At 38.5% G+C, this 144,179-nt stretch overlaps 1 protein-coding gene, 1 non-coding gene and 2 pseudogenes across 2 annotated transcripts; 2 read left to right on the top strand and 2 right to left on the bottom strand.

Moving 5' to 3' along the window:
* Window positions 1-8,189: 8,189 nt before the first annotated feature.
* LOC143385719 (phospholipid-transporting ATPase FetA-like) lies at window positions 8,190-81,715 on the bottom strand. Its single transcript, XM_076841284.1, has 27 exons — window positions 81,683-81,715; window positions 81,155-81,214; window positions 71,871-71,984; window positions 70,976-71,074; window positions 69,333-69,394; window positions 64,666-64,738; window positions 64,232-64,302; window positions 61,404-61,486; window positions 60,417-60,575; window positions 50,674-50,762; window positions 39,885-40,081; window positions 37,214-37,422; window positions 34,441-34,484; window positions 31,299-31,455; window positions 28,516-28,704; window positions 26,978-27,093; window positions 23,055-23,219; window positions 19,894-20,005; window positions 15,776-15,881; window positions 15,276-15,423; window positions 14,573-14,756; window positions 12,962-13,185; window positions 11,600-11,683; window positions 9,716-9,961; window positions 9,400-9,538; window positions 8,468-8,598; window positions 8,190-8,372 (listed from the first exon to the last, which is right to left on the bottom strand). The coding sequence occupies exons 1-27, from the start codon at window positions 81,713-81,715 to the stop codon at window positions 8,190-8,192; spliced, it is 3,477 nt and encodes a 1,158-aa protein (XP_076697399.1).
* Window positions 16,643-16,748, top strand: LOC143393152 (U6 spliceosomal RNA). The gene has a single exon (XR_013090473.1). It is a non-coding gene; the product is annotated as a U6 spliceosomal RNA (small nuclear RNA).
* On the bottom strand, window positions 46,241-47,541 carry LOC143390858 (mortality factor 4-like protein 1; annotated as a pseudogene).
* Window positions 81,716-124,950: 43,235 nt separating the features above from the next.
* LOC143390859 (ferritin light chain-like) lies at window positions 124,951-125,623 on the top strand (annotated as a pseudogene).
* The last annotated feature ends 18,556 nt before the right edge of the window (window positions 125,624-144,179 follow it).

The raw sequence follows: 144,179 nt of genomic DNA on the forward strand, positions 1-144,179 counted from the left end.
AGCTTGCACAGATGCCAGAGTGGGTGATCTTGATAAAATGTGGTCAGTCCATCATTATCTCAAGATTCTTCAGGGAGGGCCTTGACTCTAGTAAGAAAGTTGCTCTTGTGTAGTGGGCATACACTTGTAATCCCAGTGATTCAGGAGGTTGAGGCTGGAGGATCACAAGTTCAAGGCCAGCCTCAGCAATTTAGCAAGGCTCTAAGCAACTTAGTGAGACCTTGTATCAAAATGAAAAATAAAAAGGGCTTAGAATAGGGCAGTGGTAAAGCTTCCCTGGTTTCGATCCCTAATACCAACAGGGAAAAAAACGTTGCTGTTGCCTGGGGTCTTGAACTTATCACAAGATGTTTTTTGGATCAGACCTTATTGTGAAATTCAAGGTGACTCAGAACAGAGAAGATGGACACAAGCTGGAGGTGGGGATGCTAAGTCTTTAATTCTGCTTTTAGCTACCCATCAAACATTTGCAGGCCAAAGGGCAAAAGTGAAGAGTCTAAGTCCTTACAAGGACATATTATTCTTCCATCCATCCAGATAGTCTCATTTTTTTTTTTTTTTTTTTTTTTTGGCTGTAGCTAGTATGGGTTAGGTCTTGTTATTTGTGTTAAAGGATAATTTTCAAAAAGATAAAATCACAAATTTTACACAAATATAAAATGAACACATTTCAAAGACATTTTAAACTCACTAATTAATGAGGGAACCAGTAAGATATTAAAACCAGTTCAAACAAGGACTTGATTTTTAGAAATGTCTGTTTGCTACTGGACAAAATCCATTTGCATCACCCAAAATAGGAATCATTTTTATTGTTATGGATGGGAAACATTTTGCATTATCATCAATATTATAAGTTATCTACTATTTCTAAAGAGTTAGAAAATGAGGCCAGGCACCATAGCACATATCTATAATCCCAGCTACTCAGGAGGCTGAGGCAGGAGGATGGTAAATTCAAGGTCAATCTTGGGCAATTTAGTGAGACCCTGTCTCTAAAGGACTGGAATTGTAGCTCCATGGTAAAGCACCTCTGGGTTCAATCTCCAGTACTGAGGGGAAAAAAAAGAAAGGAAGGAACAAGTGTGAAGGCAGCCTATGTAAATTGGGGCTATCCTTGTTTTAACTATTAGCAGCATGTAAAAACACCCTTATTTTGAGAACCAAACTTGAAAAAGTGCTCATGAGGCTTTTTACCAGGATGGAACAGTGTCTTGTCTTTCTCTTTGGATATCTGCTTTATTCTTCTTTGTATAGAAGACTAGATAGATACCTTGGATGACTTGTCTTCTTACTTATAGCGAATCATTGCCATTTTAAAATGGAGGCCCCTCTTCCTGAAACTACTTGAACTTTCGGCTCCTTTCCTCAACACTGACTTAGTTTCTAAGAGTTCTAATTCTGATTCCCAGAGAGAGAAATTATAATGGGTTACATATCTTCTCTTGGCTAGGGGTAGTAGAGTCAACTGGTACACATAAGGCCATCTAGACCCACCACTTCATCAGGACATGTGTCAGAAGAGTCAGTGATCAATGGATTTGATATCCTGATTATCAGAGAGGAAACCATTGAGTGAGTCAACGGGATTATTTAATAAACTAGTACCTACATTTTCCATAGTCAATCTACAAGTCCTCAGGTTCTCTTTGTATCTTATTCATCCATTTATTTTTGCCCTGCTATCATTCTATTCCAAGCCACCACCATGCCTAAAACCTTGCAATTGCCTCCTAGTTTCCCTGATGTCACTTTTGTACCCCTGTTCTCCATTAGAGTAGCCTGAGCAATTAAATGGTCTTAAAAACTCTTCATTGTTCCCGTGATGTCTAACCACCCTATCCTTCACTCACTGCATTTCATTTACATTGGGCTTCTTTCTTTTTTATATACACAAAGCTTACTTCTAAATGAAGGACTTTAACTATATATTCTGGATTGCCTTTTCATCAATTATTTGTCGGGGGGGGGCATGGTGATTGAACCCAGAAGTCCTTAATTACTCTGCCATATGCCTAGCCCTTTTTTATTTTTTATTTTGAGCCTCACTAAATTGCTGAGGCTGGTCTTGAATTTGCATTCCTCCTGCTTCAGCCTTCCAATTACTGGTGTCCATCACTGCACCCAGCTTCTTCAGACTTTTGTAGTCATTTAGGTCTCATTTTATATGTCATTTTTCTCAGAACAATCTTCTCTGACTACTAAATATAAAGTAGTTACCCTTCTCCCACATAGTTTATCACTGTTAAGAGTAGCTATTGTGGGCTGGGGCTGGGGCTCAGTGGTAGTGTGCCCGCCTAGCACATGCGAGGCCCTGGGTTCGATCCTCAGCACCACGTAAAAATAAATAAAGGTATTGTATCCAACTACAACTAAAAAATAAATATTTAAAAGAATAGCTATTGTGTTTATCTTCAGAGCACTTACTATCTGCTAAGGTTGAATATGGTTTGTCCCCTCCAGAATTTATGTTGAAATTTAAAGCCCCTTATGAGATATTAAGACTTGAGACCTTCCCCATGGCTTGGAAGGCTGAGGTAGGAAAATAGCAAGTTCAAAGCCAGCATCAGCATCTTAGTGAGGCTCTAGGTAACTTAGTGAGATCCTGTCTCAAAATATTTTTAAAAAGGCTGGAGATGTGGCTCAGTGGTAAAGCGCCCTTTGGTTCAATACCCAGTACTAAAAATAAATAAATAAAAAGTTGGGACCTTTAAGATTAGAGCTCTGCATCCATGAATGGATCAAGCCATTCATATGATTAATGGGTTAATGGGTTATCCCAAGAATGGATCTTCTATAAAAGCTGGTTTGACTAGGTTACTCCAGTATTCCCTGTTCATATCAACATAATGCCTTGTGCTGCCTCTGGACTCTGCCAGTGAGAAGGCCATCATGGGATGTGGCCCCTTGACTTTGGACCAGAATGGTGAGCTAAAATAAACCTAAAAAAAAAAAAAAAAACAGCTTACCAGTCTGGTATTATGTTATCAGCAACAGAAAATGAACTAGGACATTAGCTGGATGATCATGTTTACTTGGTTATTGTCTCTCCTACTAGAATGTGAGCTCCATGGTAATAGAAACTCTTTTTTTTTTTAAAAAAAAAAATCCTTCACTGTATCTACAGCTCCTAGAACAATGTCTAAATGATGACAGATGCCAGTAACTACTTGTTGTATGTAAGACTGAACGGAATGAAAGAACCTGGAAAGTTCTATACCCAAATTGTGCTTTGAACATAGGGGCCTGAGACAGTAACTCAAATGGTGCTAATATCTATATGTAATTAGCAAATTGTAAATCTGTGTGTGTGTAAGGAGAACCTTTATATATTGTGAGGTGAGGGATAACTATAAAATCACTTATATTCTGTTATTGAACCCACTTCATGAGACTGTACTTCATGAATTTTCTAGTCATTTTTAGGAGGCAACAAGTACTTGTCCCTTTAAGTTTTATTTTAGTAATTAAAATGATTTAATTAAATTATTTTTGAAACTTCAAACTTCATAATTAATGCTTTTACTTATCCCTCATCTTAGCTATATTGCAGTTGTCCATATTCAGTAGGAAAACAGGGCAGAAGCTTATCAGATGTCTATGTTTTTCCCCTTACCTCTCTTCCCTTGCCCAGCTTGCTGTTAACCCTTGTTTCTTGCTGGGCAAGAGTAAGAAGAGATGAATGAAGTTCTTCCTTAACTAATACTATTACAAATTAATTTTAGTGCTTGTAGGTTCTTTAGAGATCCCCTCCCTATTGGTGGTGATATTTTTCTATTTTTAGTTACTTTAATGTGGGTAAATTTAGCTTCTCTAGTTGCTATAACTCCTTTAAAAATCTGGGGCATTAAAAACTCAAATTTATTGAGGTATAGTTTACATAAAATAAAATATACAGATTGATCAGTTTTGACAAATGTATACACATATAACAACCTCCAAAATCAAGATGAAGAAAATTTACCTCATATCTCTTCCTTCTAATTCCAAATTCCTAGGCATTGGCAGCATATCCCCTGCTTCCTTCTGCTGAGGTCTCTTCAAACTTTCAGTGATCTCGCACTAAGATTAAGAAACTCAACCAATTCTCCCTCTGATATGGCCTGTATCTAGTCTGTGAGAAGCATCCATGCATCCCTTACCCAGAAAAACTATGGGAGCACAGGTCGTCTCACCGCTGTTACTTCATCTTGCTGTGCCATAGAGCACATAGTTAATTGTTCTCACTCTTTAGATTTTAGATTTTCTGGGGATGAGTGAGGTAGTAGTATTCTGTGTCCTCTAAACATGTTAATCACATTAATCTTCCAAGTTATTTCCTTGAAGGCTTTTCATCTTGAACTGAACTGGAGGTGGGACTTAAAGCACACTAATAATTCCTTCCAAAGAACCAGGTGTGATGGTGCATACCTGTAATCCCAGCAACTCTGGAGGCTGAGGCAGGAGGATTTCTATTTCAAAGCCAGCTTCAGCAAAAGCAAGGCCCTAAGCAACTCAGTGAGACTATGTCTCTAATAAAATTCAAAATAGTTCTAGGGATGTGGTTCAGTGGTCGAGTACCCCTGAGTTCAATCCCTGGTATCGCACGCCCCCCCCCCCCCCAAAAAAAAAATTCTCTCCAAAGTTTCCTCTCCATTAGCAGATTTTCTGGACCTTTACTCAAGGTGGATGGGGCAACTGACAATTGCAAGCTCATTTTCTTTTTCTTTTTATAGTTGTAGATGAACAGAATGCCTTTATTTTATTTTTATGTGGTGCTAAGGATTGAACCTGTGCCTCACATGTGCTAAGCAAGCACTCTACCATTGCAGCCCAAACTTGGTTTTCATAATCCGCTTTTTACAAGCCTTGAGTGGTCATCTCACACCTCACTTTGGAATGTGGCATTTACTGTCTTAGCTCCTTAGTAAAGACACAAATCTCCTAGTATGCACATAAACCTACCAGAAGTGGGTGGTGATTATTCAGGAGCTTTGGGGGATATTACTGGTTCAAACTGTATTTCTACAGATGCCTTAGTTGGAAGACTATTAATAATTATGTATCATAAAAAGAGGCCCCTAAAGTATAACTTCAAACTAGATACAGAAGGATGAGCTTCATTTTGAAATGAAAGGATAAGAAGCAAGTTTAAGAAAAATAAAAGGTAGTAGATATCATTCACTGAAAAACATAAAAATCTAAGTGCTAGCATTTCTGCTTGGAGAGAGAGAGAGAATGAATGAGAATATTATTGCCCTAAAAAATATGATCATTCAAAATGGTCTAGCAGAGAAGGCAGAGAAGTAAGCCATAATTAAAAGGGGCCTAAGAATGATCAAATATTCAAACTTTGGAAAATGGAAAGAAAGGAAAGGTGCAAGGTACTCTCGCACAAGAAAGAGGCAGTTAACTCAGAATATGAGATTGTGTTATTTTCCTGGAAGAAGTGACCCAATCTGAGTTAAGAGCAGATGAAGGAATGAAAGTATGGAGAGAGAACAGAAAGAGCCAAGCCATAGATGCTTCTGAAGATGATGGAACCTTTAGTTCTGAAATGATGTGGTATGGCAAGAATGAGATTATATGCCAGATGTGATAGCATTCTCTTATTATACCAGTGACTTGGGAGGCTGAGGCAGGAGGATCACAAGTTCCAGGTCAGCCTCAGCAACTTGGTGAGATCCTGTCTAAAACAGAACAACAACAACAAAAAGACCTGGGAATGTAGCTCAGTGATAAAGTGTCCCTGGGTTCAATCCTCAGTGTCCCACACCTACCCACTCATACCATAGCAGATGTTGCTATAGTGAGAGCAGCAGGATTAAGAATAAGAAAGGGAAAAATTGTCTATAGCCACACCACACTGAATGTACCCAATCTTGGAAACTAAGCGGGGTTGGGCCTAATTAGTTCTTGGATAGGAGAAAGGGAAAAAAATGAAGACGTTTCTGATTCAGAATCTGGAACTTACTGAGTAGATTTGGGTTAGAGGAACAGTGGAGAAGAGTCCAGCACAACTTCCAAGTTTCTGGTTTGAATTCTTGGGTAGTGTTGCTATTTATGAAAATAAGACATACAGGTAGAGAAGCAGAAGACTTCAATATTCTTTCATTCATTCAACAGACATTTATTAAAGATTTAGTGTATGCTGGGTCTAGAAAGAAAATCAATGATTACAATGCCTTCTAACAAGTATGTCTGATAGAGGTATGTATAGAGAAGTAATTGAGTACATAGGGCAGGCATATAAACCACATTAAAGAATTAGGAAAACTTCCTGAAAGAGATATGCCTAATCTGAGCTTTTTGTTTTTAAAATTGAGGTGAGCAATGCATAAAATTAACCATTTAAAAGTATACAATTCAGTGGTGCTTAATATATTGAGTGGCATCAAACCATCATCTTTCTCTTAATTCCAAATAACCTGAATTTGAAGGATGACTAAAAATTCACTAGATAAAGAAAGGAGTGGGGGAAAGCATTTTAGAATATGAGAACAGTATATTTTATGACATGAAGACCAGAAATTCATGACTAGTCATGGAAGACAGGGCTAGACCTCTCTAAATAATAAATAATATATTAAAATAATAAAGTGTCCACACTTTAACTTGATCTAGAAAGCTTGGGGAGTCCTCAAAGGATGGTAAACTGGCGCTTGACATGACACAATTTTCCTTTTAGAAAGATTACTCTGGAAATAGTATTATTGATGCTGTTGAAGGGAAAGAATCAGATAAATTAAGTTGGAGATATTATGCCAGAATTCAAGTTAAGAGGTGATGAAAGTCTGAGCAAAGGCAATGATAGCAATAGTGGAAGGGAAGAGAAAACAAGAAATAAGGATAGAGAATTTACATGACTTGATTACTGACTGGACATCAATCTAGAGGAAGAAGTAAAGGATGATTCCCATCTTTCTACTTTGGATCACTAGAATGATGGTGGTGGCATCCTTTTAAAATCTGGGGGAAAATGAAAAATCTCAGAGTTGGTTTAATATATGGATCTATACCTCCCCAGAGAGATGAGGGCTACCATCTTTCTGTTGGTAAATGAAGTCAAGAGTTTGGACAAAGTCACTAAGAAAAGGGGTACAGGGAAAAATGAGCAGAGAACCTATGATCGAGCTTTAGGAACCAATATTTAAGGAATGCAAAGAGGAAAACACTATAGAGATAAAAGGTGTGGTCACCTGAAGCAAAGATAGAGTTCAGCAAGACAGGGCAGAAAAGTGGAACTGAAAAAAAGGGGAGACAGCCAAGAGGGAATATGTTGGTCTAATTTGAAGGGGGAAAAAGGTGAGGGGGTCTGTGGGAAAATGATATTGCTCAGACTATATTATTATCACTTGGACTCCAATAAGCTACACAAATCTCTTCACTCAAAAATATGCAATTTATTTTACCACAAACTTCTTAGAAACAATATTCCAAATATATACAATTTCTTCTCAAAATAATTTTATGGAATGAAGACAGACGCTCACCAATTATGGTTATATCCCCCTAAGACATGAGTTCTAAAAAAATCCTCTCCATTTTTCCCATCCTGGTTCTGAGGTCTGATCATGCATCAGTTCTTGGGTCAAAGGGGTCAAAAGAGAGGGGAAGAAAGCAAAATCTTGAGCAACTTATCCCAGCAAGAACCACATCCTTTTTTTGGGGGTCCAGAAACTCTCCTTTGGCTTCTCAAGACCAACTCTCCAAAGCTGCCTCCCACTTTTGCTACCAGGGCCAGCAAAATACTCACTCTAAATCTCCCAAATAAACCTAAGAAGAGTGCTAATGGAAATATGTTCCTATGGGCCCCTGGGAAGGTTATGCTCTGGGTATGGGAGATAGGGTCCAAAGTAAGATTCTTAGGTCCTATCTTCTTTTTCTCCTGCCCTGCACTGTCCATCCACCACCTCTACTTCCACATTTGCTTTTCTGGATTAAAACTTGAGAGGGATGGTGGAAGGGAAGCCTGAGATTGATTTTTTCTTGAAATGCTATAACTCTGGCAGATATCTGAGGACTCTTTCCTTACCTCTTGCCTTACCTGGGCACAGCCTTTCTGGGGAATGAAGAGGCTGAGTCCCAGTCCTGAGAGTGGAGGAGCAGGTTTATGCTGTTCCCAGGGACTCTAATCCCTCCTTTCTAAATTGCATGTATACAAGGGAGGAAGAACAATAACTGACTGTCTTGGGTTTCCCTAAGGGCCTCTACTTTTTAAGAGGAAAGCTGTTTTTCTTGGCCTTTGTTGTCTTTCCAGAAGTGATGAGGGCCCCAAAGCCCTGTTTGTGGGAGAATGCATAGGCAGATCGTCGCAGGCCTGGGTGTTTCACTTTGGTCCGAACTTGAACTTGTGGTGGCCGTATCTTGCCATAATGAATTGTGTCCAAAACCTGTATCCAGAGCATGGGGGACAGGGTTTTATTCACAAAGGCAAAGGGGAAAAGGATTTTAAATCATATCTGGGTAGGCTCCCTGTTCTACTTACCTTGTCCACACTGAGAGGCCAAATTAGTGGTTGGAGAAACTGATACCCAAATGCAGGAATTATACAGAGGATCACACTGAGGATAAGGCCCAGCCACAATTGTGACTGGTTCATAGTGTTCCTAGCCACACCTGTACACAATGAGCAAGGAGGGGTAAGGCAAACAGTCTGGAGAAAGGGGAGAGGTTAGGAGTGGGCAGTATTAGCCAGAACTTAGATACCTCTCTAGTCCAAAGAAGGATATTATTGATTTGGAGACAGTCTGGTCTCCTGAGGAATGATATAAATGCAAAATAATTGCAGTTGGGTCCTTTGTGCAGCCAGTCACTATGAATTTACATACTTTTGTCTCCCTCTACAGGCTGGGCAGGCAGGAGAGTGGGGGTAGGTAATGGAGAATCCTAGTACATTGGCTTGTATACAAAAATGGGACAGAAAACTTTAGAGGAGAAAAGTGAGTTAGTGGCCTGACAAGAGATAGAAGCCAAGGACATCTATATGGCTAATCTTTCTGTATTTTATCCTCATGAAGTGGACTTGAGACAGAGAGAAATGAATACAGGAGACGATAAGGCAGTAATACTACAGTATAAAGGATGTTGACTGGAATCAGGAGACCTACATTGAGTCATTTAATTGAAAAAAACCTCCAGTCTCCAAAATGGTGCTAATAATTCTTGCCTTGCCTACATCATAGTATTCCCGTGAAGATCAAACTAGATATTTGAAAAAAAAAAATCATGGAAACTCTAAGGTAAAATATTTTTGAATCCTATCTAGGTAGTCCTACCTAGATTTTGAGTCCCTTTAGGTTAGAGATCATTTCTTATCTCTTTATCCACAGAGCTTAGCACATAGTAATAGCCTCTCAGTAAACATTTATTTAATAAATATACTTGGTACCCCCCCTCACCTACTGGCCAGGGTCTTACCTAGGAATTGAAAGGTGGTGGGGAACATTAGACACAAGCCATCACTGTACAGGAAGAATAAGATGCAAAAGTAGAAACCCAGGCTACCCCAGATGAAGAAGTGGCTTATCATCGTCCAGTAGGTTGTCTGCAGGGCAATCTGAAAAGCACTAGGTTATGTGCAATACCCTATAACCTGCGATCTCTATTAGCCACCTCCCTTCTCCAATTCTGTGATGGAGGATGCTCCTTTCTGTCTCCCCACCCCTCCTTACCTCCCTGTCTTTCTAGACAGCTCCCCATCCAATCCCCTCATTCCCACTGCTACTGGCCACACCTGCACTGTGACCACCCAGATCAAGGAGGTTTGTACTAGCAGGCAAAAGGTCTGGATGTCGGAGATGTCCTTTCCATCACTGCGTGCTGAGTTGTAAATTGTTCCCATGGGAACAAAGAACAGCACAAAGGAACTGTAGATCCCGTGTAATAAACACTTCACAAATTCCTTCTTGTTGAAATAGAGGTTGTGCTGGCCTGGGATATACAGCTCTGGGAAATGTAGGCTCCATGTTTCATTCACATCCTGGAAATACCAGAGGGAAGGAGGAAGGCTCAGAGTCTCTCCATAGAAGGTCCCATCTCCATCAGAGTAGAGGTGTCTCCCCTCATTGTGTCTGCTGCCAGGCTGCCTAGGAGCTTCCTCATGGAGTACTTGAGAAGTGGAACCAGAGAACAGGGCAGCGACCACAGACCCTTCCTGAAGTCCTCCTCTCTAGGCAAGGATCAAGGTAGTAGAAGGAAGCTAGGAGAAGGTCAGGATGGTGAGAAGCACTTGGAGGCATTCAGGATTAGAGAATTGTGAAAGGGAGTTTGGTTTGGGGGTAGCTGGAAGGGAGGACTGGAGCTTGGAATGGAATGGGGGTGGCATTAAACATGGGTCCCCAAGTGTAAGTGTTCCTTTAGTTTTTTTTTTGTTGTTGTTTGTTTGTTTGTTTGTTTTTGTGTGTGTTAAAAGCTAATGGGTAAAGAACAGGAAGCCAATGGGGGACTAGTTAGTCCTTCGGAAACATCCGTGTTCATGATGTTCTTCCTATTCCCTCCCATAGCTACTGATGAACTCAAGGTGGGAGAATTCTCTGTATGAATGATGCTGGCTTGTCTTCATCTTCCAAATATGAAACTTGAAATTCAAAACTTGGGGCATGGCTTCAGTGGTAGATGACTGGAACTAGATCATCAAAGCAGGATAGTACTACTGAGTAACACAATCTATCCCTCTTGTCTTTCTGAGGTTTGGCAACTACTTCATGTAGAATTTCTTTCAGCACTACTACCCTGATGGAGATTGGGAACCATGATTCCATGATGTCCTATTTCAGTTGCTTTACAACTCTTTGGATGCTTCTTGTCTACTATGGTGCTCAGGAGTTGAGACAGGCATAGAAGAGGAGGGGGAAGGGGTACTAGGACCCTCAACATGCAGAAAATTTCTGAGAGGGACAAAGGGTATATCCTGGTCTAGCTCCTTGTGACGCATGGAATACACATGCTCCCTGCTTGTTCCTTAGGACTCCCCACCTAGTCTTTCCTGCTTGGCTTAGCTCATCCTCATCCTCTCGAAATGGTAATCATCTTTGTTTTTTTGTTTTTGTTTTTGGTATGAGGGATTGAACCCAGAGGCCCTCAACCACTGAGTCACATCCCTAGTCCTTTCCTTAATTTTTATTTTGAGATGGTCTCATTAAGTTGCTTAGGGCCTCACTAAGTTGATGAGGCTGGCTTTGAACTTGAGATCCTCCTGTTTCAGCCTACAAGCTGCTGGGATTACCGGCATGTACCACAACACCCTGCTAGGGAATCCCCTTTCTTGAAGCCCCTTGCTTTACCCAGTCCTGATCCAATAGCTCTCTTTCATTTTACTACTTTTGGATACACTCAATGTACTATACAGCATAATTTCCATGTTTCTCTCTCTAAAGATAAAGTTGAGAGATGAAAACCTGACTTTTAAAAACTGGTGATTATTTTCAGTGCAGGAGGATTTTTTCTTTTTCTCATGATACCTATTCTAGGCAATAAGCTCCTTTACTTGCTCTAGAAATTATTTTCTTTACAGTTAATTTTGTTGAGTTCAGTTCTTGCTCTTTTCCCCACTCTTGGGAATATTCCTCAAAGGATCAGGGGCTTCAACCCTGATTGAGAGGCTTGCTGCTGGTCTTACCTGATCAAATAGACTCAAGCCCAGGACAGGGAGGGAGGTGTAAATCAAATTGTAGCAGGTGATAAACCATGTATCATAGACTGCCTAGAAGAATACCAAGGAGATTTTTAAATTCTCCTCTCTCCTCCAAAGTCCCACCTCCACCTCCCAGGCCCAAGATAGCCCTCCCCTGGCTGCCTTAGTCACCACCATACTAACCCAGAGTTAGTATGGATTTCAGAATTTGACTGAGAGCTCCAATTTTTTATTTGATCCTACTGAATGTAGAACCCTCTGTCCAAGGCTGGTGCCAGGCCACATCAAGCTTTCAATGCTGATCTGCCCCATAACCTGCTCTGCTCCTTCCTGCAGAGAAAGGACTCAAGAGTGGAGCCACACTACCAGGCAAGTAAACCTTTAGGCTGTTTTCTTTTTCTGCCTTATATGGCTTCAGTGGCTTCTGTAGCACTGGACATCTAACACTGGCAAAGGGAATAGACTCATTGAACCTTCTACAGCTGGGTGTTCCATTCTGGGAACTAGAAAGGAACTCTTTCCTTACTATCCACAAGAGGTCAGCAGCAACACATGTAGCACACACAACACACACCTCCCACAAACCAGACTGGCTTGGCTAGGCCCTGAGGGTATACAGTCTCCCACAGTCCATAGTCTGCTGACTGGACATTTCTGAGGTGGTTTCTTTTGGTAATCTTGACAGACTCCTGAAAAACTTATAGGAAGGGGACTGCTCTTAAAACATCAAAATTCAGGTGTCACTTTTCCCCAGAATGGTTGTGAAATGAGGAATTAATTCACCCAAGCAGCAACTCTGTGTGTGTGTGTGTGTGTGTGTGTGTGTGTGTGTGTGTGTGTTTAGGACAGGGGTTCAGGCAGTCAGGGTAGAGAAGGAGAAGTAAAGGGAAGCTGTAGTGAATGTCAGAATAGCTTGTCTGGCAGGACCCAGAGGCCTTAGCCTATTCCATAAGGATATTTTGGATGCTAAGAAAAATTCTAGGTCCATCAATATTTCCCATCACATGTATTTGGAAATTCTAATGCCAATGTTAAAGAAAAAGTGAAACTAACTTATTAGGAAGATTTCTGAAGGTAGGTATTAAGAACAGAGCTAGGCCAGAATCTTTATGGTTTGGAAATCTACAATTAGTGCAGGGTTGGGAGATGGGATCAATATGGGGTGAAAAGCTTTATGGGTTGGCATAAAGCTATGGATGGATGGCAGTGTGTCATACATTGGTCTCTAGAGGTAGAAAAAGGTCTGAGCTTGTTAAAGTGTGAGTGACTAGAGAAGACCAAGATGATTAGGGTCACATGCCTTTGATCATGCTGACATCATTGGCCCCATCCCCAATGAACTCCTACCTGTGCAGAGAATCCGTTGAAAAAAGCATACCAGAAGTGCACCAAGGTGAAGACAAAATTCTTATAAAAGAAGAAGCTGAGAAATTTGCACATGCGATTATAAGACCAGCGGCCATGTACCAACAGCAGACGTTGAAGGTAGCGGAACTGGGAGAAGGCAAAGTCACTGTTGAGCATGGCCTGCATCCCCTCCTGGCCGCTGATACCGACCCCAATGTGGGCAGCTGCAGTGAAAGCCCAGAAGATTCTAAGCCACAGAGCTTATTTGTTAGACTCCCACCCTGAGAAATGTAAAGGAAATGCTGGATAATGTTGCATAAACCCCTTGTTTTACATTTGGAAAATACTCAGGCTCAATTCAAAATGGCAGTTCCTTAAGTAGAGTCCTTCCCCCTTAATGGAGTGCCCCTCCCCCACAACCTTGAAAACAGTCTCTTTCTGTACTGTTTTTGAATGCTGCCACTCAAGAATGCCTGGTATGGCCAGTAATAACTCAAAAGTTGTCCCAGATATTCTTTGCTTCTACTCTGTCCCTTTAGATTCTTTCCCACATCTAGATGTAAAGGTTTAAATATCTTATTATCTATGGAAGTCACTTAAATCAATTAAGGATGCAAAATGGATGCCAATCTAATATAATATTTAATTATTTAAGTTTACCTAAGGGACTGAAACCTGAACTATTGGGAGCAATAGTTTTTCAGTGAGAGATAAACTCTTCAGTAGGTCTCAGGAGAATTTTTCTGGATAAAGCAAAGATTGTACTTGATGGAATATAAGATTGAAGTTCCTAAAAGTTTTAATCAGTCTGTGGTAATTCACTATTCTTCTGGTCAAATTCACTGATCTGGTATATACCTCCTACTGCATTGCTTAATCTCAGGCTCTAAAGACCAGAGTGATTCTAGAAACTGGTTAAGACAGCAAGAACACTTGATAGTATTGAAATTGAGGCTGGAATATCTGCTAGTGTTTCCTGTGTGGGTAAAGAGATGAGACTAAAGGACCTCTATATTTTGTCTGTATCTCCCTGATCAACAAACTGCTGGAGGCTAATAATATTCATCTGAAATTAAAACAAGTAAATTTCAGCCATTTGCTTTTATTGGTCCAAAGTGATCACTAAATCTATTCTCTCCCGGCCAGGGGAGCCAGGGCAAGTTCTTGGGAACACAGCGTTGGGCTGCATTAGGCCTCATAGCCTACATCCTTCAAAAAAAGAGCAGACTATGACTCCTGCCCAGGGGTTCTTTCTGTGGGCCTTGATGTCATCTCAGGTGGTATGGTAGTTGTATAGCTTGTTGTTTTATGAATGAATATACATATTCTTGTGGGAGCCATGAGTTTCTATGTATTTACCTTCATAGTTAAGTAAATGAATCTGAATACTTGCATGCCTGTGGATATGGGCAAATATCTGCAGGTATTAAATAAGTGGGAATGCAGGTGTAGAGGAACAGGAATGGAGTTGCAAAACATTATCACTGTGTACTGCTTAATAGGTAGGAGTATGAGCCAGCAATACAATGCCACTCAGATCAATTTTGCCCATGGAGGAAGAAAGAGGCAAGTCATGATTGAGGACTAATGCCCCCCCTTCCGCTCACATGCCTTTGATCATGCTGACGTCATTGGCCCCATCCCCGATGGCCAGTGTCACCACCTTCTTGTACCTCTTCACCAGCTCTACCACCTGGGCCTTCTGGAAGGGTGTCATCCGGCAGCAAATTACTCCCTTGCACATGCTCGCTGTTCGTAGCAGTTCCAACTCCAGGTTCCCTTCTAGAGCATAAGCCTGCAACACCAAGACATACCCACTCTTCAAGTTGTCCAGAAATGACCTTTCAGAGTTTCCTCCCCTTGCATTCAAAGTCTTTTCTTTCATAGGGTAGGCATAGCTGCTCCCAAGGTAATCTACCCCAAAGGAAGGCCAAACCCCTAAGGCAATTCTAGGTATTCTCTGGCTGAGCCTCAAATGGGAAACTAGTCAGGCCTCTCATTAAGTCAAATCAGTTGATAGGGCTATATGAGGCTAAGTGACTTCTTGGAGGTCTGGTTCTGCTGGGTTCCTGTTTCTTCTAAGTGACAGGTCACATCAGTAGTAAAGAATTTGGATCAAGAAGGAGTTTTCCCTTGGCTTTCCTTTCTTCATTTATTCATGCCAAGAGTATTTTGAGGAAAGGTGTCTTTCAGGCATTGGCATCTGAGAGATGGGCAATAGGACAGCTAAGAATAGCGAAGAGGTCTTGAATTTTCCCTGAAGTGTGTTGAACCTAGGAAGGGAGTTCCTTGGAAGAAGAGTTATATTGCCTACCAGACTGTAGCCACTGATGATTAAGCCATAGTCGCCAGAGGGCACCTCCTCAGGCATTGTGAAAGACCTTTTGGACTTCCTCTTTAGGTAAATGTTGATTGGGTCTGATTCCAGTAGAGATTCAGGTTTCATCCTGCCCCTTGCTGTCCTGAAAACCAAGAATAGTGGTCAGAGCTTAGGAAAATGTGCCCATGGTGAAAGTAGTCAAGAAAGGTACAAGTACTCTACAAAGCATTGGCCATGACCTTAGACTTGACTGTCTCTTGAGACCTGCTACTGCTGTAGGTTCCTGAGCACTGTGAACCTCACTTCTCCATCCTCCACATTCCAACTCCTCTAGTCTGAGTGCTTCTTTATAAAATTCTTTCAAATATTCAGATTTTCCTCCCTGCTGCATTTCTTCTTTATTCCTTCTGATGTTGTAGAGTTCACATTGGGGGAAGAGATGTGTAGGGAATCTTTGGTCTAGGGATTGGCTGTGGCCACCCTCCAAACTGTACCTGAGTTCTTGCAGAATTGTATCACTGTCCTTGCCTTCAATCACAAACACCTCATCCATTTCATCCTCAAATACATTACAGGAGTAGGCAATGTTCACAGCAGTTTCTGTAGGAAAGGCAACACAGATCTCATTTCGGCTGGCGTTTATAGATTGGGACAGGGTTGTCACAGGGTATAGTTTATATATGCACTAACAGTGGGCTTCAACTCCACTTGTCTACATTTGCCTTGAATGCAAAGTGTATTTTTTATTAATCAGTGAAAATCTCATTCAAACATTGACAGATGAGTGTCTACTTGGTACAGATTTGTGAATAATTTATTAATAACTAGAACCATTCAGGCTTAGCCTTCTCTAGAAAGCCTTTTCCTATTGCTGAAAGTAACATCTGTCTGTATCCACTTCTCTAGGCAATCAGGATATATTTCTTAGAACATGACTGTGCCTATTTACCGCCCCCGCCCTTTTTGGCAGTACTAGGGATTGAACCCAGGAGTACTGGACCACTGAGCTGTATCCCCAGCCTTTTTAATTTTTAAAATTTAATTTTGAAACAGGGTCTCACTAATTTGCTCAGGCTAGCTTCAAAGTTGTGATCCTCTTGCCTCAGCTTGAGACTATAGGGATGTACCACCACATTCAGCTCCATCCTAGACTTTATGGGGAACTGAGGATGTTTAAGTTGTATCCCTTCTTTACATTAGAAAACCTGGAATTTGAAATAATTTCATACAAAGGAAAACATTTTTTAAAATTAAGTCCTGAACCCTGGCCACAAGAAGTATCGAAATTCAGAAGAGAGATTGCAATTGTCACAGGAACTTTCTTGAAGGAAGGCCTTGAAGGATGAGTAAGAGTGTTAGGGGTGCTTGCTTTGGCAGCACATATACTAAAATTGGATGGATACAGAGAAGTTAGCATGGACCCTGCATAAGGATGACATGCCAATTTGTGAAGTGTTTCATATTTTTAATACTTGGGAATAAATCTAACCAAGGAGGTGAAAGACCCCCTAAAATAAAAACTATAGAACACTGAAGAAAGAAAATGAAGACCACCTTAGAAGATGGAAAGACCTTCCATGTTATTGGATATGCAGAATTAATATTGTAAAAATGGCCATATTACCAAAAAGTGTTATACATATTCAATGCAATCTCCAACAAAATACTAATGATATTCTTCACAGAACTAGAAAAAATGGTCTTAAATTCATTTGGAAGAATAAAAAACCTAGAATAGTCAAAGCAATCTTGAGCAAGAAGAGTGATGCTGGAAATATCACAATACCTGATCTCAAATTATACTACAGAGCTATAGTAACAAAAACATCACAGTATTGGCATCAAGATAGACATGAAGACCAGTGGAATAGAATAGAAGACACAGAGTCAATCCCACATAGTTAGAGTCATCTGATACTTGACAGAGGAACCAAAAATATATGTTAGAGAAAAGACAACCTTTTAAACAAATGGTGGTGGAACAACTGGATATCCATATGTAGAAGAATGAAACTAGAACCCTATCTCTCACCTAGCCCAAAAGTTAAATCAAAGTGGATCAATGACTTAGGAATTGGGCCCCAAACTTTTCAACTTCTAGAAGAAAACATAGGTTTAACAGCCCAACATATTGGCACAGGCACCAACTTCCTTAACAAGACCCCTAAAGCTCAAGAAATAAAACCAAGAATCAGTAAGTGGGATAGCATCAAATTAAAAAGCTTCTGCACAGCAAAGGAAATGATTAAGAGCATGAAGAGACAGCCAACAGAATGAGAGAAAATCTTTGTCAGTTACTCCTCTGACAGGGGATTAATATCCAGAATATATAAAGAAATCAAAAAGCTTAACACCAAACTAAAGCAAACCAAAACACCCCAAATAATCCAATGAATAAATGGGCAAAATAATTAAATAGATAATTCTCAAAAAGAAAGAAAGAAAACAAATGACCAAAAAATGTGTGAAGAAATTTCAACATTACTGGCAATCAGGGAAATGCAAATCAAAACTACATTGAGATTCCATCTTAATTCTAGTTAGAATGACAATCATCAAGAATACAAATAATAATAAATGCTGGTGAAGATATGGGAAAAAAGGTACACTTATACATTGTTGGTGGGACTGTGAATTAGTACAATCATTTTGGAAAGCAATATGGAGATTCCTCAGAAGAACAGGGATATTAACCACTATATATAGACCCAGCTATCCCACTCCTCAGTATTTACCCCAAAGAACTAAAATCAGCACACTATAATGAGACAGGCACATCAGCACAATTTACAATAGCCAAGTTATGGAACCAGCCCAGGTGCCTGATGAATGGATTAAGAAAACATGGTATGTATACACAGTGGAGTTTTACTCAACCATAAATAATGAAATTATGGTATTTGCCGGTAGATGGATAGATCCAGAGAGTATCATGCTTTGAAATAAGCCAGACTCAAAAAATTAAGAGTCAAATGCTTTCTCTCATATGTGGAAGCTAGAGGAAAATAAGGGGAGGGGGAAGGAAAGCTAGAGGAGGGATTGAATTCATAAGAATAGAGGGAAGATCTGTGGAATAGAAGGACATTGAGGGGAAGGAAAGAGGGACAGGAAAGGGGAGGAAATGCAGACTGAATTTGAAAAAATTATGCTATGTGTATATATACATATAATAGTGAACTTCACCTTTATGTATATCTATAAAGCACCAACTAAAAATAAATAAGTAAATAAATAAAAGGAAGGCCAGCAGGGTAGAAGAAGAAAAATAGTGGGTGGGAGGAGGGGAGAGGAAGAGGAGGCACCAGAGACCAAAATGGATACATTAAATTTAATGTATGCATGATTATGACAAAATGAACCCAACTATTATGTATAACTATAATGTACTAATAATAAAAAAGAAATATTTTAAGCTAAAGCTACTCCTCTATCCCCCACAAAAAAAGTGTTTAGGGAAAGGAAAAGGTATTTCAAGTAGGGAAACAACCCAAACATAGACCCTAGAGTAGGAATTGGTTTGTTTGGGACATACTGAAGATAATGGTTATATTAGGATGCAGATAAGGTTGTATAGGTAGCAATGGTTTACCAAGAACTTCCTTTCTTTTTCTTTTTTTTTTTTTTTAAATGGAGATTGAACCAGGGGTGCTCTACCACTGAGTCACATGCACAGCCTTTTTAAAATTTTGATACAGGGTCTGCTAAATTGCCCAGACTGACCTTAAACTTGAATTCTTCTTGCCTCAGCCTCCCAAGTCACTGGAATTATAGGCATGTACCCCCACATCCAGTTTCAAGGTCTTGAAGATCAGATAGAATCTGACCTTTATAATGTAGAATCCCTGCAGGCCCCTGAGCAGAGGAGTAACACCATAAAATTTGAAAATTTGAGGAAAATTAAACTGATGATTGTTTGTAGGCCATACTGAAATTAGTAATGGCAAAAGACAGATCAATTCAGAAATTTCTGTAGAACCACAACAGAGGATGAAGGTTGAACTAGGGTGATGACATAGTCAAGAGGATTTTTCAGAAGAATTGGTGGGACATGCTAAGAAAATGGATATTGGAGACAACAGAGAGTATACAAAGATAACTTTAAAGTTTTTAGCCTAGCTACTCTGGAGGCTGAGAAAGGAGGATAGCAACTTTGAGGCCAGCCTGGGTAATTTAGTGAGACCTTGTCTAAAAAAAAAAAAAAATAAATAAATAAATAAATAAATAAATAAATAAAGTGTGTGGGGGCGTGTTGAGAATGTAGCTCAGTGGTAGAGCACCTGCCTAGCATACATGAGGCCCTGGGTTCCAATACTGGGTTCAATACTGCAAAAAATAAATAAATAAATAATAAAGTTTTTAGCTTTTAAGTTCCTGGCTGAAACAGGGGTCATGTTTGATTGATTGATCATCTCTATGTTTTCATTGAAAAATACAGCATCTGGCATACAGTGCATGCTCAGCAAATTGTATACAAAATTAGACATTGAAGGGACTTCATTTGAGTTACAGGTATTTGTCAAGAAAATTGGTAAGAAAAAAGGAAAATAAAGAGGAGAGAAATGGTTAAAGTAGGTGAGGAAGAGAGTCATGCAGGCTAGGAGCTTTCTTTTACCTTGCTTATCACCAGTTAAAACCCATATTTTAATTCTGGCTTTGTTCAGGGTGATGATTGTCTCAGGCACTCCATCTTGCAGTTTGTCTTCTATGCCTGTGGCCCCTAACAGCTTCGAACAGAGAGATCAATGAGTGAGGAAAAGAGAGAGAGAGAGAGAGAGAGAGAGCGCGAGCGAGTGCACTATATGCTACCCAACAACTGAACTGGCACTTCAGTGTTATCTTCAGTGAATTAGCTCTGTCCTGGAGGATCCTGATGGCATAGCACTCTGCATACTTTGCCTCTCTACACATACAACTTTTCAACTACACATTGAAATCAAATTTAGAAAATTAGTATTAGGTACCAGAGAGGGAAGGGATTTGCCTGAGTTATTCATGAAGTTATGTGCTACTTCTACACCTTCACTTCTCCCTTGCTTTACTGCATACTTCCTGTCCCCAAATGTGGCAAGTCTTAAGGAAGGATCTCTGTATCCTACTCCAGTTTTCCCTTCAGCCCTACAAGGGCTTGGGTGTACTTTGCTATTGTACCTATTAGAAATATCTAAGGGTTCCAAGACATTTTTCCACATTAGATTAAAAGAATCTTGATCCAACATCATGCTTTCTCTCTCTAATAACACAACAGTGCGGAGACAAGAATAAGCCCAAAGAACTGACAGATGGATGAATTACTGATTCTGCCAGGCCTGTAGAAGGACTGAATGTAGAAGGAGATTAGGGATCTCTATATTTTCCCTTTGGTGTCAGTCATTTCTGTTTATAGCAGGGCTGGCCTGTATCAGATTGGTCAGAAATGTCAGGGTCATTCTTAACATTTCTTTTTCTCATCCTCAATAGTCCAATCCATCAGCAAAATCTGTTGTCTCTACTTTTAAAAACCATACATAATTTGACCATTCCTTGTCACTTCTAATATTTCTGTCTGATTCAAGCCATCATCATCTCTCACCTGTACTACTGTCCTAGAGTATAAATCAACACTGCACTCAGACTAATGACTTTAAAAGCTATATCACTTCTCTGGTTGAACTCTTCCATGGTTCGCCATATTTACCACAAGTCCTTACATTGGCTTATGATGACCCATTCCTACTTGTCACATTGCATGTCCTTTCTTTCTCTCCTCCTTACTCATATTGTCCCAGCCACACTAGCTGCCAGCTAACAAGTTAGGCCTGCTCCTGTGTCAGGGTTTTTTTTCTCTTGCTAATACTTTGTCTGAAAAGCTCATTTGCAAAGCCCGAAGGCTGCTTGGATTACCACTTTTTTTCCTTCGAGTTTTTAAAAATAGCTTTTGTTTTTTAAAAAATTAATTATGTGCATTACAGGAAACAGAAAAACAGAAGCAAAAAGCAAAGTCATCAAGTCACAAGCAGCTTAGTTGGATATGTCATGCATATACATATACAACATCCTATTTCGTGTGATTGAGATCATGTGTGTATCATGCTTTTCCACACATCCAAGAATATTCATCAATTCAAAATTCCAAACTATATCAGTATTTTTGATAAATAAGAATACACTATACCAATTCAATCTGTTAAAAAAAATTGCAATCCTTTCTTGGGGACAAAAATTTCACTGAAGACAGAAATGGCAACAGGCCTCTAGATAGACATATTGGCAGAGTTATAACTAAAACAATGCAGTCTCTTAATGCTCAATTTAAAATAAGACAAAGCAACAGAATATACCAAGCATGTTTCTAAGAGCATTCATTATCAGATTTCTACTATTAAAATATTATCAAGAATGCATGTTTCCAGAATTAAAGTGTTCCTATAGTTCAGTCAGAGATGCATACACATCAGTGGATCACATCAAAATGTAGACCCTTGAGTTCTTGATTCCATCTTTCTCTGTGTGCTTCCTTCTGCCTATCTGCTGTAGCCTAATAAACAAGTCCTGATATGCACTTCCCAAAGATAAAACAAAACCAAGATGCACATTTTCTATCAATTATAACAAAAAGATATTTATAAGTTGGCTGATTCACTAGCTCTACTTTTTATGATACACTGTCACCTCAGGACATTTAGAAAGCTTAGATGTTGTGAAATAAAGTATAAACTTTGTGCATAATAAACACAAGTTTATGCATGTATAGATCTATGGTTATAATCTAAAACTTTAGAACACTTCCCCTCACACTTTCTCTTCTCCCTCTTCACCATTCCAGTGACTGAGTTCAGGACTACCCCCAGCTCCAAGAGGTGGATTAACAAAGGTCATTCCCAGAAGATAGTTCTTCCTAAAAACTAATAAAATTATATTTATGTAGGGATTATTTTGCTACTTCTAAAAAACTTTGGGCATTAAACTTATTGTTTAATACCTAGTAATATTAACTAAAATGTACATATAACAATGGCTAGACAAACTGAACTAATCTAAGGGGCAAAAATCACTTCTCTCTGCATACTTCTCCTCCCCCCACTCACCATCAAGTGAACCTTCAACATAATATCTAAGATACCAAGTTTAACAATTAATTCCGTTCCCCTAAATGCTTGCCACCTTCTTTAGGTCTTCAGATCTCCTCTTCACAGTGAAGACTAACTTCCCTGTTTAAAACAGCAGCAATGCCTCTGCCCCTCCAAAACACACAACATGTGTTAATACTCCCTCTTCCTGGCTTTATTTTCCCTTGTAGCACTTTCACCATCTGACATACTAACTATATAGATGGCTTTTTGTCTGGTTTCTCTACTGTTATAGGCACAGAATTTGGTACATAGGAGACACTTAATAAATATATTGCATGAATGAATATTCTTGTCCTGATTATTCCATCAATTTGTTCTGAACTACTTAATCTGTGCATTAGTTGGATCTTGATCTTATAGATTACTTAGTTTTTGTGAGCAGCTCCAGGATAAGAAACAGTGCCAGAAAGAAAAAAAATTACAATCAGTGCACTTTTCACAATGGTTCAGAACCCCAGGACATACCTAATCAGCTTGGATTCCAATACCCAGTCTCCTTGACCCAAAACTGTGGGCTTTCCTGTTGAGCCTGCCTGTCTTTCCTCTCAGAGACAGCCTACACCTGTAGATACTCTGGATGCACTCTTAGAACCTTTGCTTAGTTTACTGGCTACCACCACCACCATCCTTGTTCCCAGTCTGTCCCCAATATCCTCACACTCACCATCAAGTCTTTCTCGATCTCTTCATAAACAACTGATAATTTAATTTCCCTATCTTTCATAGACAGACACGCCTCATTGTGCTTCTTTCTCCAGGTCTGGAAGAATTTATCATCCAACTCTCGGTAGGCCACCATGAGGGTGCGAAGACCTTCGCTGGCAAAATCCTGGAAGATATTTGTGTGTACCAAGTCTAGTCTAGGTTAATGCTGAGTTTAAAAAGTGAAAGACTGACCCCAGAAGCTCCATCTGCCTGCTAAGTAGGATTTAATGGTTAGTACCATGGGATTAGTGCTTAGTTTAAGCAAAAAGCCACTCTTGAACTTCCTCAGCAAAATGTCCCAAGGATGGGGCCAGCATAAACTAAAATATTGAGAATAGCTCTAAGAGAGAAGGTTCTAACCTTTAGCTCTAGTTTACCCAGAGTTAGCTATAATTTACTATGTGATTCTGGGGAAAACTAAGACTTCTAGTTTTTTTATAAAATTGGGATAATAATTCACCTTCTACAGAGAGGCTAGTAATGACTGTGGCATGAAAATGAAGGGAAAGCTGGGCATGGGGCACACACCTGAAATTCCTGCAGCTCAGGAGGCTGAGGCAGGAGGATCATGAGTTCAAAGCCAGCCTCAGCAACTTAGTGAGGCCCTAAGCAACTTATTAACACCTTGTATCAAAATAAAATTTCAAAAGGGCTAGGAATGTGACTCAGTGGCAGAGTACCTTTGGGTTCAATCTCTGGTAACAAAAAAAAAAAAGGAATAATAAAGTAAAAAGAAGGAGTTCTCATAAAAAACGATTAATGGTGTTACTGTTCTTTTTCAAGCATACATTCATTTTAATTTTTCTTTCTTCTTTCCTTCCTCCACCAAATACTCAATGGACATTTTACATAGCACATGCTTATGTATTTGTCTCCATCAGTTGATTAGCTACAGCCAGCTGTGTTAACAAGGCCACTGTTGAAATATTCTTAGGTGAGGTAGCATGTTTTTACTGTTTGGCCACTGTTATAGCCTGACTAAACATAGCTAAGCATCTGCAGGATGGTCATAAGGAAGGCTGGGTGAAAATATGGGTGGTTTAGGACAAAACTAATATACATGCAAGTGTGGGTTAGAAACAGATTTTTTGTAGGGAGAACTGCACATGAGCAATAATTCTAGATTATTGCCACTATAGTAAACTACAAAATAATTCATGTTGGCATTATAAAAGCAAAGAGAAACATAAATTTGAATTATAAGAATTTGAATTATAAGAATTCCATGTGTAATTCATGAGTGGTTGATTTGACTGTCAGGTGAAATTAATAAAAAGAAAAATATGTAAGGAATGTCAACTAGAAGATCTCAGGACACTTGTGTTTTTTTTTTGTTGTTGTTGTTTTGGTACTGGGGATTGAACCCAAGGGTACTTTACCACTGAGCTATATCCCTAGTCCTTTTCATTTTTTATTTTGAGATAGAGTCTTGCTAAGTTTCTGAGGGTCTCACTAAATTGTTGATGCTGGCTTTGAACTCGATATCTTCCTGTTTTAGCCACTGGAATTACAGGCATTCACCAGTGCATCCAGCTCAGGAAACTTCTTAAGAAGGATATGATAGTGGCAGAAACTGATTTTGTATTGGATAAGGATAAAAGCACTTGACAAGCTTAATAAAACACTGACAGATTCAGTAATCCATTCAACTAATAATTTAGCACCATGCTTTAACATTACCTTTTTTATACCTTTATTTTATTTACTTATTCTTATATGGTGCTGAGAATCAAATCCAGGGTCTTGCACATGCTAGGTGAGTGCTCTACTGCTGAGCCACAACCCCAGCCCAACATTATCTTTAATCCCTATATATATGTTTTTCTTCTCTCTTTGTACTGGGGTGAACAAACCAGGTCCTGGGGCCAAATATTGTCTGCCCCCTGTTTTTTGTTTGTTTGTTTTTGTTTTTTTCAGTTGTTGATGGACCTTTATTTTATTTATTTTTATGCGGTGCTGAGAATCAAACCCAGTGCCTTACACATGCTAGGCAAGTGCTCTACCACTGAGCCACAACCCCAGCCCTATAATCTATTTTTGTGTGATCTGTTTGCTGATCCCTGGCTTAGAGGCCCTGGAGCTGTGCTTCTGCATGAGTGGGTTATTGAAGCTTGACTCTTATAGGTTTGGTATTAGTGGTTAGTATAGTGTAGTCAGACCTCACTGTAAGTGTCTATTAAGTGTCTACGAAGCATGTCAAAATATCTAAAACGGTTTTATGAGTTAAGTCTATGCTTAACTTTCTGAGGAAATTCAATTTGATTGTTTTCCAAAATGGCTATGTCATTTTACTTTTCCATCAGTGATGTATAAAGTTTACAGTTTCTCTAAACCCTTGCCAACTCTTATTATTGTCTAGTCATCTTTTTTATTTTAGCCATTGTAGTGGGTATAAAGTGATATTTCATGTTTTTTATCTGCATTTCCTTAATGACTAAAGATGTTGAATGTCTTTTTTAAGTTTTTTTTTTAGTTGTTTTATTTATTTATATTTGGTGCTGAGAATCAAACCCAGTGCCTTACACATGCCGCTGAGCCACAACCCCAATACCCATTGAACATCTTTTAATATACTTATTGGATATCTTTTCTTTGACTTCTGGCTATATATTAATGTAGAGTCATCTTTAAATAGCCAAATCAAACAGAATTTTCTTCAATCTATTTATCTTATTTTATATATATAAATATAAATATATATTTATATATATTTTCCCCTAATTATATATATATTTATACATATATATAAATATATATTATTAGGGGAATAAGGAGAGAACAAAGGGCAGGATGGAGAGTGGTTCAGATTATATATATATATATATATATATTCAGATTATATATATATATATATATATATATATATATTCAGATTATATATATATTCCAAATATATATATTCAGATTATATATAATATATATTATAATATACATAATATAATATATATATAATCTGAAACACTCTTCATCCTGCTCTTTGTTCTCTCCTCATTCCCCTAATCTTTTGTACACCCATGCTTAGGTGTAGAGACCCCAGATGTATAGATCTGTTTTTCTTTTCTCATGCCAGCAGCTGGAACCAGTCTCTTTTTGATGTATACCAAATACTACAAGGGCAGAAGAAGAAGAAGATAGGGAGAAAGGATGTGCCCTTGGGGATTCTAATCCTGTAGACAACAGAGGGAGATATCAAATAGCCTCCTCAGAATCTTAGGCCAGGTACTTTCTGCTCCTGTTTTCATCATGGCCTGTGGATAAGGCCTCCCATATCAGCAGGTCCTCTTCTGAAACAAACACCAGGTTTGACCATGGGACCTCTTAAAGGAGGACTACTCAGGAATCACTGAACAATTCTGATTACTTTAAGTGTTCCCATAAATACAATTCTTGTCATGCCTATGGGGTGCTGTCCCACTCAAGCCTTTAACATAGAAGTTGGCAATATATGAGATAGTTTTAGTTTTCTACCAACTAAAGAGACCAGTATACACCTGTAGAATGAAACAGAGCTCCTGAGCTGAGAGAATAAAAACTATCCCTTGGCTCAGCAATGCCAAGGAAGCTGAAACTGCTATGTTCACTGTCCAGTATAGCCTAGCTACATCTACATACCACCTGGCTTTTGTTTCTATAAATTATAACCACTTCTGTGGGACTTGCAGAGAAGCAGTCTAGCTGCTGCTCCTCAGTTTGATCAGATGGCATAAAATTCATTTTTCATTGTTTGTCTATTTTTTATGCAGGTGGGTAGCTGAATCTGGCCAGCTGTGATCCAAGTAGATTCCTTGGCTGCTGGTAACAACAGAAATACATTGACATGGGGACACATTTGTGAACATGTGTCCAGATGCACCATTCCTCTCCTGAAGTCTAAAGACTTACATCCAAATGTTCCATGGTCACTTTATTAAGGGCTACACAGGAACGATGAAGCAGCTCACAGATGATGGTGTCTGCTCCCTTGCAGAACAATATTACCCGATTTTCAGGAGTCCGCACTAAAGATAAATAAAGCAAAACAACCATTTAAGCCTATTGTTATAAGAAATTATCTGGGCCACTGAGGATTGGCAAGAGGCTATTTCCCATGACATTTGTTTGTGTTGCCTTTGGAGGCTAAGAACTCAATGAGTGGTCACATAGGATAAATGATATGGTGAGGGCTAGTGAGAGCAACAAAGGCATCTATGGAAGGCGTTTAATATCACTTGTGGAAGACTCTGATGCAGAATGACATTTAGCTTATCAATTCCAAGTCTCAGACCAAAGCCCAACTTAGTAAGGACAAAAGATGAAAAATGACCTTCTTTCTCTTCAGTCTGAGGCCAAACTGATAGAGGAAGCCAGATAGTATAAATTTTCTCATACAATCATTTTTCAGTATCCTAGGGTATTGGATACCCCGCCCCATCCTTGTGGATACCAAAATCCACAGATGCTTGATTCCCTTATATAGAATAACATAATGCTTGCATATAACCTACAAACATACTCCTATATTTTATATATATATATTTTTTTTTTTTTTTTTTGGACAGGGAAGGTACTGGAGATTGAACTCAGGGGTACTCAACCACTGAGCCACATCCCCAGGCCTATTTTGTATTTTATTTAGAAACAGGGTCTAACTGAGTTGCTTAGTGCCTTGCTTTTTCTGAGGCTGGCTTTGAACTCTCGATCTTCCTGATCTTCCTGCCTCAGCCTCCCGGGGAAGCTGGGATTACAGGTGTGGGCCACCATTCCCAGCACCTGTATATTTAATCATCTCTAAATTATGATGCCTAATGCAATGTAAGTACTATATAAATAGTTATAATACTAAATTGTTTAGAGAATGTGACAAGAAAAAAAGTCTGTACATTTTCAGTACAGACAGAACTTGTTTTTTTTTCTTTCTTTTTGGTGTGGAGATTGATTCTCAGGCCTTATTCATGAAAAGCACACTAAGTTACCAATAAACTATGCCCCCAATCCAGATGCAACTTTTTTTTTCCAAATATTTTTAATCTATGGTTGTTTGAGTCTGATACAAAACCTAAGAGGGCTGACTGTATTATTTGCTTCCATTTCTTACACCATGTTCAGGCTTTATGAATTTATTCTATGTTCTTATTTGACTTTGAGGGTGCTGACAAGCCACTACTCAGAAACACTTGAGAAGGATTTATTAGTACATGGTAGTGAGCTCCCATACATGTATGAGAGAAAATTCGAAAGAGATAAGACAAAGTGGGAATGGATGTGTGTTTATATTTGAGGCACTATACCTGTGAGAAGACACATGAGTGGGAGAAGATATCTGTGTGTAGATGAAAGAGAAAGTCAATTGTGAATATGTATAAAGGAGAGAGAGAGAGAGAGAGAGCGAGCGAGAGAGTGAGAGAGCGAGCATGAGCGCGCTGATTAGAAGGGACACCCACCAATAACAGACATCCTCTTGCGCACATTGTTGAAGTCCAAAATAGCCAGCAGCTGATAGACTCTGGTTTTTCCCATTTCGACCACTGTGATAGTCTCAGACGTGCGGGAACGGAACACAAAGCCAAGGTTTCTGGCAGCAGTGACCAGGGCACCTTCATCTGGGGACTGAGCCTGGTACACCAGCTCACCTGACAGGAGAGAAGAGGGCAACTAGAGCCCACAGAGATGAGCTGCTGAAGTCCACCCAGAAGTGACACTGTCTTCCAAGTGGCTTAAATAAAGATGGAGCCCAGGAAGGGTACATCTTTCCTCAAAACTTCTTCACAAGTCTGGTGCTAAAAGGGTAGGTTGCATAAAACATGTCAATCTCTTTTCCTTTCCAATATTTCCAACTTGTTTCATAGACCTGAGTTAATATCACACAGGTAAATGATATTTGCAATGTATACAAACAAAACAGGCATTCCGTTCCAACTTTATGGGTAAAGATGGTTCAGAGAGCTTATTAAAAATGAGGTTCCTGGGCCCCACTCAAACGTACTGAATCCACAATCACAAAATTTGGAAGAAGGACCTAGGAAGTTGAATTTTTAATAAATCTCTTAGTGGATTCTCATGCATGTGGCATAAATTGCCGCAGAAGACTGGCCACACTTGGCTGAACACTGCTATGCAAGATAAAAAACAGATGATTTAGTAAGCAGTTTAAAATAAATGTGTAGATGCATATTATCACCTTTAACTCACCCTGAGAAGTTAAATGACTCACTCTGTTGAATCAGCTTTCAATCTGGTATTAATCAGGATATTTCTAGAACTCCTTTGTTAGACTATTATCACAACATGTATCTTTTTTTGGCTATTTCTCTTCTGAAGGTCAATTTGATTTTTAAAACAGGCATCATCAGAGTCTTATACTTGTGAACATGGAAGGTAAGGGGATAATTTTAGGTCAGACATAAGAAATATCTACTGGACAATTGAGGCCAAATATGCTTTAAATAATAGCATCTTGTTGCAATGGCAGACACAAAGAAACATGATGGGGAGGCTGCTATGGTCACAGGGCCAGGAGATAAGAAATTTGGATTCTTATCTCTACTCTTCAGGGTTTTTGTTGGTGGTGGTAGTGGGGATTGAATCTAGGGATGTCTTGCCAATGAGCTATATCCTCAGATCTTTTTTTGTTTTGAGACAGGGTCTCAGTAAGTTTCTTAGGGCCTCTCTATAGTTTGCTGAGGCTGGCTTTGAACCTGTGATCCTCCTTTGGCTTCCCAAGTCGCTGAGATTACAGGTGTGCACATGCCACTGCACCTGGTTTATCTCTAACCTTCTAAACTATAGGATTTTAGGCAAGTAACTTAATCTCTTTTTAAAAATCAATTTCTTCTTTTTTTTGTAATTGTTTTTGTAGTTGTAGATGGACAGCATGCCATTATTTTGTTTATTTTTATGTGGTGCTAAGGATTGACATGCTAGGCAAGTGTTCTGCCACTGAGGCACAACCCAAGCCCACAATCTCTTTCAACTTAAGTTTCCTTCTCAGTAAGATTGGGATCATGTTTTCTGTTCTGCCTCAGAACAATAACCTCAGAGGGTTATTGTAAAGATCATAGAAGATAAATGAAAGCTATTTATAACACTGTAAAGTAACATAAATATATGGCATTATTGGTGGTAATATTAAGAGACTATTGATTTTAAAGTACAGTATTCATTTGGTTGTGTACATTCGCTCTCTCTCTCTCTCTTTTTTAAGTATGGAGATTGAACCCAGGGGCACTTTACCACTGAGCCACATCCCAACCCCTTTTTCTATTTTTATTTTGAGACAGGATATTGCTGAGTTGCTGAGGATCTCACTAAGTTGCTGAGGCTGGCCTCAAACTTGGGATCCTCCTCCCAAGTCACTGGGATTATAAGTGAGTACCACCATACCCAGCTATATTTTTTTCTTGTTAAGAAAAAAAATCTTAATTTATAATCATTCATTTCTCACTCATTGTTTTTTGAAAAATTTTGGATAAATTAATCAATGATTTTGCTACATTTGGTTACTGAAATAACTAAGATAAACTAGATGTGGTAGTATACACATCTGCAATTGCAGCTACTGGTTAGGCTGAGGCAGAATGATAACATTCAACTGTCAGCCTGGGTAACAATATAGCAAGACCCTGTGTCAACAACAGCAGCCAAAAAAAAAAAAAAAAAAAAAAAAGAAAAAGAAAATAAGAGGACAACTAAACTCATTATTTAGTTTAGAAAGTCTTGTCAGAGATGGTAAGATTACTCTTGGGGACAATTCAGAAGTTCCATAAATGGCATTAAGTGTGAACCCTGTTCAATGACTGAATCTTTCTTTAAACCAAGAGGTATCCAAACTGAGCATGGTGGTGCACGCCTATAATCTCAGCAGCTCAGGAGGCTGAGGCAGGAGGATCACAAGTTCAAGGCCTGCCTCAGCAATTTAGCAATTTTGTCTCAAAATGAAAAATTTAAAAAAGGGCTGGGGATGTGGCTGAGTGGTTAAGCACCCCCGGGTTTAATCCCTGGTACCAAAGAAACAAACGAAAGTCCCCCAAAACCAAGAGGTGGTTTCTTATTTGAGTATCTCCCAGCTAATTACTTGTCTTGACTACATGTTCTATTGCAGGACAATACTCCCTGTTGGAAAGTTCTTTTTCAGATTAAGCCATACAAATCATATCAAACCACCTCACCTCCAACCCACCTACACTATGACACATTCTCAGTCCATGAAGCCTCAGGCCTCCCTCACCTTCTACTTTCTCTTGTGACATCACAGTATGACATAATGAGAGGGAGAGGAAAAACAAATGCACCCGGTAATCTCCTTTTTTTACTGCTTCCACCAAAGTCTTGTCATTAAATGGAAAGGCAGGACCGGCCAGCTTTTTGAAGTTATCTTTTTCTTTCTGGAACATATAAGCCAGAACAAAGCTGTCAATAGCTTCACATTTTATAGATCAACTTGGGGGTAGTTTCTGGAATGTGATGAGAACTCTTGAGAAGGGAAAAGCAAGATAAATACTATGCTGGTTTCTCAGGTACTTACAGCTCTCACCTGAACCATTCAGTTGCTTGGGCCACAAGAGATCCTTCCCACAGGAGACAAGCTGAGCACTACCTGGCAGACTCTTTTTTTAAAATTTTTTTTTATTTGCTGTTTTTAGATATACATGACAGTATATTTTGACATATTGTACATACATGGAGTACAACTCCAATCAGGATTCCATTCTTGTGGTTGTACATAATACACACTAGTCCATATATTCATTTAGGAGCAAAGGAAAGTTATTTCGGATTAATTCTGTCTTTCCTATTTATAACCCCTCCTCCCTTCCCTTCATTTCCCTTTATCTAATCCAATGAATCTATTCCTCCCCTCCCTACCCTCCCTTGTTGTGGGTTAGTATCCACATATCAGAGAGAACATTCAGCCTTTGGGTTTTTTTTTTTTTTTTTTTTTTTTGAGACTGGCTTATTTCACTTAGCATGATATTTTTCCAGTTCCATCTGTTTGAGAGCAAGTGCCATAATTTCATTTTTTATGGCTGAGTAATAATTCCATTATGTATATGAACCACATTTTCTTTATCCATTCATCTGGTTCCATAGCTTGGCTACTGTAAATTGAGCTGTTATAATTATGTGGCTGTATCACTGTCCTTTAAGTATAAACTGAGGAGTGGGCCATTGGATCAAATGGTGGTTCCATTAAAAGTTTTCTAAGGAATTTCCATACTGCTTTCTAAACTGGATGCACCAATTTGTAGTCCCACCAGCAATGCATCAGTGAACCTTTTCCCCCACATCCACACCAATGTATCCTTAGTAATTGCCATTCTGACTGGAGTGAGATGGAATCTCATTGTAGTAATGTAGTTTTAATTGGCATTTCTCTAATTGCTTCTTCTGTGCAGTGCCTATTCAGTTTCTTTGCCCATTTATTGATTGGGATATTTGTTTGATGTTGAGTTCTATGTATATCCTGGAGATTAATTAATGCTCTAGCTGAGGTGCAGAGAGCAAAGTTTTTCCCATAGGCTCTCTCTTCACGTCTTTGTTTCCTTTGTTGTGAAATTTTTTAGTTTTATACCATCCCATTTACTGATTCTTGATTTTACTTTTGGTGCTTTTGGAGTCTTGAGGAATGTTGAGCCAACATGATCGAGAGTTGGGCCTACATTTTCTTCTGGTGTGCATAGGGTCACTGGTCTAAGGCTTAGGTCCTTGGTCCATGAGTTGATTTTTGTGCAGGGTGAGAGGGGTTGAATTTCATTCTGCTATATATGGATTTCCAGTTTTTCCAGCACCACCTGTTGAAGAGGCTATCTTTTCTGCAATGTATGTTTATGGTGCCTTTGTCTAGGATGAAATAACTGTATGTGGTACGCCACCTGTGACACTACTGGAGTGGTCTTTTACTCAGTACTGACCCATGGGGACTTAGATCTCCCCTTGGGAACGATCCCCAGCATTCTCGTGTGTAGACTGCCCAAGGTGTGAGATTTCCGCCCTCACTCTACCAATGGGACAGCTCTCATAGCTCTGGACTTGGGCGTTTCCATTAGGCTTGGACAGCCCACCTCCTACCTTATTTGGCAAAAGAACATTCCATTGAATTCCTTTTGAAGCCCCCTTGTATAAATAAAGTGGGTTCTTGTGCTCTCTCTCTTTCCATGTGGAAGCTTGGCCCATAAGGTCATAGAGCAGTCCTGCCCTGGCTTTCTAAAAAATTACTTCCTATTGTCTGGTCTTTTCGCCGCCAGCCTTCACCACGCAGAGGAACTGTTTCCACTGCCTGAGCAGGATGTGAGCGACTGTATTTATGTGGGTTTGTCTCTGTGTCTTCTTTTCTGTTAATATAACTCTGTAGTATAATTTAAGGTCTGGTATTGTGATGCCTCCTGCTTTGCTTTTCTCACTAAGGATTGCTTTGGTTATTCTGGGCCTCTTATTATTCCAAATGAATTTCATTCTTGCTTTTTCTATTTCTGTGAAGAACATCATCAGAACCTTAATAGAAATTGCATTAAATCTGTATAGCACTTTTGGTAGTATGGCCATTTGACAATATTAATTCTGCTATCCAAGAACATGGGAGATCTTTCCATCTTCTAAAATCTTCTTCCATTTCTTTCTTTAATGTCCTGTAGTTTTCATTGTAGAGGTCTTTCACCTCTTTCATTAGATTGATTCCCAAGTTTTTAATTTTTTTTGAGGCATTATGAATGGGATAGTTTTCCTAAATTTCTCTTTCAGCTGCTTCGTCATTGGTATATAGGAACACAATTGATTTATGGGTGTTAATTTTATACCCTGCTACTTTGCTGAATTTGTTTATGAGTTCAAGAAGCTTTCTAATGGATTTTTTGTTTGTTTGTTTTCTCAATATAGAATCATGTCATCAGCAAATAGGGATAGTTTGAGCTCTTCTTTCCCTATCTGCGTTCCTGGATTGAACCCCACTTGATTGGTGTATTGTCTTTTTAATTTCTTTGTCTAATTGCTCTGGCTAGGGTTTTAAGGACTCTGTTGAATAGAAGTGGTGAAAGTGGGCATATTATGTGTCTTGTTCCAGTTTTAAGAGGGAATTCTTTCAATTTTCAACCATTTAGAATGATGTTGGCCTTGGGTTTAGCACATATAGCTTTTACAATGTTGATGTATGTTCCTACCATCCCTAGTTTTTCTAATGTTTTGAGCATGAATGGATGTTGAATTTTGTCAAGTGTTTTTTCTACTTCTATTTACATAAGGGTTTCTGATATTTTGAGGCTAGTAAAAGCTTTAATATTTCGGGGACTGAGTTCCCTTTGTATTAGAGATGCTTCCACATGGCACAGTCTCACCCAGCTCCCATATGCGTTTCCCAGAAAGCTATAATCACTCACCTCAGGTAGTGATTCCCTTAGTTCCTCCTTGTTACAGGAATTACCTATTGGTAAGCAAACAGAGTAGAGACTTGGCAAGGGGTTTAAAGGAGGGTTTAATTTTAATGGTGGTAAAATACATATAACAGAAAAGCTGCCATATTAACTGTAAAATTCAGTGGCATTAACTACATTTACAATGTTGCACAACTATTACCACTGTATATTTTCAATATTCCAAACAGAAACTTCCTATTCCTCCCATCCCTCTCTAGTAACCTCTATTCTACTTTCTATTTCTATGAATTTTCCAATTTTCTGTATTTCATAGAAGTAGAACTCTGCTTTTTATATTTGGCTTTTCACTTTGCATAATGTTTTTTTTATATCTGGCTTTTCACTTTGCATAATGTTTTTTTTTTATATCTGGCTTTTCACTTTGCATAATGTTTTCAAGGTTCATCTATGTTGTATATCATGTATCAAACTTTATTAATTTTTATGGCTGAAATAATATTCCTTTGAATTTATATACTTTTAAAAAATCCATTCATCTGTTAATGGCCACATGAATTATTTTCACCTTTGGGCTATTGAAAATAATGTTGCAATGACTATTTGTGTATATCTGTTTGAGTCCTTGTTTCATTTATGGGGGATACCTAGGAATGGAATTGCTGAGTCAATGATAATTTAAAGGAGTGTTTTTAAAAACATTTCTTTTGATTCTTCATCTTAGGTTTGTAGTCAAGCTGCCTCGAATCCCCTCAGGTCACCTAATCCTCAGTGCCCCTAGTAAGCTCCTTTCCCTAAACCAAAGACAAGAAGAAGTCTTCTGATTGGGCCCCACTCAGCTCTTTTCCCTTAAGACTCAAGGCCAGGCTAGAGGTTAGTCATTGTATCTTTTGAGAGACTTCCAAACTTAGGAAGCCACTCAATCAAAAAGTTACCTAGAAGAGGAGTGGAATTAATTACAGAGTGTTTAGGATTCTTGACCAGTGGATGGTACAGACAGATGAATGGAGGACAACCTGATGCCAAGTACAGAAATGATCCTTTCAACCTTACCCAGTGCATTCAGGAGGGGAAATGAGCCCGAGAATTATCATCCTCACCTAAATCAACTCATCAAAAAATTAGCCTTCAGAGTTTACACAAATAAAAGCTTGGTTTAAAATAGTAATAGAAAAATATCAGAATGTTCTTTTTTTAATTTAAAATTTTTTATTTTTTATTGAGGTGAAATCCACACAACATATAATGAACAGTTTTAAAGTGTACAGTTTAGGAGCATTTGATACATTCACAATGTTGTGTAGCTACCACCTCTCTGAAGTTCAAAACTTTTTCATCACTCCAGAAGACAATCCCATGTGCTCTAGCTTTTCAGGTGTGATTACCTCCTTCTGCTGTCTAGGGCAGGAGGCATGAATGTTCAACACACACATGAGGATTTAATTCTCACAAAAACAAGGTAATGTTTAAGGCATACAATAAATGAAGGACTAGCCATGGAAGACACTAATCAAACCGAACACCCTGTGATAGCTTCTTTCAGTACTGTTTGTGGGTTTATTTTGTTCTTTCTAGATATACATGATGATAGAGTGTATTTTGCACATTATTCATGTATAGAATAAGTATAACTTGTTCCAATTAGGATCCTGTTACTTTGGTGATATATGATGTGTATTCATATACAAGGATAAGAAAGATATGTGTGATTCATTTTCTCTTTTCTGTTCCCATCCTCTCTCCCTTCCCTTCATTCCCCTTTGTTTATTTGTTGATCTAAAGGGGAATCAGGATTACAGGCTTCAATACCATACTGTTTTATCTGATTTTTATTTATTTATTTATTTTATGGTCAGTATAACTAGTTTACTCTTAAATTTTCTTTTAAATTTATTTATTTGTTCTAATTAGTTATTTATGGTTATTTTTAATTGACAATTATTTAGGTATATTTATGGATAAAATGTGATGTTTTCATATATGTATACACTGTGAAATGATTGTCAAGTTAATTAACATGTCTATTTAATTATCACTTCCTATGTAATAATATTTGAAATATATTCTTTTAGCAATTTTGAAATATACAATATACTATTGCTAATTATAGTCATTGTGCTCTGCAGTAGATCTCAAAAACTTATTCTTCCTATCTCACTGAAAATTTGTAGCCATTAACCAACACCCACCTGATTTAATAGCCAATGAACTGAGTATATTGTTTTCCCTCAGTACGTTGTGAATTCCTTGAGGACAGAGACTAAGTCTCGAACATTTTGGTATTCTCAGTGTCCACACAACGGACTCCATCTACAAGGTACTAAATTTGCACTTTTTGGTTGGAACTGAGTGGGCTGGGTGTTTTTTGCTTAGTTAATAGAAAGGACTATGAGAATAGTAGGTAAATGTGAATTTCAGAAGCTCATAGATTTAAAGCTAGTTTACTCTTTTCCCCCCACCATGGGAGAAAAACATGATACATTTATTTGATAATAGTTTTATATGGTAAAGACACTCTCAGATCAAAAATCCAAGACCCTGGATGAATAATTAAGGATCTGAATTAATGGCAATAGATTTGAGTGGGGAAACCTAGCAAGGTCTGTCTGTTCAGATTCTTCCTGGCTACTCAGTTGTGGCCTTTCTTCCACCTGGGTGTAGTATAGGATCCCTCTGGAATAAGGGTCTTAATTTTTTTATGGTCAGTATAACTAGTTTATTCTTAAATTAGCAAAGCAGAATTTTTCTAGGACTCAGGAAAGCAGGAAGGCATACATACCATAGACCTTTCCATTGATAGAACACTTGTTGAAAATCATGATGTTCTGAGTCAATGTCCCTGTTTTATCAGAGAACAAATATTTGACCTGGCCAAGCTCCTCATTTAGTGTGGTAGTGCGCGCCTGTGCTGGGGTGTTCTTTGGTTGATAAAACATATTCCGATCCCAATTGATATAAAAACTGTTGCCTAGTCTTATTATTTCAACACTAAGGAGAAAGCAAGAAAAGAAAGGTCTTGGTCAGAGCATGACAAATACATTATCTTGGTTTCTTCTTACTGGTCCCTTGGCAGGTCAGGAGCCAGCATCTGAAAATCAGAGCATCTTCTCTAGGAACCTGCCCTCCTGAAGGAACTTTCTTAGCAGGCAGCACATCAAAACTGACCTTGAGGGCTGAGGTGGCTGCTCAATGGTAGAGTGCTGGTCTAGCATGTGTGAGGCAATGGGTTCAATCCTCAGCACCACATAAAAATAAAGATATTGTATCCACCTACAACTAAAAAATAAATATTAAAAAAAACTGACCTTGACTATCACCATGAAAGGCTTTGCCACCTAGATCCAGATATACCTGATTAACTTGTCTGAGTTGCACTCCCCTTTCACTTTTTCTAAAATGCATCTAGGAAAAGTCACAAATTTTTAACTTTTGGAATATTATTTGACTTATAAAAGGCTATGTTGACCTAATTAAAAGATTAATTCTGCTATATTGTGGAGAAGGGAGAGAAACCTGTCATACTCAGAGTTTCATTGTTTCAGAAGAAAAGAAGAAGCTGTGAAAACCAGAAATGGCTTATGAGCTGACCTGAAAAATTCCTAGGCAGTCAGCCTGCCTGTGGGGTGCCTTTTCCCTAATGGCCTCTCTGTTTCTATCAAGTTCCATGTTGCCTTTGTCACATTTGCTCTTCTGCTGCAAATAACATGCATTATAGATATTTTATGGTCAATAACATTTTCATTTTAAAACTATGAAGATTTTTAAGGGACCTCCTTCTTGTCATCATTCATACTTAATGTATGTTACACAGATTTATCAGTAACCCCTGTCTGAGACAGCAGCAGTCTTTTTCTTTGAGCTGAAGAAAGAATTATTCAAATTCTCATGGGTGACTCTTTATTGATGATCCTCATACTTGACCCCTTCTAGGCTTTTACCAGCCACATCAGTCTTTCTAAACCCGAACATTTAATCACATTCTTTCTTTCATTATAAAAATCTTGGCTGGGGCCTTACTGCTCTTAGGATAAAATTCAAACTCTTTGATCTGGAATTTAAGGCTTTTCTGGATCTGACTTGAAATTATCAATCGATACCTTAGTTTAGCTTTTAAAAACCTCTACACCTTTTGTACATGCTGAAGTTTCTGCTTGCAATGTTCTTTATCTGTTTTTCCAAATATCAGTTTGATTATTACTTTTTCTGAAAACCTTCCTCACCTCTACAGATAGAATTTATCTATTCCTTCTCAATGCTCCTATAGCACTTAAATATTTCAGTTCCATCATTTTTTTCATATTATACCATAATTCTTTATTTATGTGTGTGTTTCCATGGCTACACTGCAAGCTCTAGGGAAAGGGATGGCTCCTTATTCATTTTTCTAGCTCTAATACCTAGTATATTGCTTGGCACATAGTAGGTGTTCAATAAATATTTATTAAACAAGGCAATGCTTTTGGAGGCTGGGATGTCATACTGACGGCCTTAGGAAAGGAGGAAACTAAAACACATTTGGGTCTCTGTATGTGCAAAGGAATGCTTAACTCAGAAAAGTAATACCAAAGTATGGTGAAGACTTGTTTCATCTAGTTCAAATTTTTGTCCAAGGTGCTTATTAAAAAAGGGAAGAGGGGCTGGGATTGTGGCTCAGTCATAGTAAAGTGCTCACCTAGCATGTGTGGGGCCCTGGGTTCGATCCTCAGGGCCACATAAAAAGAAATGAATGGAACAAAGGTATTGTGTCCAACTACAACTAAAAAAAAAATAAATATGTATTTTTTTTAAAAAAGGGGAGGAGAGCTGGGGTTGTGGCTCAGTGGTAGAGTGTTTGCCTAGCATGTGTGAAGCCTTGAGTTCAAGTCTCAGCACCACGTACCAATAAATAAAATAAAGGTCTATTGAGAACTAAAAAACTATTAAAAGAAAAAAAAAGGGGGGGGGGAGGAAACACCTTTCCTCTTCTCCAACTTTTAGGGACTGAACTTAGATCATAACCACACCTATCTACCATTTGCCATCTTGTTTCTATGGGAAAATATATTCTTGAGTACTAAGTGACTGATATATGAATGAATGTTTAGATTCTATCTCATTGGTAATAGACACTGCCTGGCCTGGCTTCAGCATCACAAAATTTGTGTCTTTTTTTCAAATTGTTTCGTGTGTTTGTGTGTCTTTTTTAGTCACTCGCAGCTTATTTGAGGGCAGAGATGGTTTTCTTTTTGTACAGACTATGTAGTATCTAGCTTAGTATTCTAGACATGGAAGGCATTTATGTACACTCCATATATCTCTCAGAATGTTTTATATACCATGCATGTGGAAAGTAAAGAGTAAACAGCATGTAGTATATTCTTTCTATAAGTTCATGCTCTAGTTGGAGAATTAAGCAGGAAGTATGAAGTCAACCTCTTTCCCTATAACCCCAAATGATCAAAGACACCTACCTTACATAAAGAGAAATGGGCACCATGGTGTTGAGAATAATGAAGTAGGACCAGAAAGTGAACATGGCAGAGATAACTGATGAAGAGATATAACTTTCCCATGGCATAAAAATCTGGAAGTGGTAGCCTTTCTTGATCTCCCAAATACCATGCCCGATTGCTAGGATAATACACATGACACCTAAAATCAGGAAAATCTATATAACAAAAGAAAATAAAAGAGATGAATTAAATGAACATTTCATCCAAGGTATATGCTGCTTCAGTTCAAACTTATGGAGCCTTATCTTTCAGTAAAATGTCTCTTTCCTTATAGGACAAGGAAGACCCTACAGTTCATAGGCCCCAGGCATTAGTACACAAGACAGAAAAGAAAGTCCAGCATGAACTATCCTTGGGGTTTTGAAACTAAATTATATCAAGTACTACTTAATTTCTTTCTTCAATGTTCTATAGTTTTGATTGTGGAGGTTTTTTACCTCCTTCTTTAGATTTATTCTTAGGTATTTTATTTTATTTTTGAAATAAAAGAAAGCTATTGTGAATGGAATTATTTTCCTGACTTCTTTCTGAGCAGATTCATTGTTGATATATGGAAAAGCTATTAATTTGCATGTCGATTTTGTAACTGGCTAGTTTGCTGAATTTGTTTATTAGCTCTAACAGTCTTTTGGTGAGAGTTTTGGATCTTCTAAGTATGGGATCATATCATCTGAAAACAATGTTAATTTGACTTCTTTTAAAGAAGAATGTTTTGTAGATCATTTTTTGTGAGTGTGTTAGTTTTAAGTCATTTGCATTTAAAATCAATACTTTTTAATGGAAACAATTTGACTAAAAATGTATCACAGAATTTTGAGATCCTTAAAACAAAGTTTAATGAGAAAAAATCCCTCAAGACTTTTTTTTTGGGGGCGGTCAGCACTGAGAATTGAACTTGGGTGTTCTACCACTGAGCTACATCCCCAGACCTTTTTATCTTTTAATTTTGAGATAGGATCTTGCTAAGTTGTCTAGGCTAGCCTAGAACTTGAACTTGTGATCTTCCTGCCTCAGCTGCCCGAATACCCTGAGTTGCTGGGATTACAGACATGTGCCAACATTCCCAGCTCATGCCCTTTATTTAAAATTATTTAACATTTAATTGTTAATGAACATGAACACACATGCAAAAATCATATAGTTGGGCACAGTGGTGCATGCCTGTAATCCCCGCTACTTGGGAGGTTGAGGTAGGAGGCTCCCAAGTTCAAGGCCAGCCTCAGAAACTCAGTGAGACCCTGTCTCAAAAAAACAAAACAAAAAAAGGGCTAGGGATGTAGTTTTGTTGTAGTATCCCTCCACAAAAAGAAATCACAAACATGTAAGTTGATAAATTTTCCCAAAGTCATCACACTAATTAAACTAACAATCAGATGACATTTCCAGCATCCAGAACCCACTGTATGTCCCTCTTCTAGTCACTATCCCCCTAAATTTGTACATACTTAAAGAATACAACTTGATATATAGGTACATAAGTATATATGTACATAATGTATATATACACACACACACACATATACACATATGCCTATGAAACCTTTACCCAACTCAAGGTAACAAAATACTGGCTAGTTTCCTGTGCCCTTTTATAATTCTTCCTTCCCACTCTTCTCTTCCTCTGATCCCCATACAACTTTAGATCAGTTTGGTTCTTTTTTTTTTTTTTTGGCGGGAGGGCGGGTACTGGGTATTGATTCTAGGGGCTCTTTACCACTTTTTACTTTTTGAGGCAGGGGCTCATTAAGTTGCTTAGGGCATTACTAATTTGCTAAGGCTGGCCTCAACTTGTGATTCTTCTGCCTCAGTCTCTCAAGTCACTGGGATTACAGGCATGTGCCACAACACCCAGCTCAGTTTTCTTTTTTAAGAATTTCATGTAAATGGAATCATATTAGCATGGCACTCTTTTTATTGGTCTGACTTCTTTTCACTCAGCAAAATGATTTTGGGATTCATCTATATTTTTGCATCTATCAATGGTTCATTTATATTGCTGAATAGTATTATTTTGTATAGCTAATGCACAATTTGTGTACTAATTTGCCTTTTATGGAACATTGGGGTTGTTTCCAGTTTTTGGCTATTACAAATAAAGCTGCAGTGAACACTTCTGAATAATCTTTTCGAAGACATAAGTTTTCATTTCCTTTGGAAATAACTTGGAGTGGAGTTAGTAAATCCTACAGTAAATTAATGTTTGACTTTTTAAGATACTGCCAAATGTTTTACTGTGCTTATACCACTTTACATCTCACCAGTACTGTATGCTCACATGCCTATAGAGAAGACATGCATGATATTATGTGAATGACCTCTAAGTCTACCCAGTGGTCTTCAAAGTGGTGATTCTGATCACAGGTTTAGATAGTTCAAGGCAACCCATTGGTAGATGATCAGAGGTCCTATCTGTGTACCACTGATGAGGAAATCTTTGAAGATAAGAATAGCAAGGGAGGTTGAAATAGAAACAGGTCTGACTAGGACAATTCTTAGAAACTGAGATTTTTTTTAAAAAACCTTTAATTGTGAAAAATTTCAAACATACATTAAAGTATATAAATAGTCAATGTACCCATGTGCCCAGAAGGCTTCTCTGAAATGTTGGAAAAGATGCAAGCCATGCAGACTTGAGGGCAGACGTTGCCAGCAAGGGTAAGCATCCTAAGGCAGGAACAAGTTTGCTCTCTCACTTGATTTGTTGTTTAATTGGAGATATATATATATATATATATATATATATATATATATATATATATATATATGTCAAATATCTAAGTCAAAGTCATTTTCACTAAGAACTGTGAAGGAATGTACCCTACTAGTTTCTAGGACCCAGTGCTGCAAGAGAAGTCCCATGCCAATCTGGTTTTCTCTCTCTCCTCTCTCCTCTCTCTCTCTCTCTCTCTCTCTCTCTCTCTTTCTCTCCCCCCCCCTCCGCCTCGTCCCCCTCTTTTTGTCACCATCTTATTTCTTATCCCTATGAAAACATATGAGGGAGTCCTCCTTGCCCAACTCTTCTGTTTGGTCCTCTGTTAAAACAAACAAATCCTCTCATATTTTCTATCTCTTTGTCTCTTTGTTTTATGGTTCAGGGCAGTTTCCTGGCTCAATTTTAGCATGTTTTCTGGCTTTTTAACATTAATACTCTTGTTTTTACTTTCTAAAATTCCTTTTTATAATTTCTTTTCTTTTAATCTTCCTTTTTTTTTCTCCAAGCAACTTATTATTTCTTGTATGCAACTGCTGCTTCTCTCTAAAAATAGTCCAAAAATTTTTGGAAAGTTCTTCTCCTTGAATTATAATCTGTTTATTCCAGGGTCAGTTATTGGACCCTTATTCTTCTTTTTGTGCTACCAGGTTCCTCCAGTCCACTTAAAAATATGAACAAAAGTTCATAGTTTGGGGGCTGGGATTGTGGCTCAGTGGTACAGCGCTTGCCTAGCTCGTGCTAGGCGCTGGGTTCAATCCTCAGCACCACATAAAAATAAATAAATAAAGATAAAGAATTAAAAAAATAGTTTGATCATTATAGGTTTCTGGTGTAGGTTTTGCTTTCTTTGGTAAACTTTGTCTCCCTAGTAGGGCATTCTCCTGAATGGAGAACCATGAATAGGAAGATAGAACATATTGTTCCTAGGTACACAGGGAACTTTTAGGCACATTTGAACCTCCCTGATTTAAAATTAAGTGGGTTTTACTCTGAAGTATTGACACACTAGAAGCCGTAGTCCTTGGGATGTGGCTCAGGGATACAAGCAATTGCCTAGCACATGCAGGGCCCTGAGATCTCCAGTAGCACCAGACATAAAAAAACAAAAACAAGGCCTGGGGCTGCAGCTCAGTGGTAGAGCACATGCCTAGCATGTGTGAAGCACTGGGTTTGATCCTCAGCACCAGAAAATAAATATATAAAATAAAAGTATTGTGTCTATCTATAACTAAAAACAAACAAAAAACAAAATCTCTAGCCCTCTTCAGATAGGTTGTTAAATTTCTTTCAAAAACAGTTTTCTATTTTAGGACTAGGAGGCAAATATATTTGTTTATGTAGGTGGTAGGAAGTTACAACTGTTGCCCATGTTTTGTTTTTTTGTTTTTTGTACTGGAGATTGAACCCAAGGGCACTTTACCACTAATCCATATCCCTGACCCTTTTGTTTTTTATTTTGATACAGGGTCTCACTAAGTTGCTTAGGGCCTTGCTAATTTGCTGAGGCTGGCATTGAATTTATGTCTCCCAAGCCACTGGGATTGAAGGCATGCACCACCACACCTGGCTGTTGCTCATGTTGTTTTATGGATAGTTTTAAAATTAATTACTCTAATTATTGCTCTGCATCCCACACTGCTCTCCATTCCTGCTGATTCCAGCTTGGAGCCACTCTTAAGTGCTACCAAGAAGAATGTATTTCTATGGAAGCATTCCCTACTCTGCTTTATAATCTATTTGCATGCCAAAATCATCTCAGGTCTGCTGATAGGTCTTCATTCTGTGTCCCAGATGTTAGGTATTTATTTTCCATTGTATTTCTTTCCAGTCATTTTATTTAACTTGAATGGGAAGTCTTCACATCCTTCTTCAACTGGATGCCTTGAAGTGAACTCACTACCCCAGAAAACATCCCATGCTTCCTGAAGGAAAGATCCTTATGAAGGACCTCACAAATGCAGGGCCTTTGCAGCAGTTTTTAGCTGAGAGCCTGAGCAGAGACCCATATCCTCTGAAGACACCTACACAGATCCCTCTCCAAGCCTACTCTAATCTTACTAGTTGTTTTCTAGGCCTGCTGTTTGGCCCCCATCCCGGGGCTTCCTTCCACTACGGCCATGCTTCCTGGCTTCCTTAGCTGCTTCCTTCTTGGTTTATACTTCTGTCTTATCTTCTGTTTAGCTTGAGTAGAGATTGATCCTCAGCACCAGAAAATAAATATAAAAAATAAAAGTATTGTGTCTATCGGATACTTTACCATTGAGTTATATCCCCAAGTCTTTTCCTTTTTTATTTTAATACAGGTCTCACTAAGTTGCTTAGGGCCTCACTAAGTTGCTTACGCTGTCCTCTAACTTGTGATTGTCCTGCCTTAGCCTTCTAAGTTGCTGGGATTACAGGCGTATACCACCACACCTGGCTTGAGTATACATTCTTGAAGTTTGCTGAGAAAGGATATTTGATGAGTAAATTTTTTTTGTCTTTGTCAAAACCTACTTGACCTCTCTTATTCTCCATGCAGCACTCTTCTAAGAAAATAGAATTTGAAAATCATCAGTTTAAATAAGGTGTTCTGTTAGTTCAAGTGAGTCTTTATTAAAGTGATCATGAGTAAAATTGATTATGAGAATATAAAAATATATGGATATTTATTTACACTTCAATTTCACTGATAGTTTCACTGGATTTAGACTTAAAAGTTGCAAATAATTTCCTGGAAGACTTTTGTAAGCATTAATAGGTATCTTCTGCTCTTTGCTGTTGAGGTGGTCAAATGTTATTCTGATTCCTGATCTTTATGTATGACCTTTTTTCCTCCCTGGAAACCTTTAGGATCTCCCTTTTAGTTTCATAATTTCTTTACATGTTAATCTGACATGTTAAACAGTATTTGTCTTATGTTTTAATTTTGTCTCCCCAAGGAAACAGCAAGTATAGCAGAAAGAACATTGATGATGAAGAGTTATGTCTGTTGAATAGATGTGATTACTGAGTAAAATGATACATGTAAAGCAACTGGCACATATTGATATTGAGGCCTTCCCCACAATGGGTTCTAAACTTGAGGGCTACAGCCATTTCTTTCTTTCTTTCTTTTTTTTTTTAAATTTAAAGAAAAAATTTATTGAAGTTTTGAAAAACAATTGCTAAAAGATTTGACTTTTCCAGAAAACTGTAGCTACACAATGCATTGCATCTATCATGTTAAAATGTGCATAAGACACGAATACAAAAACCATGAAAAAAGCCACCATTCTTTAACAATTTGAGCAAAGATATAATGCCTAAGGAACAACGTGAATGACTTGTGAAGGATGGGCTCTTTACTTTAAGCACCATTAAAAAAAAAGGAGCACAAATGGATGAGTGTGTTCAGTTATATACACTGAATTGAACCTTTGGCACTAGGAATCAGAGCATTTTGTCACATAGCATTAACACATATTATAAAAGTGTGTAGTGTCAAAGGAATAGAGCCACCAGCATTCAAAAGCAGCTTTGTCAACTAGGCAAACACTCTACAGCATGTCTCTCTGTTGTCCATCATTGAATACACTAGTAACAACTTTGAAATGAAATTAAAAGAAAGAAAGGAAAAAAGGAGCAGTAACCCCTTTTATTTTCTCTGTTTAAATTCAAACAGAAAACAAACATCAATTTTGTTATACACTAACATCTTCAAAGTACATCATTTGTACAAGAGAAGGACTAAGAACAAAAATGTGTTTACAGAGATCCAAACACAAGTGAATGAAGTACACCTCCTCACACTGCTTTCCGATGGTATTCAGGACGGTTGACTTCATAATCGCTGGCACTAAACAAAGTTGCAGAATTCTTTGCCAGGTACTTGAGGAAATCATGAAGATAATTCAGTAATAAAGCAAGGCTCTTCTTATCCAGAGGTGTATAGGCCAACATTGCTCCAATTCCTACAAATAATCTCAGTAGATGTGGCGTCCCATACACCTGGGACATGGGTGCATCAGGATGATCTACAAAATTTCGGCATACTGTGGTCTCTCAAATTTGTAGAGTAGTTGAGTGCCCAACATTACAATGAAGTATTCTTTTATTCCTGCCACAACTTCATTAACAGCATACTCCTTATTATCTGTGTTTCTTGTAATTTGCATAATCCTTAAGAATAGAATCCACATCAACTTCATTAACAGCATACTCCTTATTATCTGTGTTTCTTGTAATTTGCATAATCCTTAAGAATAGAATCCACATTCTTCTTCGAAGAAAGATAAAAGAGCTGTTTTTGTCTGGTAATTAAGTCCCAGTCATCAACAAGCCTTGGTTTTAGCTCTTCAAGAATCTTTACTTTAACTTCAACTCTGTTCATAAATGTTTCTTCATTTTCAACAGTAGGATCTACCCGGGCCCTTTTCTTCTGAGGAGGCTGAGGTGTCTCACTGGTACTGCCACCATCTCCATTTCTAGGCGTTTTCTGTTTATTCTTTTTGGTTTTCACTTCAACATTTTTCTGTTGCAGACCAGATGTCTTCTTTCCTGGAGCAGCCCCTCTCATCTTCCCCTCTGCATACTGCTCCTGATTGGCTTTTTGGAGTTTTCGCTGTTTCTGCAGATTGGTATCCACGTACTTGAGCACTCTGCTGTCTGAAACCCATTCATCCCAACTAGAGGTCAGGAGCGGGTGGTGTACTGAGGAAGCTCCTTCAGGAACAGGAAAAAGGGCTACAATATCCTCACGTGTCTTCAAAGTTTTTTCAGAGCGCCTGGGCCTCACAGCACTTTAATTCCAACCACTCTAATGTATAAAGTATTTCACTTGTTTGTCCTTTATGGCAACCTTAACACACTTTGTTTCATAAAGGAGAGGCCCATGAAAGCACAGCACTCGCTCACTCTCCCGGAATTTCGGCTTCGGGTCTTGCTTGGGCGCTATTTATAAGTGATTCGCAGCCTCCTCCTTCTCCCACCACCCGCGACTACCGCCCCCTACTTTCTACCCTACTCAGCGTCGCGTCAGACGCGCCGTCAGGTACAGCCAGCTCTACATTCTCGGCTACAACCATTTCTTATACACCTTTATAATTCTCACTACATCCAGCACATGCTGAGCACATAATAGATTCTCAATAAATATGACTCGATAACTTTATGAGTCATAAACCTGTCTTTGCCATATATTTCTGTGGAACTTCATGATATTTTATTCTTTCTCAATTGACATGTCAAAAGGGGAAAATCCTTCTTAACTTGCTTATTGCTTATGAATGTAGTGAGGCTGTAATTAATGGTGTGTAAATATTGTGAAAGTTAAAATCCTTCAAAAGCCCTGTCAGGGGAGACGCGCGGAGGCGAGGATGTGGCGGTGTTCGTGCGCGGCCCGCTGGCGCACCTGGTGCACGGGGTGCAGGAGCAGAACTACTCTGCGCAGGTCACGACGTTCGCAGCCTGCCTGGATCCCTACGAGGCCTGCGGCCTGGCGCCCTCAGCAAGCCAGAGCAGTGCTGTGGGTCCCCACCCTGCCGCCACCATCATGTTGCTGCCCTTTTGGTTGCTGCTGTTGCTGAGGACGGTTGTTGCACCCTGACACCCAGGCCCGTCGAGACCCACCCAGGAACCTTGCAATTGGCATCTCCCAATGACCGCACCCCAGTACCTGTCTAAAACTGTGGACTGCCTATCCTGACGCCCCCACCTTTGGCTCTTACCAAGAAATAGAGGGATATGGCAGACTCAGACCAGGCAGCACTGCCCATCCCAGCCCCGGACCCTCCATGATCAGGACAATACGGTACCCCCAAGGCTGAGGCAATGACATCCACTGCCCTCCCTGGGTTGCTCCAACCTCAAATCCTAGGAAAAGAGCACGCTCAGCCACCCAGTCCCTCCGTGCCTATACTTTGGGAAGGACCAAGGTAGGCACCAGGCACCAGACCCGGACTCCACCAGACCCACGGGTGCCTTTGTTGGCCTCAGACTCCAACACTGGGGTGCCAAAGACTCAGGCATGTCCTGGAACCAGGAGACCCTGCATCTCGCTGAGCCACCTCCACACCCAAGCAAACTGCAGATGGGGCCTGCCGTGTCACTGCATACAGGGGCAGTCCTCTGTAACTAGCAGCTACATGCTCACCCCTCCCCAAAGTCAACTCTAGGCTGGAGGGGTAGGACAGGCCACCAGAGTGGCCCTGGACCCTTTGCCTGGACATCTGGAAGCTGAGTATAGATCTCTGAACTAAGATTTTTCTGCCCTCCTGGGGCCTCCATTCCCCTGGGAGAGACAAAGCAATAAAGGGTTATACAACAATAATCAAAAAAAAAAAAAAATCCTTCTATAGATGTCAAATACTGCTACTGCCTTTCATAAGGTATACAAATAGCTGGAACTTTTTTAGGCAGATGGGACACATCCTGTGTTGGAGCCTAGGCCAAAATACCTAGCTAATTGGCTAATGTTACATGTTCCTAATATTATCAAAAGCATATGTGCCTATATCACCTTTTCTGAATTCTTGACTATGATTGTCTTTCTCATTAAGAAGCTGGGAAGCAGGGAATAGTGGTGCATACCTGTAATCCCAGTGACCGAGGATTACAGTGATCTCAGGAATTTAGCTAGACCTTGCCTCAAAAAATAAAAAAGGGGTAGGGATGTAGCTCAGTGGTACAGCTTCTCTGGGTTCAATCCAGGGTACCTTAAAAAAGAGCCAGAAAATGGAACTTTGTTCAACTACTGAAAGTTATACATTCAGTGGCATTAAAAAAAGGATAGTGGATAATTGCTACAGGTTCCAAAGCTGAATGAACTGTCCTAATTTTCTGAAACCTTTTATACTAAATCTCAAAGGATTTTGAAAAGAACTGTGCTGTTTCTCATAATAAATGTAGAAGAAAAGGCAGTTTATAATTCAGATATTGATGAGAAGTATACAGAAAGAAAAGGTATTTTTAAAATGTTCAGTTTAGCAACAGAATAAAAATGAAAACAGAAAGTCATGAAATTAAGTGTAGGTATCACTGGAACTGCTCAGTAATGCAAAGAAGTTAAGTGAAGAAATCAATTGTTCTCTATCCAGAAAGAACAAAGGCAACCTATATCAGATAGCATGGACATAAATTATTAATAGTCTTTAATTTAAACTTCTGTTACCGAAGCTGATTTTCATATTTTATAGTGCTTTTATAATTTTATTTCTCAACAGAAGAACCCCCTATTTTTCCAACTGAAATCTTATCAAACAGATAAATGTTAAGCTACTCTTTTTGAAATAGAAACTTCAAATGAAGCTAGAAAAAACCCACTTGACCTCTCCTATTCTCCATGCAGCACTCTTCTAAGAAAACAGAATTTGAAAATCATCAGTTTAAATAAGGTGTTCTATTAGTTCAGTGAGTCTTTATTAAAGTGATCATGAGTAAAATTGATTATGAGAAAATAAAAATATTTCTAAAGTAGGGTGTTTTGGTACTACTAATCAAAGTATAATATCTTTTTAAAAAATATTTTATTTTTTATTTGTAATTGGACACAATACCTTTATTTTATTTATTTTATTTTTATGTGGTGCTGTGGATCGAACCCAGGGTCTTGCACAGGCTAGGCAAGTGCTCTACCACTGAGCCACAACCCCAGCCCAAAGTGTAATATCTTATTAAACAAATTTTCACTGTTCTCCACAACAGAAGTATAAACTAGAATCCTTTGTAAATTGGTTCTGTTCTTTTCTACTTCAGACCTTACAATGTAGAGTCCTAAAACTTGAGACTTTCAAACAACTAAATTACAAGTTGGAAATCCAGCTATTCCTGTGGAAGTCTATTTGTAAACAGAGTGAAAGTTGGGAACACTTATAATCCCAGCAATTCATGATGTTGAGGCAGGAGATTGCAAGTTCAATGCCATCTTGGGCAACTTTGTGAAATGCTGCCTCAAAATAAAAAATAAAAAGGTTTGCAGATGTTGCTCAATGGCACATGTGTGAGGCTCTATATTCAATCCTCAGTACCATCACCACCAAAGAAAAAAAAAGCAGAGGAAAAAAGTCTTTAACTTACCCAGATCACAAAGAGATTCATGAGATGGTCTATATGTGTCCGTTTAAAGATGGATTTCCCACTGTTCTGCATTAATTTGGTGTCTGGCCCTAAGTAAAACAGAGAGATATCAGACTTAAGAGTCTTGAAATTGGATTGAAATATAACTCTATGATTACCTATTCTAACCTCTTATGCAATTCCAGGAGGCAAAGCTCTGAAGAAAAGATCACAGATGGTACGAGTAACTCAAAAGGGAACATTTGTTTCTGAGGATAGTCCAGACTACTTCTGTGAAGTGCATTCATGCTGACTCCTCTCTTTTTAGCACCTCAGACAGTTCTGACATATTTTTTGAGATGAGTTAATTCAGAATAGGAATTCTTAAGCTTCTCTCTTATTACCACCTGGTTTGTTTAGATCAGGGAAAGAATTTCCTGATACAAAGATCTCTGCCTTCTTTTTAGTAACCCCACTGCTGGGCCAGGATATACTTAAAGCTTCTAACTGGGAATGAAATAAAGGAAGAGGCAATGGGAGTGATTTTACTTGAAGTATGAGCTGGAGGCTAAGCTTCTGTGGGGTTGAGAGATGAGAACCTGTTTCTTCATGGAAGGACAGATAGTAAGTAGAAGTAAGGAGTGATTAATAGCCATTGAGATTAGAGCTACAAATTATTAATTAGAGATATGGCTTCAGAGAAAGTATAAGAGGATAGAAGACACTAGGTAGCAATTTCTCTAGCCTTTTACCATCTGATCATTTTTTTTTAAAAGAGAGTGAGAGAGAGACAGAGAGGGAGAGAGAGAGAGAATTTTAATATTTATTTATTTTTTTAGTTCTCGGCGGACACAACATCTTTCTTTGTATGTGGTGCTGAGGATCGAACCCCGGCCGCATGCATGCCAGGCGAGCGCGCTACCGCTTGAGCCACATCCCCAGCCCCCATCTGATCATTTTTACACGTGCTCTACAGAGGGAATTTCACCCATGTTTCCCCACAGGAGAACTGTAACTACTGTGGTATGTGGGCAACACTGGGAGTGCACAACATAAAATGTGCCATTCTTTCCTCTGAAGCATTCCTTGAAGGGTTTGAAGTAATGCAAAATTTGGTTCAGAGCCTGGAAGCGACAGAGACCATATCTTCCATAGTCCTTAGAAAGACTGGGCCCACTCACCTGGGTTTCAAAAAGAAGGTGAAGATCATGGTAGAACTTGGCATCATGCAGCAGGAACAGAAACTAAACTCTGTACTGAGTACCTCAGGATGCCCTTGGTAGCATTGGTTCTTTGTGTGGAGCTTCCCAAAGCTGCTCATGACCATGTAACCAACCAAGAATCGGAGGGAAACCTTAACTAAGTTGTGAGAGTAAGCAACCTAATGGCTATTGCTTTGGGTAAGATAAAGAATTTTGGCTGAAAAATTGTCACGATGGCAAAACGTGCGGCTTATGCAGTCAAGGGGGAGAAATAAAAAATGTCCACACACTTCCGCCTTTGTCAATGCTTTATTCTCTCAAATCACTCAATAGAATTTCACTCTATAGGTTCTTAATCAAGGAAATGACAGTCCTTAATGCTAGGCACTGCAATAGACATAATCAATTCACAGCAAATAACTCTATATTAATTCTAACCACTGCAAACACACTTAATCATGACAGGCTCATGACAGACATTCCCTCTGCGTGCTAAGCTCAAGTGTCAGGTCATAAGTCTCAAGCCTTAGGCTCTAAGTCCAGCAGATGCACACTCACTCAGACCATGGTGATCAGATCAGGAACCAAGGCAGGCTTCTCCTGGGGTGGAGCTGAGGCTGGCTGAGGAGGTGGTCATAGGGAAAAGTCCTTTTCTCACCAGAATCAAGAGGCTGCTGTAGAGTTTGAGAGTGGGGAGAGCAATGCAGAAGGGATCAGGCAGATGAGAAGAGTTGGGATGTCAGTCCAGGTCTTCATCAGGCTCTCAGGCTTGTGTGTATCAGTGTTGGCTGGCTGAATGTCTATTCATCTGCTCCATCATTATACTAAATTTTGGGGCTTCTGACCACCCTTTCAATCCCTATCAGCTGCTATCATTCATCCTCAGGTTAAAGCATCTGGTCTGGTGGTCTCCACCCTGATTTTCTTGCCTTTCTCCCTTATCAGGGTGAGGACAACATGCCAGAGACTTCACTCTGAGTTTGTCAGGGTGGGGAGAAGTGACTTGTTTGTGTCTGAGGGCCATACTGGAGGGCTCCATGAGGCATGGCTGGTCAGCCTGCAGGTTTCAATCTGGAGTTTTAAAATGGAGTTGCTTAGGCTCGGGCCTAAGGCCATCCTTACAGTCCACCCCCTTGATTCACAGTGTTCACGCTCAGAGGGTGCCCTAAGTGTACGCTGCAAATCAATACAGAAGCATCGCTTATTCCACCCGCCAAAGGCCGGACTCCACATATGTCCAAAAGTCACTTCTCATTATGGATTGTTGTATCATTCCATAACCACCAATAGTGACCATGGTCCAATTACATCTGGTTAAGATCAAAGTGGTAGCAATGTACCCAGGGATTATAATTACAATATAATCATAATCAAGAGGTTCAATAGGGTTGAGACATTTGTAAATCTGTCTTGCATATAAGTCTATCTTGCATATAAGTCCCAATGAACCATTTCTTTTATATTTTCCAGTTGATCCAAATAGTCACTACAAGGTTATCAAATGATCCTGTACAAATTGAAACCAGATATTGGCTAAAATAAAAGAATGTGGGTCGTCACACTGGCTTTACAAACATAGGTTATTACAATACCAGTTTCCATCTGCTTGTGTTCCAGACAGGTGTTGACACAGACAAGAGCATCCAATGGTGTTCTTTTAAGCAGGAAGTTCCAAGTAATCTGCAACATATTCATATGCTCTTAAGTTTTTCTTCTCTGGTTTTAATTTCTGTATTCCGCTTAGCATGTATCCTGAAGTTTTTAAGGCTATCATGAATATGAGTATAAGCAGTGCTTAGTGGCCACTTTCTTTTAAGTAATGGAATTTGGCAATTTGGAATGTGCCAGCACAAGGTGTCAAACTTGAGGAGCCTATAGAATGAACTTGTTACCAGTATTGATAGTGCTCTCTGACATATTTTATGTTGGTTTGGTAGCTGCAAATGTCATTCCAGTACCTGTATATGTGTCCACTAATGTGGCAACATACTTATTATGGAAATCCTTAAGGGGTTCTATGAAGTCAATTTGTTTTCTGTAGATAAAATCTTTATATTCTAGATCTGGTTGGGGAATTTAATGTAGATTAAATCTCAGTTTCATTTTGGGGCATGTAGTACATCTTCATACAGAAGTGTTTAACATTTTTATTCTAATTTGTTTTATATATATAATATATATGTATCAGCAGAATGCATTATAATTCATGTTATAAATATAGAGCACAATTTTTAATCTTTCTGCTTGTATACAAAGTATATTCACACCATTCGTGTCTTCTTCATACTTAGGGTAGTGATGTCCATCTCATTCCAGCAGTTTTGATAGCAATCCATTTTACATCTAAGTTCCATTTTTGGAACCAGTCATATAATGCATGTACTTCTATATAACCTAATTGTTCATGTAACTTTATAATATCATGTTCAGCAATGTCTATTATTGTATTTTAAGGTTTGATATTTTTCCATGTTCCCTTAAATTTAAGTTTAAAAGGATCTTTGGTAGGTTTTAGTTCCCAATTCCTTTCTAGCTTGATTGTAGCTGTTTTTGATAATTTATCTACTGTGTTGTTAAATTACTGGTGTCTGTATCCCTGTTCGTATGTGCATCTACATGTGTAACTTTTATGTTAATTTTTGTACTGGCTTCATATAGTTCTTTCCATATATCTCTTGACCACAACGGTTTTCCACTGATATAGAAGTCTGAAGAAGCAACACACCATGAATCTGTATAACATATATATTTCCTTACATTTTTTTAACAAGGCCTCTCTAATGACTAATGCAACTGCTATTAGTTCTGCATGTTGTGCTGACATGCGCTCCCCTTGCTCTGTCAAGATTTTGCCTGTCTTACGGTTATATGCTACTGCTTCCACTTAATAACTCCTTTCATTACTGTACTTTATCCATCTATAAACCATGCATTTTGTATATTTTCATTGTATTCAGGTCTCCATGTGCCTATATTTTTCAATGTGGATTGTATTGGAAAAACAGGTACTAGTGCAAATGGTGGCTTTGCTACTTCTTCTGGATTTATTAAATATGCCTACTTTGGGATCCTCCTCTTATAAAAATTATTAGGTACCATTGCCACATCAGGACTTTCTTTTCCCATATAATATTTTGTGTCTCTTTGGGGGTGCATCTACACCAGTCTTTAAGTGAAATTGGAATTCTTAATATAATGTGATCATTGGTCATAGTTTTAGTTTCAGTGCCTCAAAGGCAACCCATGCTATTTTTTCAAATAATGAATACTTATTGGATGCATATGGGAATGTTTTACAAAAGAATCCTATTGGTTGGGACTTAGTTTTGTTATTATAGAGTCCCCATATACCATAGTCTGGTGTGAAAATGATGTCCACAATAATAAGTTCCTTGGATGCTATGCAGTTTTCTAGATTCTGTTATATACTGTTTCAATACATCTAAAGCTTTTTGGTGATGTGATTCCCAGATAAAGTCTTATGATTTCCTTGTTATTGCATATATTGGTTGTAAAATGAGATTTAAGAATAGTATATGGTCGCACCTATATCCTAATATTCCTATCAATTATTGTGCTTCTTTCTTATTGGTTGGAGGTTGTAGTCCCAATATTCTATCTATAATTTGATCTGGGACTTGCCTTCCTTCTGCTGTGATCAAAACCCCTAAAAATTTTACTGTTTGATCTGGTCCCTGTACTTTCTCTCTGTTGACTTTCCATCCTTTTGCTATCAAGTATTATTTCCTCTGACATTTCATGCAAATCTTGCTATCATATCCTGCTATTAGTATATCATCTACATATGTATATACTGAGACATCCTTAATTTTAAGATCCTTAAGGGATTCTGATAGTGCAATATGAACTGTTAGTGGGCTATTTTTATAGCCTTGTGGTAATCTTTTGAATATTTTGTGATACTGCACAGAATTCCAGGTAAATGTGGTAATCTCCCTGGATTCTTTTGCTATAGGAATGGCAAAGAACATATCTGAGAAGTCTATAGTTATAAAAAATTTAAAATTGTTGGAGTGTATATGTTGTAATATTGTGGTAATGCCTGGCAGGTCTCCTGGCATCTGTGGTGTCAGTGCATTGACTGCTCTATAATCTACTGTAAATCTCCATTTACCATTAGGTTTTAAAACAGACCAAATTGGGCTATTTTAGTCAAATGAGATAGTTCTTTCTATGATGTCTTCCCTCAACAATTCTTCAATTTTATTGGTTATTTCAGTGTGTCCTCCTTTTTTGGGTATTGTTTTGTAAAGCTATATTTAATTTTAGGGAGTACTATGGGGTCCATCAGTAATGAAGCTAGATGTGCCTGAGACTTAGTCATAATATTTTAAAACTTTTTGTAAGTTATCCATGATGGGAAAATTCTGGGTATAAGATCCATCCCTAGAAACTTAAAAGGTATTTCATCTAAAAGTATCTTGGTTTTAAAGACTTCTCTGTCCCATAAAGGGATAGTTACATTTTCCATTTTGTATTAATGTCTATATTCTCTACTCCTATTAAATGATACCCCCCAAATAGTTACTTGGCTTCCTATATATCTATTAGGAATTTATGTGTTTCTATTTTTCCTGTGAATATTAAGGGTAAATCTCTATATATTCTATTATCCCCAGGCTGTTCTAATATAAAAAATACTGTCTTGACTCTTGAGTTTCCCTGTTGTTGAATGTCATGTTCCTGTTGTAAATTGGTGTATTTGTATGTTTGAAACTGCTGTTGTGTTTGGGGAAGTTGTTGTTTTGTGTCCTTTGTCTGTTTTTTGATGTGGGTCATCTGTTCGAAGGGAATCTGTCTCCTGACTGGGATTTCTGTCCTTGTCCTCTAAATGGTGTACTGCTCCTGGGCCTCCTGGGTATGGAACTCCTCCCTTTGTCTGGGAGGCTCTGTATTTACCCAAGGCTGCCTTTGCTTTCTGTTGTAAGAAATCTAATTTTGTTTTGTAAGGACTGAGCTGGAAAACTGAACTGGTGGGGTGAGGGCTGAGCTGGAAAACTGAACTGGTATGGTGAGGGCTGAGTTGGGAAAGAAAAAGATCTGACACCATCCAGCTGATTGGCTTCTTTAAAAGAAGTAACTACATCTTGTAATATATGCATGCCTTCGAGTGCTGATGTTAAAGTTAGTCTGAGATGAGGTGGACCACCTCATCTGAGGTAACAGCTCTGCCTGTGATGGTGTGTTACATGTGTGTATATTATATATCATAAAGTATATTCTTAATTTCCTAGTTAATTTAATAGCCTGTTGGTGTGTAGTCCATTGTATCTGTGATTCAAAACTGCCTACATCCATCACAGGAAATGCCCTCACCCATGCTAATGCTACCCATTCCAGGATAGTGTGTTCCTGCAATCTTTTCTTACTAGTGTCAGCCACTAAAGCCTCATATATAGATTCATTTTCTACTATAGAGGTTATTATATGCGTTTTACCTCCATTAACTCTAATTGCGTGGGCTCCATGTTCCAAAAGTCTTAGTAGAGATTCTACATCTTGCTCCCCATCTGGGCAAATTCATTCCTTAACTGATGCAGCTCTATTCCACTAAAAGTTCTCACTTCAACTTCCTCTTCATTATCACTATCTTTTGACCCCTTTTTCCTTGTTGTTCTGGTCATTTTTTGAGTAGTTACCGGTAAAACTTCCCGATTATCTGGGTGAGTTTTCTGTCTATCCAGGGCCTTTCTTACTAAGGTTTCACCTTTTGTCCTGTCTTCATCTGTCATTAACAGTTTTAACTAGCAATCCCGGGTTTTCTTTTGAAGTGGCTCTAGTAGCAATGATTGGCTGAACTACCTCTGGGTGGGATGGAGGATATCAATTCCTTTAGTTACCTTGTTAAATCCTGGCAGTTTCCCTTGCACTGTTCTTTCTAGTTCTCTACAGGGACTAGCAGAACTAAGTTCCTGGTTACTTTCTTTCTTGTTATTGAATTTCCTCATTTTGCCAATATGCTGTAGACTAATTTAATATACTTTTCTCTACAAAACCACACAAAAAATGTATCTGTCTCTAAATGCTGTAGTGCTTTTGCAATTTGATTTTCTAGGTGTCTGTGTAAGCACTTCTCTATCCAGTTCCTGTGTTATTGAACGTATCTGTCTAGGAAGCAGATTGTGTAATTTGCTATATGATGGTGTATCTGTGTGGTGTTATTACCAATTTGATATATGTCTTTGCAGAAGGTGTAATGTTCTGTTAGGTTTATTGCTATGATTACCAATGTAAGTATTATAACAAGTTTCACTGTGTTTAGAAAAAGCTTCTGAATTTTATATGTGGTTGTCACACAGGCAGGACAAGACATTTCTCCCAGACATTTTGTTTCCTTGACTGCTGACTAAGCCAACTGTCGCTATGGCAAAAGGTGCGGCTTATGCAGACAAGGGGGAGAAATAAAAAATGTCCACACACTTCCGCCTTTGTCAATGCTTTATTCTCTCAAATCACTCAATAGAATTTCACTCTATAGGTTCTTAATCAAGGAAATGACAATCCTTAATGCTAGGCACTGCAATAGACATAATCAATTCACAGCAAATAACTCTATATTAATTCTAACCACTGCAAACACACTTAATCATGACAGGCTCATGACAGACATTCCCTCTGCGTGCTAAGCTCAAGTGTCAGGTCATAAGTCTCAAGCCTTAGGCTCTAAGTCCAGCAGATGCACACTCACTCAGACCATGGTGATCAGATCAGGAACCAAGGCAGGCTTCTCCTGGGGTGGAGCTGAGGCTGGCTGAGGAGGTGGTCATAGGGAAAAGTCCTTTTCTCACCAGAATCAAGAGGCTGCTGTAGAGTTTGAGAGTGGGGAGAGCAATGCAGAAGGGATCAGGCAGATGAGAAGAGTTGGGATGTCAGTCCAGGTCTTCATCAGGCTCTCAGGCTTGTGTGTATCAGTGTTGGCTGGCTGAATGTCTATTCATCTGCTCCATCATTATACTAAATTTTGGGGCTTCTGACCACCCTTTCAATCCCTATCAGCTGCTATCATTCATCCTCAGGTTAAAGCATCTGGTCTGGTGGTCTCCACCCTGATTTTCTTGCCTTTCTCCCTTATCAGGGTGAGGACAACATGCCAGAGACTTCACTCTGAGTTTGTCAGGGTGGGGAGAAGTGACTTGTTTGTGTCTGAGGGCCATACTGGAGGGCTCCATGAGGCATGGCTGGTCAGCCTGCAGGTTTCAATCTGGAGTTTTAAAATGGAGTTGCTTAGGCTCGGGCCTAAGGCCATCCTCACAAAAATGAATATTTTGTTAGTGAAAACTGTACTTTTAGTACAGTAAGGAAAATAAGTCTATTTTACATCTTTTGAGTTTGGGAACTAGCTTCTAAGCTACCATTTCAGGTAAAAAACCAAGGAAAGACATTCCACCAGGGCCTCCCTAGACTCTAAGCTAAAAATATTTTTTTGTGGGAGGCCACCCCTCAGCTATTATAGATAGCATCTTCACTCAGCCTTGATCCAAGAAGGTTTTGATCTGGCATTGCCCTGAGGCTCCTCCCACTCTGCCCAATACAGGTGATCACTGCCTTCCCTTGGCTAGGAAGTCTGCTTTCTCATAGCTTTCTCCAGAATTTCTCTGCCTGATTTGGTGAAGAATATTCTATGGAAAAGCCTTTGGTGTATCCCCCATATAAAAATAAACCAGACGTAGGGCTGGGGTTGTGGCTCAGCAGTAGAGTGCTCACCTAGCATGTGCGAGGCCCTGGGTTTGATCCTCAGCACCACATAAAAACAAATAAAGGTATTGTGTCCAACTACAACTAAAAAAATAAATAAATTTTAAATAAATAAATAAACCAACTAACCGTGGGCTCATGCTCTCTCTCTTGCTTATAAGGTCAAAGAGCTGCCTTGCCCCACTTTAAAAAAATTACTTCCATGTTGTGTGGTCTTTTCACTGCCAGCCTTTCCACTGCCCAGGAGGGACATGGGGGGTAGTTTTAAAAAGAAACTAACTAACACAGTTGTCAATTATCACTGAGGACATATCACAGAGGCTTCCTTTACTTTCCTGAACCATAATATAATCCAAGAACATCTCTTGCTCTAAGTATTATGCACTGTGATTCTAACTGTGGTAACTTCTGATATGAACTTTTCATATTATAATTTTATTTTTCCATAATGAGCACTATCTCTATTATCTCCTCATGAGAGTAGTCCAAATGAATCTCTCCCCTTTCATATGCAAGTTCTCTTCCTTTCTCTATATGTATACCCTTCACTGTATCCACATTTGGTTGAAAAGACTCATGAATGCTCTGTGATCTTGAACACAAAGCCTTTCTCTAACAAAGGTGGAGCTGATATGTTGGAAGCTCACTGCCTGGAAAACATAAGTCACTTTGTTTTCTAAGAAATAAAAAAATTTTACATACACATATCTACCACTCTGTAGCTACCTATTTCTAAACCATAGAGTACTGATATATAGCTGATGTCATATCCATATCCTAAAAACTAACTATCCACAACAGATTCCAACAGGCTGAGAGTCTGCTTATGGTTTCAGGGAAACGTACCAGTATAAATGACCAGGCCAAAACACCAATCTGTATTCCTGATGATGCAGCCACGGAGCAGCAGCTTGTCATGGTCCAGGGGGTAGCTTTTCCTCTTATAGGTCAGGATTCCTGTGAATTTATCTAACTTGTTATTGGGAGGGTCACACTTCACTTCTCCTGCAGAAAAACAAAGGAGTGAAAGTTCTGGCTCTGTAATATTTAGGTTTTCCTAACAGGATGGAAGGAGACACAACAGAAAAGTAGAAAGAAAACTCATGACATTTTTTTCCTATTCTGTCTTAGCTGCTCCCTATTTCTTACCAGCTCCCTTCAGAAAAGCAAATAAAGGTTTCTGGACATCAAAGAAAAATAATTACGTATGTGACATGGATCATCCAGAGAGGAAAACTCACATAACTTATTATCATCAGTACTGCCAGATCAGTTGATCTCTAAATGTGAAGAAACGAAAAAAAAAAAAAAAATACTTAAAGAAAACCTAGTATTTTTTTTCAAAATGGAAATAATTTAACATCTTCCTGATTAGTACATATATCTTTTGTAAGTATTTATGCTATACTTAAAATGATAAGGTAAAATCTATCCATTGTTTAGAGAAAAGTGCTATTAACCTTTCGAAGAATATCTTTTCAAGTTTTTTTCCCTATACATCAAACATTCATGTTTCCACAAATAGGTTTATGTTACATATACTATGCAGTCTTTCATAACATGCATTTTTTTCTCCTACTAATCTGGCATAACTATTTTTCTATGTCAATAAATATCAACTTGTGGGCTGGGGATGTGGTTTAGTGGTAGAGTACTTGCTGAGCATGCGTAAGACCCTGGGTTCAATTCCCAGCAATGCAAAATAAACAAACATCAACTTGCATATTGTCTGTAATGAATTGAGTAGAATTCCCTGTATGGATGTGTTATATTTTATTTAGCCAGTCCTCTCCTGATGAAAGTTTGGGTGGGTAAACATATTTCTTAACTTACCATCAAAGACAGAAAGCAGCTCCAGATTATCTTCCAGGTCACCGGTACTGGTGATGGCCTGCTTCACTTTTAAGTTGGTTTCACTAAAGTAAAGGACACAGGATCACTAGACTATAGGATATAAACACAGAAGCAGCACAGGACCATTTTTCCTACTTCTTCAAAGGGTTCTGAAAAATAGATGTTGCCAACAGAGTTTGGGCTAAGGGTTTGAGCTGTAGGAGTCCCTTGCACTGTTCCCTACTCTTGTGGGCAGTATTGAGTGAGACAACTTTGCAAGGAAGCAGAGTGTTAGCCCACTCATTCCCCTCTCCCCGCAGCAACATGTCATCACTACTTAAACCAACCCAGGAGATCTAGCTGGCCAGATGATCTAGACAAGTGGAAGAGACATCACCAAGCAACTTGGAGGTGGCACCTGCTCCCTTCAAGAAAAAAGAGTGGATTTTGGTAGGAGCCTGCACAAACCTCTGAGGAAACATACTCCTGACCTCATAAGTATGCATAGGGCCCCAAAAAGAAGTCCCAATTAACCATTTGCTGACACAGGAATATACAAAGACAGAAGCAAAAATAGAAGCCACGTTTCAAAAAGTTTGTGGAGGGACAATGAGATAGTCACAAGAAAAAGAAAAAGCTGATAAACACAAATCTCTATAAGACAAGCTCTCTACAGATGGCCCCTATCCTCCTAGACTTTAACTCTTGTACATTAGTGAATTTCTACTGCAAAGACTCACAGAACATGGCATTTTACTGGTAAATAATTACTTCCACATTCATTTTTTTTCCCCCCTGGAAATTTTGGAACTCTCTTCTGAAAATTTATAGTTCTATCTAGGGTATAAAAGGAGCTCAACAAGATAAGCACACACACACAAAAAAAATCCAATCAATAAATGGGCCAAGGACCTGAACAGACACTTCTCAGAAGAGGATAAACAATCAATCAACAAATATACGAAAAAATGCTCATCATCTCTAGCAGTCAGAGAAATGCAAATTAAAACTACGCTAAGATACCATCTCACTCCAGTAAGAATGGCAGCCATTATGAAGACAAACAACAAGTGTTGGCAAAGATGCGGGGCGGGGTGTGGGGGGGTAAGGTACGCTCATACACTGCTGGTGGGACTGAAAATTAGTGCAGCCAATTTGGAAAGCAATATGGAGATTCCTTGGAAAGCTGGGAATGGAACCTTCATTTGACCTAGCTATTCCTCTTCTCAAACTATACCCAAAGTACCTAAAAACAGCATACTACAGGGACACAGCCACATCAATGTTTATAGCAGCCCAATTCACAATAGCTACACTGTGGAGTCAACCTAGATGTCCTTCAGTGGGGGAATGGATAAAAAAATGTGGCATTTATACACAATGGAATATTACTCAGCAATAAAAAAGAATAAGATCATGGCATTTTCAGGGAAATGGATGGCATTAGAGAAGATTGTGCTAAGTGAAGTTAGCCAATCCCCAAAAACCAAATGCTGAATGTCTTCTCTGATATAAGGGGGGGTGACTCAAAATGGGGTTGGGAGGGAGAGCAAGGGAGGAAGATTACCTCTAGATAGGGAATAGAGGTGGGAGGGAAAGGAAGGGAGAAGGGGAATAGCATGGATGGTGAAAGGAGACCCTCATCATTATACAAAATACATGTATGAAGATGTGAATTTGGGTCAACATACCTTATATACAATCAGAGATATGATAAATTGTGGCATAAAGGTGTATTAGAATTGTAATGCAAAAAATAATAATTAGAGAGCTCATGTATAATGGCATAATTTGGAGTGGACATACTTTATATACAGAGTTACGAAAAATGGTGTTGTGAATGGATAATTATGATTTTAATGCATTCCACTATTATCATGTATGTAAGAAATAAAAAAAGAAATAAACAAATAAAATTTTAAAATATTTAAAAAAGAGAGAATTTATAGTTCTATTAACCTCTTTCCTGCTACTTAGCATTATGAAATACAGCTGTCCCTCAATATCTTCAGGGGATTGATTCCAGGATTCCCCAAAGATACCCAAATCCTCAAGTCCCTTATATAAAATGGTAGAATATTTGCATATAACCTTGCACACACTCCATACTTAAAATAATCTCTAGATTGCTTATGATTCTTTCTTTTTTCTTTTTTGGCACTGATGATTGAACCCACAAGCACTTAACCATTGAACTACATCCCCAGTCCTTTCTATTATTTTTATTTTGAGATGGGTCTTACTAAATTGCTTAGGGCCTTGCTAAGTTGCTGTGGCTAACCTGGAACTTGCAATCTTCCTGCCTCAGTCTCCTCAATTGCTAGGATTACAGGAGTGTGCCACTATGTCTGGCTAGATTGCTTATAATTCTTAATATAATGTAAATGCTATGGAAATACTTGTTAATTATTTAGCAAAAGAAGACAAGGAAAAAAGTCTGTACATGTTTAGTACAGATGCAAATTTTTTTCAAATATTTTCCATCTCTGAGTGGTCAAAGCCACTGATACAGATCCTGTGGATATGGAAGGCTGACTACTGTCAGAATGTTTCCAGTTTAGAAATGGAGAACATGGAGTTTATTTGCCCAGATACTGTACCCTGTGGGGGCTCAATCATTGCTGCCAAGAGCTTGGCCTTCATTTTAAGGATCCCAAGGATCTGGTTTCCTGTCTTTTCTCATTTGGATATTTCCAGGCTCTCTGGCTGATATACTACCACTTCCACCTTATAATAAGGTCATTTACCTGCAGCATGCTCTCTCTCAGTGAGACGCCACTCAGAGCTGGCTAAATTGTCTTAATGGAATATCAGGGAGGAACACTTACCCATCCAAGTCTGCTGTTTCTATGTATGTCAGACTGTATGGCTCACTGCTGGAGAGTAATAGTAGATCTGCCTGTGATTAGAAAAGTCAGAGAAGCTAAGGAAAGCAGGAAGGCAGGCTTTTAACATTACGGTGTGACAAAAGCAGTCCCTCAGGAACAGGCATCCCTAAGAATTTTATAGACACTTGGTTTACTTTCTATGTCTGGGACCCATCACTGCTACCACACACCTCTCTCAAAGCTACTCATACTTTGTCTGTAGCTATGGGGAAGGATGGACAGGAATAAGTTTCTTACTCTAGGAGTTGTTGATCTCTGATGCAAAGTGAGGCAGACGAGGGTCACCAAGAGCAATGGCAGCAAAAGGGATGTAAGGGTCCCAGGATCCCGCTCAAGCCAAAAAAGAAAAAGCCACAGCCAGAATAGGTACTCACAGGGACAGCCTGGTCATTTTTTAGTTTTATTATATCTCCCACTTGGACATTCATCCATTTGTCCTCCTTCACCCTGCAAGATAATGATCTTTAAATGTCTGCTCTGTAAATTCTTCAAAGCTCTGTTTTAACAATCAAGAAACAAAACATAAAATAAGGCTGAGATGAAAAAAGACAGGACCAAACTGGTTTGTGGTGCATCCTCCCTGCTATCAAGAATGGGACCCATTTCTCTTGACTTCAGGTTATAAACATTTCTTAGAACCCCGTACACAGACATAGGGTCTATATATTATGCATGTATATGTAGACATACATGCATATGATTATTTTATTTTTTAAAGTAGTTTTTAGTTGTCAATGAACCTTTATTTTTATTTATATACAGTGCTGAGAATCTAACCCAGGCCCTCACACATGCTAAGCAAGGGCTCTACAACTTGAGCTACAACCCCAGCCCCACATGATTATTTTCTAAGTGAAACAGAATAGTAAAGAATTTAGAAGGAAAAATTAAAGTCTCCCTTATCCACAGACCTTAGTTAGACTCTCTAAAGGTAGCCACTGTAATTTTTCTGTGTGTGTTTCTTTCTAGAAAATCTCAACTCAACCGGGCACAGTGGCACTTGCTTGTAATCCCAGTGGCTCAGGAGGCTGAGGCAGGAGGATTGCAAGTTCAAAACCAGGTTTATCAAGAGCGAGGTGCTAAGCAACTCAGTGAGACCCTGTCTCCAAATAAAATACAAAATAGGGCTGGGGATGTGGCTCCGTGGTTGAGTGTCCCTGAGTTCAATCCTCAGTACCAAAAAACCCCCCAAATCCCTCAAGTCACAAAATTCCATACAATATATACATCTAAAAGTTATGCATTAAAGACATAGCTTTCTGCACTTTGCATTTTTCATTTAGTAATATATCTTGGAAAGTATTTATAGAAGTATTTATTTTGAATAGCTAAAATATATTCTATCATATGACTATACAAATTTTATCTTTTTAAGTATTTATTTCTTAGTTTTAAGTGGACACAATATCTTTATTTTATTTTTATGTGGTGCTGAGGATCAACCCAGTGCCCCATGCATGCTAAACCACTGAGCCACAATCCCAGCCCTATACAAATTTTCTTTATGTTAAAATCAAATTACCTTTGACTCTCAAATCCCCATTTTCCTGGCAGGTTCTACAATAATACTTCTTTTACTCCCTCATTTTTTGTGCTTCAATTTCCCCAACTGCATAGAATTTGTAAGTCCTGCCTTTCTGACAAAGGATAAGGAGAAGATATATATATATATATGTGTGTGTGTGTGTGTGTGTGTGTGTGTATATCCACAACATTTGGAAACATTAACTACCCCCTTAAATAATTCTATTATACTAAGCACCCAAAGATTTGAGAAACAGAGGCCACATCTAGAAATCATTCCACAGTTCATCTCTGTAGGCAGTCTTGTCACCTGTAGGCCATGACACACATCAGCACTTTGCCAGACACACAAAGTCATAATTCCAATAGGTATACTTTTCTAAGAAAATCTTCTCTTTGAGAAGGGCCAAATTTCTTTTATGTAATAAAATCCTTTAGTATAAATTTCACCTTCATTTAGAGAATTTTCTGATAGCACTGAAGTGTAGTAGCTATAAGTCTTGGAGAAAGACAGCTGGGACTTGCTTTATTTAGTCTTGATTTGACATTTACTTTTGTGGGTTCTCTAGCATTCTATCTGCCATGGTTTTCACCAATGAAACACAAGCAGAAAGCAGGGATATAACTTTCTACTTTTCCTGGAAATTTAAAAATATGTTTACAGATAATAAAAGTGTGTGTTTATAAAATAAATTATTTTTTTGTGAGACTGGGGATTGAACCCAGGGATACTCTATCACTGAGCCACATCCCAGCCCTTTTAAGAATTGTGTACTTTGAAACAGGGTCTTAAATTTATGATCTTCCTGCCTCGGCCTCCCACTTCACTGGGATTACAGGTTTGTGCCAATGCACCTGGATAAAGGCTTCTATTTTATTACATAAGGAGCTGTCAAACTAGAACCAATTTGTTCTTGGACATTATAATAACCATACATCTTAGATCTGGGAGAGTGGATAAATTCTTTACTGATTTAAAATATTCAATCCTATTATGCCATAAGTACATTTTTATTTCGAGGTTTTGCATTTTAACTTATAGTTTAGGAAGAATGGCCAGAGAGCTAGAGAAGGCGATACTCTGACTTCAGGGGAGACATTCACTTACACTCCCTGTTTTACATGAATGATACCTGTGGAGTTCTGAAACACACTGATACTTTCCAACAAATACTTAAAGTCAACATTCTCAAAAGCAAGGCTTTTTGTTTTTTTTGTTTTTGTTTTCCCTTTAGGGGTGTGGCTGGCAGTGGTACCTTCCCTGTCCCCTGTCCCATGCCTCAAGCCTCTCAGGCCCAGTCCTTCTGCTCACTCTCAAAGCAAGGCTTTTCTTGCCATAAAGTAAGGATCCAGAAAAAAAAAGAGAATTAAATCTAGACCTGGGAGAGTGTACTGAAGCTGTTTTGGTCTGGGGTGAGGAAGGGGATTTCTAGTTTTAACGATCTAGTAACCTAAGTTTTAATTTATCCTACAACATGGACAAGTGGTGAACTCTTATGATCTTAAGAGGTAATCAGTTGGAACTAGAAACCCCTCATAGGGCTGGGACTGTAGCTCAGTGGCAGAGTGCTTGCCTCACACGTGTGAGGCACTGGGTTTGAGCCTCAGCATCACATAAAAATAAACAAATAAATGAAAGCATGCTATCCATCTACAACTACAAAAAAAAAAAAAAGAAAAAAGAAAAAGAATCCTCATGAAGTCAGAACCCTTAAGGACAGCAGCATTAGTGAAACGGTGGCCTAAAAAGTAAACTGACCACAGGCAAGACAGTCTACCTACCTTAATATGGAAGGTTGGGGTCAGTGAATAGAGGACTCTCCCCTGAGAATCTGAATCCTCATGTGACATGGGGTTCATTCACCCTTATACTTTTTCCAAATTAGGTCCTGGCAGATGAAACCACTGAATCATCTGACAGAAGCAAACATAAAACCCTTCTAGAATGATAACTCAGTTTACTTTTGTCAACAAAATTATTGATAACTGAAAAATGACAAAAATCTCAATTTGCTAAACAGATAAGCTTTTGCAGTAGCAGCAATGCTCAGACTCATATTCTAGAAAAAAGAAAGCTGCTTTCTGGAAGATGGACAGCTTCAACAATGAGCCTCACCTCTGTGTATAAAATTCATCAGATTCTCATTGGATGCAGAGACTAATCAGGGCCTTGCTAATTAACTTCTGCCCTAAAATAACTCCATGACAAATTTACCTCCAATAATCTTATAAAATCCAAGGGCTCAAGCTACAGTGTTCATTTGACTAAATTCATTTGGTCAGCAACTCCCTTGGCTAGTTACTAGTATACTTCAGTTTTTCCCTTTCTTTCTTTTTTATATCTATTTTTCTTCTTAATTACAACATGTCCTTTCTGGTGTCTTTTTTTTTTTTTTTTTTTGTACCAGGATTGAACTCAGGGGCACTCAACCACTGACCACATCCCCAGCCCTATTTTGTATTTTATTTAGAGTCAGGGTCTCACTGAGTTACTTCATGCCTTGCTTTTGCTGAGGCTGGCTTTGAACTTGCAATCCTCCTGCCTTAGCCTCATGAGCCACTGGGATTACAGGCAAGTGCCACCATGCCTGGCCCTTTTTGGTGTCTTATGGGAGATTTCAACAGTTCTAAATACTCAAGGAAACAATCTAGTGTAAGTAAGAATCAGCAGACAAAATAAACAATAGGATGAGATGCCTAGAACACCAGATGACAGAATTACATGATAAAAATTACAGATACAAGTGAGCTGTAAGGCCACCATGAGAAATCCTGAATCTCAACCTCGACTTCCTTCAGGTTTGTACTTTATTGCAGTTGTGCTTCTGCTCATGCTGGCCTTTCTTCTTTTCACACAATCCCTTTTATTGAATTCTTCCCATTCTTCAAGGTCTGGTACAGATATCACCTTCTCCAGAAAGTCTTCTTTGATTTCTTTTGCCAGCTATGATTATTATAATAATTTGTTATACCTCTTATGATATCTTCATATTTTTCCTTACATAGGTACATGTTTGTCTCCTTTCAGTCTTGCCAACACTTTAGGTGCCTAAGACCAAATACCAGAGCAATGGTGTTGACACAAATACTTCTTTAGACTGTTAATAAGAAAGATAACCTGACCAAAGGCTCAAATCCAGTAATGTTATAAACTCAAATGTCTTCTTTCTAACCATGACACTGATAATAATCACTTGTATATTTAATATCATGTTATAAACATATAAATTGATTTAATATAAATTATTTTTCCTTCATCTTCACAGGCATCTTCTAAGTGAAAAATATTATTTCCACTTTAAAGAGAAGAAAAATTAGTCCCAGAGACATTTGAAGTAAGGTGGCAAGTTCAGGGCATACTCAATGACATCTAGAAACAAATTCCTTTTGTGCCAATCTGAGATTCTTTTCATTGTCCTGAACTACCTTTCCCAAGGACCCAGGACATCACACTTTAATAAGGCTGACCCTCTCTTGGGACTGGTCCTACCTAAATTGGCTTCCTTAAAAAACGTACCTGCCATCTGCCAGCAGCAGAACAGAACAGTTGTTAACTTGATTGTCACTTTGGTGCCTTTTCTAAAACCACACAAGAAGATGTTCAGGAAACAGATATATAGAACTGCATGTAAAATTTTAACATTTTGAAATATTACCATATATATATATATGTGTGTGTGTGTGTGTGTGTGTGTGTGTGTGTATATATATATATATATATATATATATATATATATATATATATATATATCCCCCCTCCTTTGTAATTTCCCTTTCTTCCATTCCAAAGCCCTTTCTAACACTAAAATCAGGCTAAGAACCTGATGCCATGTGTAAGCTGAGAAGGAAGGTCAGAAAAATTACCCAGGACGAAGAAAGACAAAGGCCAAAGCCCGGGGTAACTATATCAAAAGGCACAGAGGACAGAGTATACAGAGTATACAGAGTGACAGGCAGAACTAGAGAGTTCCATATGCCTTGGCAGATGCAGGAAAAAGGAGTGTATTGCTAAGCATACTCCCATCCCTATCCCAACTGTGGTCGACATACAGAAACTTCTACAGCAGATGGAATGAAGAAGGAAGCTGATATTCAAAGTCCAAATAGCAGGAGAACAAATATAGGCTATATCCCAGTGCCAGGAATGAAAAAAGGGCAGGACTGTGCAGGGGGCAGAGAGAATTCTGAATTTGTTACAATTCATAATTGTCCAGATATTTATCCTAAAGAGGTGGTTCTAAACCAGAAGTAGCTGGATTACCCCGAATCAACAACTTTTGTTTTGTTTTGTTTTTCCTGGAAAGAGTGGGGGTAGGATTTGTGAGTGGTTATGAATTAAAATGAGTCCAGTTGTAGTGAAATAGTTACATTTTTGCACATCTAAGTTGTGACTAAAATTTAAACCATCAAATACGCTAAGCTTGGATTTTACAATTAAAGAGTTGGAGAAACATGCTTTTAAGCTTTGGTCTGAAAACCTAGATAGGCAAAATCAGGATTCTCTTGGGGAAATTGCAAGGATCGACGTCCTGAATCCCTCTAACAGATGTGGGGCTGGGTTTTCCCCCTAGAAGCATTAGCTGTGAACCATTTTCTCTCACCAGTTGTTAACTTGATTAAGGAAAGGAGCTGTGTCTGAGGCTTTCTAAACTAGAAGGCTCCTAGTTGTGCGTGAATAGAACTGAAAGCTGGAAAGGAAATAGGGAGAATTGGAGAGAAGGGAAATGTGGAGAAGGAGGAGAAGAACGAGGAAAAACAGGAACAAGGAGGAGCAGAGTATTGGGAGGAAGGAAAAGAGAATATAAAATGGGAGAAGGGGGCACAGAGGGAGAAGGATGAGTGTGAAACCAGAGAAAGCTAAAAGTGGGTTGAAGGAAGAGTGAGGGAGTGGCAGAGCCAAAGGAAGGAGACTTGGAGGAGGGGCTCAAAATGATGGCAGCCCGAAGGCAGAGAAAGGCCTTGCATTGTCCCTTTCTGGCTGTGAAAAGAGAACCAGCCTTAGGCGGATGGGAATTACATATCCTTCTGAGATACATAAAGAAACAAAGAAGGGAAACATCTTTTTCCATTCAGTGCATCTTGGCTTGAGATACTTCTGGGAAGTTTTATTGCCCACAGCCTGTCCAGCTACAGTGAAGGAAGCCCAGGAAGCCACTTCACCAAGTCGTCGATGGCATCCTTCACTCCTGTTATGGACAGCACCACCACCAGAGGTACCACAGTGGTGTACCATGCCAAGGAGGAGATCTGGGGAATCAACTGAGAGAAGGAAAAGGAGAATCTTGGGTCAGAAAACTTAAAGGACAATATATTTTCCCCCAATTCCCTACCTCCACCAACATTTTCACTCCCTAAATTCATAATAAATCCAACTATCCTGTTGCTTTCACTGTTTTAGTTTTCCTGTAACCCTCAGGATATAAGTAAACATTTCCCAAGGGAGGATAAGGAAGGAAAGACTGTCAGTAGCTACCAATCTGTTCTGAGCTTCACAACCTTTGTCCTGATGGAAAAAGGCCAGTTCTTTTCTGATAACAAAGGATACTGGAGTAAGAGTGGGTGTGGGGAACCATACACTCTCCCACACCTCTTCCGCACAAGGAGACCTCAGATGATCTGTCTTCTGCTCTAATTTGGGCCTACCCTAGCTGCTTTCCTTGTGCTAGCAGTCTTATATTCTAAATAATCCTCCTTCCTCAGACTCCTACACATCAACTTCCTGTTGTGGAGTCTAGGATGAGAAAGAGGAATAGTACTGCAGTTGGTGTTGGGATGGAGAGTCTGTGGCCACCTATGGTCTAGGTGAACTGGGGCCATGCAGTCGTGAGGAACCCCCATTCCTTGGAATTTGGTGACCTTGTCTCCCTCCTGCAGAGGGTTGATTCACATTGGCTAATCCTAACCTTAGCTATTCTAGGGGACTAGCTTGAGTTACCAGCTGTTCATTTGCCTCTGTCTAAAGAGAGAAGATATCCCTCAGTTTAGGGACTGATTATACAACCTGACCCCAGAAAAGTTTATAAAACACCATGGAAAAGGGCCCATGAGGCAATACCTGTAGAATTAGCAATACCAGGAAATAGGCATTTGCAAGTCTCTGGAACTGTTCAAATAGGTTCAGGGGCAGGAAGTTCAAAATAGTATATTTTGAGGTCTTGATGGCATTGTTCTATGAGTAAAAACCAAAACAACAACAGCAAAAATCATGCATAATTAGAGAGACAAATGATAGCTTAAAACTGGGTTAATCTATTTGTTCATTCAATATTCAGTACTTATTTATTCACTATTAAATATTCAGCATATATTATCTATGTGTCAACTTGGGGGCAGGAACCATGAATACAGAGGTAAATGAAACAAGTCCTTTTCAGCTATACAATATTTCTTCTGCATATTTACCATAGTTTGTTTAAACAGTTCCTTGCACATGGACATTGTATTGTTTTCAATCTTTTATAATCACATGGAGCACAGTTTCTTGGAGAAACGGAAGGAACATTTTCACAACGCTATGACCAGCATGTAAGGTGAATTTTATTATGCCCTTTTTATATATAAAAGAACTAAAGGTCAGAATGACTTGTTTCAGGTTTCAAGATTAGTAAAGAAGCAGAACTGCATTGAAACTCAGGTCTGTCTGACACTAAAACTTACTTTTATTGTATCCTACTGCTTCTTATGTAGGACTGGGCAATAGAGAGAGGGAAAATCCTGCTCCATTGCATCACATTGAACATTATTATCAAGAACCACTCTCAGAAATCATAAACTAACATTCCACATAAACTACAAACACACACACACACATATAGTGTTATACACATGCATTAAATAACATGTATAAAACCAATGCTTATACTTATAAAAGACTGAAAGTGTTTAAATAAACAGTGGTAAATTTGTGGAAGAAATACTAAGCAGGTGAAAAAAGAAGCTATTATAAGATAACTATATTTATATGGGTTTGTCTCTGTGTCTTCTATTCTGTTCCATTGGTCTTCATGTCTATTTTTGTGCCAATACCATGCTGTTTTTGTTATTATAGCTTTGTAGCATAATTTAAAGTCTGGTATTGTGATGCCTCCTGCTTTCCTTTTCTTGCTAAGGATTGATTTGGCTATTCTGGGCCTTTTATTTTCCAAATGAATTTCATGAATGCTTTTTATATTTCTATGACGAATGTCATTGGAATTTTCACCTCTTTTGTTGGATTAATTCTGTATTTTTTCTTTTTAGGCTTTTGTGAATGGGACAGTTTTCTTAATTTTTCTTTCAGCTGATCCATCACTGGTGTATAGGAACACAATTAATTCATGGGTGTTAGTTTTATATACTCTATTTTGCTGAATTTGTTTATGAGTTCTAGAAGGCTTCTTGTGGAGTTTTTTGGGTCTTCTAAATATAGAATCATGTTATTGGTAAACAGGGATAGTTCTTTTCCTATTTGAGTCCCTTTAATTGTTTTCTTTTGTCTAATTGCTCTGGATAGACTTTCAAGAACTATGTTGAATAGAAGTGCTGAAAGAGGGTATCCCTGTCTTGTTCCAGTTTTTAGAGGGAATGCTTTCAATTTTTTTTTTTTTCATTTAGAAATGATGTTGGCTCTGGCTTTAACAAATATACCTTTTACAATGTTGAGGTATGCTCCTACTATCCCTTGTTTTTCTAGTGTTTTGAGCATGAATGAATGCTGAATTTTGTCAAATCCTTTTTCTACATCTATTGAGATAATCATGTGATTCTTATCTTTATGTTTATTGATGTGATGAATTATGTTTATTGATTTCCATATGTTGAACCAACTTTGCATCCCTGGGATGAACCCTATTTAATCATGGTACACTATTTTTTTTAATATGCTTACAGTTATCTCATCCTAGACAAAGGCATCATAAACATACACTGGAGGAAAGATAGCCTCTTCAATAGATGGTGCTGGGACAACTGGAAATCCATATATAGCAGAATGAAATTCAACCCCTATCTCTCACCCTGCACAAAACTCAACTCAAAGTGGATCAAGGTCCTAGGAATTAGACCCATGACCCTGTACATACTAGAAGAAAATGTAGAGCCAACTTTCCATCATGTCAGCTCAGGAACTGACTTCCTCAGCAAGACTCCTAAAGCACAAGAAGTAAAATCAGGAATCAATAAATGGGATGATATCAAACTAAAAAGCTTCTTCACAGCTAAAAACCAAGAACATGAAGAGAAAGCCTAAAGGATGGGAAAAAAGTTTGCCACCTGCACTTTATATAGAGTATTAATCTCCAGGATATACACAGAACTCAACACCAAGCAAACAAATAACCCAATAAATAAATGGGCAAAGAAACTGAATAGGCACTTCATAGAAGAAGAAATGCAAGTGGTCAATAAATATATGAAAAAATGTTCAACTTCTCTAGCAATTAGAGAAATGTAAATTAAAATTACACTGATATTCTACCTCACTCCAGTCAGAATGGCAATTATTAAGTTTTTTGGGTCTTCTAAATATAGAATCATGTTGTTGGTGGGGTTGGGGTTGTGGCTCAGTGGTAGAGAGCTTGCCTTGCACATGTGAGGCACTGGGTTTGCTCCTAAGCACCACATTAAAAATAGATAAATAAATGTGTGTGTGTGTGTGTGGGTGTGTGTGTATTACATTGATAAGGAATGTAATACACACACATTTGTGTGTGTGTGTGTGTGTGTGTATTACATTGGTAAGGAATGTAATACACACACATTGTGTGTGTGTGTGTGTGTGTGTGTGTGTGTGTGTTACATTATATGGGGAAAAAGGTTCACTCTATATTGTGGGTAGGACTGCAAATTGGTGCAACCACTCTGGAAAGCAGATGGAGATTCCTTAGAAAACTTGGAATGCAACCACCATTTGACTCAGTTATCCCACTCTTTGGTTTATACCCAAAGGACTTAAAAATCAGCATACCACAATGATGTAGCCACATCAATGTTTACAGCAGCTCAATTCACAACAGCCAAGCTATGGAACCAACCTAGGTGTCCTTCAAGAGATGAATGGATAAAGAAAATGTGATATGTATACATAATGGAATACTACTCAGTCATGAAGAAGAATGAAATTATAGCATTTGCTGAATGAAGCTGGAGATTACTATGCTAAGTGAAATAAGAAAATCCCCCCAAACCAATGGCCAAATGTTTTCTCTGAAATGCCAACATACAATAAGGGGTGGGAGAGAAAATAGAAATTCATTGGATTAGACAAAGGGGAATGAAGGGAAGGAAGAGAGGATGGGAATAGGAAAGATAGTAGAAAGAATCAGATATTACTTTCCTCTGTTCATATATAAAACCATGATCTGTGAAACTCCACACTATGTACAACCACAAGAATTGGAAGTTATACTCCATGTGTGTATAGTATGTCAGAATACATTCTACTGTCTTCTGTATCTAACAAAGCAAACAAAAAAGTATAATGAAACTATGATTATGAAAACACCCCCAGGATATATTAGAAAGGCTCACCCACAATGTAAAAAATGGGAAAGTAAGAATGTACATTTATATTTGCTTTACTGTCACAAAGAAGCACTGATGAATACACAAGAAACTGGAAAAAAAGTGGCACTGTATAAGGGAGGAGATGTGGGCAAGTTTGGGATGCTTAAGTATGATTGTTCAATATATATCTCTTTTCTTTCCTACTAGTCCCCCCATGGATTTATTGAAGTACAATAAAATATACATATTTGAAATATGCAATTTGATCAGTTTTGACATGTATGTAACCAATATCATCAATATAAAAAGCATTTCCATTACTTTTTTTTAAAATTTGAAATCATGCAGAATGTTCCTGAATGATTTATTACATTAGGAATCAATCATCCTAGGGTTGTGGCTCAGTGGTAGAGCCCTTGCCTAGCATATGTGAGGCACTGGGTTCAATTCTTAGCACCACATACAAATAAATTAATAAAATAAAGGTCATCAATGTCTAAAAAAATTTATAAAAAGAAATCCATTACCTTAAGATATACAGAACCCTACTCCCACATGTCAAATATTTCAAAATTAAATGACTCACTTATAAATATCTCAGAAGTCAAGGAAGAAAGCACAATAAAAATAAATAAAAAGTGCTCTGAACTAAGTGATAATAAAAGCTTAAAATATCAGGATCTCTAGGATGAAACAGTAATCAGATGAACATTTATAACTTAAAGTATTTTTATTAGAAAAAAGCTAGATTAACAATCAAATTATTTTCAAATTATGTAGTAGGAAGAAAAAAATAGAAGGAATATATATATATTCCTACTCTAATTTATACACACACACACACACACACACACTATACTATGGCTAAAATTTGATAAGAATCAAAAAGTCTAATCAAGAAAAAAGAACACAAAAATTAGTATTAATGGAAAGGGAGCTATCAAAATAACCCTACAGATGCTAAAAATATATTAAGGTACTATTACAATTGTATGCCAACATATGTGATAGCTTACATAACATGGTCTATATTAGAGAAGGATCTGTGTGCTGCTGAGAAGAAAGTGTATTAACTGATGGATGAAATATTCTATATATATCTAATAAGTCTAAATTATCAATTGTATTTTTTACTTCTATAGCTTCTTTATTTAGTTTTTGTTTGAAAGGTCTATCCAGTGGTGACAGAGGCTTGTTAAAGTTACCCAGTATTGTGGTGTTATGGTCTATTTGATCTTTGAAATTGAGAAGGGTTTGTTTGATGTATGTAGATGCTCCATTGTTTGGGGCATAAATATTTATGAATGTTATGTCTTGTTGATATATAATTCCCTTAAGGGGTATGAAATGAGCTTCTTTGTCCCTTCTGATTAGCTTTGGCTTGAAGTCCACTTTATCTAAGCATAGAAAACACTGCTTGTTTATGTGATCCATGTGAATGATATGTTTTTTCCCATCCTTATACCTTCAGTCTGTGGATGTCTTTGGCAACAAGGTGAGTGTCTTGGAGACAGCGTATTGTTTGGGGCTTGCTTTTTAATCCAATCTGCCAGTCTATGTCTTTTGATGATGATTTTAGGCCCCTGAATTAATGTTCAAGGTTATTACTGAGATATGATTTGTATTCCCAGTCATGGTTTATTTATAGTTTTTAATTTGAATTTGTTTCTCCTTTGATTGACTATTCCTTTAGTGTAGTTCTTCCCTTTGCTGGTTTTCACTTTATTCTTCCCCTTTTACCTTTTTTCTTTTTAAATCTTTATTTTGTTTATTTGTATTTATGCAGTGCTGAGAATCAAACCAAGTGCCTCACATTGCAAGGCAAGCACTCTGCTTCTGTGCCACAACCCCAGCCCTCCCCTTTCATCTTCATGGAATATTTTGTTGAGAATGTTCTATAGTTGTGAATTCTTTTAACTTTTGTTTATCATTGAAGTTTTTTATTTCACCTTCAAATCTAAAGTTTAATTTTGCTGGATACAGGATTCTTTGTTGGCAAACATTTTCTTTCAGAGCTTGTATATATTATTGCAGGACCTCCTAGCTTTGAGGGTCTGGTTGATAAGTTAGCTGAGATCCAAATTGATTTCCCCCTTTGAAATTTTATCCTTATTCTGTATATTAGGCATTTTCATTAAAATGTGCCTTTGTGTGGGTCTGTTGTAATTCTGTACATTTGGTGTCCTGTAAGCCTCTTGTATTTGATTTTCCATTTCAGATTTTAGGTTTGGGAAATATTCATGTATTATTTCATTGAAAAGATTGTGCATTCCTTTGTTTGTATCTTTGTGGCTTCATCTATCCCAATAAATCTTAAATTTGGCCTTTTCAGTTTATCCCATAGTTCTTGGAAGTTCTGTTCATTTTTTTTTTTTTTAACATCTTCTCTCCATGGTCAACTCTATTTTTCAAGATTATATATTTTGTGTTCATTGCCTGAGGTTCTGTCTTCTAAGTGGTGTAGTCTGTTTGTGATGCAAATTGAATTTTTTAATTTGGTTTACTGTTTCCTTCATTTCATTTCAAGGAATTCTGCTTGTTTATTTTTTTCCAGAATCTCTGCCTCTAAATTTTTTTAAATTTTTTTTTTTTAGTTGTAGATGGACACAATACTTTTATTTTATTCACTTATTTTTAGGCGGTGCTGAGGGTTGAACCCAATGCCTCATACATGCCAGGAAAGTGCTCCACCACTGAGCCACACCTCTAGCCCTCTGCCTCTTTATTGAAGTGATCTTTCACTTCCTGCATTTTCTCTCTGATTTCATTCCTTATACCGTATTTTACTTTGCAGATCCAGTTTAACTATGTACATTCTAAACTCCTTCTCTGACATTTATTCCACTGTTGTGTTGATGGATTCTGTTATTGGAGTATCTTGCTTTCTTTGACATGATTTGTTCCTTTTTTTCTCGTGTTCTTTCTGTGTTTACCCATCTAACAGTATGGATCTGAGGCAGTAGAATTTCTACTCTGGACTTTTAGTGTCCCTGAAGGCTTCCAGTACTTCATATTTAGGGGGAGACAAATAATAACAACCAATGCAAACAATATACAGCATTAAACCAAATAGTTCCTACTATGATATTTACAATGTTATCACAATAAACAGAAATGATATAATCAGTTATTGCCTACAATAAAAACAGCGAGTTTGCAAAAAGGTTTATAATTTCAAATGGTGGACAGGGAGAGAACAGAAGTGATATAGGATGTGATGATTATGAGGGAGGAGGAGAGAATAAGAAGTAAAAAATTAAAGAGTGAAAGAACAATAGAGATTGGCTGTTATCAGAAGAAAAGAGAGAATCAAGGAAAACTAGTAGGAGAAAAAATATATATGAACAAAAATTTTTAAAAAATAAAAATAAAAGAATACAAAACATAACTAAAACATACTAATCAAACATTCTAGTTCATAAAATAACTAATCCATAAAAAATAATTGGCTTCAAAAATGCTAGAAATGAGAAAAAAAATGAATATGTATAAATGTCCATGTACCATTAAGGTCACAATTATACAGAGAAAAAGAATTAAAAAAAAGATCTTAATGAAAAGTTAAAGAATTCTTTCTGTTGGGGTTCAAAATATTCTCAGCTTCTCTTGTCAGCAGTTTTAGGTGGGGGTCTTCTAGAGTGTGATGCTCCACCCTCTGGATTGCTGGAGTGAGAGAGGTAAACCAGTAAGCAGAGTTCCTGGAGGCAGGGTTTTGGCTTAGATGCTCCATTGTTTGGGGCTCTTTGCTGAATGCAGATAGGTCTGGAGATTTTAAATCAGTGCACCTCCAGTACCCACTACTTGCTTGTCCACACTGGAAGACTGTACCCCAGGGATAAATTAGTGGGGGAACCAATTCTTAGTCCCCTTCCTTGCCTTCTGACCCCATGTTTCCTGGTCTTGTGTTCAGTCTCCAAACAATATCTTCTGCCCGTGCCAGTTCAGTAAAGTCACCCCACTTTTTTTTGTTCACCCATTCTTTCTGAGAAGCTACCTGTCTGCTTTCTTGGTTTCACTCCTTGGGGCAGCTAGGAAAGTGACCTCCTCTATTCTGCCATCTTGAAAACTCAATATATATCTTTTCAATGAACTACTTATTCATAAACAAATAAGTAGGTGAAAAATGAACAGCCCAGTAGAAAATTGGCAAACATCATTAATAAGCAGTTTTCAGAAAAAGAAATATAAATGGCTAACACAAGAAGATTATCAATCACACTTAAAATTAAGGAAGAAGAGATAACAAAATGCCATTTTTCATCTAAGAGTCTTTTTTCATTGGAGGTGAAAAGATTGATAATAAACAGTTTTGCAGGAATGTAGAAAAATGGACAGTCTCTATGTGGGAGGCCATCCTCACACGTGATTTGAGTTACCTCCCAGGCTGGATGAGAGGCGTTGGACACAGCGGTGTTAAAGCCATCCCACACCCTGTCCCAGGTACGAGGGCTTGTCCATGCAGAGGCGTGCCTAGCCACTGATCTGAAGACCCAATCGCTAGCCCTGACCTTGGGATGCTGCCCCCCTTAACCTTCATTGGATGGAATTTTCCCTTGAATTTTTTGTTCCCCAATAAAAGCTCACTCCCTGGTGTTCTCGTTCTCTCTCCTCTCCTCTCCTCCCTCCCTCCCTCCCCACCCTCTCTCTCCCCCTCCCCCCCCTCTTTTGTAAACCTGGAGGCGGGAGCTAGGAGAAGCGGGCTCAGAGCTGGGGTTAAAGATAATGAGAGTCTGTCTCTTTAATTTAAAACTCACTAGCAATTTCTTGTGCATTGAACCTTCTTTTATGAAGCTTGTGCTGGTCGCATGGCAGATCTCTACTATAGGCAGAACTATAAAAGGATATAATCTTTTTAGAGGGAATCTGGAAGTATGTATCATAATTTTTAATGTGTTTTCCTATTATTTTAGCCAATTCACTTCCAGGAAGTTCTCACAACATATATGAATATAAATGTGACAAACTATATATATTTATACCTATATATGGAATATACATATTATATATCTATGCAGATACACATATATAATGTTGGTCATGTAGGATCATATATTGTAGATTTCTTTCCTTTTTTTCTTCGTTTAGTACTGGGGGTTGAGCCCAGGGGTACTTCACCACTGAGCTACATTCCAGTCCTTTTCATTATTTATTTATTTTATATATATATATTAGTTGTAGTTGGACACAACACCTTTACTTATTTATTTGTTATTTATTTTTATGTGGTGCTGAGGATGGAACCCAGGGCCTTGGACGTACTAGGCGAGTGCTCTACCATTAAGCCACAATCCCAGTGCCCCCCTGTCCTTTTTATTTTTTATTTTGAGGCAGGGTCTCACTAAGTTGCCAAGGCTGACCTTAAACTTGTGATCCTCCTCCCTCAGTCTCCAGATTAGCTAGGATTACACTGAGCTTGGCAGGACTATTTATCAAAGAAAAATGCTGGAGAAATTTTAAATGCTCATCAATAGAAAACTGGTTGAATAACATAAGGTTTATCAATATAATGGAAAATAATGAGTGTAGTAGATCTACATGTATTGTCTTAATATCTAAGCGAAAAAAGACAATTGTGGAACTAAGCTTTCATTTGTGCAAAACAAAAAGCTACAGTATTTCTTTTCTAGTTGTCATATATAAATCTAAAATCTGAGACATATTCTCCCCTGAGTTTAGGTACTTGGATTAATTTGGTTTCTGAACCCTCATTGTACCACACATTGTATAGGAACTTAAAAGAAAGTAGACTTTATATTGAAGGATTCACATCTATAATGAATTCCCTGTTTCCTTAACAAAGAGAAATATTACAAAATATTAACCCCCTTCTGAAATAGCCCAAGGTGGGATACTTACTGGATATCCAAAAAGAGCGTTGAATTCTCTGTTGTTGGCTTGCAGAAATCTCTCATATTCTGGGGGTGGGGTTGGGGGAGAAGAGAAATGATAAGAAAGAATGATGGACCTCTGCAGATCAACCTGGGATGCTGGCTGCTAGTGAAGACTTTACTAGGTTCCAACACTTTCTTGCTGAGGATATTTATTTAAAAATGGGATTTTTGTCTCTTTATTCAAAGAAATGAGAAATATATTTCAAGGGGGAAATCCTCAAGTCTTCAAGCTTTCTGGAAGAAACAGGACAAGAACATCCTGAGAGTCTACACATTAATCCTTTGTAAGTGCTTTCTAGATTATGTCTCTGCAATCATAACTGTTAAACACAGAAATCCAGCCCTCCCTCACAAATCAATTCCAACAACCTGTCTTAGGATAACTGAGGCTCTTTTCCAGGCCAGGTTTCCTAAACTTTTCATGATATTGTTCCTGTATGAAATATATACATATATATATTTATTATACACATATATGTATGTATATAAACATGTTTGGTTTTTGTTTATTTTGTTTTTCATCCATAGTTGCTGGCTCTTAACTCCCTCTCCAAGGCAGGCCAAAGAAACTAAACTCTCTTTCCAAAGGAAGGTTGTGGAAATTCTAATCTTTCTGGAGCTGGCCATAAAAAATTTCTCTGACTTACCTTGTCTAATAGTTAAGTCATAATACCCCACCTCATTCCAGAGGGTTCCTACCTCATACTCTGGAGGAAGGAATGCTGCACAGACAGGACTTGTTGGGGTTCCCCACCAAGTCTATTAGCTTTCATGCCTATGCAATAGTCTCCATTAAACCCCCAAAGGATAGGGTTTGGAGAGCTTTAGGACAGATGAACAAGTGGAGAATCCCAGCAAGGTGAACAAGGACTCATATAGACACTTGGAGGATGTTGTACCCCACCTCCACAGGAACAGAAGCTCCTGAGCTTGAGACCCTTCCAGACCTTACCCTGTATATCGCTTCATCTGACACTTATTTGTCTCCTTTGAAATATCCTTTATAATGAACCTGAAATATGTTATCTGAGTCTGTGAGCTGCTTTAGCAAATTAGTCAAACCTGAGGGGATAATATCAGAACTAAACTGGATTAGAGTGCATTCAGCTCTTATGTTTGCTGCTGCAAAATCAATTGCTTACTGGTAGGGAGCAATCCCCATAACTTTTGAGGTCACAGAAGTCTTCTCTGTGTATTGTGATGAAAGCAGAGGACAGACAGACAGACAGTTTTCTCTGACATGCTTGCTTAACTAAATTTAAATTATTAAATCATCACTAAGCATCTGTTACACAGAAGCCAGTGTGCTGTGGTGGGATAAAAAGACGAATAAGACAGAATATCAAATTTTAATGTAGTAGGTCTGAGTCTGATAACTACAATATAAGACAAAACCATCCTATCAAAACAGAGGTGTTGGGCTGGGGTTGTAGTTCAGTGGTAGAGTGCTTGCCTAGCACTCATTTGTGTGAGGCACTGGGTTGGATTTTCAACAATGCATATAAATAAATAAATGTCAATTGACAACTAAAAAAATACTTTAAAAAACAGAGGTTTTACAACTATTAGAAATAGTGAGGTTATTGATATATTATGAAAAATTTAAATGTATAGATCTGTCTTTCAGTATTAGTGGGGGATAGGTTCTAGGGCCCTTGTGAATACCCAAAGTGATGATGCTCAAGTTTCTTATATACAATGGTGTAGTATTTGCATATAATCTATCTATGTACATCCTCCTGTATACTCTAAATTATGCATAATGACCCACTGAAAAGTAAGCAACTAAGAGGAATAAGGAGGAAGGGAAAAAAGGAGAGAAATTCAGTTGATCAGCTGTCAATCATGCTTAGAAGATTCTGAGCAAATATCCCCTTGCTTATAATGGGAAATGGATCACAAATGAGATTTTCCAGCTAAAAATGAGATGATTGTCAGGAATGTATATTAGTCAAGGCCTCTGCTTTTTATAGTTATCCATACTGACAACTCAGTTAAGACCAAATGTTGGCAAGGGAAACTCAGGAATGACTCCCTGCTGTATGACCTAGGGGATTTCTGCCAAGTCACTTAATGCCTGTGATAGAAATTTCTTTCCCTCTTTCCTTGTATAAAAAATAAGTGAGGAGAGCTGCAATGGGATGGATATTTGGTCCATTTAAGTTGGAATCAATTTACATTAGGTGGTAAAATCATATAATCTAAAACATTATAGCTAGCAGATTTAGTTTACCATATGGCTTATAACCTTGTCTAAACTCCCAGATGTCTGGAGTGCAGCAGATGATATCTTCACATAAAGAATGGTAAGAAGTAGCAGGGCATGGTGATGCATGCTTTTAATCCTAGGCTGAGGCAGGAGATCATAAGTCCAGGCCACTTAGCAAGACCTTGTCTCAAAATTAAAATTAAAAAAGGCTGGGAATGTACTTCAGTGGTTAGAGTACCCTGGTTAAATACCCAATTACCATCCCCCCGCCCCCCCCCCCCCGAAAAAGGTAAGAAGCCTAGCTTAAATGACATGACAGAGAGATCATAGGTAAGGCCAGGACCTATTGCCCTGTAGGAGAGGCAATAACTAATTTGCTTTCTCACCACAGTTTCATTTCATTACATAGCTAATAATGCTATGTCCTATGATCTATAGTCAAATCCTTTGTCACACTTATAATACCATATTTCCCCCACTCAACAAAGAACTCCTTAAAGACAAAGAACATGAGACCTACTTTTTTAGATTCTGCGTATAAGTGAAATCATTTAGTATTTGTCTTTATATGCCTTGCTTATTTCAGTTAACATAGTATCGTCAAGATTCATCCATATAGTCACAAATGACATATTTTCCTTCTTTTTATGACTGAACAGTGTGATGGTTACCAGGGACTTGGGGCAGTGGTGGGGAAAGGGGTTGGTAGGTGTTAATTCAAGGTTACAAAATTTCAGATGGGAGATCTATTTTACAACATGGTGACTACAGTTAATAGTAATATATAGCAACTTTGAAAATGATAAATAGATTTTATGTGTTCTCATTACAAAAATGATAACTATGTTAATTAGCTTGATTTAGCCATTCCATAATGCATATATATGCACATATAAATATAACATATACATATGTTATTTATATATGTATATATGATATAATTAGCTTGATTTAGCTATTCCACAATGCACACACAAATATATACACATATATAATATACATATATATGTTGTTATATGATATATGTATATATATGATATTCTGAAATATGTATTGGAATATATATTTCAAAACATTAGGTACAAAATAAATATACATTTTTGTCAAATTTTTAAAAAAGATGGAGATCATGTCTTTTTTTCCCTTTCTTATTTAAGGGAAAATAAGAAAAATTAGCTCAGCATTAGTCCCCAGATTTAATAAAGATTTGTTGAATGAACAAGCACATAACTGAAAAGATGGTTACAAGAGTGTTTTGCCAAATTGAGGTCAGATTTCTGTCCAAACCCCTCCAATGGAGGATAATCCCCTCCTCCTGTGGAAGGATCTGCATAATCACAGAACAGCTGGGCTGGGCTGAGAGAATGCTCAGCTAAGGCTAATTTTTTTTTTTTTCTAACCTTAGCTAACGTCAGTAAACAGGAGGCTGTTAAGGATGGCTGAAGACAATGTGTAGATTCAGTGTTAAGAAAAGCCTGCAGAAGAAGCTAAGTCCAAACCTTGAGCTCTCACAACTCCATCCCCTAAAGGATCACTGATTCATATGGCCAAATACAGTGAAAACAAGACCAGGTCCTATAGAAAATCAAAACAGTCATAAAAGCCAAACAAAACAACATAAAACAAAAATAAACAATAACTATTTCCTTAACAGAGTCCCATAGAAAATTGACTGGCATAACTCAGGATGCCCTTAAAGACAAAGTACCCATCCTAGACCCCTCAGAGACCTTAGGTCTCTCCCTTTCCTCTTTGAGGCAGGGGCCCCAGCCCACAGGAACATTTCACAAGGGCTGAAGTACTTTGTTTGCTATTCTGACCTCATTTGGAAGATAGGACTAATGATTTCTCATCAATGTAGTAAAAGGAAAAATGAGTCCTACTTGCTGAACTACTGGATATCGCTTTTGGTGCTGCTCAATTATAAAACCTTCCTTGGCATGGGAACCATGAGGTGGAAATTAAAACCTATTAGCTGGAAACAAAAAGCCTTGGTGATGCTAAAGAAGCAATTTAACTGTAAAAGCCACAAAACTTAATCCCCTGTTTAGGGTTGCCAAATATAGTAAATAAAAAGCAGAGATATCTAAAATAAGTGTACCCAAATATCACATGGGGCACAGCTATACTAGAAGTCATTTTTTTTAAAATCTGAAATTCAAATTTAACTAGAAATCCTATATTTTATCTGGAATACAGCCTGTATTACTGAGGTCAGGAAAAGTTCTTAAATATTTGTTCAACTACTTAGAAACAATTCTATAGTTCTAGAGACTTTAGATGTCTGGTTTATCAAATATTGAGATATAACCTACATACATGCAATCAACCTACTTAAACTGTATGATTCAGTGGTTTTTAGTTTGTTCACAGTTATGCAAACTAATTGTCTAAACAGGTTACGCAAATTAATTGTCCAAACAGGTTACGCAAACTAATTGTAATGCTGCACCTGGCACAATGGCTGGCACTCATTTGGTAATCAATACATATTTGTTAAATAAATGAATGAATTAATTAGTCTTTATTGATGATATTCATAATTTTCATTTGCTGAGAACTTACTACTCCTGAAAGATTTCTGTTCTCCATTATTTTTTCCCCATAAGAAGATGTTGGAGAAGTTGGTCAATTAACCCTGTTTTCCTCAGATCTCTCTCCTTTGGCTCTCCTGAGGGGAGAAATGACTCCCTTGGCTTTCCCTCTGAGGCATTTCCTGACTTCCTCCTGGAACCAGGGCCTTTCGAATGGGTTCTCTCCAGAAAGGAATAACCTACTCAATGACAAAAAGCAAAAATGGTACACTGTGGTCTTTATTCAGTGAACTAATTTCAATCTCTGCACCATCTATCGTCATTCTGGTCTGCTTTTTCAAGATTTCATGTCAGAATTTTAAAACATTTTTACATGCCAGGTAGTTCCATTCTGAAAGATGGCTTGAGTATGATTAATCTAGTTTCCTTTAGTATCTTGATTCCCCAAAGGAAATCATGGAAATGGTATGGAAATCCTCCCTAACAACATAGCCAGATCCATTTGTTCTGCCCGCAGAAAGACTGCAAGAGGACATTAAATGCCTCAGTAACTTCTTTTTTTTTTTTTTTTTAAAGAGTGAGAGAGAGTGAGAAAGAGAGAGAGAATTTTAATATTTATTTTTCAGTTTTTGGCGGACACAACATCTTTGTCTGTATGTGGCCGCACGCATGCCAGGCGAGCGCGCTACCGCTTGAGCCACATCCCCAGCCCCAGTAACTTCTTTTCATCCTGACCAGCTCTTTTTAGCAGGAGACAGTTGTGAAGGATAGAGAGAGGAAAGGAATACAATGCTTTCTTGTGAAACTCCAAACTCTGGAAAATTGTAAAAGATGAGAAATTGCAATTACTCAAATTAGAATTCTTAGATGACAAAACAGAGAAACTCATTACTTCTGCAAAAGATATTTCCCTTCGTGGTCATTTGTTTGGTAGGTTAGTAGTTTGGTCAGTCTATTTACCTGCCATAAACACATAGGTATATACACAAACACTTTTCAGAGGCAATAATAAGAACGTACAGATTTGATTTTATTTCTTTTCCTGAGTCTTCCTACCTCTTCCATCGAATCCGTGCTCACTTTGGATTTCTGTTAGAGACATTGCAGAGTAGTACCTACTACAATCCCATGGAATCTCTACAAAGAAAATAAAAATATTTGGAATGAGATATTTTTTTTAAGCTGACACTCTTTCATTTAATTTGAAATTTTGAAATCCAAAATAATACCCCCTAACATACATATGCTGGGTTTTAGAATTCACTCCATTCATTTATCCTCATCAAAAAGTTAAAATTTCAAAGCTTGAGAAACAGATTGCACTTCCTGGCAACAAAGTGTAAATTGATGACTATGACCCATCCATAAAAGGCAACTGAAACTTAGAAACAGGTGAATGAAGTTACTGGGTGATCTTTTAATGCAATTTTGGGTTTATATCTTTGATTAGTTTTCCAATTTATTTTTGGTTATTTTATAATTGCTTGAGGCACAGGTTAACTTGTAGATTTTTATCCAGTAGAGATACAAATATTTCTTGTCTTATGGAAAAGAACTCCAAAGGTTATGACATATTTCACTTTAGGACATTATTTAGTTCTATATGTAATTCAGAAATCTTAACATTTCTTTATTAAATTTCCTATAAACATTTAGCTCCAAAATTTTCATTTGAACTGGTCTTAACATCTGATTGATTCTCTCATTAGTTAATGAATTAAATAAAACTTTTAATACCTGATATTTTTATATATATATGAAAATCATGGTTTTTTAAAAATATTTTTTAGTTGTTGAGGTACCTTTATTATTTATTTATTTATATGTGGTGCTGAGGATTGAACCCAGTGCCTCACACATGCTAGGCAAATACTTTGCCACTGAGCCACAACCCCAGCCCCCCAAATCATATTTTTTAACCTTTTGAAAATTATATTTTATCACACAAGTTTGCTATATAAACAAATCCTTCTTTCTTCTTTCTCTCCATCCTTAAACCAATTCAGAAAATGTCAATAAAATAGATTTATTCTAATCAATTTCTTCCAGGTCCTATAAATCACTAAATATGGATAAGCCATGACTAGAAAACTTTTTTTTAAGAGAGAGAGAGAGAGAGGGGAGAGAGAGAGAGAGAGAGAGAGAGAGAGAGAGAGAGAGAGAGAATTTTTATTTTTTAGTTTTTGGCGAACACAACATCTTTGTATGTGGTGCTGAGGATCAAATTCGGGCTGCACGCATGCCTGGCGAGCGCGCTACCGCTTGAGCCACATAAACCAAAAAACAAAAATAAAGACGTTAAAACAAACAACAACAAAAACCCTGGACAACTGTGATCACTCTGAAATGTATTTACAGTTCTGTCCTCTGTGAGTCTCAAGTTACCTTGTATGAAATTCATATTTCAGTAATCTAGGCAGAGTTGCATCAACTAACTTTAGGTGCCAGGTAATTAACAGCAGATAGATGAAGTGCAGAGCATTGTGACAAATAAGCAAGTGCATGCTTCCTAGAAAAGTATTCAGGTTTTATTCATTGAGTTTTTACTGAATTAATTAATATATTACTTCAGTAAAGACAGATATTTATAAGATTAAAATAGTTATAAGATTAAAATTAAAAAATAACTGAATTTCTGTTTCATGAAAAACAGAAATTTAGAAATTGCATTAGAAGTGAATGTATTCATTTATAATAGCCAAAATACAAAATAATTTGAAGAAAAATCATAGTATTACTAGAAAATATTAAATAATTATATGGAAATGACTACTGAGAAAAATAAAACAAAATCTAATTAAATTAGCAGTCCTGGGCTGGGGATGTGGCTCAAGCGGTAACGCGCTCGCCTGGCATGCACGGGACGCTGGGTTCGATGCTCAGCACCACATAAAATAAAATAAAGATGTTGTGTCTACTGAAAACTGAAAAATAAATATTAAAAAATTCTCTCGCTCTCTCAAAAAAAAAATAGTTCTAGCAGGGAGTAGCTCAAAGGGGTAAATAGAACATTTATCTGCCTCATCTTCAGAATATAAATTCCTTAAAATGATAGAAATGAGGGACTGGGGCAGTAGCTCAGTGGCAGAACGCTTTCCTAGTGTGTGTGAGGCACTGGGTTTCATCCTCAGCACCACACAAAAATAATAAATAAATAAATAGGTATTCAGATTAAAAAAAAAGAGATTTACATACCGTGCAAGCCAAACATAATTTGTGCTTGTGGAATGACAGTTTTTTACTCCAATCTTAGGCATCTTTCTTCTGCCAACAGAATCTGTGTTCTTATAACCAATGTTAGCAGTTCCCATGCCATTATTCTCTGGGCACCCAGTCCCACCCCTCCTTGCCTACACTTCCACAGTAGGCTTGGGGTTCCTACTGCTGCTGAAAGAGGAGAGCCAAGGATAGGATGGCCCAAAGTTCTGGATACTCTTCAACTCCTGCAGGGCTATCAGCAACTATGAGAGGGTAGCAGGCCAAATACTCACAGGCAACACAGCTTGAAAACTAAAAAGGTTGTGAAGCACTTAGCTAGCGACAGGGACTGAGTACTACAACTGTTCAGCTGGAACCAGGCCCTCGCTCACCCAATCTTATACTGCTCTTAGCATACACATCATATCACATGGCAAGCCACCCGCATAGTATAGCTAAGCTGTTAAATTCAGAGGAAGAGTGGACAAACGTGAGGGAAGGGAGGAATAAATGTGGTATGGGAGGAAAAGAGAAGAGATGAAGCAAAAAATGGAGTAGGAGCAGAGAACTGTGTTTTATTTTATAGCTGGCTACGAATTAATGACAATGTGACTTGGGGAAAGTTTTTAACCACTTCCTGCCTCAAATTTCTTTTAAAATGAGAAATAAAAAATTAAAGCCCCCCTTAATTTTGGTAATACCCCATTGGGGATTGAACCCAGGGGGTGCTCTACCACTGATTCACATTCCTGGGCCTTTTTTTTTTTTTTTTTTTTTTTTTTTTTGAGACAGATTCTTCTGAGTTGCCTAAACTGGCCTTGAACTTGTGAGTTCCTTGCCATAGCCTCACAAATAGCTGGGATTATAGGCATGCACCACTGCACCTGGCTGAAAATTATATTAAAAAAAAAAAAAAAAAAACAGAAAATGGGTTAGAGTGAGACAGGATGGACAAAAGCCTTTTAAGGGATAAATTTGTTAGAGATTTAAGGGTAATTATGCATTTTTTAAAAAGTACAACATTAGTTTCCATTATGAGACTAAAATAAAAGAACTGTGAGAAAATTAAGTGAAGTATGCAATTACCTTCCACAGTAATCAGTCAATAGCAATATTTAAAAATTTAATATACATATCTACCACATTCATAAAAAGTTAAAGTCTAATAATATTATGTTAGGGAGAAAGTGGAACGACTAGAACACATATATCATTGGAGGTATTAAAAGTTAGATATCCACTTTGGAAAATAATTTTATATAATAAAGTTGATAAAGCACTTACCCTATAACACAGTAAGTCTATTTTTAAGTATTTACACTAGGAAGACTCTTAGGTCATATATAAGGATGTGTGAAGTAGCTCTTTTGTTTTGTTTTATTTTGTTTTAACAGCAAAAGTGGATACCAACCAAATGGCTATTAACAGTAGAATGAAGAAGTAACTTAGGGTATGTTCATACAAAGGAAAGCTATAAAGCAGCTACAACATACATCAAAATTGATAAATCTCAGGAATAAAATATTTAGGGAAATACACATTATAGAAGAATACACATAGTATTATTTACACCTTTTATACAAATTTAAAGATAATGTGAAAATATATTATTATTAGATGCATACTTCATACATTAAAGTATGAATAAAAGTAAGGAAATGAAAAATATAAAATTCATGATGGAGGAAAAAAGGATTGAACAGAGATACTGAGAGCTTCAAGCTACCCTTGTACCTGTACTATTATACTCCTTACAACTTACACATTTGCTATGAACTTTTACATCAATTCAATATATAATAATAAAAAGAACTGAAAAAAATAAACTGAATATATCACTGAAGTAAATATTCTTTCTATCTTCCTCAGGAGAGTAATTTTTTTTAAATTTTAATATTTTTTTATTTTTTAGTTCTCGCCGGACAAACATCTTTGTTTGTATGTGGTGCTGAGGATCTAACCCGGGCCGCACGCATGCCAGGCGAGCTCGCTACTACTTGAGCCACATCCCCAGCCCAAAAGTAATTTTTTTTTAATTTTATTTTTTATTTATTTTGGGTGTGTGGTACTGAGGATCTAACCCAGGGCCTCACACATGCTAGGCAACTGCTCTACTACTGAGCCACAACCCCAGCCCAGGAAAGTAATTTTTAATAAGTATTAAAATAGTAGGTCCAATTTGAGTCATAAGTTTTTTTAAAAAGTCTTATTTTGAGATAATCTTAAATTTACAAAAGAATTTCAAAAGTAGGACAGAGAATTTCCATATACCCTTTATCCACATTACCCTTATGTTAACATCTTAGCATAATCATAGAAAAATTAAGAAATTAACCTTGGTATAATACTACTAAATGGAGTGGATGTGTATTTTCACTCACTGAAATTTATTTATTTGTTCCAAGATCCCTTCTTGGAATTACACATTGCATTTAGTTGTTATGTCTCCTCCAACCTGTGGCTATTTTTCACTCTTTCATTGTTTTTTGTGACTTTAATGCTTTTGAAGGATACTAGTTAGTTGTTCTATAAAATGTAACTCTACTTGTATCTGTCTGATGTGCTCTTCTCAGTACATGATAGTAGGGGATACATGCTGTTGGTACATATTCCTGATGATATGAACTCAGGTTATTTAGCTAAGATGGTGTCTGCCAGGACTGTATTGTAAAGTTACTATTTTTCCCTTTTTAATTACTGTTTTCAGGGACAGTTATCACATTTTAAGAGGAATGTTGAGAAACATTAAAGTTATAAAAGAAAGTTATCAAAGAAAAGCTCAGGAATAGAACTAGCCACTGTAAGACACAGTTACAGGTACTAAAGCCATTTCATTTAGACATAAGAGTCCATAGGTAGAAATAACCTGTCCCACCTTGAGTTCATAGTTCCCCAGCATGAAATAGAAATGAAGACAACCTGAAAACTGGGGTTGTGGACACAGTACCAATCTATTGATTAAGCCTATAATTTTCTAATTGGCATCATATTTCAAACCATCTTCAAGTTCCCCCAAGTCACAGATAAGTTGCTGTCAGCATCTTATTCCCCCACTCCCATACTTAATAACACAAAAGATTGATGAATTTGCTAAGTAAAATATTTTGGGGGAAGACTTTAAGGACAAGCCTTTAAGCTTATATTTATCTCAGTCTGAGAACTACATAAAATATAACAAGCACAGTGGAATATAGAAATGAGATATTTGTGATGCTAGCATTTCCAATGACTTAGTACTAGAATATCATAGAGTGCAAGCACACAAGTCATAGTAGGTTCTCAATGAATAAATCTGTCTTCCAGGATTCACCATTAAAAGAGCAGCAGAGATTACAAATGAACAAATTCCCGGTCGGCTTAAACACTACTGAGAATTCAAGGAAAGGCTCTCACTGAGGCAGATGTGCCTATCATTCCCTGACTAAAGTAGTAGCTACATTTCCCCCAAACTGTTTGATAAAATCACAAAGGCTTCTAGTTTCCTCTCACGAGATTTTTTTTGTGTGTGTGTGGGTGTGGGTGCGGTACTGGGGATTGAACTCAGGGACACTCGACCACTGAGCCACATCCCCAGCCCTATTTTGTATTTTATTAGAGTACAGGAAGGATCTCACTGAGTTTGAATTTGTGAGCCACTGGGATTACAGGTGTGTGCCACTGCGCCGGCTCACCAGATTTTTGAGTTCACTCTTCTACCCAATGCAGTAATCCCCAGAGTTATTCCACAAACCAAGGCTTCCCTATTTCAATTCCCACCACAGAATCTTAGCAAAGTTGGCAACTTTTCTTAGAATTCTAATAAAACAGAACCCCCAAACCAAACAGCATGTTTTACCCTGAAAAGTGCTGAAGAGTCACAGTGCTACATCTGCTGGCACCGCGCACTGTACCTCTTCTCAGTTACAGCCCCTGCCTTACCCCTTTTATCCCTTTTCTTATTTCAACATAATTTCTTTCTAATAGCAGACTACTCTATGAAAACAAAGACCTCCTAAACATAGGAACTTTAAAACTGGGGATAAGGGAGTAAGTGACAAAATATCTACTAGTCTATGAAACCATTCAAATGACTATATCTGCATCAGTTTACTACTTCTAGCTGATTCTGGGGAACTTGCTGAATTCTTGTGTTGTGATTTTTTTTTCTTTAGTTTCTCTGTTTTCTCTAGATATGGAAAATGAAAAAACAAAAAAATTAGAAGAACTCTAGATAGAGCAAAGGGGAGGGCGGGGAAGGGAGGAGGTTTGGGGTTAAGAAAGAAGGTGGAAAGAGATGGACATCATTACCCTAAGTAAATGTATAAAGACACAAAGGGTGTGACTCTTCTTTGTGTACAACCAGAGATATGAAATATCATGCTCTATATGTGTAATATGAATTATAATGCATTCTGTTGTCATACATAACAAATTAGAAAAAAAAATAACAACCTCTTTTTCCCAAAGGTGGTTCATGGATCCCGAATAACTTTTCAGTAAACTCAGCTTTGATTTCAGATGGTTTAAAGCCAAGAGCTGGAGATGAATATAAAACAACTTCTTTTACAAAATGGAATAGAGAGGAACCCGCAAAACATTACAATTTCTTAGCTACCATATTTTTTATATTTTCAAACTCATATTCTTCCTCAGGAATTATCTGTTCAGTCTATAAGGCAGGCTTTGAAAGCAGCACTGTGCCACAAAGACCCCTCTTTTTCTTTTCTTTCCCACATTTTTATTGGTGCATTATTGTTGTACATATCAAAGGGATTTGTTGTTACACATTTGTTCATGGACACAGTATAATTTGGCTGATATCTCCCCAGATTTTCCTCCTCCCACCATCCCACCCTTTCCTCTACTGATTTCCCTTTGATTTTTAGGAGATCCACCCACACCTTTGTTTTCCTTTTTCCTCTCTAGCTTCCATATCTGAGAGAAAACATAGGACCCTTAACCTTCTGAGTTTGACTTACATTGCTTAACATGATGCTCTTTAGTTCCATCCATTTTCCTACAAATGCCATAATATAATTTTTAATGGCTGAAAAAACTCCATTATGTATATAAACCACATTTTCTTATCTGCTAGTGGACACCTAGCTGGTTCCATAGTTCGGCTACTATGAACTCTGCTGATATTAACATGAGTACGTGTGTATCATTGTATTAAGATGACTTAATTTCTTCAGGATAAATACCAAGAAGTGGTATAGCTGGGTCATATGGTGGTCCTATGCCTAATCTTTTAAGGAGCTTCCATACTGATTTCTATAGTTGTTATACTAATTTAAAAGCCCCACCAACAGTGTAAAAATGTTCCTTTTTCTCCACATCCTTTCCAGCATTTATTCTTTTTTCTTTTTTTTCCTTATTTGTATTCTTGATGACAGCCATTCTGACTACTGTGAGATGCAATTTCAGTGTAGTTTTGGTTTTCATTTCCTTTGCTAATGATGTTGAACATTTTTTCATGTATTTGTTGACCATTTGTATTTCTTCTTTTGAGAAGTGTCTGTATAGATCATTTGTCCATTTATTAATTGGTTTGATTTTTTTGGTGTAAAGTTTTTTGAGTTCTTTATATATTCTAGATATTAACCCTCTGTCAGAATAGTAGCTAGCAAAGATTTTCTTCCATTCTGTGGGTTCTTTCTCCACAATCCTAATTGTTTCTTTTGCTGCGCAGAAGCTTTTATTTTGATGTTATCCCATTTATTAACTCTTGCCATTGTTTCCTAAGCTTCAGGGGTCTTATTGAGAAAGTTGTTCCCTGTGCCTAAAAGCCAGAATGTTTAGCCCTGTTTTCTTCTAGGAGTTGCATAGCTTCTAGTCTAATTCCAAGGTCTTTGATCCATATTGAGTTGACTTATGTTTAGGGTGAGAGATAAGAAGACCTTTCTTTTTCATTTTGAGCTTTTACTTAGGTCTGAACAGATATTGGAACCCATACAATATCCTCCAGGCACTTGTAATTTTGCAGACTCACAAATTCCACTTTAATCCATTCATCTACCGAGGGGCATCTAGATTGGTTCCACTTATCAGGTGGTATGATACTGATGCTTTGGGATAACTTATTTCCCTTCTTCTTTTAGCCTATAAAAACAAGTTAATGTTTACTAAGCTAGTCTGAACTGCTCTGCACATAGTAGGTAGTTAATAAATGCTTGTTGAATGGAATTTTAGAAATTATTATGCTTTCCCTTAAACAAATTTTATTGGTTTTAAAATTGGAAGCAAGGGTGAGATAACAGAAAGCACTGACAGGGAGTTTAGAAACTTCATTTTTTATTCTGGATTTCTAAATCATTTGTATCTAAAGCAAACACCTGTCATTTCCTTTCCTTACGCAAGAAAATAATATAAAGCAGAGATTTTCAAATCATGTTATGCAGAGCATGGAGACTTCTAAGGGCCTGAAGTTGAGTTAAGGGTAAAGAGGAATGAGGAGGTAAAGGAGAAAATTCTCTCAATTGAATAACTGCTTTTATCTGGAATTTTCCATATAGTTTCATTACTGAAAAACTAGTTTCTGTTGTTAAAAACATCTGGATATTTCTAAAGTAAATGCTTAGAAATCAAAGGACTATGAATATATAGCAATGTTATAGTTTAAAAAGAAAGTACCTGAGATGTTGATAGTTTGTACAGCACTTATTTGTTAAATTCTCTTGGACTTTCAATATGATTAGTTATTTTGGGGTAAAGTCTAAGTCCTTTCTTGTGTAGCTATGAGTAAGAAATCTGAAATCCATGCTTAGCAGACTTAGTGGCAAGAACAAGAAGGTATGACTTTTGAAACTCCTTCAACAGGAAGCAAATTCTGTCAGTTCTGTCAGTGTCAAAACTATAGTGGAGGCAGAAGCAAATGACTAAAAGTCAAAAATCTTCCATTATAAAGCAAACCATTCAGGAGAACCAAACATTAGAAAATATATCAATATAAGACATTATAGTAATAGATCAAATTTTAAGTCTTACAATCATCATCATAGACATTGAAAAGATATTTGTCACCAATTTTACATCCATGCTTGTAAAAAATTCTTAATGATAGGTAGATGAACATTTCCTTAGCAATATGTATCTACAGCCAAGATTCAGCATCATGTTTTACACACACACACACACACACACACACACACACACATTTAGTTGTAGATGGACACAATACCTTTATTTATTTATCTTTATGTGGTGCTGAGGATCAAACCCAGGGCCTCACACATGCTAGTTGAGTGCTCTACCACTGAGCCACAACCCCAGCCCTCAGCATCATGTTTTTTAAAATTGATTTTATTTTTAAAAAATATATAACAGTAGAATGCATTACAATTCTTATTACACATATAGAGCACAATTTTTCATATCTGTTTGTATATAAAGTATGTTCACACCAATTTATGTCTTCATACATGTACTTTGGATAATGATGCCCATCACATTCCACCATCCTTGCTAACCCCCTGCTCCCTCCCTTCCCCTCCCACTTCTCTGCCCTATCTAGAGTTTTTTTATTCCTCCCATGCTCTCCCCCCCACTTCATTATGGGTCAGTCTCCTTATATCAGAGAAAACATTTGGCATTTGTTTTTTGGGGATTGGCTAACTTCATTTAGCATTATTTTCTCCAATGCCATCCATTTACCTGCAAATGCCATAATTTTATTCTATTTTATTGCTGAGTAATATTTCATTGTGTATATATGCCACATTTTTTTAATCCATTCATCTACTAAGGGGCCTCTAGATTGGTTCCATAGTTTAGCTATTGTGTACTGTGCTGCTATAAACATTGATGTGCTGTGTCCCTGCAGTTTGATGTTTTTAAGTCCTTTGGGTATAGATTGAGGAGAGGGATAGGTGGGTCAAATGGTGGTTCCATTCCCAGTTTTCCAAGGAATCTCCATACTGCTTTCAATATTGGTTGCACCAATTTGCAGTCCCACCATGAATGTATGAGTATTCAGCATCATGTTTTAATGCTGAAAAATTAGAAGCATTTCCATTAACGACAAGAAAGCAGTAAGGATCCCTCCTACAGGAGCTATTATTTAACATTGCTCTGGAAGTATACCCAAAGTAACTAGAGAAATGACACATAAAAATTGGAAAGGGGGAAGCAACAGTATCATTATTTGCAGGTGAGGTAATTTTGTGCTCAGAAAACACAAGATAATAAACTAGAAAAACTATTTTTAAACAGTAGGGAACTCAGCAGAGTGCCTATTTTTAAAATTAATAAATTAATTAGTAAAAAATCAGTATCTGTATTATAGAAATAGGCATATTATCAAGTTATAAAATACAGTAAAAATCCTACTTAGGAGAGGGACAACCCCCATAAAAGATAAAACATAGGCACAAAGTTAATGCATAAGGCTTATAAAAAGAAACATTTTTAATAAGACTTTAATTTAGAAATTCAATTATTCTTAGGAAGAGTCAATATCATAAAGATGTAAGTTCTCATGCTCTCTCTGTCTTTGATAGATAAAGTGGATGAGATCCATCCATATTATTGAGGGTAATCTTTATTGAAAGTCAACTGATTAGAGATGTTAACCACATCTATAAAATATTCTCACACACAAAAAAAATCTAGATTAGTATTTGAGTAAATAGCCAAACTGACGTATAAAACTAACTATCACAGACCAAGAAGTAATAGGAAGGAGCCCTTTCCTAGTACTCAGGATGAGAAACTGACTTTCTCTTCACCACATCTAGACATTTAATGTGTTAAAAGCGCCTATTTCAAACCTGATTAGCCCCCTTATTCCCTTTGTGTGGAGAAACTGTGAAGGAAAACCATAATTTTAAATATTTATATAGTAGTTTTTATGTTTTAAATATATTAAGTAATTTATCCTCACAACAACTCTATATTGTTATTCCTATTTAAAAAATGAGGAAACCGAAAAATAAATAAATAAATAAATAAATAAATAAATAAAATAAAATGAGGAAATGAACCATAAAGAGATTAAGTAACTTGTTAAAGGTATTAGACACCTTGTGTTAGTCCCCAAGAATAAGTAAGACTGGAGGCTACAGAAGAGATTCTTAGGCAGGAATGCCTGATAACTATCAAAAGAAATTATCAAGAGGAACTGCCAGAGAAATTTTAGTTTAAGGCCTACAGATATTCCTAACCTACACAGGTAGGCTTGGTGTTTGCTAGTATGATTATGCAGCCCTAAGTAACAGAATTAAAGGTTTTTCTATTAGATACAGTGGTCACACTAGTAAAAGAATTTTGCAAGATCAGATGACATTAAATTATTAAACTGTATCTTATGGGGAAGGACATCTGTAACACTAAAAGTTAAGTGTTATGTTTACAGTCCTGATAACTGGGGATGTTAAAACCTGGTGAGGGAACTTCTATACAGTGACATGTTCCAGCTGCTGCAACATTTATTCAGTATTCGTGGTTTTTGTTTCTCTCATAGAAGTATCCATCCCCAGATGACAACTTGTTTTTCCCCAACCAGACTTCAAATGGAACTGTTTTCTAAAAGGGAATTCATGTCCCCCACGTCATCCCCCATGTCGTTGAGCCCCCTCACGTTCAACGCCCCCTTTCAGCTCTAAAGCAGCCAGAACAAGCCATAGCCCCTTCTCCTTACAGTAATAAGGAGTTCCAAAAATTAGAAGGGGAATGAAGCCAGAAATAGATAGACAGTGTAGATAGGTAAATCAAGTCAGGTTGGATCTAGGAGGCCAATTTTGAGTGACTCTGGGAAGTTGAAGACTGTTCCCTGAGGGTTACTGTTTACCAAGATGTAGGCCCCCAGCTGAGGGAACCATGATTGGTTCCCAAGTTTCCAGACAAAGGGGGGAATAAAAAACCAGCCTCTATCTCAGAGCAAAGCCTGTCTGAGGAAGGGGGCATGACCCTTGTCCTTGGAAAGACCCACAGAACACTCCTAGGCACATACCCACCCTGCTGAGTTGTTTATCTACAAATAACAGGAGAGATCTGCTGCGCCAGTTGTCCCTGACTCAATCAGGCTAGGTGTGGACCCATAGCAATCCCCTAGCAGCCACCAATCAGCATGAGATGTGGAAAATACCTGGGATGCCAGCTGACTCTCCCAGTTTATGGTGGTTGATAACATATTGGGAAACCATGTAGTTCAGCAGTACTCCCCTCATGGCTTAAAACAATCAGTTCAAACGAATCCCCCTCTTGTACTAACCAATCACCCTTACCCAACTTGTTCCCGCCAGTGAATGTGCTAATCATGTTTTAGAGTTGTTTTATGATTTTCCCGCGGTGTGTGATGATTTGCTAAGAGATGTTATGATGTATGTGAAGTCCCTGCCTTCCCCAAAGAGTGTATAAAACTGCTGCAAACCTGGGCTCGGGGCCTCTCAGCGTCACTAGTTGCTGTGTGTGCGTGGAGGACCGAGCTAGCTCTCAAAAAACACCTCTTTGCTGCTTACATCGATTAAAAAAAAGGGGGGGGGTATTAGATCTAGAAAGTAGTCAGGTTAAATTTGAATTTAGGCACTCTGGTGCTAGACTTTATGTTGTTAACCATTTCACTATATCCCCAACTCCTGATAATCCTTGTTCCACACTCTCCTGTAATTTATTCTATTCTTTACAATCTAAGTGAAAATTCTAAGCAATTTATATTTGAACTATACAGGATACTGGATTACTTTCCCTGCAGCTAGTTGCTCATTTAAACCAATCTACATATACAACTCACTAAATGAATTCTGCTAAAATACTGTTTGAGACTCTTAAAATCCAAAGTAACTCACCATACCCCTTGATATGTCATTTAATTCACTCTTTCAAGTAACCTTCCAAATAATACCTTTTAAAATTGATATCTTTTTCTCTTGCTCACACAAATATCCTGCTCCAAGAAAAATGGCCTGCTCATTCATTATATGTTCTCCTTGGTATATTTTTCTTATATTGTTTAATCTATGTGAAATACTATATTGGTCTATATTAGTTTCTATCCATACATTCCATGAAAAATGCTCCATAAATAATTAAACTTCTTTATCTTTTAATCCGGATCAACTGGGCCTTATGCTAATAATAAAATATACTAACAGATACCATTCATTGGGTGACTACTATGATCAGTATAAAACTAATCAGACAATGTATGTACATTATCTTATTTAATCCTCACAGTGACCTTGTGACAGGTTCATAAGACTCTATGAATTTTGCAACTTCCTGTGAGCCTATAATTACTTAAAAATAAAAAGTTGGAGTTGGGGTATAACTGTGGTACAGCGTGTGTTTCAGCATGCACAAGGCCCAGTACCACACAACACAAAATAAAGTTAGACTGAGGAAGATGGTAGCAGTGATTTAGTTTTTATATTCTCCTTAAATTACCCCATTAAAAAAGAGAGTGGGGATGAAGGAAGATGGCCGCGAAGGGAGTGCAGTAACTCCGAGTACTGCGTCACTGTGAGGGAAAATGATGAGTTAGAACGGCTAAAAGCTATCTGGTTAGGAATTTCCAGCAAAATTGGGGTGCTCCAAAACCTAGTGGAAGGATTTTCATCGCACGAGGATCAGCTTCAGGGGCTCAAAAGCGAGCGATTTGTCCGTACGGAGCGCTGATTGTTCGGCAGATCGCCCTGCGGCTGGAGTCTGCGGAGCGCACTGGGAAACGACGGGCTGGTGGCGCAGAGATACAGCGATGCTGATTCTGCGGGCTCCTGCCAGCTAGGCATTTGCTGAGCTCGGAGCTGAATTCTGGGTTGGAGACGGGGAAGGAAACGGTCCAGTTCGGTTCTCCACACCGGTCAGACCACGGAGGAAGCCAGCGGCCACCATCTTGGAGAGCTGACGTCACCATCCTTGTTTTTGACTGATTGCAGCTCTTTCAGCTATAGAACAGGTAATTTCAGGCTGACAATTGTCTGAGTCTCGCAGACAAATTGCTCAGACTTAGTGCTAAATAACACGCGGAAACTGCTTCTTGGAGCCTGCTCCTATCAGAACACGCACCGAGCCCGGAGCGGCGGAGCTCCGGCTACCGGAGCTGCTCTGGCCCAGGGCTATAGAACCCGCGGAAACTGCTTCTTGGAGCCTGCTCCTGTCGGAGCATGCACCAAGTCCGGAGAGGCCGAATTCTGGCTCCCGGAACTGCTCTGGCCCAGGGATAAAGAACCCGCGGAAACTGTCTCTCGGTCCGGGTCCTGCTGAATACTGTGAAGGCCAGAGGGGCGGAGCAGAGCCGCCGCCAGAGCCCGGAACAGGCCCAGCAACCTGCCGGCGTGGTGTCGCGTCGCCTCGGCTAGAGCAGGGGCCGAACTGAGCCGCCGCCAGAGCCCGGAACAGGCACAGCGACCCGCCGGCGTGGTGTCGCCTCGCTCCGGCTAGAGCAGGGGCCGAACAGAGCCGCCGCCAGAGCCCGGAACAGGCACAGCGACCCGCCGGCGTGGTGTCGCGTCGCTCCGGCTAGAGCAGGGGCCGAACAGAGCCGCCGCCAGAGCCCGGAACAGGCACAGTGACCCGCTGGCGTGGTGTAGCGTCGCTCCGGCTAGAGCAGGGGCCGAACAGAGCCGCCGCCAGAGCCCGGAACAGGCACAGCGACCCGCCGGCGTGGTGTCGCGTCGCTCCGGCTAGAGCAGGGGCCAAACAGAGCCGCCGCCGGGGCCCGGAGCAGGCCCAGCGACCCGCCGGCGTGGTGTCACGTCGCTCCGGCTGGAGCGGGGGCCGATCAGAGCCGCCGCCTGCGCCCGGAACAGGTCCAGCGACCCGCCGGCGTGGTGTCGCGTCGCTCCGGCTAGAGCGGGGGCCGAACAGAGCCGCCGCCAGAGCCCGGAACAGGCCCAGCGACCCGCCGGCGTGGTGTCGCGTCGCTCCGGCTAGAGCGGGGGCCGAACAGAGCCGCCGCCTGCGCCCGGAGCAGGTCCAGAGACCCGCCGGCGTGGTGTCGCATCGCTCCGGCTCGAGCAGGGGCCGAACAGAGCCGCTGCCAGAGCCCGGAATAGGCCCAGCGACCCGCCGGCGTGGTTGTCAAGAATCCCTAACTGGAGTAGGGGGAAAGCAGATCCTCCACCCGCGTCCGCAAGGTAGGCAGGCCTGTGACAGTCTGGCAGAACAGCCCCAGCGGCCTGCCGGCGTGGTAGACACGTCACACCACTTGGGGGAGGGGCAGAGCAGAGCCGCTCCCCGAGCCTGGATCAGGCCCAGCGGCCCGCCAGCGTGGCAGTCACATCACTCCATTTGGAGTAGGGGCAGAGCAGAGCAACAGCCCGCGCCCAGAACAGGCACAGCGACCTGCCGGGGTGGTAGTCACGACAACCCAATTGGAGAAGGGGCAGAGCAGAGCCGCCGCCCACGCCTGCAAGGTAGTCAGATCCTCGACTAACTGGTGGAACAGGCCCAGGGGTTCACGGACTTGGTGACGTGGTAGACACGTCACACCAATAGGAGGAAGGGCAGAGCAGAGCCGCTGCCCGCGCCTCCAAGGTAGGCAGACCTGCGACCGACCGGCAGAACAGTCCCAGCGGCCCACCAGCGTGGTAGACAGATCACCCCAATTGGAGGAGGAGCAGAGCTGCCGCCCGCCCCTGCAAGGGAGACTTTTCAACTATACAAGAGCAATATAAATATATAGGGGGAAAAATTTCAAAAACACAATAGTTTCACTAAGCAGAAAGAAACACGAGCAATATGAAAAGACAAGGAAAGAAAGGACCACAAGCAATGCAGGTCAACTCAACTTTAGAAGAGGTTATAGCTGCAGCAGATGGAATGTCAGATAAAGAATTCAGGATATACATGCTGCAAATGATCTGGAGTCTCAAGGAAGACATTAGACAGCAAAATCAGACAATGAAAGATCATTTCGACCACTTCAACAATGTATTACATAAACAAATCCAAGAAGCAAAAGATCAACTATACAGGGAGATAGAGGTAATAAAAAACAAACAAACAGAAATCCTAGAAATGCAGGAAGCAATAAACCAACTTAAAAACTCAATTGAGAATACTACCAGCAGAGTAGAACACTTAGAAGATAGAACATCAGACAATGAAGACAAAGTATTTCAACTTGAAAAGAACATAGATAGCTCAGCAAAACTGTTAAGAAACCATGAGCAGAACATCCAAGAAATATGGGATAATATAAAGAGACCAAACTTAAGAGTCATTGGGATACAGGAAGGTATAGAGGTCCAAACCAAAGGAATGAACCACCTATTCAATGAAATAATACGAGAAAACTTCCCAGACTTGAAGAATGAGACAGAATCCCAAATCCTAGAAGCATACAGGACGCCGAATGTGCAAAATCATAAGAGATCCACACCTAGACACATTATAATGAAGATGCCCAACATACAGAATAAGGAGAGAATTTTAAAAGCTACAAGAGAAAGGAAGCAGATTACATTTAGGGGTAAACCAATCAGGATAACAGCTGATCTTTCAACACAGACTCTGAAAGCTAGAAGATCCTGGAATCACATATTTCAAAAACTGAAAGAAAATGGGTTCCAACCAAGAATCATGTATCCAGCGAAATTAAGCTTCAGGATGGAAGATGAAATTAAAACCTTCCACGATAAACAAAAGTTAAAAGAATTTGCAGCTAGAAAACCATGTCTTCAAAACATCCTCGGCAAAACATTACAGGAAGAGGAAATGGAAAATAACAATGAATACCAACAGTGGGAGGTAGGACAGTAAAGGGGGGGAAAATAATCAAAAAAGGAAAACAAACCATGTTTAGTAACATAAATAAACAATTATGGCTGGAAGAACAACCCATATCTCAATAATAACCCTAAATGTTAATGGCTTAAACTCACCAATCAAGAGACACAGACTAGTAGAATGGATCACAAAACAAGACCCAACAATATGCTGCCTACAGGAGACGCATTTGATAGGAAAAGACATACATAGACTGAAGGTGAAAGGTTGGGAAAAATCATATCACTCATATGGACTTCGGAAACAAGCAGGAGTGTCCATACTCATATCAAATAAAATAGATTTCAAGCCAAAGTTAATCAAAAGGGATGAAGAGGGACACTACATACTTCTCAAGGGAACCATACAACAACAAGACATAACAATCATAAATATATATGCCCCAAACAATGGTACAGCTATGTTCATCAAACAAACTCTTCTCAAGTTCAAGAGTCTAATAGACCAACATACAATAATCATGGGAGACTTCAACACACCTCTCTCACCACTGGACAGATCTTCCAAACAAAAGTTGAATAAGGAAACTATAGAGCTCAATAACACAATTAATAACCTAGACTTAATTGATATATATAGAATTTACCACCCAACATCAAGCAGTTACACTTTTTTCTCAGCAGCACATGGATCCTTCTCAAAAATAGATCATATATTATGTCACAGGGCAACTCTTAGACAATATAAAGGAGTGGAGATAATACCATGCATCTTATCTGATCATAATGGAATGAAACTGAAAATCAACGATAAAAGAAGGAAGGAAAAAACATGCATCACTTGGAGAATGAACAATTGGTTACTGAATGATCAATGGGTTATAGAAGACATCAAGGAGGAAATTAAAAAATTCTTAGAGATAAATGAAAGCACAGACACAACATATCGGAATCTATGGGACACATTAAAAGCAGTTCTAAGAGGAAAATTCATTGCTTGGAGTTCATTCCTTAAAAAAAGAAAAAACCAACAAATAAATGATCTCATACTCCATCTCAAAATCCTAGAAAAAGAAGAGCAAAACAACAGCAAAAGAAGTAGAAGGCAAGAAATTATTAAAATCAGAGCTGAAATTAATGAAATCGAAACAAAAGAAACAATTGAAAAGAATGACAAAACTAAAAGTTGGTTCTTTGAAAAAATAAATAAAATCGACAGACCCTTAGCCATGCTAACGAAGAGAAGAAGAGAGAGAAATCAAATTACTAGCATACGGGATGAAAAAGGCAATATCACAACAGACACTTCAGAAATACAGAAGATAATCAGAAACTATTTTGAATCCTTATACTCCAATAAAATAGAAGATAGTGAAGGCATCGATAAATTTCTTAAGTCATATGATCTGCCCAGATTAAGGCAGGAGGATATAGACAACCTAAACAGACCAATATCAATTGAGGAAATAGAAGAAACCATCAAAAGACTACCAACTAAGAAAAGCCCAGGACCGGATGGGTATACAGCAGAGTTTTACAAAACCTTTAAAGAGGAACTAACACCAATACTTTTCAAGCTATTTCAGGAAATAGAAAAAGAGGGAGAACTTCCAAATTCTTTCTACGAGGCCAACATCACCCTGATTCCTAAACCAGACAAAGACACTTCAAAGAAAGAAAACTACAGACCAATATCTCTAATGAACCTAGATGCAAAAATCCTCAATAAAATTTTGGCAAATCGGATTCAAAAACATATCAAAAAAATTGTGCACCATGATCAAGTAGGATTCATCCCTGGGATGCAAGGCTGGTTCAATATACGGAAATCAATTAATGTTATTCACCACATCAATAGACTTAAAAATAAGAACCATATGATCATCTCGATAGATGCAGAAAAAGCATTCGACAAAGTACAGCATCCCTTTATGTTCAAAACGCTAGAAAAACTAGGGATAACAGGAACTTACCTCAACATTGTAAAAGCAATCTATGCTAAACCTCAGGCTAGCATCATTCTGAATGGAGAAAAATTGAAGGCATTCCCTCTAAAATCTGGAACAAGACAGGGATGCCCTCTCTCACCACTTCTGTTCAACATAGTTATCGAATCACTGGCCAGAGCAATTAGACAGACGAAAGAAATTAAAGGCATAAAAATAGGAAAAGAAGAACTTAAATTATCACTATTTGCAGATGACATGATTCTATACCTAGCAGACCCAAAAGGGTCTACAAAGAAACTATTAGAGCTAATAAATGAATTCAGTAAAGTGGCAGGATATAAAATCAACACACATAAATCAAAGGCATTCCTGTATATCAGCGACAAATCCTCTGAAATGGAAATGAGGACAACCACTCCATTCACAATATCCCCCCAAAAAATAAAATACTTAGGAATCAACCTAACAAAAGAGGTGAAAGACTTATACAATGAAAACTACAGAACCCTAAAGAGAGAAATAGAAGAGGATCTTAGAAGATGGAAAAATATACCCTGTTCATGGATAGGCAGAACTAACATCATCAAAATGACAATATTACCCAAAGTTCTCTATAGGTTTAATGCAATACCAATCAAAATCCCAATGGCATTTCTTATAGAAATAGAGAAAGTAATCATGAAATTCATATGGAAAAATAAAAGACCCAGAATAGCAAAAACAATGCTAAGCAGGAAGGGTGAATCAGGCGGTATAGCGATACCAGACTTCAAACTATACTACAGAGCAATAGTAACAAAAACAGCATGGTACTGGTACCAAAACAGGCGGGTGGACCAATGGTACAGAATAGAGGACACAGAAACCAACCCACAAAACTACAACTATCTTATATTTGATAAAGGGGCTAAAAGCATGCAATGGAGGAAGGATAGCATCTTCAACAAATGGTGCTGGGAAAACTGGAAATCCATATGCAACAAAATGAAACTGAATCCCTTTCTCTCGCCATGCACTAAAGTAAACTCAAAATGGATCAAGGAGCTTGATATCAAATCAGAGACACGGCGTCTGATAGAAGAAAAAGTCGGCTACGATCTACATACTGTGGGGTCGGGCTCCAAATTCCTCAATAGGACACCCATAGCACAACAGTTAATAACTAGAATCAACAAATGGGACTTACTCAAACTAAAAAGTTTTTTCTCAGCAAAAGAAACAACAAGAGAGGTAAATAGGGAGCCTACATCCTGGGAACAAATCTTTACTCCTCACACTTCAGATAGAGCCCTAATATCCAGAGTATACAAAGAACTCAAAAAATTAGACAACAAGATAACAAATAACCCAATCAACAAATGGGCCAAAGACATGAACAGACACTTCTCAGAGGAGGACATACAATCAATCAACAAGTACATGAAAAAATGCTCACCATCCCTAGCAGTCAGAGAAATGCAAATCAAAACCACCCTAAGATACCATCTCACTCCAGTAAGATTGGCAGCCATTAGGAAGTCAAACAACAAGTGCTGGCGAGGATGTGGGGAAAAGGGTACACTTGTTCATTGTTGGTGGGACTGCAAATTGGTGCAGCCAATCTGGAAAGCAGTATGGAGATTTCTTGGAAAGTTGGGAATGGAACCACCATTTGACCCAGCTATTCCCCTTCTCGGTCTATTCCCTAAAGACCTAAATAGAGCATGCTACAGGGACACTGCTACATCGATGTTCATAGCAGCACAATTCACAATAGCAAGACTGTGGAACCAACCTAGATGCCCTTCAATAGACGAATGGATAAAAAAAATGTGGCATTTATACACAATGGAATATTACTCTGCATTAAGAAATGACAAAATCATAGAATTTGGAGGGAAATGGATGGCATTAGAGCAGATTATGCTGAGTGAAGCCAGCCAATCCCTAAAAAACAAATGCCAAATGTCTTCTTTGATATAAGGAGAGTAACTAAGAACAGAGTAGGGACGAAGAGCATGAGAAGAAGATTAACATTAAACAGGGACGAGAGGTGGGAGGGAAAGGGAGGGAGAAGGGAAATTGCATGGAAATGGAAGGAGACCCTCAGGGTTATACAAAATTACATACAAGAGGTAACGAGGGGAAAGGGAAAAATAATACAAGGGGGAGATATGAACTGCAGTAGAGTGGGTAGAGAGAGAAGAGGGGAGGGGAGGGGAGGGGAGGGGGGTAGTAACGGATAGGAAAGGCAGCAGAATACAACAGACCCTAGTATGGCAATATATAAATCAATGGAAGTGTAACTGATGTGATTCTGCAATTTGTAAACGGAGTAAAAATGGGAGTTCATAACCCACTTGAATCAAAGTGTGAAATATGATATATCAAGAACTATGTAATGTTTTGAACAACCAACAATAAAAAAAAAATAAAAAAAAAATAAAATAAAATAAAAAAAAAATAAAAAAAAAAAAGAGAGTGTACCTGGTGTGTTGGCACATGCCTGTAATGTAGTGGTTCCTGAGGCTGAGGCAGGAGTATCATGAATTCAAGGCCAATCTCAGCAACAGTGAGGCACTAAGCAACTCAGTGAGACCCTGTCTCTAATAAAATACAAAATAGGATTGGGGATGTGGCTCAGTGGTCAAATGTCCTTGAGTTCAATCTCCAATACCTCCCCACCATCCCCCAAAAAGGAGTGCAACAAGGATAGCAAAATCAAAATTTCACTGACAAAATCTAGAAACAACAAACATTAGATGACAAAGTATCTTTGGGTCCCAAACAGTAAGTAGATGAGCACCATGGACAGTTTGTAAGGTTTGTATGGTATTAACATCTATGCAAAAGGAAGTAGAGGGAAGCCAGTAGTGTCTGACGAGTCAATGACAGGTGAACAATAAAGGATTCAACCAGTGCTAACTGGCAGGTACTCAGTGGTGGAGCAGTAGTCAGGGGCTGGAGCAGTCTGAGCCCTAGTGAACCTCTTGAAACTATTCATTTAAAGCTTCCTTCTAGGGCAAAGTTGATGATGAGTCTAACTAAATGCTAGATATACGGGTGCTCATTATACTATTCTAATTTAGTAAATTTAAAATATTCCTTAATAAAAAGCTTTCGGTTTTGGTGGTGAGGGTGTGGGGGTGTGGGGTACCAGGGATTGAACTCAGGAACATACAGGTTACTGAGTTGCTTGCACCTCGACATTGCTGAGGCTGGCTTTGAACTTGTGATCCTCCTGCCCCAGCCTCCTGAGCCACTGGAATTACAGACATGCACCACACCACCACACCTGGCAATAAAAAGCTTTCTTAAAAAAAAGGAAAACAAAATTTAAAAAAAAAATCAAGCTTTGAAGGATTATTTGATTTAGTTGAGGTGAGATGAGGAATGGTATCCTTGAAAAAATATGTTCATTTTATTTATTTCCAAATAACTGGTTAGGCAGAAAATGTCACCAGAGAAAATGTCACCCAAGGAGATTCCAAAGAGGTGAATCTCAACTCAGAATGAGTGGAGTTCTTTTATTATTATTATTATTATTATTATTATTATTATTATTATTATTATTATTTGTTTAAATTAGTTATACATGACAGTGGAATGCATTTATGCATTTTGATATAACATACATAGATGGGATATAATTTCTCATTTTTTCTGAGTGTATATGTTGCAGAATCATATTGGTCATGTGGTCAAATATATACATAAAGTAATAATGTATGTTTCATTCTACTATACTATCCCCACATCCCCTCCCTTCCCATCACTTCCCTCTACCTAATCTAAGGTAACAATATTCTTCTCTAGTGCTCCCCGCCCTGCTTTATTGTGAATTAGCATCCGCATATTAGAGAAAACATTTGGCCTTTGGTTTTGTAAGATTGGCTTATTTCTCTTAGCATGATATTCTCCAACTCCATCTATTTGCTGGCAAATGCCAAATTTTCCCTCCTCTTTAAAGTTAAGTAATATTCCATTGAGTATATATACCACATTTTCTTTATCCATTCATCGACACCTAGATTGGTTCCATAGTTTAGCTATTGTGAATTAAGCTGCTATAAACATATGGCTGTGTTTCTGTTACATGCTGATTTTAAGTCCTTTGGGTATAAACCAAGGAGTGGGATAGCTGGGTCAAATGGTGGTTCCATTCCCAGTTTGAGTGGGGTTTTTGATGTACATGATGGAAAAGAATTTCAGCACATGTCATATACTGAGGCACAAATAGATTTATTTAATAAAGCAAGGATTATACACTTAAAGAGAGAGAGCGCCAGCCAAGGGATGTATCAAGAATGAAAAACTACCTCTTAATGTGGGATGTTAATATTTATAGAGGGACAGTAGTGAGGCAGGAGGCTAGAGATGACAAGATGGCAAAATATACCAAGATGCTGATTGGTTCACGAGAAATGTACCAACTTGTGTCATCCATATTGCTATGAGATCTCTTGTCCTGGCTTGATAGGACCACCCAGGTTGATATGGTAACTCCTGCCCTGGCTTTATAGAACCAACCACATTGCTATGGGAACTCACACTGTGGGCATCAATAAGACCAAGGAAAGTAGTGAGGCCAAGTACCACCCCGTCTTTAAATCTCCTACTGAAAGTAGATATAAGTCATCAGGTTCCTGGTCTTGGGGCCTAGAGCCATTCTCTCCTGCTAGGCCCACTCTGTTTTATAGACAATACTTTCAATAAATCTATAACCTGGTTGCTTCTCCCATGAGTCTTATTAAATTCTTTGCTTAAGAGGCCAAGAACTTGGACATCAACTCAAGGCTCCTCCAGTAATAAGCCATCTAAGAGGTTAACCCCTCCCCAAGCCCTCTAAGGTCTTTATGTTTCACTGATCTACTTGCCTTATCTATGTTTTTCAACCAGAATCCCTGATGATACTATGCTCAGACTGAGGAGCAGTTGGTCTCCCAGGGTATCCCTGAGGACAATGAGAAGGCATCTCTTTTAGAGACAGTGAGAAATCTTTAGTCCAATAGGGTAAAGAGCCCAAGACTCTGCTAGATCTTTCAATGGGAAACTCTCCCCAGATAATTGTGAGATCTCAGGTAACTCTCTGTGTAAAAGATCTGGGAAAAGGGGAGTTCACCAATCATTTGCCTGATGGGATGGAAGGTCTACTTGCCCTCACTACTTTAATGTATATTTGCCAACTACTATTATTTCACCACATTTCTCCTGGTAATCTGCCTAAGGCCAAAGGACATACTATCAGAAGGCATGAGATGGATAGTTAAGATTGATGAGGGTGCCTACTGCTTAAAGACTCCCATATCAAGATAATCCAGCTGTGAGTTATAGTTAGAATTAGCCTGTACCAGACTCAAGACAAAGCTCATCCTCATAGGCACATGGTAAAAAACATCCATCCACCCCAACTCTGTGGCCATCCAAGGGCATAGTTCAGCCATGGAAAATCATGCCACAGATCTCCATTTCTATTGTGGTGATTAAGCCTGGCCCTATGAGTCCACACTCTTTTTTTTCTTTTCTTGATTCCTCCAGACTTTTATGACCAAACTATCAATTCCTTCTCTCCTGAGATATGCTCAATACCTACTTCTAGAGATAGACTTCCCCTTTTGCACTATTAGATCCTCCCTACCTCTGTTGGAAGGTAGGGGCTTACTGACTATGATAGTTTCCCACATATTAGAACATAGTCTAGACCAGGATGATTATTATTGTATATTTTATTACTTAAATTTGATAGAAAAGTGGAAACAGAATTTGGATTGCTAGAATACAGCTAAGTAGTTCCTGGCTGTATTCCAGCCAAGTAGTTCCTGATACAGCAGGCTGGGTGCCTCTTAGCCTCTTGGGTAGGGAGGTCAAGTTTCATTGGAATTCTGAAAATAGTCATAAGGAATTCTGAAAATAGTCATATGATATGACTACCAAAGTTGGGTATTACATCCAGGAATCCCTTGCATTGTTGTTAGCCATTGTCATTGGAGAAAATTCTGCTTCATCCTGAGGTTAAGAAAGCACCCCAGAGACAAATAAACTGGGACTTTCTCGTTCAAGTCCTTTGTGACAACTTCTTATCCATCTCCCAGACTTAGGTTTCATCTGACTCCCTGTATTTTGTAATCAGTTCTTTTCTCTCAGGCTAATCTATAAAGGTAACCATCTTTTCAGCGAGGGACTTAGGAACCAGAAGGGAATCACAATATTAGAGAAGAAATATATTCTAGGAAACATTCAATAGTGGCACTGGTGCTCACTAAGGGCAAGAGGTATCTGGTCACCTCGGCCAGGATCCCCAGAGGATGCCCCAGAGATAACTAAGTCAGAGATATCTCATTCTTCCTAAGGAAACTTCAGATGGTATTCTGGTCAGCTTTTTCACTGCTGTGACCAAAAGACCTGAGAAGAACAATTAGAGAAGGAAAAGTTTATTTTGGGGCTCATAGTTTTAGAGGTCTCAGTTCATAGACAGCCAACTTCATTCCTTGGGGCCTGAGGTGGTAGAATATCATGGCAGAAATGTGTGACAGGGGAAAGCACCTGGGGACATGGCAGCTGGAAGCAGATAGAGCTCCCTTCCCCACAGACAAAAAACATACACTAAAGCCATACCTGAAATGACCCACCTCCTTCAGACATACCCTACCTGCCTACAGGTCATCTCTATTGGGGGATTAATGTGCTGATTAGGTTAAAACTCTCAGCCCAATCCTTTCACCGCTAAACTTTTTTCCATTGTCCCACACGTGAAATTTTGGGAAACACTTAATATCTAGACCATAAGAGATGGAATTTGGAGTCTATTCCCTAGATCCTTAGGGTTCCCTTTTTTAAAAAAAAAATTTATAGACAACCATGGGAGAAACTACCTCTGTACCACAGGAATCCCCTCTTGGCTGTATTCTCCATTCCTGGGACAGTTTCAATACTGATAATCTGAGGAAGAGATGTCTCGTCTTCTATTACAATACTGTTTGGCCCCAATAAAAGGAGACTCTGAACAGTGGCCCTTTAATGGTAGCCAAAACTATCCTTCCATTGGATCTGTTTTGCAAAAACAAGACAAATGGTCGGAAATCCCATATATCCAAGCTTTCATGGCCTTCTACAAAAGCCCTTTACAATGCAAAAATCCACCAGTCCCCAGAAAAGACTCTTGCTCTCTCATCTCTGATCCAGATTTCATGCACAACCCTTTACTGATTCACCCTCAAGTCTCTCAGGGGGAACACCAACAACTCCTTCCTTACCACCCAATAAAGGAAATAGATCACCATTCCCCTCTTTGTCCAAACAACATTCACAGTGAGACTACCTTCACAGTGAGTCCTTGGTACTACACAAGGACTCTTACCCCTTAGGGAAGTGGCTGGAGTCAAAGGGTCAGTAAGAGTGCATGTCTTTTTCTCAGTTGCTCATATCCAATAATGTGAAGAGTGGCTAGGAAAATATTCCAAGGACCCAGATAATTTTGATGAGGGTTTTCAAAATCTATGGTCTTTGATTTAATCTGGTGTGTTTTTTCACTGTTAGACGAAAACTTATATTTGGTGCTCGTGGTTTTAGAAATCCCATGCACAGATGGCTAACTACATAGCTCTGAGCCCAAGGTGAGGCAGAATACCATGATGGAATGATGTAACAGAGAAAAACAGAACTTGGCACCAGGAAGCAGAGAAAGACTGCTCCACCCACTAGAGATGATACAAACACCAAAGATATGTCCCAGTGACCCATCTTCTCCAGCTACACCCTACCTGCCTACAGTTACTACCCAGTTAATCCATTCAAGTGGATTAATGCATTGACAAGGTTAAGGCTCTCATAATCCAATTATATCACCTCTAAACTTTCTTGCATTGTCTCACACATGAGCCTTTGGGGGACATCTGATATCTAAACCATAACCTGGAAGAACATTCAAATTATTTTGACAGTGTGCTATATATCCCTTTTTAAGAAAGAGTTAACTACTGAAGCAGCCTGTAGGGAAGCTGATAAAATCTTTGCTGACACCTGAACTAGAAATTACCCCAGGGCCAAAAATGTCCCAGTCAATTACCCCAAATTGGACTATAACACTCAAGTAGCCATGAGTAGGGCACATGATAAAAGCCCACTTAGTAGGAATGGAAAAAGGCATTAATAAGCCTTTTAATTATGAAAATTAAGGAGTATTACCCAGGAAAAGTATAAAAATCCAGCAAACTTTTATGATTGCCTAGAGGAAGAGTTCTGAAACTATACCAATATAGACCCTTCCTCAAGAGAAGGGGTTGCTTTATTAGGTCAATATTTCATCAGCCAATAAGCTCCAAATATTAGGTGAAAACTTCAAATGGGATCCCAGACTAATAAGAACCAACTATTAGACTTCACCTTTATGTTCTACAACATCAGGGATCTAGAGAAAGGTAAAAAAGACCACACTAAAGAAAGGCAGCAATCAGAACATCAACCATAATTGGCAGTGCCCTCAGAACCCATAAGGTGTCTCGAGGGAAAACTGGAGAGGCCCCAAGAAAAATCTCTTGCTTTAAGTGCAAGGTGCTGTACATTGACCAAAGATTGCTCCAAACCACTGCCAGGTCCTTGTTGCATGTGTAATAACCCCTGGCTCTGGAGGATTGAATGCCCTCGTTCCAAAAAGGGGACCCGTCAGACAAGACTCTAACTGCACAGGTGATGCTAATGGAGACTATGAACAACTGAGGATGCCTGGGACCGTTGCTGAGGCCTCTACTCAAAGATACCACCATCACCTTCAAGGAGTCCTAGGTAACCTTGGATGTCATTGGTAAGCCAATTTAATTCCTTTTAAGGAATTAAGTGAGTAACTGAGGCCAGTTACTCAGTTCTAGCCACTCATGCAGAAAAGCTTTCCTCCCAAACCACCATGGTGGTAGGCATAAACAGAAAAAAAACAAAACAAATTTCTTTACTCCCCCATATCATGTCAATTTGGACAAAAACTTCTCATGTGTGAGTTTCTAATAGTTTCTAGCTCCCCAATCCCTCTCCATGAAAAAAACTTCATGGAAAAACTGAGAATTATCTTACAACTGGGATATAGACCCCAAGCCATTCTCATAGCTACAGATAGTACTCCCACACCAAATGTCATTGACTTGTAAGTAAATCCACTGGCCTGGTATAACGGGAAGGGCAATTTATACCTACCTGGTATATATAAACTTAAAAGATCCCACCATTACCTTAACACAAACAATATCCCTTGAAAGAAAAATCCAAGGGCTGGGGTTGTGGCTCAGTGGTAGAGCGCTCGCATAGCATGTGTGAGGCCCTGGGTTTGATCCTCAGCACCACATTAAAAAAATAAATAATAAAATAAAGGTATTGTGTCCAACTACAATTGAAAAATAAATATTAAAAAAAGAAAAAGCCAAAAAAGTTCATCATAGATGAACTAGTTCAACATGGACTTCTTAGACATTGCCAATCAATTTTTCCTGTATTAAAACCCAGTGAAGGGCTGGGGATATGGCTCAAGTGGTAGTGCGTTCGCCTGGCATGCGTGAGGCACTGGGTTCCACCCTCAGCACCACATAATAATAAAATAAAGATATTGTGTCCACATAAAGCTAAAAAATAAATATTAAAAAAAAAACAGTGGGGCCTGGGCATAGTGGTGCACACCTGTAATCCCAGCAGCTCAAAAGGCAGAGGCAGGAGGATCTCGAGTTCAAAGCCAGCCCAAGCAAAAGTGAGGTGCTAAGCAACTCAGTAAGACCCTGTCTCTAAACAAAAGACAAAAAAATAGGGCTGGGAATGTGACTCAGTGGTAGAGTGCCCTGAATTCAATTCCTGGTACCAAATAAACAAACAAACAAAACTCCCAAAATTAAAAACAACAACAACAACAACAAAAAAAAAAAAACAGTGGAGGACTAGCCAATTAGGCCGAGGTCCCTGTATACCCCTTTGTTACTGACCCCTATTCCTTATTATCTTAAATGCCAGGAAAGACCACCTGGTTTACTGTGTGGAATTTCAAAGATGCATTTTTTTCAGTCCCTCTATACCTAGTAACCCAATATTTCTTTGCTTTTGAATAGAAAAACCCTTTTAACAAGGAAAGATAATGATACACATGGACAGTCCTCTCTCAATGGTTTAGGGATAGCCCTTTTTTCTTTACCTGAGGCTTGGCAAAGGACTTAAAGGATCTCCAACTTGAGCAGGGAGAGATCCTTTAGGATGTGGATGACCTACTGATATGTAGTTTGACAGAAGAGGTCTTCAATGCACTCAATTTTCTAGCATAGGGGAGATATCAGGTATATAAAAAAACGCCTAAATCTCCAAACAAAAGGATCAATAACTGGGATATATACTTACCACAGGAACCAGACAAATCTCCCCAGATAGGATAAAACCCATTTATGAATTAGGTCTACCAGCTACCAAACCATACTTGTGATCTTTTTTGGATATGGTGGGCTTTTACAGAATCTGGATCCCCAACTTCATCCTACTGAAAAATCTCTCTATGAGGGGACCAAAGGACCAGATTCAGAGCCTATAGAATGAGATCCAGAAATGAATTTGGCCTTAGATCTCTAAAACAGGCTCTAAACCAGGTTCAGCCCTAAGAATTACCTAATTTGACAAAATCTGTTATCCTCTACACAGCAGGAAAAAAAAGGAATAGCTACTGGAGTCCTAACTCAAAACCTGGGCAATTAACCTAGACCTTTAGCTCATTTCTCAAAACAAAACAACAAAAAAACAAAAAACTAGATGGAGAGGCAACAGGGTGACCAGAGTACTTGCAGATACTGGCAACCATAGCTCTCTTAGTTGGAGGAATCCATTAAGATTTCCTTAAGACCATTCCCTTGAGGTACAAATTTCTCATCAAGTAAAAACCATCCTAGGAAAAAAATATCACTTATGGATAACTGGAGAAAGGCTTACAAAATATCAGGCAATACTCCTAGATAATCCTGAAGTCAGGACTTGTAACATTCTTTTTTTTTTTTTTTTTAGTTGTAGATGGACACAATACATATATTTATTTATTTACTTACTTACTTATTTATTTATGTGGTGCTAAGGATTGAACCCAGTGCCTCACATATGCTAGGCAAGTGCACCCCAGCCCCAGGACTTGTAACATTCTTAACCCAGCCTCTTGAATGCCCACTAACCTCCCAACAGACTGCTCCTGTGAAGAGGTTGTTCTTCAGAACTACACCAGTCAACCTGATTTTGTATGATAGACCCCTCCATAACCCTGAAGAATGGTTTACTCACAGTAGCAGTTTTGTCCAAAATGACCAGAGAAGGGCTGGTTATTTAGTAGTTAGTGTACATAAAACCATAAAGGCTAACCCTCTGCTCCCAGAGACTTCAGCTCAAAAGGCCAAACCCATTCCTCTAACAAGAGTCCTTATAAAGAGACAAAATAGGTATTATTGTATATACAAACCCTAAATATGCCTTCATGATGTTTTATGCTCATGCAGTCATATTGAAAGGAAAGGGGTCTCTTAACAGGTCAAAAATCCCCACTCAAACACAAAGAAAAAATTCTACAACTACACTTTCCCAAGGCAAGAGCAGCCATCCATTGCTGGGGCACCAGAGGAATATTTCAAAAAATATCCATAGAACCACAAGAATGGGAAGTTATTTTCCATGTATGTACAATGTGTCAAAATACATTCTATTATCATATATAACTAAAAAGAACAAATAAAAAATTAACAAAAATATATCCATAGGCAGAAAAATGGCTGATAAAGCAGCCAAGGAAGCGGTTCAAGAGGAAATAACAATCCCTGTCATGGCCTTATTCCTCTTTCATGAAGAAAGGCTCTACCCAGTCTACAACCCTGAGGATAAACAGACCAGAGCTCAAAGACATGGGGATTGGTGGGAAAAGGATGGTCAAATGTTATCTACCTATCCCTACAGTGGAAAGTCCTTACAAGATTCTTTTCATGAGGGAAGAGAAGCCACCCTTGAAATAGCCACTTGGCCCTTTTGGGGTCTCAAGTAACAGATATGGTGAGAAAAATTTATAAAGCTTGTCCCCTCTGTTATTATAACTTGAGGCTGAAGATTACCCTTTATATAAACGCATTCAGCACAAGGGAGCCTAACCACAAAAGAACTGGCAATTGGATTGTACCTAATTGCCTTTCTGCTGAGGATTCAAATTTTTATTGGTACTGGTGGAATTTCAGGATCACATCTCATGAAGTAGGAGGTAAAGGATGACAAAATGGTAGATTATACTAAGATGTCAGCTAAGTCACAGGACAATGTACCTGCTTGTGCTGCCCATGTTGCTATGGGAACTCGCATGTTCTAGCCATCAATAAGACCAAGAGAAGTGGAATGAGGCAAAGTACTACTTCTTCTGAAGTCCCCTACTGAAGGCAGATATAAACCACCATATTCCTGGTCTTGGGGACTAGAGCTATTCTCTTCTGCTAGGCCCACTCTATTTTACAAAGTGTACATTCACTTTCAATAAATTTATGCTCTGGTTGCTTCTCCCGTGTGTCTTGCTCAATTCTTTGTTTGAGAAGCCAAGAACCTAGACATTGACTTGCCTCTCCTCTAGTAACAGTAGCTAGGGGTTGGATTCAAGTTGAAGTCCAGGCACGGTTAGACAATTCTGTGCTAGTTTTTCTTGGACTTGAATATTGACTTCATCTCTCCTTTGAAATTCGTAATTTTTCCCCTCTGTATCCCCAATTCCTCTCAATAATTCATTTATGTTTTTATGTGGTGCTGAGGATTGAACACAGTGCCTCACATGTACTAGGCAAGTGCTCTACCACTGAGCTACAACCCCATATGTCCAAGAGAAAGAACTTGATATTTCAATACCTCTGTTCAAGGCCCAAGCTCAGGACCAGAATGCATTTGTAGCCATTCAAAGATAACATCACAAGACTCTTTGGATATGTAAAGGTAGTCACAGAGCTAAGAGGCGGGGATGAAAAACTAAATATCTCTGAATAAGAAAGTGAGGGGAATTGGTTCTGTAAAGCCTACAGTGAAGGGTCTTATAGGAAAAAGAATGAGCAACACAGTGAGATGACTGAAAGGAGCAAATATGTAATATTCAGATTTCAGTTTTCATTTGCTTGCTTTAATGTCATAAATACCATTTGTTCTGCTCAAACTTTTAGCAAAGCCTGTGATTGTTATGGTTTAGATATGAGGTATCCCCCAAAAGCTTATGTGTAAAATAAATGCAAGAAGGTTCAGTGGCAAAATGATTAGATTATGACAGCTTTGACCTTATTAGCTTTGATTGATATGGATTAACTGGGTGGTAAGTGTAGGCAGGTAGAGGGTGGCTGAAGAAGGTGGGTCACTTAGGGCATGTCTTTGGGGTTTATATTTTTGTCCCTGGAGTTGGTTGATGATGAATTAAAACTCTGAAACCATGAGCCAAATAAACTTTTACTTCCCTATATTGTTCTTATCAGGTCTTTTGTGCACAGTGATGAATAAGCTGACTAAAACACTGACATATTTTAAATACTGGTGTGAATAAGCCTGTGTTTGTGTAGTGTGTGGTGGGGGAGTGAGGAAAGGAAAGGGAGAGGGACGAAAAGAAGGGGGAGGTCAAAAAATCAGGATGATCACCTAGACTGAACTGAAGTAATGACAGACCAGGTAAAATGAAGAGATTGAACCAGTAATTGATACCAATTTGGAGGAAGCAGAAACTGTGAACAAGAGGAAGCTTTTTAAAAATTAATAGAAATAAAAAAGCTACCCTATCTCAAATTTCCAGGAAGACTGGGAAGGATGTAGGGTTCCCACTGCATAAGACATATATTCAAACTAATTCTATTTTACCTCACAGGATGAGTACTTCAACAGACATCTGGGGCACCAATGTACCATATGTATCCTATGCTCTGTGTGCTGCTTCAGAACCTGGTAGAGGATGGGTAAGAGAGATGCTTGATAATGAAAATATAAGAAAAGAAAAGAAACAAGGGAGGAACAGAAGATCTTAATTGACCTATTTGGAAGTGAGTCACTCAAGGACAGGTTTTCGTGTCTTATTTCATATTTACTTTAGCTTAATACTACATATAGCAGATACTCCAAAAACTTAAAACTACTGAGAGAGAGAGAGTGAGTTTCAAAATTTTCAAAGAAAAAATTGGGAAGAAGAAGGAATGGAAAAGAGGAAAGTAGATAACGTTGGAATACCACAAACAACTTCTGGTTTTTAAATCACTTTCCATTTTTTTTCTTTTTTTTTATTGGTTGTTCAAAACATTACAAAGCTCTTGACATATCATATTTCATACATTAGATTCAAGTGGGTTATGAACTCCCATTTTTATCCCAAATATAGATTGCAGAATCACATCGGTTACACATCCACATTTTTACATAATGCCATATTAGTAACTGTTGTATTCTGCTACCTTTCCTATCCTCTACTATCCCCCCTCCCCTCCCCTCCCCTTCCATCTTCTCTCTCTACCCCATCTACTGTAATTCATTTCTCTCCTTTGTTTATTTTCCCATTCCCCACAACCTCTTATATGTAATTTTGTATAACAATGAGGGTCTCCTTCCATTTCCATAATATTTCCCTTTTCTCTCCCTTTCCCTCCCACCTCATGTCTCTGTTTAATGTTAATATTTTCCTCCTGCTCTTCCTCCCTGCTCTGTTCTTAGTTGCTCTCATTATATCAAAGAAGACATTTGGCATTTGTTTTTTAGGGATTGGCTAGCTTCACTTAGCATAATCTGCTCTAGTGCCATCCATTTCCCTGCAAATTCCATGATTTTGTCATTTTTTAGTGCTGCGTAATACTTCATGGTGCATAAATGCCATTTTTTAAATCCATTCATCTATTGAAGGGAATCTGGGTTGGTTCCACAGTCTAGCTATTGTGAATTGTGCTGCTATGAACATCGATGTGGCAGTATCCCTGTAGTACGCTCTTTTAAGGTCTTCAGGGAATAGTCCGAGAAGGGCAATAGCTGGGTCAAATGGTGGTTCCATTCCCAGCTTTCCCAGGAATCTCCATACTGCTTTCCAAATTGGCCGCACCAATTTGCAGTCCCACCAGCAATGTACAAGAGTACCCTTTTCCCCACATCCTCTCCAGCACTCGTTGTTGTTTGACTTCATAATGGCTGCCAATCTTACTGGAGTGAGATAGTATCTTAGGGTGGTTTTGATTTGCATTTCTCTGACTGCTAGAGGTGGTGAGCATTTTTTCATGTACTTGTTGATTGATTGTATGTCCTGCTCTGAGAAGTGTCTGTTCAGGTCCTTGGCCCATTTGTTGATTGGGTTATTTGTTATCTTATTGTCTAATTTTTTGAGTTCTTTTTATACTCTGGATATTAGGGCTCTATCTGAAGTGTGAGGAGTAAAAATTTGTTCCCATGATGTAGGCTCCCTATTTACCTCTCTTATTATTTCTCTTGCTGAGAAAAAACGTTTTAGTTTAAGTAAGTCCCATTTGTTGATTCTTGTTATTAACTCTTGTGCTATGGGTGTCCTATTAAGGAATTTGGAGCCTGACCCCACAGTATGTAGATCGGAGCCAACTTTTTCTTCTATCAGACGCAGAGTCTCTGATTTGATATCAAGCTCCTTGATCCATTTTGAGTTAACTTTTGTGCATGGCCAAAGGAGGGGATTCAGTTTCATTCTGTTGCATATGGATTTCCAGTTTTCCCAACACCATTTGTTGAAGATGCTATCCTTCCTCCATTGCATGCTTTTAGCCCCTTTATCAAATATAAGATAGTTGTAACTTTGTGGATTAGTCTCTGTGTCCTCTATTCTGTACCATTGGTCCACCCGCCTGTTTTGGTACCAGTACCATGCTGTTTTTGTTACTATTGCTCTGTAATATAGTTTGAAATCTGGTATCGCTATACCGCCTGATTCACACTTCCTGCTTAGAATTGCTTTTGCTATTCTGGGTCCTTTATTTTTCCATATGAATTTCATGATTGCTTTATCTATTTCTACAAGAAATGCCATTGGGATTTTGATTGGCATTGCATTAAAACTATAGAGAACTTTTGGTAATATCGCCATTTTGATGATGTTAGTTCTGCCTATCCTCCATTTTTAAAAATTATGGTGTCTCAAACATTGAATATTTAAGTTTGAATCACAGCAGTTAGTGAACGTTTCTAAGGAAAGAATGGGTGGGACCTTAATGGATGGGATTTAGATGCTTTGGGAGCTTTAAATGGAATGAAAGGTTAACATTTAAAAGACAATGTCCCATTGTGTTCATTACTTCCCAGATCCTAATCCAAATACATTAAAGCTTGTTTATTTTCTTACATTTACATTTTAATTGTTGTTATTTTGTTCTTTGTGTGTATGATGCTGGGAATATGCTAGGCAAGTGTTCCTGCTGTGTAAAGGCCCTTACATCCAAATTTTTAAAAATATTTCTTTACATCATTTGGCAAAATCTCAAAAGTATAACCTTTTGTTTTAGATGATCTCTCTTCCCTTTTTGTCCTTGGAACACAAAATTCCTCTGAAAAGGGAGAGAACTGTTTGCTTTTCTTATCCCCCATCAATCCTTGAATACAGCTAGGTACATCATTGTCCAGTTGGTTCCACATTCAAGTACCCCCCTCTTTTGTGCTATTGGTCCTTTTCACCTACTATCAATCATCTTCTTAGGGTGACCAATTCATTCTGGTTTGTCTAGGACCTTCCTGGTTTTAGCACTGAAATGTCTAGAGCCCAAGGAAGTCCCTCACACCTGGAGAAGCAAGGACATTTCCACCTTCTTGCTCTGCTCATTAATACTTACCTCCTTTAAAAACATAGAAACATTGTTTGATATTTTGAAAGAACAGCGAAGAGGGCTGTATAGATAAAGGGCTATATAGATAAAGTGAGAGAATAATAAAATTTGTTGTCAGGGAAGTTGAATGGGGGTAGAAAATGTTGGCCCTTATAGGCCATTATTCTGAATGATGTGGAAAAGTCATTGGAGTGTTTTAAGCAAAGGAGTGCTCAGATCTACTTAAAATGATCACTTGGACCACTGTGTTGAGAACAAAGTGTAGTGAAAAGCAGGGAAACCAGTTGATGGTTGTTACAATAATCCAAGCAAGTTATGACAGCAGTTTGGACTAGGATGGGAGCACGAAAGGGAGTGAGAAGTGGTCAGATTCTGAATGTAGTCTGCAGGTAGAGTCAGTAGCATTTGCTGGATTGAAAATAGAAAGTAAAAGAAATGGAGTAGTCAAAAGGGACACCAAGGTTTTTTTCTTTAGGGCCTGGAAAGATAAAGTTTTTTTTTTTTTTTTTTTGGTACTGGGGATTGAACTCTTACTGAAATGATGAAAGAAGGAGGCTTATGGGGTGAAAATAAGAAGTTAGGTTTTGATGGTGTTAAGTTCAAGCTGTCTTTAAAACATTTAGGGTGGAAGACAGTTGGATATACCAATTTAGTATTCTGGGGAGAGGTTCAACTTGAAGATAGGAAGTGGGAAGTCATAAGTGCACAGATGGTTCTTGGAACTTTGGAAGTGAATGAGATGAGTAGGGGAAAAGAGAGCATAGTCCTTGAAGAAGAAGGAAAAGGCTGCTGGAAGATTGAGTAAGATAAGGGCAGAAACCATGGATTTAGTATGATGAAGGTCATTAATGACTTTGATAAAGCTAACTGCAGTGCATTGAATAGAAAGTAGAGACAGTGAGACTAAATTATAACCACCCTCTTCTAACAATCGAGAAAACATGCATTAAAGGTACTTATCTAACCCTCTAAATGAAAACATGAGGAATATATCAATATCATGTCCCCAAGGGCAGTTTTTTAATTTACTCAAAAACATTTCAGATATAAAAGACTCTACTTTTATACCTGAAATGTTTTTGAGTAAATTTAAAAAACACATTTGTATATAGGAACACAATGCAAGGTACAGTTTAAAGCCTTTAAATAGTCTCTCTCAATGTCCCTAACTGTGGCCTTGGCACAAATTCCCAACAAAAGCCAGTACAAAAAGCAAAGCATTTGAAGACATTTTACCTTTTTGTCTCAATTTCCATGGTTACTTCAAAGTTCATTAAGACAGTCTTCTCCTCCCTGTTTCTATGACAATGCATTTTCCTTCCACTACCTCTTTGACTATTTTGCAGTATGATGTAGTAGAGTTATAATGACCTAAATTTAAACCCCAGAATCAATACTTATCAAATGTATGGCCTATGGCTAATGAGATAATTGCTCTGAATTTAGTCTCCTCACCTCTGACATGCTTTACACATAATAGGTTCTCTTTCCCCAAAGCAAGGCTTGTATCGGTCTGTTTATGCTTTCCCTGAGTGGTGATCTTATAATGTTTCTTCTCTTCTAAAGCCCTGACTCCTAAAACTCTATTCTTTTTTTAAAATATATTTTTAGTTGTTGATAGACCTTTTTATTTATTTATATGTATGCTAAGAATTGAACCCAGGGCTTCACACATGCCAGGCAAGTGTGCTACCGCTGAACTCCAGCCCTGTCCTTTATCTCTATTCTGAATATGAATTCAAGAATGCACTTTTGGAATTCCCTCTTAGTTCACTAGCATCTTAAAATAAACATGTTCCAAAATGACATTCATCACTTTCCCTGATCTTAAATATTTTGTTCCTCTGATTCACTATCTGTAATGTGTTCATGAAATCCAGGCATCACCTTTAGTTCCTCCTCTGGTCATCTGCCAAGACCCATATATCCCATCTGAGGGTCCCTTGAAGCTATTACTGCCTTTCTATTGCAGTAAATATTGTCACAGATTTTTAATATTTTCCCCTGGATCCCATATCTTGCTATTTTCTTCCAATTGTTATAATCTATCCACTGTAGCCCTAAATCAGACCACTGATGATGTCGATTTATCAGTCGACTCAAAAACCTTCAATGGCTCCCTATGGGTTACTGAACAAAGCCTCACATCCAAGATGCTCCAATTTGAACCCAAACTACTCTTTTATCTTTCTCTCCCATTACTTACCTTGGTTAAAACTAGCCTATAGAACCAACGAGCCTGGAGGTCCCACGGGTCTGCTTCTTGCTTCAACAGTGTTTGGACGGAACAGAGCCGGGGACTCCCTTTTCTTCCAGCTTCCAACCGCCTTCCAATCTGGTCTCCATTTGCAATCTCCGGGACCATCTGCTCGCCCAGGACCTGCTTCCAGGACCAGCCAACTCCGTTTTTTGTGGTTAGCTCCTTCTTGACGACCAACCATGACCTCCTAGATTCGTCAGAATTATTCCACCGAGGTGGAGGCTGCCGTCAACCGCCTGGTTAATTTGCATTTGCGCGCCTCCTACACGTACCTCTCTCTGGGCTACTATTTCGACCGGGACGATGTGGCTCTGGAGGGTGTGGGCCACTTCTTCCGCGAGTTGGCTGAGGAAAAGCTTGAGGCCTCCGAGCGTCTCCTCAAGATGCAAAACCAGCGCGGCGGCAGCGGCGCCCTCTTCCAGGACGTGCAGAAACCTTCTCAAGATGAGTGGGGCAACACCCTGGACGCCATGGAAGCTGCCTTGGCTCTGGAGAAGAACCTGAACCAAGCCATTTTGGATCTTCATGCCTTGGGTCCTGCCCGCACAGACCCACATCTCTGTGACTTTCTGGAGAACCACTTCCTTGATGAGGAGGTGAAGCTCATCAAGAAGATGGGAGACCACTTGACTAACCTCCACCATCTGGCGGGCCCCCAGGCTGGCCTGGGCGAGTATCTCTTAAAGACTCACCCTCAAGCATGACTAGAGCCCTGGAGCACAGTGGCCTTTGATGGGGCTCCTTTGCATCTCCTGGCATCAGGGCTTTGGCCTGAGCCTCTCCCTCTAACCCCTCGGCAGCTTTTTAACCACCATGGAGCCCCTCCCAAAGCCTTGGACCAAATAAAAATTAAAGCTTTTTCCAGCAAAAAAACAAACAAACAAACAAACAAACAAAAAAAAACTAGCCTATAGAATGGAACCACCATTTGACCCAGCTATGCCCCTTCTCGGACTATACCCAAAAGACCTAAAAAGAGCATACTACAGGGACACAGCTACATCAATGTTCACAGCAGCACAATTCACAATAGCTAGACTGTAGAACCAACCTAGATGCCCTTCAATAAATGAATGGATAAAAAAAAATGTGGCATTTATACACAATGGAATATTATGCAGCACTAAAAATAACAAGATCATGGCATTTGCAGGAAAATGGATGGCATTAGAGCAGATTATGCTAAGCAAAGTTAGCCAATCCCTAAAAGACAAATGCCGAATGTCTTCTCTGATATAAGGGAGGTGACTCAAAACAGAGTAGGGAGGAAGAGCATGAGAAGAAGATTACCACTAAACAAGGAAGAGAGATGGGAGGGAATGGGAGGGAGAAGGGGAATTGCATGGAAGATGGAAGGAGACCCTCATTGTTACACAAAATACATATATGATGGTGTGAGGGGGGAGGGAAAAAAAGAGAGAGAAATGTCACAGTAGATTGGGTAGAGAGAGGTGAGGGGAGAGGAGGGAAGGGGAGGGGGGATAGGGAGGACAGCAGAATACAACTAATACTAGTATTGCTGTATGTATAAACATGGCTGTATAACCAATGTGATCCTGCAATCTGTACACGTGGGAAAATGAGAATTCATACCCTATTTGAATCAAATGTGTGATATGTCAAGATCATTGTATTGTCTTGAGCAACTAATTTATTAGTTGCTCAAGACAATACAATGATCTTGACATATATATGCCACTGTTCATACCATCCCTTCCAGAGATCCCTCCTCTAGCTCCGTCAAAATCTTCCAGGGTAGGGGTTGTGGCTCCATGGGAGAGTGCTTGTCTGGCACATATGAAGCACTGGGTTCAATCCTCAGCACCACATAAAAATAAATAAATAAAATAAAAGCATTTTAAAAAAATCCTCCAGGGTTAACAAAAGCCAGTGTAAATTCCATGAACTTTTCAATGGAGTTTCTCTGCTCTAACATACAGAAAAATCTGCCCACTCTTAACTCCCACAACTTTATTGGTTTATTATCTCAAAAGTAGTCATATTTTCTTCCTCAAAATTATTTTTTGAATTTAATCTCCTCTATCATATTAGAGAATGGGACCATTTCTAATTAATTTCTGTGTCAACCAAAGCCACAGCACAGGGCCTGACTTCTAAGTAAGTGATAGGCTGAAAAAAAAAAAAAAAAGTTGAATCAAGAATGAAGACAAGCAATAGATAATATGTTAAAAAATATAACCCAAAGAAAACTTTTCTAAAAATTACTTGTTACAAGCTGTCTCCTGCTGATAACTTTAACAATTACTATAGAGAACACAAACATTATCTGGCGATGTTTAGAATCAGCTCTGGAATCTGCACATCTCTCAACTGAAATCAATCCAAAGGCACATTTCCTTCACTGTCCTACTTAATAAGATATAAATGTGGCAACCATGAAGTCAGGTGCTCCTGTGACTTAACAAAATCCAGCATCTTAAACTATAAGGGAATTTCTGGGCTCTACATATCAATTATTTACCTGTGGCCTAAGCTCTACTAATCTATTTCACTCCAGCAGGCAGCACATTTCTGATGTTATCAGGCCAATAAACTGTGGGAGCTTAAGTCACACCAGGCTGAGGATCCTTGTTCCCATATGTCCCCAGGAAACCTTGGCTTTGAGACCAAATTGGGGATATCCCTGCAATGCACTGCTAGCTGGAGTTGTCGGGTAGTTTGCTCTTATATCATATGGAGATAGGATATAAGGGGAGTCACAGAGGAACAGACTGAGCATGTCTTAATTAAACTAAGCCCCAAGTAAACAGAATTGCTTTACATTCCCACTAAGAATGTCTGAGCTGGGAGTCATCCTGGATCTTGGATTGCCTCTTAGGGTCACTCTGATACTGGAAATTGTGGAATTTCAAAATTGGAAGGGCACTGGGAGATATCTAATCCAACTTTCTACCCAGAGTAGTCTTTCTTATGTTCAGCCATCTTGGTGCCCTTGCTTAAATAATTGCAGTAAAGAAATCACTGTCTCTCAAGATAGCTTTTCCATTTTCACACAGCTCTATTTATAAATCCCTTATTTTATTCAATATCTCCTGACTCCTATAAACCCTGGAAGCCTACAAGAGTCAACAGTAGAGCCTGCTCAAGTTGTATTTTGATTTCTCTCCAACTGGTAAGCACTGAGATGAACAAGAACTCATCCCTTCAAGCATGCAACTTTGGATAGTTCCATCCAGCTATCATCACCTTCCATCAGGTAACAATGTGGTCACTGAATTAGGTGCTGGAGTCAAGGATCCTGGACCCTAAAATCTGGCTGATCTATTTTCTTACTATATGGGTGGTAGCCAATAAAATTAATTATGAACACTTTTCTTTTTTCTCAGTACCAATCTCTGAAATTTTAAAGATTTTTAAAAATTTTAAATTTTAAGGCAAGCTTTCCCACTTGCCCTAATTCTCAAACGCATGCCATTCTGATGTTACATAAACTCGATCTCTTTTAGGAATTTCTTTGCTCCAGTATATCTGTCAGGAATTTCCAATAACCTTTCTGGCATTCGCTCTCTGTTTTTTAATTCCATCCCAATAAATATAAATTACAGTAGTTTATCCAGACTAATGCTGTCTAAAGCAAGAGTAACAGTCTTGCACATCACAGTTCTTGCAATAAATCAAGCACGTGGCAACTCTTCTGAAACTCTAATCTTACAGAGAATCCTGACGCTCCCTGAATTGAACCCTTGATGAACTTCTTCTGAGTCACACTTAGTAGTCAATTGTATTATTGGTCCTAATGTGGTGCTTGATAGTCAGGCTATAGGATCCAAAAAAAAAAGGCACAAAGAAATTTGAAACAGAAACTTTACACTCACAGAGACATGTCCTTGAAAGGAAGTTAACAAGAACTGACATTAATGTCAATGGAAATATTCCCTGTAAATAATCTACCTAAAGAGGATTTATAAATATGCTAAGATTAAACTATAGCCAAAGTAAATCTCAGCATGAAATTTAGGGTTCTCTTTAGAAAGGAACGCATGAAGTTAAAATATAACTAATATAAGTTCTACTGCTTGTGTGTATGTGTGGTAATAGGGATTGAACCCCTGGGGCACTTTACCACTGAACTCCATTCCCATCTCCCTTCATCCTTTGAGACATGGCCCTTGCTCAGTTGCTTAGGCTGGTCTTGGACTTGAGATTCTCCTGCCTCAACCTCTCAAGTGGCTGGGATTATAAGTGTGTGCCACTGCTCCCAGTTTAGAGATGCTCTACTTTTTAAAACTAAGCAGTTGATTACTGGAGAGTCAAGGAAGCACAGTTTTTAGAGAACTGAAAAAGAACATTTATCACTGCCAGGGGAAATTTTTCTTGGATTATAATGTTTACCAAAGTTATTTGGAAAGAAATATCACTAGAATACTATCAAATCACTAGAACACTATCAAATACCATATTTTGTTACACAAGAAGGTGGGGTAGGGATGGTGCCACATGCCTGTAATCCCAGGTATTTGGGAGGAGGATTATAAATCTGAGGCCAGCCTAAGTAATTTAGTAAGACCCTGTTGCCAAATAAAAAAAGGACTGGGGATGTAGAGCATCCCTGGGTTCAATCGCCAGTGTTACAAATCAAACCAAACTAAACCAAAACCATACTAAACCAAACAAAAACCTCATAAGAGCTATAATTCTAGGATCTCTAAATTTAGAATCTTGGGTGGAGTTGTCCACTAAAAGGCAATGCTGTGGACATTATGATAGTTCTCATGGTAATGAGAAGTCCTTAATTAGATGTCTTGGTAGTAAATAATTCTAAGAAAGAGTGCTGGATGTGGGAGTACATGCCCCTAATCCCAGTGGCTCAGGAGGCTGAGATAGAAGATCACAAGTTGGAGATCAGTCTTAGCAATTTAGTGAGTAAGCAATTTAGCAAAACCCTGTCTCAAAATAAAAAGGCTGGGGATAGAACTCAGTTGTAAAGTACAACTGAGTTCAATACCCAGTGCCAAAGGGAAGAGAGAGAGAAAAGAGTGAATTGATCACCTGGGACATGGTCATTTCTAAGACAAACTGTAAATGGAATTTCCTAGATAGGGAAACTCAATATTGCAAAGATGCAAATTATTCCCAAGATTAATATACAAATTCAATGCAATACTAATCAATGGGCTTTAAAAAACTGAATTAATAATTTTAAATTTTTAAAATACTGAACACAGTGGCACACACTACTTGGTAGGCTGAGGCAGTAGGATTACAAATTTGAGGTCAGCCTCAGCAACTTAGCAAGACCCCATCTCAAAATAAAATAAGAAGGGTTGGGGATGTAGCTCAGTGGTAGAGCACCACTTGCCTAGCATCCTGGAAGCCCTATGTTCAATCCCTAGTACTGCAAAAGAGAGAGAGAGAGAGAGAGAAAGAGAGAGAGAGAGAGAGAGAGAGAGAGAGAGAGAGAGAGAAAAGCCTTAATCTTTCAAATAATTTATTATGGCAATTTATGGGAAAATCACAAATTACAATGATATTTACAAACAGTAATATCTGAAAATTATTTCTCTCTCTCTCTCTCTCTCTCTCACACACACACACACACACACACACACACACAGTACTTGGTTGGTCATAAGAAATTCAGTGTAGCAGGGAAGACATGAGTAAACAATTGCTATATAGTGTGATGGATAAGGACAGAGTATTTTGGAAGTACAAGGACAAGGTATTATTAAACTGCAGGCAAGGTTCCTTGGAGTAGATTTTGAGTCATGTCATAAAGTACAAGTCAGCTTAGTTAATATGGTTGATTGATAGGTTTTTCAGGCAGAGGTGAGCAACAGCCTCCCATGTGAAAGGGCATGGAGTGAAAATACTATAGAATGTAACTGAATAATTTAAAAGGTAAGTTAGTATGATCAGACTTATGATTTAGAAAGATATAGAATTAATGTATAGTTTGGCTGATGGCCAAGAAATGAAATAAGATGGTTCTTATAATCCAGAAAAAAAATGAATAAAGTACTGGCAGTGAGGATGAAAAAGGGGTTGCAGTTGACAATGAAGAGGAAAAATCAGGTTAGATTTTATCCATTTTTTAAAATTTATTTTTTAGTTGTAGATGGACACAATATCTTTATTATTTTTATGTGGTTCTGAGGATTGAACCCAGTGCCTCGCATGAGTAAGGCAAACGCTCTATCACTGAGCTACAGTCTCAGCCCCAGATTTTATCCATTGCTTTTATTCACCAAAGTTCATGATCTGGACTTCAATTTTTAGGCTCAGATATTTGGTTTTGGCTGTTCACTGAGCCTGAATCTATTACTCAAACTAACTGTAAGGTTTCAGAAGCTGAGAATGGCAAATGATTATTTATAATGAAATAGATAAACTATCTCAGTGACTGGGATATTTACCTTGGTACACTCACATATTTCTCTTCAAAAAAAAACAGAAACCAGGCACAGGGGTTCATGTCTGTAATCCCAGCTACTCTGGAGGCTGAAAGAGGAGGATTGAAAATTTGAGACCAGCCTCAGCAACATGGTGAGACCCTATCTCAAAATAAAAAAATAAAAAGGATTGGGGATGTATCTCAGTGGTAGAGTGCCCCTGGGTTTGAACCCCAGTACTGGAAAATTTTTTTAAAAAAAGATATATATGAGAAACCAATTATAATCAGAAGCCTGCTTGGTGAACAAGAGAAATTAAACTGTGGTGTATTTCAGATATTTAATAGCATCAAGCCATAAAGGAGAGGTAAGGATGTTTAGGTTTGAGAGCTATGATCTCTCCCATGGACAAAACTGGGATAGGCATAATCAAAGTATGCTTCTCACTCCCTTGTTTCTGTGTTTCCATTGCTAACTGATAGCACTTCTGTGAATTTTCTTTAGGTAAATGCCTTTTGTCAAGTCATAAAATATGTCCAATTTGGATTTTTTAAATATTATTTTCTTTAGTTGTAGATGGACACCATAATTTTATTTTGTTTATTTATTTTTTTAATGTGGTGCTGAAGATCAAACTTAGTGCCTCACACACGTGAGGCAAGCACTCTGCCACTGAGCCACAATTACAGCCCTGGATTTTTTTTTTTTTTTTAAATTTTCAGTACTGGGGATTGAACCCAAGGGTGCTCTACTACCAAGCAATATCCCCATTGCTTTTAAATTTTATTATTTGTTCTTTTTAGTTTTACATGACAGTAGAATGTATTTTGGCAAATTACAAATACATAGAGTATATTTTATTCTAATTAGGATCCTATTCTTGTGGTTGTAAATGATTAGAGTTATCATGATCATGTATTCAAATACAAGGCTAGAAAAGTTATGTCTGATAGTAAGCTACCCTTCCTATTCCCCTCCCTCAGCCCTCCCTTTCTTCTTCTTTGTCAAATCCAACCAACTTCTGTTCTCCATCCCACACCCTCCCTTGTTGTAAGTTAGCATCCACATATCAGAGAGAACATTTGGCCTTTGCTTTTTTGGGATTAGCTAATTTCACTTAGTATGATATTCTCCAGTTCCATTCGTTTACCAGCAAATGCCATATTTCATTTTTTCTTTTGGCTAAGTAATATTTCATTGTGTACATATACCATAGTTTCTTTATCCATTCATCCATTGAAGGACACTCAGGTTGTTTCCATAGCTTGGCTATTGTGAGTTGAGCTGCTATAAACATTGATATGGCTGCATCACAGTAGTATACTGATTTAAGTCCTCTGAGTATAGGTCAAGGAGTGGGATAACAGGGTAAAATGGTGGCTCCATTCCAAGTTTTCTAAGGAATCTCCATACTGCTTTCCGTGTGATTATACCATTTGCAGCCCCACCAACAATGTATAAGACTACCTTTCTTCCCACATCCTCACCAACATTTATTGTTACTTATATTCTTTATGCCATCCTGCCTGGAGTGAGATGGCATCTCAGTGTAGTTTTAATTTGCATTTCTCTAATTGCTAGAGATGCTGAACATTTTTTTCACATATTTTTTAACCATTCATATTTCTTTTTTCTGTAAAGTGCTCAGTTTCTTTGCCCATTTATTGATTGAATTGGTGTGTGTGTGTGTGTGTGTGTGTGTGTGTGTGTGTGTGTATGTGTGTGAAGCTTTTAGAGTTCTTTGTATAACCTGGAGATTAATTAATTAAATTAATTTACTATCTGAGGTGCAGATAGTAAAGATTTTCTCCCATTCTGTAGGATCTCTGTTCATATTCTTGATTTGTTTCCTTTGCTGTAAAAAAGCTTTAAAAAAAGCTTTTCAGTTTGATACCATCCCATTTATTGATTCTTGATTTTACTTTTAGCACTTTAGGAGTCTTATTGAGGAAGTCAGGTCCTAAGCTGACATGATAGAGAGTTGGATCTACTTTTTTTCTAGTAAACATAGGGTTTCTGGTCTAATGCCTAGGTCCTTGGTCCACTTTGAATTTTGTGCAGCATGAGCAATGGGGGTTCAATTTCATTCTACTATATGTGGATTTCCAGTTTCCCCAGCACCTTTTGTTGAAGAGGCTATGTTTTCTCAAAGATATGTTTATGGTGCCTGTATCTAGAATGAGTTAACTGTATTTATGTGGGCTTACCTCTTTATCTTCTATTGTTTCATTAGTCTTCATGTCTGTTTTTGTGCCAATAGTATGCTGTTTTGGTTACCATAGCTCTGTAGTATAATTTAAGGTCTGGTATTGTGATGCCTCTTGTATTGCTTTTCTCGATAAGAATTGTTTTGGCTATTCTGGGTCTCTTATTTTTCCAAATGGATTTCATGATCGCTTTTTCTATTTCTGTGAAGAACATCATTGAAATTTTAATAGGATTGCACTTAATCTGTATAGCGCTTTTGGCAGTATGGCCATTTTGACAATATTAATTCTGCCTATCCAAGAACATGAAATATCTTTCCATTTTCTGAGGTCTTTTTCAATTTCTTTCTTTACTGTTCTGTAGTTTTTATTATATAGGTCTTTCACTTCTTTTGTTTGATTCCCAATTTGTTGTTCCCTCCCCCACACCTAGGCTATTGTAAAAGGGGATAGTTTTCCTGATTTCTTTTTCAACTGATACATCATTGGTGTATAGGAATGCAATTGATATATGGCTGTTAATTTTATACACTGCTATTTTGCTGAATTCATTTATGAGTTAATAAAGCTTTCTGATGGAGTTTTTGGGGTCTTTTAAATATAGAATCATGTCATCGGCACATAAGGGTAGTTTGAGTTCTTTTCATATTTATATCACTTTAATTCTTTCTTTTGTCTAATTGCTCTGGCTAAGATTTCAGAACTATTTTGAATACAAGTGGTGAAAGAGGGCATCCCTACCTTGTTCCATTTTTTAGAGAGAATGCTTTCAATTTTCAGCCATTTAGAATGATGTTGGCCTTGGGTTTAGAGTATATAGCTTTTATCATGTTGAGGTATGTTCTTGCTATCCCTACTTTTTCTAGTGTTTTGAGCATGGATGGATGCTGAATACTGTCAAACACCTTTTCTGTATATATTGAGATAATCATGTGATTCTTGCCTTTTAAGTCTATTAATAATTTAGACTTAACAGACATATATAGAATATTTCATCCATAAACAAATGAATACACTTTAATTTTAGCAGCCAAGGAACATTCTCTAAAATAGATCACATCTTAGTCCACAAAGCAGCTCTTAGCAAATACAAAAAAATAGATATAATACCTTGTATTCTATCAGATCACAACGGAATAAAATTAGAAAATAATGATAAAATTAAAAAAAATAGAAGTTACTCTAACATCTGGAGACCAAATAATATACTATTGAATGACCAATGGATAACTGAAGAAAACAGGGATGAAATAAAAATACTTAGAGGTAAATAAGAATAGTGAGATTCCCGGGTGCCCGGAGGTTCCTCCAGAGGACGCCAGGTCACCAGAGAAGCCAAAAATGGAATGGAACCCAGAGGTGCTTAACCACCAGCCCCTTTTAGATTCTTTGTTTTGAGACAGAGTCTTGCTACATCTTCTAGGGTCTGAAACTCCTGAACCGCTGGGGTTACAGGTATTTAGGAAGAGAGGAAGATGGCTGCGAAAGGAGTGCAGCACCCCCGTGTACTGCGTCACTGAGCAGGAAAAAGACAAGGTAGAATGGATAAAAGCTAGCTTGTTAGGAATTTCCAGCAAAGTTGGGGTGCTCCGAAACCTAGAGGAAGGATTTCCATTGCATAAGGACCTGCTACTGGAGCTCAAACGCGAGAGATTTGTCCGCACGGAGGGTCACACTGCGTATGCAGCAAATCGCCCCACGGCCAGAGTCTGTGGCGCTCGCTGGGAAACGACGGTAAGATAACAATGCAAAGATACAGCGCTACGGATTCTGCAGGCTCCCGCCAGCTGTGCAAATACTGTACTCAGAGCTGAATTCTGGGCTTGAGACGGGGAAGGAAGCCATCCAATTCGGTTCTCCACATCGGTCAGACCACAGAGGAAGCCAGCGGCCACCATCTTGGAGAGCTGACGTCATCATCTCGGTTTTTTTTGTTTGTTTGTTTGTTTTTTTTTTTTTTTTTTTGACTGATAACAGCTCTTTCAGCTATAGATCAGCGGGGAAAACTTAAGGGCCCCTCCCAGCTCTCCTGTGAGCGCAATAGCCAGACCGAGGGCGGCACGGGAGCCGGCGGCAGCCGCGGCTGCGGCGAGGGAGCCGGCGGCAGCCGGGGCAGCGGCACGGGAGCCCGTGGAAGCCGCGGCGGCGCTGGCGCAGGAGCCGGCGGGAACCGCGCGGCGCGGGACTCCCAGCTACCGCTCCCACCAGTGCTGACAACTGAGGTCTCTTGCACCGACTCGCCTCGGCGTGGGACTCACGGCTACCGCTCCCACCAGTGCTGACAACTGAGGTCTCTTGCATCAGATACGGGGGCGTGGCTACCAGAAGGTAAGCAAATTTGCTGGGGGTTCTCAGCCCCAAGCTCTACAAACTTAGGGCCTGAGGGAGGCAAACAAGGAGAGTGTGCCCAGGCACTAATGAAACAGCTGCTCCATGCGTGTGCAAGGTAGGCGGAACTGTGACCACCGACAAAACAGGCCCAGAGGCCGGCCAGACACATCGCCCCGCCCCGGTTGGGGGAGGGGCAGAGCTGCCGGGCGCCTGCAAGTTAGGCAGACCTGCGAATCACCAGCTGAACAGACCCAGCAACCGCGGAGCGGCAGAGCCACCCCCGGGCCTGCAAGGTAGGGGCACTTGCCACCCACCGGCAGGTCAGGCCCAACAAACTGCGGAGGGGCACAGCTGCCCCACGAGCCTGCTAGGTAGGCAGAACCCTGACCACCGACAGAACAGGCCCAGTGGCCCGCCAGATACATCGCCCCGGTTGGGGGAGGGGCAGAGCCGCCACCAGCGCTTTTTAGGTAGACAGACCTGCAACCGACAGACAGAACAGGCCTAGTGGCCAGTGGAGGGGCAAAGCCGCTGCTCACGCCTGCAAGGTAGGTGGACCTGTGACCACCGAAAGAACAGGCCCATCGAAAGTACAGGCACAGCGGCCTCCCGGCGTGGTAGGCACATTGCCTCAATTGGAGGAGGGGCAGAACCACCGCCAAAGCCTGCGAGGGAGACTTTGCAGCTATACAAGAGCAATATAAATATATAGGGGGAAAAATCAATAACACAACAGTTTCACCAAGCAGAAAGAAACGCGATCAATATGAAAAGACAAGGAAAGAAAGGACCACAAGCAATGCAGGTCAACTCAACTTTAGAAGAGGTAATATCTGCAGCAGATGGAATGTCAGATAAAGAATTCAGGATATACATGCTTCAGATGATCTGGAGTCTCAAGGAAGACATTAGACAGCAAAATCAGACAATGAAAGACCACTTCGACCACTTTGACAATCAATTACATAAACAAATCCAAGAAGCTAAAGAGCAATTATACAGGGAGATAGAGGTTATAAAAAACAAACAAACAGAAATCCTGGAAATGCAGGAAACAATAAACCAACTTAAAAACTCAATTGAGAATACTACCAGCAGAGTAGATCACTTAGAAGATAGAACATCAGACAATGAAGACAAAGTATTTCAACTGGAGAAGAACATAGACAGCTCAGCAAAGCTGTTAAGAAACCATGAGCAGAACATTCAAGAAATATGGGATAACATAAAGAGACCAAACTTAAGAGTCATTGGGATACAGGAAGGTACTGAGGTCCAAACCAAAGGAATGAGCAATCTATTCAACGAAATAATACGAGAAAACTTCCCAGACATGAAGAATGAGACAGAATCCCAAATCCTAGAAGCCTACAGGACACCGAATGTGCAAAATCATAAGAGATCCACACCTAGACACATTATAATGAAGATGTCCAACATACAGAATAAGGAGAGAATTTTAAAAGTTACAAGAGAAAGGAAGCAGATTACATTTAGGGGTAAACCAATCAGGATAACAGCTGATCTTTCAACACAGACTCTGAAAGCTAGAAGATCCTGGAATAACATATTTCAAACACTGAAAGAAAATGGGTTCCAACCAAGAATGGTGTATCCCGCGAAATTAAGCTTCAGGATGGAAGATGAAATTAAAACCTTCCATGATAAACAAAAGTTAAAAGAATTTGCAGCTAGAAAACCATCTCTTCAAAACATCCTCGGCAAAATATTACAGGAAGAGGAAATGGAAAATATCAATGAAAACCAACAGCGGGAGGTAGTACAGTAAAGGGGGGGGGAATAATCAAAGAGGAAAACAAACCATGTTTAGTAACATAAATAAACAAATATGGCTGGAAGAACAACCCATATCTCAATAATAACCCTAAATGTTAATGGCTTAAACTCACCAATTAAGAGACACAGGCTAGTAGAATGGATCACAAAACAAGACCCAACAATATGCTGCCTTCAGGAGACGCATTTGATAGGAAAAGATATACATAGACTGAAGGTGAAAGGTTGGGAAAAATCATATCACTCATATGGACTTCGGAAACAAGCAGGAGTGTCCATACTCATATCAAATAAAATAGATTTCAAGCCAAAGTTAATCAAAAGGGATGAAGAGGGACACTACATACTTCTCAAGGGAACCATACAACAACAAGACATAACAATCATAAATATATATGCCCCAAACAATGGTACAGCTATGTTCATCAAACAAACTCTTCTCAAGTTCAAGAGTCTAATAGACCAACATACAATAATCATGGGAGACTTCAACACACCTCTCTCACCACTGGACAGATCTTCCAAACAAAAGTTGAATAAGGAAACTATAGAGCTCAATAACACAATTAATAACCTAGACTTAACTGACATATATAGAATATACCACCCAACATCAAGCAGTTACACTTTTTTCTCAGCAGCTCATGGATCCTTCTCAAAAATAGATCATATATTATGTCACAGGGCAACTCTTAGACAATATAAAGGAGTAGAGATAATACCATGCATCTTATCTGACCATAATGGAATGAAATTGAAAATTAACGATAAAAGAAGTAAGGAAAAATCATGCATCACTTGGAGAATGAACAATAGGTTACTGAATGATCAATGGGTTATAGAAGACATCAAGGAGGAAATTAAAAAATTCTTAGAGATAAATGAAAACACAGACACAACATATCGGAATCTATGGGACACATTGAAAGCAGTTCTAAGAGGAAAATTTATTGCTTGGAGTTCATTCCTTAAAAAAAGAAAAAACCAACAAATAAATGATCTAATACTTCAACTCAAAATCCTAGAAAAAGAAGAGCAAAACAACAGCAAAAGAAGTAGAAGACAAGAAATAATTAAAATCAGAGCTGAAATTAATGAAATCGAAACGAAAGAAACAATTGAAAAAATTGACAAAACTAAAAGTTGGTTCTTTGAAAAAATAAATAAAATCGACAGACCCTTAGCCACGCTAACGAAGAGAAGAAGAGAGAGAACTCAAATTACCAGCATACGGGATGAAAAAGGCAATATCACAACAGACACTTCAGAAATACAGAAGATTATCAGAAACTATTTTGAATCCTTATACTCCAATAAAATAGAAGATAGTGAAGGCATCGATAAATTTCTTAAGTCATATGATTTGCCCAGATTGAGTCAGGAGGATATTGACAACCTAAACAGACCAATATCAATTGAGGAAATAGAAGATACCATCAAAAGACTACCAACTAAGAAAAGCCCAGGACCGGATGGGTATACAGCAGAGTTTTACAAAACCTTTAAAGAGGAACTAATACCAATACTTTTCAAGCTATTTCAGGAAATAGAAAAAGAGGGAGAACTTCCAAATTCATTCTACGAGGCCAACATCACCCTGATTCCTAAACCAGACAAAGACACTTCAAAGAAAGAAAACTACAGACCAATATCTCTAATGAACCTAGATGCAAAAATCCTCAATAAACTTCTGGCGAACCGGATACAAAAACATATCAAAAAAATTGTGCACCGTGATCAGGTAGGATTTATCCCTGAGATGCAAGGCTGGTTCAATATACGGAAATCAATAAATGTTATTCACCACATCAATAGGCTTAAAAATAAGAACCATATGATCATCTCGATAGATGCGGAAAAAGCATTCGACAAAGTACAGCATCCCTTTATGTTCAAAACTCTAGAAAAAATAGGGATAACAGGAACATACCTCAATATTGTAAAAGCAATCTATGCTAAGCCTCAGGCTAGCATCATTCTGAATGGAGAAAAACTGAAAGCATTCCCTCTAAAATCTGGAACAAGACAGGGATGCCCTCTCTCACCACTTCTGTTCAACATAGTTCTCGAATCACTGGCCAGAGCAATTAGACAGACGAAAGAAATTAAAGGCATAAAAATAGGAAAAGAAGAATCAAATTATCACTATTTGCAGATGACATGATTCTATACCTAGCAGACCCAAAAGGGTCTACAAAGAAACTATTAGAGCTAATAAATGAATTCAGCAAAGTGGCAGGCTATAAAATCAACACGCATAAATCAAAGGCATTCCTGTATATCAGCGACAAATCCTCTGAAATGGAAATGAGGACAACCACCCCATTCACAATATCCTCAAAAAAAATAAAATACTTGGGAATCAACCTAACAAAAGAGGTGAAAGACTTATACAATGAAAACTACAGAACCCTAAAGAGAGAAATAGAAGAAGATCTTAGAAGATGGAAAAATATACCCTGTTCATGGATAGGTAGAAGTAACATCATCAAAATGGCGATATTACCAAAAGTTCTCTATAGGTTTAATGCAATGCCAATCAAAATCCCAACGGCATTTCTTGTAAAAATAGAGAAAGCAATCATGAAATTCATATGGAAAAATAAAAGACCCAGAATAGCAAAAACAATGCTAAGCAGGAAGTGTGAATCAGGCGGTATAGCTATACCAGACTTCAAACTATACTACAGAGCAATAGTAACAAAAACAGCATGGTACTGGTACCAAAACAGGCGGGTGGACCAATGGTACAGAATAGAGGACACAGAAACCAATCCACAAAACTACAACTATCTTATATTCGATAAAGGGGCTAAAAGCATGCAATGGAAGAAGGATAGCATCTTCAACAAATGGTGTTGGGAAAACTGGAAATCCATTTGCAACAAAATGAAACTGAATCCCTTTCTCTCGCCATGCACAAAAGTTAACTCAAAGTGGATCAAGGAACTTGATATCAAATCAGAGACATGGCGTCTGATAGAAGAAAAAGTTGGCTATGATCTACATACTGTGGGGTCGGGCTCCAAATTCCTCAATAGGACACCCATAGCACAACAGTTAATAACTAGAATCAACAAATGGGACTTACTCAAACTAAAAAGTTTTTTCTCAGCAAAAGAAACAATAAGAGAGGTAAATAGGGAGCCTACGTCCTGGGAACAAATCTTTACTCCTCACACTTCAGACAGAGCCCTAATATCCAGAATATACAAAGAACTAAAAAAATTAGACAATGAGATAACGAATAACCCAATCAACAAATGGGCCAAGGACCTGAACAGAAATTTCTCAGAGGAGGACATACAATCAATCAACAAGTATATGAAAAAATGCTCACCATCTCTAGCAGTCAGAGAAATGCAAATCAAAACCACTCTAAGATACCATCTCACTCCAGTAAGATTGGCAGCCATTAGGAAGTCAAACAGCAACAAGTGCTGGCGAGGATGTGGGGAAAAGGGTACTCTTGTACATTGCTGGTGGGACTGCAAATTGGTGCGGCCAATTTGGAAAGCAGTATGGAGATTTCTTGGAAAGCTCGGAATGGAACCACCATTTGATCCAGCTATTCCCCTACTCGGTCTATTCCCTAAAGACCTAAAAAGAGCACACTATAGGGACACTGCTACATCCATGTTCATAGCAGCACAATTCACAATAGCAAGACTGTGGAACCAACCTAGATGCCCTTCAATAGACGAATGGATAAAAAAAATGTGGCATTTATACACAATGGAGTATTACTCTGCATTAAGAAATGACAAAATCATAGAATTTGGAGGGAAATGGATGGCATTAGAGCAGATTATGCTAAGTGAAGCTAGCCAATCCCTTAAAAACAAATGCCAAATGTCTTCTTTGATATAAGGAGAGTAGCTAAGAACAGAGTAGGGACAAAGAGCATGAGAAGAAGATTAACATTAAACAGGGATGAGAGGTGGGAGGGAAAGGGAGAGAGAAGGGAAATTGCATGTAAATGGAAGGAGACCCTCAGGGGTATACAAAATTACATACAAGAGGAAGTGAGGGGAAAGGAGGAAAAATATAAGGGGGAGAAATGAATTACAGTAGAGGGGGTAGAGAGAGAAGAGGGGAGGGGAGGGGGGAGGGGGGATAGTAGAGGATAGGAAAGGCAGCAGAATACAACAGACACCAAAATGGCAATATGTAAATCAATGGTTGTGCAACTGAAGTGATTCTGCAATCTGTATATGGGGTAAAAATGGGAGTGCATATCCCACTTGAATCAAAGTGTGAAATATGATATATCAAGAACTATGTAATGTTTTGAACAACCTACAATAAAAATTAATTAAAAAAAAAAAGAAAAAAAAAAGAATAGTGAGACAACATTTTAAAATCTCTGGGACACAATAAAGGCAGTTCTAAGAGGAAAGTTCACTGCATGAGCTCATTCATTAATAGAACAGAAAATCATTAAATAAACAACCTAACATTATATCTCAAAGCCCTAGAAAAAGAACAAACTAACACCAGAAGCAGAAGACAGGAAATAATTGATTTTAGAGCCAAAATTAATGAAATTGAAACAAAAACAATTCAAAGGCTGAGGTTGTAGTTCAGTAGTAGAGCACTTGCCTAGCATGTGGAAGGCCCTGGGTTTGATCCTCAACACCACATAAAAATCAATCAATAAAATAAAGGTATTGTATCCAACTACAACTAAAAAATAAATATTAAAAATTTTTCAAAAAAAATCAATGAAACAAAAAGTTGGTTCTCCAAAAAACAAACAAAAAAAACAAAATTGATAAACCCTCAGCCAAGCCAATGAAGAAAACGATTTTGAGAGAAAACCCAAAGTACTAAAATTCATGATTAAAAAGCAAATACCACCATGGACACCACTGAAATACAGATGATAATCAGAAGCTACTTTGAAAATTTATACTCCAATAAAATAGAAAAATCTTAAAAGACATCAACAAATATCTAGAGACATATGACTATCCAAATTGAATCGAGAGGATAAAGATAATTTAAACAGATCAATTTCAAGCAATGGAATTGAAGACACCATTAGAAGCCTACCAACAAAGAAAAGCCCAGGACTAGACGGATTCTCAGCCAAGTTTTACAATACTTTCAAAGAAGAACTTAAACCAATACTCCTCAAATATTCCATAAAACAGAAAAGGAGGCAACCCTTCCAAATTCTGTGAAGCTAGTGTCACCCGGATACCAAAGCTACATCAAGGAAGGAAAACTTCAGACCAATATCCCTGATGAACACTGACACAAAAATTCTCAATAAAATACTGGCAAAATGCATGCAAAAACATACCAAAAAGATAGTGCACCATGATAAAGTGGGGTTCATTCTAGGGATGCAAGGTTGGTTCAAATATGAAAATCAATAAATATAATTCACCACATCAACAGACTTAAATTTTATTTTGAGACAGGGTTCTCACTAAATTGTGGAAGCTGGCCTTTAACTTGTGATTCTTCTGACTTAGCCTCCTGAGTAGCTGGGATTATAGACCTGCACACCATACCTTGATCTGTGTTGATGTTACAATTTAATTCTCAGTTGTAGGTCTGATTTCCCTTATTTCTAAGAGTTTAGAGGTGGGAGTAGAGGAATAATTAATCTTTGATTCTCCATTTACTTCCAGCAAACTCAAGATGAAAGAGAAAAAGAAAAAACTGATATTAATGAGACAAGTTGTAATACTGCAGATGCAAAGTGTACAGTCTGAAATTTGAGAATGTGTTTATTAAATTAGATTTCTATGAAGAAGAAAACAAATTCAGCACGGCTATTGTGACTGTCATTAAAATCACATGGGAAAAGGACTGAGAGATATCAAGAGTAGTGGTCACATCATGATTCATCTTACTATAATATCAATAATTTCAGTTAAATCAATAAACTCAGTGAAAGTGTCTGCTAGATTACTTCTCTATTTTATTTTTTAAACACTTACAGATCAGAAATGCTGTCACCTTTAGCTTTGCAAAAGACTTTCACCAAGGCTTTCATAGCACGGCTTTCTGTTTTATACTGCTTCAAAGTTAAATCATTTACCTGTTTGACTCTAGTCTTTTTTTTAAAAAAATTATTTTTTAGTTGAACACAATAGTTTTATTTATTTTTATGTGGTGCTGAGGATCGAACCCAGGACCTTGAACATGCTAGGCAAGCGCTCTACCCCTAAGCCACAACCCCAACCCTGACTCAAGTTTTTAAAGAATATTCCTCTTATTGCCCTTTAAAAAACACTCAAACACTACTCCCAAGTGGGAACTGATACCATCAGTGGTGATAATCAAAGACTTTCTATAAAAACCTTATGTTCAACTTTGTAATTTTTTCCTCCCACCTTTGCAGCAAAAATAGTCTCAGGCTAGGTCAGATGCAAATCAAGTCTGAATCCTTTACTGAGTTTCTGAAGATCCAAACTTATAAGAAGCATCTTGGAGGGCTTCAGTTCACTACATTAATGAATGCCCTAAAAGTACAAGCTCTGTGGGTGGAACACAGTACAGTGTAGTAGTAAGACCACTACTGGTAGTTGAATATTGAATATCTCAGAAGATATGAGCTAAGCGCTTACCTGAAAATAAAGGTTTTATGTATTTCATCCCAGAGAAACATCACCTAAGAATAAAACAAAAACTGCTTGTCAGTTAGTCAAGTGCCTGTTGATATTATAATAATGCCTACCATTCATAAAAAATGTATTGTGTGCT

Source organism: Callospermophilus lateralis, chromosome 2, assembly GCF_048772815.1.
Source record: "Callospermophilus lateralis isolate mCalLat2 chromosome 2, mCalLat2.hap1, whole genome shotgun sequence".
Classification (NCBI taxonomy): domain Eukaryota; kingdom Metazoa; phylum Chordata; class Mammalia; order Rodentia; family Sciuridae; genus Callospermophilus; species Callospermophilus lateralis.

Excerpts from the sequence above, each read along its gene's own strand:
- LOC143385719 (XM_076841284.1), bottom strand. The coding sequence starts at position 81,715 with ATGGATGAAAAACAAAATAAACAAAAACCAAAC. Across the intron at positions 64,303-64,665 it reads AAAATGACCAGGCTGTCCCT|GCAGATCTACTATTACTCTC; the intron begins GTGAGTACCTAT and ends TTCTAATCACAG. Across the intron at positions 60,576-61,403 it reads GCTGCTTTCTGTCTTTGATG|GAGAAGTGAAGTGTGACCCT; the intron begins GTAAGTTAAGAA and ends GTTTTTCTGCAG.